This window comes from Lithobates pipiens, unplaced genomic scaffold, assembly GCF_037356315.1.
Source record: "Lithobates pipiens isolate NorthernLeopardFrog02 unplaced genomic scaffold, aLitPip1_a1.2 Scaffold_25, whole genome shotgun sequence".
NCBI classification, from domain to species: domain Eukaryota; kingdom Metazoa; phylum Chordata; class Amphibia; order Anura; family Ranidae; genus Lithobates; species Lithobates pipiens.
Window position 1 is genome coordinate 236926167 of NW_027507787.1, and position 144179 is coordinate 237070345.

The 144179-nt window shown below is 47.1% G+C and overlaps 2 protein-coding genes and 2 long non-coding RNA genes across 5 annotated transcripts; 2 read left to right on the forward strand and 2 right to left on the reverse strand.

Moving 5' to 3' along the window:
- Positions 1–9537: 9537 nt before the first annotated feature.
- AVPI1 (arginine vasopressin induced 1) lies at positions 9538–32851 on the reverse strand. 2 transcript variants are annotated; one of them, XM_077455691.1, is made up of 3 exons: positions 32602–32851; positions 14735–15069; positions 9538–10527 (listed from the first exon to the last, which is right to left on the reverse strand). In XM_077455691.1, the coding sequence occupies exons 1-3, from the start codon at positions 32611–32613 to the stop codon at positions 10335–10337; spliced, it is 540 nt and encodes a 179-aa protein (XP_077311817.1). In that variant the 5' UTR covers positions 32614–32851; the 3' UTR covers positions 9538–10334. The 2 variants fall into 2 exon arrangements, with proteins under 2 accessions (XP_077311817.1, XP_077311816.1); XM_077455690.1 differs by lacking the exon at positions 32602–32851 and adding an exon at positions 20321–20513.
- Positions 32852–33389: 538 nt separating this feature from the next.
- Positions 33390–91829, forward strand: LOC143930979 (uncharacterized). The gene is made up of 4 exons (XR_013262863.1): positions 33390–33533; positions 37609–37659; positions 51836–51961; positions 91041–91829. It is a non-coding gene; the product is annotated as an uncharacterized LOC143930979 (long non-coding RNA).
- On the reverse strand, positions 47229–51363 carry LOC143930977 (uncharacterized). Its single transcript, XR_013262862.1, has 2 exons — positions 48565–51363; positions 47229–47559 (listed from the first exon to the last, which is right to left on the reverse strand). It is a non-coding gene; the product is annotated as an uncharacterized LOC143930977 (long non-coding RNA).
- On the forward strand, positions 57096–58489 carry MARVELD1 (MARVEL domain containing 1). Its single transcript, XM_077455692.1, has one exon. The coding sequence runs from the start codon at positions 57513–57515 to the stop codon at positions 58005–58007; it is 495 nt and encodes a 164-aa protein (XP_077311818.1). The 5' UTR covers positions 57096–57512; the 3' UTR covers positions 58008–58489.
- Positions 91830–144179: the final 52350 nt, after the last annotated feature.

Sequence of the window (144179 nt, forward strand, 5' to 3'; positions counted from 1 at the left end):
GCAATCTTCTTATAGCCTGGAGAGTCCGGTGATGGTGAACATCGGCACCCCAGATGTTTTGGAACTACATTTCCCAAAATGCTGAAACTACTCTGCAGAGTGCATGAGCATCATGGGAAATGTAGTTCCAAAACATCTGGGGTGCCAAGGTTCACCATCACAGGCCTAGACCATCTTTATGTAGAGCAGAGGTAAATTATGGGGTACTATTTCTCCCGGGAACACCAATGATGGGGCACTATTCCTCCCGGGAACACCAATGACGGGGCACTATTCCTCCCGGGAACACCAATGACGGGGCACTATTCCTCCCAGGAACATCAATGATGGGGCACTTAATCCGTGTGGCCGGCGTAAGGCTCGGTACACGCCTACGCAGTTTTTGCTTTTGATCTGTTTCTGCAGTGCTTTTTTGCTGTGCGTTTTGATTTTTGCACACGTGATTTTACTGCAATTTGCATTTTTGCTTTTATTTTGGGCAGATTAAAAAAACACAAATTGCTGCAAAAACACATTCCATGCTTTTCTGCAGCTTCTCCATTGAAGTATATTCAACCAAAGAAGCACCGTTTTGTGCTTAAAGTTCCCGACCCTTTGAACGTTTCCCATAGGAAACCATGTAAATGAACTGTAGTGTGTTTCTGCAAAAAGCACCAATAAACACATAGATGTCAACCAGGTCTAAGACGTTTAGTAATATAATGGGATTAAAAAAAAACTAAAATTAGCCCTTTATAGTAGAAAAAAGCAGATAATCCGACTGGAAGGGGTTAATTTTTTTACTGTAGAACAGTGAAAGTAATATTTAGGCCTCATGCACACAGACGTTTTTACAGCCGCTTTTTTGAGCGTTTTTTGCAGCTTAAAAACGCCTGTCCATGTTAGGCCGCGTACACACGGGCGGATTGTCTGCCCAACTAAGTTCGTCAGACAATCCGACACAGTCCGTCCAACTTTTGAATGAACGGACTTGACCACACACGATGAACAGACAGTCCGCTGAAAGCTTGCGCGATGACGTGTACAGCACGTACGACGGGACTAGAAATACGACGTCCAATACACTGCAATGCAACCTTCGGCGTGTAAATCCTTTCTGAGCATGCGCCATACTTAGTCCGTCCAACTTGCCTACACACGAGCGGACTGTCCGCTGAAACCAAGTTTGGACAGACAAAATTACGGAAATTCCGAAAGACTTAGTCCGCCAGACTGTCCGCTGAAAAAGTCCGCTGAAGCCCACACACGAGCGGATTGTCCGCTGAAACACGTTTCAGCGGACTAAGTTGGACGGACAATCCTTAGTCTATGGCTTCATGCCCACCTAGGCGTTTTTGAGCTGCAAATGGCATAGGCGTTTTTAAGCTGTAAAAAAAACCCAGGACCAGTGCGTTCCGTGGCGCGGAGCTAGAGCTGTAAAAACGCGAATCGCAGGAAAACGCGCACAAACGCGCATAAACGCGCAACATATTTTCTTTGTTTTCTGAGTGCTATAGCCAAGAGATGTGTTTCTTTAAAAACGCTACTTAACGCTAACGCTAAAAAACGCGCAAAAACGCCAATGCAAAACGCGGTAAAAATCAAGTTTTTAACGCCGATTTTTCCAGGCGTCGGAGCTAGCTTTGCAGCCAGTTTTTTAAAACGTCCGTTTGCATGAGCAGTTACAGTAGCAATTATTTGCTCTATGCTCTTTTTGTACTATAAAGGGCTCATTTTAGTTTTTTTTAACCCCATTATGTTACTGGCCACTTAATCGATTATGAAAATAGTAATCAATTAATTTCATAATCGATTAGTTGTTTCAGCCCTAATGCCGCATACACACGATCAAACAATCCGGTGGAAAAGCCTGGCGGACTTTTTTTACCCAAAAGTACGGCGGACTTAGAAAGTAGTTTTGCACTCCAATCTTTCCGTCGGACTCGGATTTCGGCGGACTATCCAGCCGTGTGTGTGCCAGTCCGCCGTACTTTTGAAATGAGCGGACTTTTCCTGCCCGGAGAAAAGTCTGCTCATTTTGAGCGTGTCTCCAGGTAGCCGGGGCCAGCGAAGGAGGCGTCACTGGCCCCGTCACCTGGTATGGAATTAAAGGGGAACCCCAACACCGGAAAAAATCTGCGTGGGGGTCCCCCCCAGGTCCACATCAGACCCTTGTCTGAGCACGCTACCCGGCCGGCCAGGAAAGGGGGGGGACGAGCGAGCGCCCCCCCCTCCTGAGCCGTACCAGGCCGCGTGCCCTCAACATGGGGGGGTGCCTTGGGGAAGGGGGGACCGTGCGCCCCCCCACCCCAAAGCACCTTGTCCCCATATTGATGAGGACAAGGGCCTCTTCCCGACAACCCTGGCCGTTGGTTGTCAGGGTCTGCGGGCGGGGGGCTTATCGGAATCCGGGAGCACCCTTTAATAAGGGGGCCCCGGGATCCCGGCCCCCCACCCTATGTGAATGAGTATGGGGTACAATGTACCCCTACCCATTCACCTGTAAATAAAAGTAAAAAAAAACACAACACACAATGGTTAAAATAGTTTATTGCACAGCTCCGGGGGTCTTCTGTCCGTCTTCGGGGGTCTTCTCGCCGGACTCCTCCGCTATCTTCTGCTAGCTCTTTTGCTAGCGGAGGAGCCCGGCTTCCTTCTTCGCCGCCGCCGCCCTCTTCTTCCGACTTCAGGGGTCTTATCCCCCTCTTCGGTTCTTCTTGCCGGGCCACCGCGCCTTCTTCTAGCTCTTTTACAGGCGGTGGCCCGGGCTTCTGTCGCCACCGCTGCCGACGTCTTCTGTTCTTCTCTTCAGATGTTGCCCTGTCGCTGTCTCTGCTCACAATGACGGGGACACGGCACGTGGCGACTTATATAGGGACATCACCGGATGATGTCCCCGCCCAGTATGATGTCACAGTCCCAGAGGATTCCGATAAGCCCCCCCGCCCGCAGACCCCGGCAACCAATGGCCAGGGTTGTCGGGAAGAGGCCCTTGTCCTCATCAACATGGGGACAAGGTGCTTTGGAGTGGGGGGGCCATGCGCCCCCCCCCATGTTAAGGGCACATGGCCTGGTACGGCTCAGGGGGGGGGCGCTCGCTCGTCCCCCCCCCTTTCCTGGCTGGCCGGGTAGTGTGCTCGGACAAGGGTCTGATGTGGACCTGGGGGGATGGGGTTCATACCAGGTCCATACCAGGTGACGGGGCCAGCGACGCCTCCTTTGCTGGCCCCGGCTACCTGGAGACGCGCTCAAAATGAGCGGACTTTCCTCTGCGTGTGTGGGCGAGTCCGTTCACTTCAAAGGTACGGCGGATAGTCCGGCGGACTTTGTACGCCGTATTAGTCCGCTGAAAAAGTGCTGTGTGTGGGCAAGTAGCCCGTTCGGAAAGTCCGACGGACAGTCCGGCGGGAAGTCCGCCAGACTGAGTCCACCGGATAGTTGGCTACGTGTGTACGCGGCATGAGTGGAACCTGGCCATAGAGACAGGCAGGATAGTTACTGAGGACCGCAGTCTCTCCTCATTGGATTGGCTGCTCTGCTCTGCTGCGCTTCGTTTAAAACACTTAAAAAAATAAAAATAAAAACGGTTGCTGAAATGGCTGGAGATGGATGAAATTGAGCCTCTCACTCCAAATAAAAGTGCATTAGAAGAATCCTAATTTGGGATGTCCCGGCTGGATTACCACCTAAATGTGCCCGCTACAAAAGCACAATATCCCTGGATTGCCATTAGGCCCCTTTCACACCGAGGCGCTTTGCAGGCGCTAAAGTGCTAAAAATAGCGCCTGCAAAGCGTCCTGAAAGAGCCGCTCAGTGCACTCCGATGCAAAAGTCCTCAAAACCCGCCTGCAAAGCGCCACTGCAGCGGCGCTTTGCTGGTAGTTTTAACCCTTTTTCGGTCGCTAGCCGGGGTTAAAACTGCCCCGCTAGCGGCCGATCAGTGCCGCTAAAACGACGGTAAAGCGCCGCTAAATATAGCACCGCTTTACCACCAGTGCGCTGAGTGCCCCAGTGTGAAAGTAGCCTTATTCTGACTGGCACCTCAACACACCAGCCCTTTAGCCAAGTGGTGTCCAAACTGTGGGCCATTCCTTGCCTTTATCTGACCCCTGGGGTACTATTTCATCTACTGATACCAACAATGGGGCATAATTCCCTACATTGGCACCAATAATGGGGCACTATTCCTTCCACTGATACCAATGATGGGCCACTATTCCTCCCACTGGTACCAATGATGGGGCACTATTCCCACCATTGATACCAATGATGGGGCACTATTCCTCCCTCCAAAAGAGGAGTTTGATGCCCCCCCGCACTAACTGAACTCTGGAAAATGTGCCCAAAAAAAGCCAGGCAGAGGGCAAAGGATTAGTCGCCAATATTGCTTGTGGTCTCCCTTCTGCTGATCATTTATGGAATAAAGAACGGTAACTACAAAAGCGTGCATGCCATGTATGAACACCACCAGTCCATTCACAATTGAACCGTATAGGGGGAATATGCCCTTGGTGAAGACCACGCTTCAAAACAATCACCCAAAAATCAGGCCAGTTTCCACTGCAGGGGTGAAGCTTGGCCTCAGCCAATTCCGTGTCCCTATTGCTCCTCCTGGTGGTGGGTGGCCTCACTGACAAAACTCAGCTTATTCAGGAAACCTGTATATTTAGGCTGCTTGCATCAACTGATCATCTGGACACCCGGCTTTGATCAGTGAGAAGCTACGCTATGCATTTTTCTATCCTATGCAGGATCCGAGTTGACCAGGTTGCTGACCAGTTTATTTTAAAGGCAAATCTTCTATATCGGGGTCTCTAAACTTTCTAAAACAAGGACCAGTTTACGGATCTTCAGATTTTAGAGGGGGCTGGAGTGGCAAGTGGGACTAAACAATGCCCCATCAAAAGTTTTAGCGGGAGGAATGGTGCCCCACCACTGGCGTCAGTTGAGGGAGGAATGGTGCCTCACCACCAGCATCAGTTGAGGGAGGAATGGTGCCCCACCACCACCGGCAGTTGTGAGAGGAATGGTGCCCCACCACCGGTGGCAGTTGTGGGAGGAATGGTGCCCCATCACCGGTGGCAGTTGTGGGAGGAATGGTGCCCCAGCACCGGTGGCAGTTGTGGGAGGAATGGTGCCCCAGCACCGGTGGCAGTTGAGGGAGGAATGGTGCCCCAGCACCGGTGGCAGTTGAGGGAGGAATGGTGCCCCACCCCGGCGTCAGTTGAGGGAGGAAAGGTGCCCCACCCCCAGCAGCAGTTGTGGGAGGAATGGTGCCCCACCCCCAGCAGCAGTTGTGGGAGGAATGGTGCCCCACCACCAGCAGCAGTTGTGGGAGGAATGGTGCCCCACCACCGGCGTCAGTTGAGGGAGGAATGGTGACCCACCACCACCAGCAGTTGTGAGAGGAATGGTGCCCCACCACTGGTAGCAGTTGTGGGAGGAATGGTGCCCCACCACCGGTGGCAGTTGTGGGAGGAATAGTGCCCCACCACTGGTGGCAGTTGTGGGAGGAATAGTGCCCCACCACCGGTGTCAGTTGAGGGAGGAATAGTGCCCCACTACTGGCGTCAGTTGAGGGAAGAAAGATGTCCCACCACTGGTGGCAGTTGATGGAGTAATGGTGCCCCACCACCAGCAGCAGTTGTGGGAGGAATGGTGCCCCCCCACTGGCGTACTTGTACTTGGCAAATGCTCCCAATGCTGGAAGTCAGTGGGCGGGCGGAGTGGGTGAGAGAAGGCAGAGCGTGGCACAGTCAGAGTCTGGAGGTGCAGCAGAGGAAGGTAAGCCTGTGGGCAGGGGTGTGGGTCGCAGCCGCGTGCATCGGTGACTGGGCTGTCAGAATCGTTAACGGAAGTGACGGCCCGAGTCTCCCTCAGAGGCTGTACAGGGCAACGCCCATCTTGGTACACCCTAAACTCGGCCTCAGTAGCCTGCAGTCACAAGGTGGCAGTGGACATCAACAGCCCATATAGTTCACTAATTATATGGGCTGGGTGTTACAAGAGGTCCACTTGTGAATTCTGACTAGGCTTACTGAGGCAGGATCTATCAAGATGGGCTCTTGTACTCACTCTGTCATCACTTATAGTCGATTTTATTGTATCATGCCACCTATTAGTGGCCATAAGTGCCACCTATCAGTGCCCATAAGTGCCACCCATAAATGCCAGACATCAGTGCTGCATATCAGTGCCCATCAGTGTCAGCCATTAGTGCTGCATATGAGTATCCATCAGTCAGTGCCACCTATCAGTGCTGAAAATCAGTGCCCATAAGTACCACCCATCGGTGCTGCAAATTAGTGCCACCTATCAGTGCCCATAAGTACCAGTCATCAGTGCCCATCAGTCAGTGCCACCTATCAGTCCTGCATATCAGTGCCAGCCATTAGCGCTGCAAATCGGTGCCCATCAGTACGTGCCACCTATCAGTGCTCATCAGCGCTGCTGCATATTAGGGCCTCCTCATCAGTGCCACTGCCAGTTACAGTTCTTCAAAATTATAAAGAAGATATTGTTAGTCTGTATTGTGCTTTGAAAACTGTCACTTGACATAAAAAAAAAAAAAAAAAAAAGTATCGGTAATGGTTATCGGCGAGTACTTTAAAAAAAAAAAAGTTATCAGTACTTGTACTCGGTCTTAAAAAAGTGGCATCGTTGCAACCCTAAAGAAAATGAGAGGGTTCAATCAGCATCAAATCAGTGGGTCTGCCGGACCCGCCAATCGTTCCAGAGGCAGACAATACGGTGGTCTGCTTATGTAAACAAGGCAGATCGCCGTTCTGTGACAGGCGAAGACAGAGATCTTGTGTCTTCTTACAGTACAAGCACCTCCCCCACACAGTAAGCACTCCCTAGGGACACATTTAAAGTGATTGTAAAGTCTTGTTTATTTATTCATTTATTTTTAAAATAACAAACATGTCATACTTACCCTCCTCTATGCAGTTGGATTTGCACAGAGCAGCCCCGATCCTCCTCTTCTCGGGTCCCTCTTCGGTGCTCTTGGCCCCTCCCTCCTCTGGAGTGCCCCCACAGCAAGCAGCTTGCTGTGGGGGCACCCAATCCGAATCACAGCTCCCTGCGTCCATTCAGACACGGAGCACCGACTCGGTCCCACCCCCTCTCTCCCCCGATTGGCTTACTGATTTTAATTGACAGCCGTGGGAGCCAATGGCTCCGCTGTGTCTCAGCCAATCAGGAGTGTTCCAGACACACTCGTGGTCATCGCTGGAGAGAGAGGGGGCTCAGGAAAGTATTGGGGGGGGGGGGGGGGGCTGCTGCACACAGAAGGTTTGTTATCGTAATGCATAGTATGCACGTTCTGCCTTTACAACCCCTTTAATCGCTCCTGATGTTAACCCCTTCCCAGCCCGTGTCATTAGTACAGTGACAGTGCATTTTTTTTTTTTTTTTTAGCACTGATCACTGTATTGGTTACTCTTCAAAAAAAAAAAAAATGTCAGTTAGGCTGATTTCACACTGAGGTGCTTTGCAGGCGCTAAAGTGCTAAAAATAGCGCCTGCAAAAGCGCCCTGAACAGACGGATCTCCAAGTGCACTTCTCAGCGTTGAGCTTTGATCTTTTCATTGGATCCACAAGGGATGCACGTGGAGATCCGTGCAGCTGGCCAACTGTTACCGATTTCAGCAGGCTGCCTGGAACGCCTGTGCATTCCCGCGTGGGTGTAGACCAGGGGTCTCAAACTGGCGGCCCTCCAGCTGTTGCGGAACTACAAGTCCCATCATGCCTCTGCCTTTGGGAGTCATGCTTGTAACTGTCGGCCTTGCAATGCCTCATGGGACTTAGGGTAGTTTCGCAACAGCTGGAGGGCCGCCAGTTTGAGACCCCCTGGTGTAGACGATCCTTCACAGGGGTGTACGGATCGGTATCTCGGTGTGAATTTGAGACTTGTGCAGTTTGTTTCATTACAAATTCGTTAATTCAGAAAAATCCACATTTTTCAGAATATTCGAAAAATTCTGAAAATATGAATAAAAAAAATAAATAAAAATTCAAATGACGGAAATCCAAAAAAAAACAAAATTCGAAAAATTTGAAATAATTTGGCTTCTAGTGAACGTAACGAATACAAAATTTATCCAAAGTTAATAATGCCATATCTAAAAAAAATTATCTTTTTTTTCCTCATTATTTTGGACTGCTCCATGGGTTTCCACTATATATGGCGCTGGTGTTTTGTCGTTTTCACTATATCTAAATGAATGGAACGTAACAAATTATTATTAATAATAATAATAATAATAACAACAATAATTTTTTTTTACTATTATTATTAATTAGTTCTGTTCGATTTGATTAGATACGGCATTCGTTATTTCGGATAATTTGGAACTCTGGATAAATTTGTATTTGTTACGTTCACTAAGAGCCAAATTTGAAAGGCATTTCCAATACCTATCATTTAAAAGTTAGTTATTATTACATGATTACATTAATAAAAAAATTATTATAATAACTTTTTACTATTATTATCAATTAGTTCCGTTCAATTTGATTAGATGCGGCATTCGTTATGTCAGATAATTTGTAACTCTGGATAAATTCGTATTTGTTACGTTCACTAACAGCCAAATTTGAACGGAATTCCAATACCTATAATTTAAAAGTTAGTCATTAGTTATTTGGAATTTTTTGGTTTGTTGTTCTTTTAGATTTCCAAAAAAAAAAAAAAAAAAAAAAAAAAAAACGAAAACAAACTAATTTTTTTGGCAGTGCGCATGTCTAATGTGAATGAGGCCCAACACCATTTAACCCCTTGAGCCGGCGCCTCCCGGCCCTTTAAGGGGGTTTAGGAGGCAGGGGCGGGGTTTACGATAACGTGACTGCCGTGATTGGCTGTCACATGATCAGAAAGCTCCCAATCGAAAAAAAAAAAAAAAAAAGCGAGGTTAGCGGCCAGAAGCGCACTCTCGGCACAGCTGTATTAGCCCCAATGAACGCAAATATTTGGCTACTCTGCGCCAAGGCCCACCCACGAGAGGCCGCATGTTTGTATACTGTGGGCTAGGGCTGGGGGGAAAAAAAAAATCGATTTAAATCTTGAATCGAGTTGAGAGGTCAAATCGATAAAAAATGTAAGCAAATCTATTTTTTTTCCACCACCCTTTGGTCCTGAGGAGCTGCAGGAGTTTTTAGGCGAGGCCGCAGGCTTCGGGCTAGTCCGTGAGGCCGGACACTGCAGACTAGGCCGAAGCCGCGGCCTCGCCTAAAAAACTCCTGCCCGCAGCTCCTCAGTTTCTAAAAAAAAGAAAAGAAAAAAAAAAAGAAAAATCAGCGATTTTTTAAATTTATTTATAGATTTTTTTTAACTCTGTTCACGATTCGAATCAAGGTTTTTTTTTTTTTTATGGACACCGTTTTTTTTTGAAAATAGCCCAGCTCTACTGTCGGCTCATAGGCATTGAAACATGCATTTTGAAATATAAACTGTATGCGAATGAGGTCTTATTGGCTCTAAAAAGGTAACAATTTCTGTCATCTCTCCCCCACCCCTCTCCCCGGATGCTGCAGGAAAAACTCTCAATAAACAGATTTTTTTTGTCATTATTGCTATTTATTGATCTTTGATTAATTAAATATTAAACACACGTTTTGAAATAAGGCAGCAAAATACATCTGAGGGAGAATCATTCCTATATACACCATAACATGTTCAATGGCCTCTATGTACAAAAAAAATAGCGTTTTCTCCTCTATCTCCGCCCACTTTATTCAGATCCCGCACAGATGTGCTGCAGCGTGGTCCTAATGCCAAGTTGGCGCATATATGCGCCACTCTTTTTTTTGAGCTGTAACCGACCATTCATGGTCACCTAACTGGCCCCAGATCCCTGTGACAGCCAATCACGGTGATCACACAATGGAGGAAGCCCAGGTATTGCCAAATAAAGAGATGACGTTGCTCCAGCATGATGATCATCTTAAAAGGGCCGCCAGAAAGGGGTTAATATTGCTTTATTAAAACAAACCTATATTAGTGCCATTCCCATGCTGCTCGTTCATGCCACACCGAGAGCAGATGAAGACGACTATTCGTGTGGCCAACCAACAATACAAGGAGCTCCCGGAACATCGGCGCAGTTGATGAGCAGCATAGTCAAGGTGAGAACATCCCCCCCATACATCGTCTTTGACCACCACGGGGAAAGTCACCGATAGGAGTTCCAAACCATTTCTAAACTATCAGATTTCCCCCTCCCCCTGTAGTGCTTAAATATGTTGTATTCCTCCAGTCCAGAAGGGGGCGACACATGTAGTCCTGGATTTCTATAAACATATCTGAGACAGCTGCAACAACTCCCCCCCTCCCACCCCCCATCCTCCGTCCTTCATCGCTTTATCTGGTGCAGATACCCCGAGAGCCGCCTCTGCTGCTGCTGCCTCCTCAGCTCGTGTTTAGTTCTTTGAGCCATCGGCTGTTTCTTCGTTCCGGAGACCGGCGGCTCAACCGGTGCGATTTCATTGGAGCGCTCAGAATCCTCCTCAGAAGACGTGCTTCCTCTGTGGCCACTATCATTGATGCTGTAAAAAAAGATCATAGAAGGAGGAGGAGTTATATCATAGAGAAGAACGGAGATATGAACAGGCAGAAGAGGACAATATAAACCAATCAGCATGAGTTTCCTTAAAGCGATTGTAAAGATTTTGTTATTTAACCACTTACCTACCACAGTACGTTACATGACATCCTTGACTGTGTGAGGGGATATCTGAATGATGCCTGCAGCTAGAGGCATCATTCAGACATTCTTTGCAGCTGGCGATTCTGTGCACAATAATAACGATCATAGCGGCAGTTCTACCGCTTGATCGTTCTTATAGGTGGGGATGTCCCCGCCCCGCCCCCCCCCCCCCCCCCCCGCGCGCGCGCGTCATCCGGTGCTTCTCCGGGCTCTCCCGTGCCATTGAGAAAGAATCGTCCAGCGTCGGATGACAACGATAGAGATTTCCAGTCACCAGTCATCTCTATTACCGTCAGAGGCCCGGGCGCGATGTTATGACGTCACGCACAGGTTCCCGGACGTAAACAAAGCCACGATCACGGCTGTCAGCATGAGATCGGTGAATTTCTTTTCTCTCGATCTCATGCTTTACAGCCTGGATGAGAGAATAAAAGTGATCAAAAAAAAAGTATAAAAAATAAAAAAAGAGTGTAAAAACCCCCACAAAATGTATTTCTTTTCTCTCAATCTCATGCTTTCCAGCCTGGAGGAGAGATGGGGGGGTCTTATTGACCCCGCATCTTTCCATAAAGAGGACCTGTCACAATAGATTCCTATTACAAGGGATGTTCATAAATAAAAGTGATCAAAAAAAAGTATAAAAAATAAAAAAAAAAGAGTGTAAAAACCCCCAAAAAATGTAAGTAAAAAATAAAATAATAAAAAAATAAAAATATAAAACTGTCCCTGTCCCTGGTAGCTCGCGCTCAGATGCGAACACGCATGTAAGTCCCGCTCACATATGTAAACACCGTTCAAACTACATATGTGAGGTATCGCCGCGTGCGTTAGAGCGAGAGCAACAATTCCAGCAGTAGACCTCTGTAACTGGTAACCTGTAAAAAATTTAAAGCGTCGCCTATGGTACGCCTAAGTACTGAAGTTTGGCGCCATTCCACGAGTGTGCGCAATTTTAAAGTGTGACATGTTAGGTATCTATTTACTCAGCGTAACATCATCTATACCAAAAAAAAATTGGGCCAACTTTACTGTTTTGTTATTTTTTTTATTCACGAAAACACTTTTTTTTCCAAAAAAAAAAAAAAAAGGCGTTTGAAAAATTATTGCGCAAATAAAACGTTGCAATAACCGCCATTTTATTCCCTAGGGTGTCTGCTAAAAAAAAAAAACAAAAAAAAAAAAACATATACTGTCCCAGGGAGTCATTTTCTAGCAAAAAAATTATGATTTTTACATGTAGGAGAGAAGTGCCAGAATAGGCCTGCTATGGAAGTGGTTAAAAAACAACAACAACAAAAAAAAAAAACATGTTATACATGCTCCATGCAAAAGGTTTTGCACAGAGCGGCCGATCCTCCTTTTCTGGGGTTCCCCCGGTGGTGGTCTGGGCTCCTCCTCTTCATCGGGTGACCCCACGGAGAGTCGCTTTCCATGGGGGCACTCGTGCGGGTGCGCTGCAGAGTGCCCGCTGCTGCATCCATGGACACAGGCAGCAGGACTCGGCCTCGCCCCCAACAGTGCGGTGTGGCCCCGCCCTCAATCACTGGATTTGATTGACAGCAGCAGGGGCCAATGGCTCCCACTGAATCCAGTGAGGAAGAGAACGAGAGAGCAGCGCTGGATGAAGATTGGGGTCAGGTATTTAGGCGGGGGGGGGGGGCGGGGGGAGCTGACAGTAGGGGTTTTTTTTGTTTTTTTTATACCTTTGGTTAAAAAAAACATTCAGGTCTTACAACATTCCCCCCCCCCCCCCCCATTACAAAAGCCCGTGCAGTCCATACAGTCACGGGGTCCCAGAAGATATAAAATTTAAGTTGCATACCTCTAGATCCACAACTTGGGTCTCCAAACTTTCTAAACAAAAAGGGCCAGTTTACTGTCCTTCAAGAGGAAGTAAACCCTGATGGGTTTACTTCCCCTTTCATTCCCTGCAAAGGTAAAACATAATGGACTACTATGCATCGCATCGTAGTCCATTATGTGTCACTTACCTGACACAGGAGCCAGCGAAGTCACCGCTGTGCCCTGTAGTCTGGCGCATTCATCTTCTCGGTGGGTCTCGCTGCTCCGCCGCTGTCATACGGCGAAGCCGCGATGATGCCACTCCCACGCATGCGCATGGGAGCCCGCCACTCGTGGCATATCGCCGTTGACCACAGCGCGCTCAGTGCGCCTGCTGCGCGCCGCTGTCTTTCGGCAATATCACCTAAACTGTGTAGGTTTAGGAGATATTTCTTGGACCTACAGGTAAGCTTTAATCTAGGCTTACCTGTAGGTCAAAATTGGTTATACTTATATGAGTCCGCTCCAGCCCTGTACACGAACAGCATCTCTCTCTGCTCTCTCCCTCCTCACAGGGCAGAGAGGCAGCAGCAAGAGCCATTGGCTCCTGCTGCTGTCAATCAAATCCTGTGAAAAGGGAGCGAGGGGTCGGGTCCGAGCCATTCTCACTGTGTCTATGGATGGAGGAAGCATGGCTTGGGATTGAGCCTGTACATGTGCCATAATAGAAAGCAGCTTCCTATGGAAGGAGCCAGGAGCCACTGAATAGGCTGAATACAGAAGTGTGCATTATAGAGTGGCAGTGAATGTGGAGAGCAGTGTCGGGGGAGTCTGGGGTGGGGGGTGGAGGGCATTCAGGTGCAGCAGGGAGAGAACATTGGTACAGCAGCAGCATGTACATGCAGGTGCCGGTGGTGGTGAGTGCAGAACTATACGGTGGTGGAGTTCTCCCACAACCCTGCTCTCTCTAATCTGGTGGGGGGAAATAGTGCCCCATCATTGGCGTCAGTGGGGGAAAATAGTGCCCCATCATTGGCGTCAGTGGGGGGAAAATAGTGCCCCATCATTGGCGTCAGTGGGGGGGAAAATAGTGCCCCATCATTGGCGTCAGTGGGGGGAAAATAGTGCCCCATCATTGGCGTCAGTGGGGGGAAAATAGTGCCCCATCATTGGCGTCAGTGGGGGGGAAATAGTGCCCCATCATTGGCGTCAGTGGGGGGAAAATAGTGCCCCATCCATTGGCGTCAGTGGGGGGGGAAAATAGTGCCCCATCATTGGCGTCAGTGGGGGAAAATAGTGCCCCCATCATTGGCGTCAGTGGGGGGAAAATAGTGCCCCATCATTGGCGTCAGTGGGGGGAAAATAGTGCCCCATCATTGGGGGGAATGGTGCCCCATCATTGGCGTCAGTGGGGGAATGGTGCCCCATCATTGGCGTCAGTGGGGGGAATGGTGCCCCATCATTGGCGTCAGTGGGGGGGAATGGTGCCCCATCATTGGCGTCAGTGGGGGGAATGGTGCCCCATCATTGGCGTCAGTGGGGGGGAAAATAGTGCCCCATCATTGGCGTCAGTGGGGGGAATGGTGCCCCATCATTGGCGTCAGTGGGGGGAAAATAGTGCCCCATCATTGGCGTCAGTGGGGGGAATGGTGCCCCATCATTGGCGTCAGTGGGGGGAATGGTGCCCCATCATTGGCGTCAGTGGGGGGAATGGTGCCCCATCATTGGCGTCAGTGGGGGGAATGGTGCCCATCATTGGCGTCAGTGGGGGGAATGGTGCCCCATCATTGGCGTCAGTGGGGGGAATGGTGCCTCATCATTGGCGTCAGTGGGGGGAATGGTGCCCCATCATTGGCGTCAGTGGGAGGAATGGTGCCCCATCATTGGCGTCAGTGGGAGGAATGGTGCCCCATCATTGGCGTCAGTGGGAGGAATGGTGCCCCATCATTGGCGTCAGTGGGAGGAATGGTGAGGGGTACAGGGGAGAGTTTTAGTAGGTGATCACTACGATAGCCAATCACACGCTATCCCAACGATCGTGTGAACAGGAGATGGTCCTCCCAGCTCCCAATCATTAGTACAAGACTTGGAGCTGCTGGGGACAGCTCCATCCTGTAGGGGGTGTCATGGAGCGGGCTACGGCGCAAACACAGGCATGCAATATGCAGCTGCAGAGAAGACGGCCTTCTACGAGGATGTATATTGGCGTACGCTCGCTGGGCATGGATTAAATAGAAAGCTTCTAGAACAAAGTCACGACTTACCAGAGCTTGCTGAAGTTCTGCACGGACAGCGCTGCGATCCCTTCACCGCTCAGTTTGCCCGATGAAGAATGAACGTTTTTATTCCGTTTCTTCCTTCGCAGCTTCATCAGCGCGTCAGCGATGTGCCGGTCTCCTGCATAGTTGTAGATGATCTGCGCTCGCTCCTCTGCGCACTCGTCGCCGCCGGCGCGGAACAGCGTCTGTAACTGCAGGAGGTCGATGTCTTTGAAGATGTTGGCGGAGGCCTTCTTCCGGGTCCGCGGTTCTGGAGCCTGCCATGCCGGGGAGCTGACTACCGACGCCGGAGTGCCCATGACCAGGTCACCAGGAAACCACTAGAAGGAGAAGAAGAAGAAGACAACAACAGGAAACGGTGAGGATCCAATCGGAGACAGCGTAACATCTCCTACAGTATTTTATATCACACGTCATTGGTGCTCGCAATTTAGCCACCTACCTACTGGGGCAATTCTTTAAATTTTTTGCTAAAAATCTGCATTTTGGCTAGAAATTACTGTAACCCCCCCCCCCACAGAGCCGAGAGAGAGAGAGAGAGAGAGAGAGAGAGAGAGAGAGAGAGAGAGAGAGAGAGAGAGAGAGAGAGAGAGAGAGAGAGAGAGAGAGAGAATCGGTCAGTGTGAGGATGTACTGTACATACATAGACCCCAGGCATCTCCCCCCCTTGCAATGCGACCCTTCCAGACACCCGCCTCTTGCAATACGACTTTCCCAGGCAACCTCCCCCTTGCAAAGCGACCCTCCCAGGTATCCCCCCCCCCCCTGCACAGCAAACTTTCCCAAGCATCCCCCTTTCAAGGTGACTTTCCCAGGCATCCCCCCCCCTTGCAAAGTGACCCTCTCGCATGGGGACCCTTCCAGGCATCCCCATCTAGCAAGAGGACCACCCCCAGGCATTCTCCTCTCGCAAGGCTTCCATGCATCCCCCTCCCTACGAGGGGTCTTTCCTAAGCATCCCCCCCCTCCCCCCCGCAAGGCAACTTTCTCAGGCATCCCTCCCCTTGCAAAGTGACCCTTCTATCAGGCATCTCCCTCTTGCAAGGTGACCCTCCCAGGCATCCCCCTCCTGCAAAGTGACCCTCCCACCAGGCATCCCCCTCCTGCAAAGTGACCCTCCCACCAGGCATTCCCCTCCTGCAAAGTGACCCTCCCACCAAGCATCCCCCTCTTGCAAGGGGACCCTTCCAGGCACACTCCTAATCCCCCCCCCCCCCGCAAAGCGACCCTTCCAAGCATTCATCTCTTGCAAGACAAACCTCCCAGGCCCCCCCCCCCCTGCACAGCAAACTTTCCCCCCTTTCAAGGCAACTTTCCCAGGCATCCTTCCCCTTGCAAAGTGACCCTGCCACCAGGCACCCCCCTCTTGCAAGGGGACCCTCCCAGGCACCCCCCTCTTGCAATGGGACCCTCCCAGGCACCCCCCTCTCGCAAGGGGACCCTCCCAGACACCCCCCTGCAAAGCAACCTTTCCAGGCATTTCTCCCTTAAGGCGACCCTCCCAGGCATCCCCCTCCCCTGCACAGTGACTTTCCCAAGTATCTGCCCCCCCCCCTTCAAGGCAACTTTCCCAGGACCCCCTCTCCCCCCCCCTTGCGAGGCGACCTTCTCAGGCATCTCCCCCCTACAAGGTGACGCTCCCAAGAGCTCCAACTTGCTACAAGTGCAGAATGACTCGCAGCACGCTGCCCAATCTGCTATGTGGAGATGTGGTGCAGAGGTCGATCGGCACCCATAACCCTGCGCTAATCACACTCTGCAAATCAGCATTATAGATAATGACTCCCCTTCCTGCAGAGATTAGTTCTACTTACAGGGGGCACTAGAGGGTCAGAGGTCGGGAAATCCTTGTGTGTGGCGCTCAGATCCGGGACGTCTCTAGAATGGAGGGATGAGAACATTGTGTTTTGGGCTTCATCTGTAACCTGCGTGTCAAGGAGCCCAATGTACTAATCATTTTAATTCGGTGGGGGGGGGGAAGTACTTTCAGTTCCCTGTTGAAACTAGTTCTGCTTTCTGACATCAACAGTATTATTATTTCTCTAAATATAGAGAAGTCACGTGGTCTAAATTCATCCTGTGCCCTGACCGCACTCATACAATCATCACTTTAATGACCACCCCCTCCCCGCAACTTACTCTGCTCTTCCACCCGGGAATACCTTACTAGGTATGGGGAGCATGGGGTCTCAACCCATCCTTCCCACAATGCACCAGTGCCGTCATATTGGGGGTTGGGGTAAGAAGGTCCTAAAGCCCTGATCCATGTGTAAGCTCTGATGAGACGGACATGGAGCTTACACGCGGCTTCTTCTAAAGCAGCTTGGGTGGTGGTGGTGGTGGGGATGTGACATTTAAAGTAGACATAAACCCTAAGTGAATGACAATTAGTTGCCTAAAGCACTGTGTGAAAGACATATTTGAAAAGGTTTATTAATGAAGAGCTACAAACCAATACTTTGAGAATTGCAGGCTTTTTATTCTTTGCGTACCTTATCCACGGGGGCCGGCACTGGTGAGGAAGCCTTCAGTGTCTCACCAGGAAATGGAAGAAAAAAAAAAAAAAAAGCAAGAAGTGGTTGTTGAACAAATGAATGTAAGATAATTTTCATGGCAGCATTCAGAGCTGTAAGCCAATGCGATTTTAAGTAAAAGTTGAACAGTGACACTAAACAACATCCTTACTCTCCAAACATAATCCATACACGTCCTCTACTCAATGTCCGGTCATTGATTTTTTAAGGATATTGTTTTTGTGTTTTTTTGCCCTCCTTTTCATGTCCTCTGTGAGCTCCTGAACTTCTAATTTCCCCCTCATTTCCTTGGCTCAAGCAGTGCAGGCAAGTTACGGTCATGTGCACTGCTCTATGCACACTACAGAGTCCACATCCCAAATCCCACAGGCCACATCCTACAGGCCACAGTCCACAAGACACTGGCCACAGTTCACATCCCACAGGCCACAACCCACAGTTCCCACAAGACACAGGCCACAGTTCCCACAAGACACAGGCCACAGTTCCCACAAGACAAAAGGCCACAGTTCCCACAAGACAAAAGGCCACAGTTCCCACAAGACAAAAGGCCACAGTTCCCACAAGACACAGGCCACAGTTCCCACAAGACAAAAGGCCACAGTTCCCACAAGACAAAAGGCCACAGTTCCCACAAGACAAAAGGCCACAGTTCCCACAAGACAAAAGGCCACAGTTCCCACAAGACACAGGCCACAGTTCCCACAGGCCACAGTTCCCACAGGCCACAGTTCCCACAGGCCACAGTTCCCACAGGCCACAGTTCCCACAGGCCACAGTTCCCACAGGCCACAGTTCCCACAGGCCACCGTCCACAACCCACAGGCCACCATTCCCACAAGGCACAGGCCACATCCCACAGTAAGGGGGGGGGGGCTATGTTCCTACATACAGTGGGATGACGGAGAACAAAAAACGTAGCCACCCTCTAACAGGAAGTCAGATCACAATTTGGGGAATGGAGGAGGCTGAGAACAATAGGAAGGACTTGTCCGAGATAAGAATACATACTGCAATAGGATTTCAATATTTTTTTTTCCCCTCAAAACCTGATTTTAGTGGTGCACCGAAATGAAAATTCCGGATGCACTTGGCGGAAAACTGATAGTTTTTTTTTTTTTTTTTAAATTGATGTGGCAGGCGTTTTTGCATTGAAGCCTTCCGGGAGAAGAAGACCTTGCACCAAAGCCCTGCGGGAGAAGAAACCCTTGTACACACGGTCGGAGATTCCGACAACCAAATTCCATAAGAGGTCCGGAAGTGATGTTGCATACACACGGTCGGACAAAGTTGTCGGAAAATCCGATTGTACATAACGTGATGACGTTATTTCGTTACGATGGGACTACGTTCAGGCTAGTAGCCAATAGCTTTGGTCTAGGAATTTGATCTGAACATGCGTGGCACTTTATCCGTCAGAGTAGGCTACACATGATCGGAGTATGTCCGATCTGAGCATTTTGTCGGAAAATTTTACCGGCAAGTTGGAAAAGTTGGCCCATCGGATATTCCGACGGAAACAGTCTGATGCAGACCACACACAGTCGGAATATCCGACAAAACGGTCCGATAGGACACATTCCGTCGGAATCTCCGACCGTGTGTACAAGGGCGAAGACCTTGCGCCCAAGCCTTGCGGGAGAAAAAGAAGACCTTGCGCCCAAGCCTTGCGGGAGAAAAAGAAGACCTTGCGCCCAAGCCTTGCGGGAGAAAAAGAAGACCTTGCGCCCAAGCCTTGCGGGAGAAAAAGAAGACCTTGCGCCAAAGCCTTGCGGGAGAAAAAGAAGACCTTGCGCCAAAGCCTTGCGGGGAGGCCACTTTGCGCCAAAGCCTTTACGGGGAGGCCACTTTGCGCCAAAGCCTTTTTACGGGGAGGCCACTTTGCGCCAAAGCCTTTTTACGGGGAGGCCACTTTGCGCCAAAGCCTTTTTACGGGGAGGCCACTTTGCGCCAAAGCCTTTTTACGGGGAGGCCACTTTGCGCCAAAGCCTTTTTACGGGGAGGCCACTTTGCGCCAAAGCCTTTTTACGGGGAGGCCACTTTGCGCCAAAGCCTTTTTACGGGGAGGCCACTTTGCGCCAAAGCCTTTTTACGGGGAGGCCACTTTGCGCCAAAGCCTTTTTACGGGGAGGCCACTTTGCGCCAAAGCCTTTTTACGGGGAGGCCACTTTGCGCCAAAGCCTTTTTACGGGGAGGCCACTTTGCGCCAAAGCCTTTTTACGGGGAGGCCACTTTGCGCCAAAGCCTTTTTACGGGGAGGCCACTTTGCGCCAAAGCCTTTTTACGGGGAGGCCACTTTGCGCCAAAGCCTTTTTACGGGGAGGCCACTTTGCGCCAAAGCCTTTACGGGGAGGCCACTTTGCGCCAAAGCCTTTACGGGGAGGCCACTTTGCGCCAAAGCCTTTACGGGGAGGCCACTTTGCGCCAAAGCCTTTACGGGGAGGCCACTTTGCGCCAAAGCCGTACGGGGAGGCCACTTTGCGCCAAAGCCGTACGGGGAGGCCACTTTGCGCCAAAGCCGTACGGGGAGGCCACTTTGCATTTGCACCACAAATGCATGAAAATGCATATGCAAAACTGAGTTTCAGGTGGCAATAGGCCCAAAGTCTTTTGTGACATCACAGCTCGAATAATCCGGGATGCATCTTGCAAAACTAATTACCCGAGTTGTAATTACCACTTTGTATTCCCTATGTGTCCGCCCCACATAAAAGCAACGTTACCTCGCAACACCTGAGCTATTCCTCATTGAGGATGTGGTCACCAGGACAGGAAGTGAAAGAAAATCCCCAATACAGGACACAGACAACAACAACAACAACAAAAATCCAGAGAGGATCCGAGCACTTCCAGAACATATCCAAAACTGAAACAAATTGGGAAAAGATCTATAACTACCCCCCTCCCCCTCCTTTCCACCATCCTTCACAACGCATGTGAACTTTAAAATAAGGTCACCATAAAAAATAAAAAAAAAGTAGAAGAAGATTTTGGCTTCACATTGTGTTCAGTTTCACGCCTGTGCTGACATACTCACATTTAGCAGAGGATTGTGGTTAGCGGGGCAGGATGTCACCCGCTTCACCACGGCACCAAACAGCGGCATGTCAGGTCGCCGAGTGCAGGGAGAGGCGGCAACGCACCGGGAGATGATGTGCATCCCATCTGCCAACGATAACCCGAGACGCATAAATCCGTGAAAGTCACTTCCTGACTTACCAGCGATTAACGAGCTTCGCACATCCTGTGCTGGATCCCCGCCAATCCCATCAACTGCCGAGCAGCAGCTGCCCCCATGACTCACCGTTACTTAACACAAGATGATCCATTGTAATTATTTATATACACAGAGCTCAGCATACACGAGTACACCCCGACAGATTCCTCACAATACCTCTCCTTTCACCATTTTCTATGGGAGGCGATACTACAAAATCCTCCCACAAATGTAACCAAGATTTGTTCATTTGCACAAAAAAAAAATATATAATAATAATAATAATAATAAATATATATATATTTTTCCTAACAAAGTTATTCAAGACCATGTTGCAAAAATGAATACATAGCCAATGAAAGTCTCAGCAGCAAAGCTAAAATTTTAGACCACAAAATCCTAAATGATCAAGAATCAAATAAATGAAAAAACCTGCAAGGCAAAGGCATAATGAGCCAGTATGCGGCCGACATCGCTCCCGGCGTTGCTTTTACGGGTATCGCGGGCTCTGTGATTGGCCGGAGCCGCGATGACGCCAACTCCTGCGCATGCAATATACTGTACGTAGTATGCAATCACCCCCCCCATACATAGTATATACTGTACGCAGTATACAATCACCCCCCCCATACATAGTATATACTGTACGCAGTATACAATCACCCCCCCATACATAGTATATACTGTACGCGGTATACAATCACCCCCCCATACATAGTATATACTGTACGCGGTATACAATCACCCCCCCATACATAGTATATACTGTACGCGGTATACAATCACCCCCCCATACATAGTATATACTGTACGCGGTATACAATCACCCCCCCATACATAGTATATACTGTACGCAGTATACAATCACCCCCCCCCCCATACATAGTATATACTGTACGCAGTATACAATCACCCCCCCCCATACATAGTATATACTGTACGCAGTATACAATCTCCCCCCATACATACTATATACTGTACACGGTATACAATCACCCCCCCATACATAGTATATAATCTCCCCCCATACATAGTATATACTGTACGTAGTATACAATCAACCCCCATACATAGTATATACTGTATGCAGTATATAATCACCCCCCATACGTAGTATATACTGTATGCAGTATACAATCACCCCCATACATAGTATATACTGTATGCAGTATACAATCACCCCCCATACATAGTATATACTGTACACGGTATACAATCACCCCCATACATAGTATATACTGTACGCGGTATACAATCACCCCCCCATACATAGTATATACTGTATGCAGTATACAATCTCCCCCCATACATAGTATATATTCTATGCAGTATACAATCATCCCCCATACATAGTATATACTGTACACAGTATACAATCACCCCCCCATACATAGTATATACTGTATGCAGTACACAATCACACTGCGGTCTCATAGACCAGATGCACCAATGAGAGGATTTCACGTTCTCCAGAACTCAGATCAGCGGTAGATGTATGCCCCTCCCCCAATACATCTCCATGGACTGGAGCAGTTTTTACATTGCGGGCCGGTTTATTCAGCAACAACGCTGTCATTACTGGAGATGACCAATGAAAGCGCAGATCACTTCTCATGACATTCCAAACATTTACTTTAGGCAGCCCTAGATGAATTGGAGTAAAAAAAAAAAAACATTCTTATCCCCCCCCCCCCAAAAAAAAAAAAAAACTAAAAATAAAGGGCAGTGTGTTTGAGTGCGGTGAAGGAAAACGCATTGGACGTCCCTTTCCCGGCCCGCATTCTGGCATGTACCCCCCCCTGGGATCACCAAATGTTGTCTACATCCATCGGTCATGTGTGTTCTCCGTTTCTTCCAGATCTGTGCAATCATCCAGTGTGAGACTTCCTGTAATATAGACCGCTCACTGCTGCCCCCTTCCCTTGTGCACGGGGACTGGTCTTGTCACCGCCCCCTCCTGTAGTGGGTGGAGCCTGCTGTCCCCTGGCTCTGCTCTCTCTTAGGGTCCTTTCACACGGGGCGGATGCACTTGTGCAGGGAGATTGGTCTTGTCTCCGCCCCTCCTGTACTTTTCTATAGTGGGTGGAGCCCACAGGGCCCCTCCTCTCTGCTCTCCCCTGCAGGGTGACTGGTCTTGTCTCCGCCCCTCCTGTATTTTTCTACAGTAGGAGTAGCCTACAGGGCCCCTCTCTGCTCTCCCCTGCAGGGTGACTGGTCTGGAGTACCTGTCACCACCTATTACTGTCACATGGGATGTTTACATTCCTTGCGACAGCAATAAAAGTGTTCCGATTTTCTTTTTAAAAAAGGGACAGTTTTCATGTAAAGAAAAAATAATAAAAATAATAATTTTTTATTTTTTTTTAAAGCGCGCCGTGCGAGCTCATGCACCAAAGAAAACGCATACAGTCATGACCGCAAATGCAAACGGTGTTCAAATCACACACGCAAGGTTTTGATGCGATCGTTAGAGTGAGAGCAATAATTCTAACACCAGACCTCCTCTGTAACTCGAAACACGTAACCGGTAAAACAATTTTAAACATCGCCTATGGAGATTTCTAAGTACCATAGTTTGTCGCCATTCCACGAACATGCGCAATTTTAAAAGCGTAAAATGTTAGGTATCCATTTACTCGGGGTAACATCATCTTTCACATTAAAATTGGGCTAACTTTACTGTTTTCTTATTATAAAAAAAATAAAATAAAAAAATAAATCGCATTAGATAGACCGGTGCGCAAACAACTACTGTGCGACATAAAATATCACAACAACCGCCATTTCATTCTCTAGGGTCTTCGGGAAAAAAAAAAATGTATTATATATATATATATATATATATATATATATATATATATATATATATATATATATATATATATATTTTATGTACATATAACAAATATTAATATAAATATATTATAAAATATTATATGAGTGTGTCGCGAGAAAATTACTTAGAACTTCCAAACATAATAAAGAAAAAAAATATAATAATAATAATAATAATAATATTATATATATATATATATATATATAGCGACAAATACGGATTTTAACTTGTAAGCAACTAGTGCCAGAAATAGGCTCTGTCCAGAAGTGGTTAATAAAGAGCTTATCAAAAACTTTTTTGTAACACTACACTGCTTTTTTTTTTTTTTTTGGTGAATGGGTTTCATAAAATTTTTTTGCCTGTGTATTCTCATGTAAATTAATGCATCCTTACTGTACGTGCGTCTCTGCCCTATGGCGCCCTGCGCCTTTCTGTATTTCTGCTCCTCTATCACCTGTTTTTTTGATGGGCTTGTTCTAAAATCTTCAAAAAAAAAAAAAAAAAAATTTAAAAAAAAATTTGAAAAAAAAAAAGTTTATATATATATATATATATATATATATATATAATTTTATTATCATATTATTATACAGGTTTTATATAGCGCCAACAGTTTGCGCAGTACTTTACAGGGCAGACATTAGTTACATTACAATTTGGTACAAGAGCAAACAGAGGGTATATATATATATATATATATATATATATATATATATATATATATATATATAAAAAATTATTATTTTATTATTATATAAAAATAAAATACTAAAAACGTAGGACATCATTTTGGCCCAAGTCAGAAAGTAATGGAAGAAAATGTTAATACAATTTTTTTTTTTTTTTAAACAAGTAAATATAATATACCTTCATCTCTATTTACTAATGCTAGAAGCAAAATGTTGATAAAGTGAAGTTCCACTTTAAAAGTAAACGTAGCGTTACCCTTTAAATCTGTAGCTCGTCACGCGTCAAAACGTTGCGCCGATTATCCGCAGGTGAGGAAGCGCCGAGCTGCGTCAGGTTCCGATTTCTCTAAACATAATCCACAACAGCCACACGTGTTATGACAGCCGCCCTGCGCATGCACAGCCCCGAATACGATTGGATGGAGGGATTCGATCGGAGAGAGAGGCTGATCTGTCCCGACTGCAACATTTCCCATTAGTAAGCATGGTGACTGGGAATGAAATGCCTGGCTGGGGATCACATCTCCCAGGATGCAGTGCAGGAAGAATGTGCACACCAGCACTGGCCGCTGACGTCAATCCAGGAGATAACGGAGGAAATAACAACCCTGTGCAATAAAATCCCTCGCTGCAGGATGACATCAGGAGCCCTGGAACTGGAAAGACTGGAACCATCGGAGGTGGAAGAGTCGCATCATCGCCCGCAGAACATGGATTGCAAAATTCCACCTTAACCACTTCTATGCCGGGCCATTCTTTACTTTTTTTTTTCTCCCCACACGTTCTGCTTTTTTTTTTTTTTTTTTGCTAGAAACTACTGTAACCCCCCCCCCCCCCCAAAAAAAAAAAAAAGAGAATAAAAAGAGACCCTGGAGAATAAAACAGTGGTAGTTGCATTTTTTTTTTAAATGTCGCACAATATTGCCGTATTTATTTCTAAAATTTATCTTTCCGAAAAAAAAAAAATGCACTAAAAATAAATTTTAGGCTCCGTCACATCACCGCGTTCCGAATTGCGGGCGGAATCATTGCAATAGCGAAATATCGCCAGACGCCCGTGCGTTCCTGGTGCATTGCCCGTTGATTTTTAATAGCATCCCCAAAAACACGGCGTGACTTTGCCGCGATTCATTGGGTGACAATTGCGGTAGAAACCAAAAAAAAAAGTATATACATTTCTAAAAGCAGAGACCCTGGAGAATAAAACAGTGGTAGTTGCATTTTTTTTAAAAATCTCCCACAACATTGGCGCATTTATTTATAAAATGTATCTTTTCCAGAAAAAAAATAAAAATAAAAAAAAATACACTAAAATTAATTTTAGGCTCCGCCACATCGTTTCGTTCTGAATTGCGGGCAGAATCGTTGCAATAGTGGCATATCGCTGGACGCCCGTGCGTTCCTGGTGCATTGGCCGTTGATTTTTAATAGCAACCCCAAAAACGTGGCAGTGACTTTCCCGCGATTCATTGGGTGACAATTGAGGTAGAAAAAAAAAAGGAAAAAAAAAGTATATAATTTTCTAAAAGCAGAGACCCTGGAGAAAAAAAAAAAAAATGCAACTACCACTGTTTTAATGTCGCAAGACATTGGCGCATTTATTTATAAAATGTATATTTTCCGGGGAAAAAACCCCCAAAAACACTAAAATTTTAGGCTCCATTCACATCGCCTTCCGATTTTCGGGCGGAATCATTGCAACAGCGGCACATCGCAGGACGCCGGAAGTCATTCCTTCCTCTTCATTGGACGTTGCCGATGCATTGCCCGTTGATTTTTAATAGCACCCCAAAAAGAGGCAGGACTTTCCCTCAATTCATTGGGTGACAATCGCGGTTAAAAACGCGCAAACAGAAATCGCAGGACACCCGTCACCCCAAAACAAATACAGGAGCTCCTTTGGGGTGACGGGCGTCCCGCGATTCAATTTGCATGTTTTTTTTTTACCAAAATTGTCGCCCCTCCCCCCATACGTGAGAACAGAGCCTAAGGCCCCTTTCACACTACCGGGACGTCAAAGTCGTGAGATTTTACTGCGATGTTAACAGACGCGATTTTGACACGATTTCAGGGAATGCCGGTGTAAACCCGAGGTCTGTGGACCTCAACTCGCATCAAGGTCGCACCAAAGTAGTACAGGGGGCTACTTCGAAGTCGGTGCAGAGATGAACGGTACTCATTGGAAATCATGGGGGGGGGGGGTACGACTTGCCATGCGACTTTGCAGTCCCAAGTCGCAGGACAAGTCGCACAAGTGTGAAAGGGGCTTTAGTGCGAACACACACAATATTATAACCAATTTTTGCTAAAAACGTAAAAAAAAGTTGGGTTGCGTCGAGTAAACAGATACCAAACATGTCAAGTCTTAAAATTGGGCACGCTTGTGAAATTGCAAAAAACAAAAAAATAAAAACAAAAACAAAAACCACACACACGACAGTACCCCAAATTCTCTATAGGCGATTATTTAACCACTTCATTACAGAGCCAATACTGACACTTCTCACAATCACGGAAAAAAAAAAAAAATCTACTTTGTTTTTTTTGTTTTTTCACTAGAAAATTACCTCCAAACATATTTTTTATTTTTAGCAGAGGCCCTAGAAAATAAAATAAAAATGGGTGTTGCAATGGTTTATGTCACATGGTATTTGCGCAGCGATTTTTCAAACGCAATTTTTTTTGGGGGGGGTGGGGGGAAATACACTTTAATGAATTTTATTGCACACAAACACAATATATAGCACCCCATTTTTTTTTTGTAAAACATAAAAGATAGAGATGCACCAAAATTTCAGAGGCCTCTTAAAATAAAGTGTTTAAAAAAAAAAAAAAAAAAAACATTTTCAGTGGCTGAAACATATCAGGCGAAAATTGTTTTTTTGGCACTTTTCTGATATAGAAAAAAAGGTGCAGATAATGGCGCCGAAAACACGATGTTGCCGCGCTTATTTTGCGTTTTTCATAGGTCATGTGACTCAAAAACTGCGCCGAAAACATAACACGGGTGCGTTATTGATGCGTTTTCAATGCGTTTTATCTGGGAGATGCATTTTTGGTACTTTTTTTTTATTTTATTTTTTTTAAACCGACCAAAAATGCAGCAAGCAAGATTTTTAAACACAATGGAAGTGCAACGGACCCGAGGGAAGGCATACATAGAATTTAAAGGGATGCATTTTTCTTGAGCTTTTCTTGCACTAAAAGTGTGGCGATAATAAATTCATATTAATTTAAATTCATGAAATTATTTAAAAAGTTGAATAGAAATAATATATATATATATATATATATATATATAAAAAAATTATTTGCAAAATATAATATATGTTTGTGGGATTTATAGTATATGTGTGCGTATGCGCTCGCATTTGCGCATAAGCACGGGGGTGGGCACTTTATATTATTTTATTTAAATATATATATATTTTTTTTTTACACACACACTACCTCATATTTTTTTTTTTGTATTAAATTTATTGCCATCACAGGAGATGAATAACATTCCTTGTGACATGGGCCATGACAGGTACTCTTTATGGAGAGGTGTGGGGTCTATTAGTGCCGCCGTTGCATCGCCCCCGGGCTTCCGCAATCGCATGGCAGAGCCCGGGAAAAGCGGCAAATTTTGATTCCCGGGATGAAGTCTGTGGGTGCAGACAGACAGACAGACAGACAGACAGACAGACAGACAGACAGACAATCTCTCGGTGTGACCACTTGGGGGCGTCCTACCGTTATGAAGCGGGTGAAAGCCTTTACAGGTCATCAGTTTAGAGTGAGCCGTGATTTATGACCCGGGAATTCCTCTTCTCACACCCAACGTTTGTTTACCAGACCTCACGTGTTGCGCAACTGATGTTTACATACGTGTGCTTGCCCTGCACTGTGCTCTTTAGACCCCTTTCACACCACACCGCCCATTGCGTCGGTGGTAAAACGCCACTATTTTTAGCGGTGTTTTACCACCGGATTTGCGCCGCGTTTCGCCGCTAGTGGGGTGCTTTTACCCCCCCCGCTAGCGGCCGAGAAAGGGTTAAAACCGCCAGCAATACACCGCAATATATTACAGCGCTACACCATTGATTTCAATGGGGAGCAGCGGTGGAGGAGCGGTAAACACACACCGCTCCTTCACCGCTCCAAAGAAGCTGCTGGCAGGACTTTTCCCTGACGTCCTGCCAGCGCACCGGCCCTCTGGGCTTTCACACTACACACAATGGTGCAGCTTCTTTTAGGGCGGATTGCAGGCGCTATTTCTAATGCTATAGCGCCTGCAAAACGCCCTGGTGTGAAAGGGGTCTTATATGTTGTGTGTATGGGACTTAACACAAAAAACAAACAAAAAAACGACTTTTTATTTATTAACCGCTTCTGTGCTTCCATCCATGCTATAGCCAAATGACAGCTACAGCGCGGGCTGACTTTGCCGCTAGGCCATCATAGGCCCCCCCCCCATGATCATGCTGCCTGCGTGCCCCGGCAGGCGCGCTCTCCGATATCTGCTTTTAGGACACAGCGAAGAGCAAAGGGACAATCACAGCGGCCCTTTACCATGTGATTAGCTGTGTCCAATGACAGCCGATCACAATGTAAACACATTTGCAGGTTATCAGCATTCCTTTCCTTGTGCCGTCACAGCGTGAGAAGAGGAGAGCTGGTCATCAGGGCAGTCCCATCAGTGTCAGCTTCCAATCAGTGTAGCCACTTCATCAGTTAACATCAATGCCACCGATCACTTCCCATCAGTGCCTCCTCAGTGTCACCCATCAGTGCCCCCAAACACTGCCCATCACTGCCTCCTCAGTGTCACCCATCAGTTCCGCCAATCACTGCCCATAACTGCCTCCTCAGTGCCGCCAATCACTGTCAATCAGTGCCCATAACTGCCTCCTCAGTGTCACTCATCAGTGCCGCCAGTCACTGCCCATAACTGCCTCCTCAGTGTCACCCATCGGTGCACATTGGCGCTGCCAGTGCCCATCAATGCCGCCTATCAGTGGCCAGTGTCACCCATCAGTGCTGCCAATCAGTGCCGCCTCATCAGTGCCACCTCAGTGCCCATCAATGCTGCCCATCAATACCCAGTGCCACCAATCAGTGCCCATTACTGCCTTCTCATCAGCACACATCAGTGAATGAGAAAAATTACCTGATTTTATAAGTTTATGTATTCTTATTTTTATTTATTTTTCTCTCTTTGTTTGTTTGTTTGTTTAGCAAAAAATACACCCCCCCCCCCCCAAGGTGATTAAATACCACCAAAGTAAAGCTCTATTTGTGTGAAGAAAATGATACAAATGTCATCTATGTACAGTGTTACACGATCGCACAATTGTCATACAAAGTGTGACAGCGCTGAAAGCTGAAAATTGCCCTGGGCGGGAGGGGGTGAAGGTATCCGGTATCGAAGGGGTTAATATATATTATTTGTATTGTTTTTACCTATAGGGGGGTAATCAGCTCACTATGACGGCATGGACAGGCGACTCTTGTTGGAGACATTGAGGTCAATTGGGGGTCTCCCTTGCCCTCCAAAGAATAGACATGGTGTAAGGACGTTCCACGACCGGCACAGTGCAGAGCGGATCGGGAGGATTGCGCTGGGCGGGATTCTATGTCGCGATAGTGCAGAGCAGGGGTGTCCAAACTGCGGCCCGAGGGCCGGATGTAGCCCTTTGCAAATCCCCCGTCACCTCTGACAACTCACACATGAGGAACACAACCAGGGAATAGGAGTCTGACGTACAATCAGCTGTGAATGACCAGCAACCAGCCAATCACAGCGCAGATCACAATAATCTGATTAGAGGGAGATTATGAAATAATCTGCAGAGTGTAGCAGTGGGCTGCATGGTGAGGGAGGGGATTATAGATTTTTTTTACATTCAATGTGAGGACGTTCTGCATATGACACACAGGCATGGCCGTGAGGGCGTTCCGTGTACGACACAGACGTAGTATGAGGGCGTTCCGTGTACGACACAGACGTAGTATGAGGGCGTTCCGTGTACGACACAGACGTAGTATGAGGGCGTTCCGTGTACGACACAGACGTAGTATGAGGGCGTTCCGTGTACGGCACAGATGCTCCGTGTATGGCACAGACGTAGTATGAGGACGTTCCGTGTATGACAACGTAGTATGAGGGCGTTCCATGTACGGCACAATCGTAGTATGCGGACGCTCCGTGTACGATACAGACGTAGTATGAGGGCGTTCCGTGTACGATGACGTAGTATGAGGGCGTTCCATGTACGGCACAATCGTAGTATGCCGACGCTCCGTGTAAGACACATACGTAGTATGAGTTCCGTGTACGGCACAGACGTAGTATGAGGCCGTTCCGTGTACGGCACAGACGTAGTATGAGGCCGTTCCGTGTACGGCACAGACGTAGTATGAGGACGTTCCGTGTACGGCACAGACGTAGTATGAGGACGTTCCGTGTACGGCACAGACGTAGTATGAGGCCGTTCCGTGTACGGCACAGACGTAGTATGAGGCCGTTCCGTGTATGAGGACGTTCCGTGTACAGCACAGACATAGCATAAGGACGCTCCAAGACGTAGAATTAATGCGTTCCTTCTACAGCACAGACGTAGTATGAGGACGCTCCGTGTACGGCACAGACGTTGTATGAGGGTGCTCCGTGTATGGCACAGGCGCGGTATGAGGACGTTCCGTGTATGACGACGTAGCATGAGGACGTTCCGTGTACGGCACAGACGTAGTATGAAGACGTTCCGTGTACGGCACAGACGTAGTATGAAGACGTTCCGTGTACGGCACAGATGTAGTATGAAGACGTTCCGTGTACGGCACAGACGCAGTATGAGGACGTTCCGTGTACGGCACAGACGCAGTATGAGGACGTTCCGTGTACGGCACAGACGCAGTATGAGGACGTTCCGTGTACGGCACAGACGCAGTATGAGGACGTTCCGTGTACGGCACAGACGCAGTATGAGGACGTTCCGTGTACGGCACAGACGCAGTATGAGGACGTTCCGTGTACGGCACAGACGCAGTATGAGGACGTTCCGTGTACGGCACAGACGCAGTATGAGGACGTTCCGTGTACGACACAGACGTAGTATGAGGGCGTTCCGTGTACGACACAGACGTAGTATGAGGGCGTTCCGTGTACGACACAGACGTAGTATGAGGGCGTTCCGTGTACGACACAGACGTAGTATGAGGGCGTTCCGTGTACGGCACAGATGCTCCGTGTATGGCACAGACGTAGTATGAGGACGTTCCGTGTATGACAACGTAGTATGAGGGCGTTCCATGTACGGCACAATCGTAGTATGCGGACGCTCCGTGTACGATACAGACGTAGTATGAGGGCGTTCCGTGTACGATGACGTAGTATGAGGGCGTTCCATGTACGGCACAATCGTAGTATGCCGACGCTCCGTGTAAGACACATACGTAGTATGAGTTCCGTGTACGGCACAGACGTAGTATGAGGCCGTTCCGTGTACGGCACAGACGTAGTATGAGGCCGTTCCGTGTACGGCACAGACGTAGTATGAGGACGTTCCGTGTACGGCACAGACGTAGTATGAGGACGTTCCGTGTACGGCACAGACGTAGTATGAGGACGTTCCGTGTACGGCACAGACGTAGTATGAGGACGTTCCGTGTACGGCACAGACGTAGTATGAGGACGTTCCGTGTACGGCACAGACGTAGTATGAGGCCGTTCCGTGTACGGCACAGACGTAGTATGAGGCCGTTCCGTGTATGAGGACGTTCCGTGTACAGCACAGACATAGCATAAGGACGCTCCAAGACGTAGAATTAATGCGTTCCTTCTACAGCACAGACGTAGTATGAGGACGCTCCGTGTACGGCACAGACGTTGTATGAGGGTGCTCCGTGTATGGCACAGGCGCGGTATGAGGACGTTCCGTGTATGACGACGTAGCATGAGGACGTTCCGTGTACGGCACAGACGTAGTATGAAGACGTTCCGTGTACGGCACAGACGTATTATGAAGACGTTCCGTGTACGGCACAGATGTAGTATGAAGACGTTCCGTGTACGGCACAGACGCAGTATGAGGACGTTCCGTGTACGGCACAGACGCAGTATGAGGACGTTCCGTGTACGGCACAGACGCAGTATGAGGACGTTCCGTGTACGGCACAGACGCAGTATGAGGACGTTCCGTGTACGGCACAGACGCAGTATGAGGACGTTCCGTGTACGGCACAGACGCAGTATGAGGACGTTCCGTGTACGGCACAGACGCAGTATGAGGACGTTCCGTGTACGGCACAGACGCAGTATGAGGACGTTCCATGTACGGCACAGACGTAGCATAAGGACGCTCCGAGACATAGTATGAGGGCGTTCCTTCTACGGCACAGACGTAGTATATGAGGGCGTTCCTTCTACAGCACAGATGTAGTATGACACTCCGTGTACGGCACAGACTAGTATGAGGACGTTGCCCATATGACACATACAGAAAAATATATATATATACATATATGACAATGGAGATTTATAATAATGTGACAACACTCGCCCTGTGTTTGACGTCACAGTGGCAATCACAGACCTGTCCGTACATGCGGAGCCCCGTCTCCGGTCACGCTCTCCCCCCAGGAGAACATTGCCCCGCCTCCTCCTCCTCTCCGTCTGACCCGTAACCAGTTCTCTGCATTCAGGTAACGCGCAGGACACGCCCCCGGCCAATCGGAGAGGTCGGCGGGCGTGGCACTAAGGACTCGGCGAGGCCCACGTGGCGGTGAGGTGTAACTGACGTCACGATCAGCCTTGTGCGAGGTGAGCGGTTTGCCACCTGTGATTCGTCAGATTCGGCGACCCGTCAGAATGTGTAGCAGAAGTGACGTTCCGTCGCCGCCATCTTGCTACACCCGGCACTCCTCCATAGTAAGGATACAGTGAGAAGGGGGAAAGCGGACATCTTGTTACACCCACCGGAGTTTTGCATTTTACACTTATTTTTAACAATAAAGTGAGCTAATATAGGGAAATACGGTACTTAGAACTCCGTCTGACTGGTTAGATGTTGCATTTTAAAAGCAGCGGCAAGCCTGCTCATCTCACAGGTTTGCTAATCTGACAGAAGTCCGCTGCTTTTAAAATTCAACATCTAACCAGCCAGACTGAGTTCTAAGTGCTGTATTTCACTATACAAACTCAGTTAACTGTTAAAACAAAGTGTAAAATGCAAAACTCCGGTGGGTGTAACAAGATGTCCGCTTTTCCCCTTCTCAGTGTATCTTTACTATGGAGGAGCGCGGGGTGTAGTAAGATGGCTGCGACGGAACGTCACTTCCGTTACACATTGCGACGGGTCGCCTGATCTGACGAAGGGCCTGATCTGACGAAGGACCTGCTGTGTACGCGCTAACAACCCCACGTGACCGGGAGGTGTGAGGGGGCGTGTCCGTGTCCCCTCAGAGCGTTTTCACAGCCAGACGAGGAGCCGGCCGGTGTGTGCGGGGTCACGGCCGGGGGCTGGAGGTGATAATATAACATGTGTGACCCCCCCCCTTCACACACACAACTACCAGGGGTTCCCTCACGTCCTGTTTTGCCTATGGTATAGGAAGTGAGGGGAAATCTTCATATGGGGACACCGTCTTTGGAGACGCAGATTTCCTTGCTTTTTTTGGAGGGATTTCCTCTCACTTCCTGTTGTTGCTATAAAACAGGAAGAAAAGGGAAATCTTAGAATGGGGACACCAGTTCTAATGACAACCTGAGATTTACGCTCACTTGGTGGGATTTTTTTCACTTCCTGTTGCAGTTACAGGAAGTGAAGGGAAAATCTTCCAATGGGGACACCAGATCTGGTGAGAACCAGGAATTCCCCCCACTTTGGAGGGATTTCCTATCATTTCCTGTTTTGGCTTTGAGGCAGGAAGTGAAATGAAATCTCCCAATGGGGACACTGGTTTCTGGTGACAAATTGAGGGTTTCCTCACTTCCTGTTTAGGCTCCGGGGCAGGAAATTAAGAGAAATCTTTTACTGGGGACACACTTTCTGATGATAACCGGGAATTTTCTCACTTCATGCTGTGGCAATGTAATGCGGGATGTGAAGGAAAAGCTTCCAATTGGGACACAACACTCCAGGATTTCCTCACTTTGGCCACATTTCCTCTCACTTCCTGTTTTGGATGACAGCTGGGAATTTCCTCTCACTTGGGGAGATGTTCTAACTTCCTGCTGTGACTGTGGGACAGGAAATGAAGGGAGAGCTTTGATAAGGAACACTCTGGGATTTCCTCACTTCCCATTTTTGGCCATGGCACAGGAAGTGAAGGGAAAATCTTCCTATGGGGACACTAGTTCCGGTGACAACTGGGGACTGCCTCTTACTTTGGAGAGACTTTCTCACTTCCTGTTGTTGCTCTGGGACAGGAAGTTCTGGTGACACCCATGGATTTCCTCACTTTGGGGGGATTTTCTCTCACTTCCTGCTTTGGCTATGGGACAGGAAATGTAAAAAAAATAAAACACCAGGACACCAGTTCTGGAGACAACCATGCATTTTCTCTCACTTGAGATTTGTTTGCTTTCTGCTGTGGCTGCGGGACAGGAAATTAAGGGAAAAGCTTCCTATGGGGACACCAGTTCTGGTGACAACTGGAGACTGCCTCTTACTTTGGAGAAACTTTCTCACTTCCTGTTATTGCTGTGGGACAGGAAGTTGTGGTGTCACACAGGGATTTCCTTACTTTAGAGGGATTTACTCTCACTTCCCGTTTTGGCTGTGGGACAGGAAGTGAAGGGAAAATCTTTCAATGGGGACACCGGGTCCAGTGACAACCGGGGATTTCCTTACTTTGGAGGGATTTCCTCTCACTTCCCGTTTTGGCTGTGGGACAGGAAGTGAAGGGAAAATCTTTCAATGGGGACACCGGGTCCAGTGACAACCAGGGATTCCCTCACTTTGGAGGGATTTTCTCACTTCCTCTTGTTGTAAAACAGTAACATCTTCTGGTTTTGGTGACAACCAGCGATTTCCTGACGTTTTGGGGGGTGGGTTTCTCACTTCCTGCTCTGGCTATGGAACAGGAAGTGAAGAAATATCTTTGACTAAGGTCACCGGTTCTGACGACAACCGGGGATTCTTTCAATTTGGAGGGATTTCCTTTGACTTGGGGGGCGATTTTCTCACTTCCTGCTGGGGCTACGGCATGGGGATTGAAGGAAAAATCTCCGGGGGGGGGGGGGGGGGGGGCACTGTTTTTTATGACAATCGGGGGATTTCCTCTTGTTTGGGTTGTTTTATCACTTCGTGTTTTGGCTATTGGACAGGAAGTGAGGAAACATCTTTGATCGGGGACACTGATTTTGGTGACAGCCTGGGAATTCCTCTCTTTCGTGGATTTTCTCGCTTCCTGTTATGGCTACGGGGCAGGAAATGAAGGGAAATTTTCCAATGAGGACACTCGTTCTCAACCAGGGATTCCCTCACTTTGCAGGAATTTCTTCTCACTTCCTGTTTTAGTTAAGGGACAGGAATTGAAGGGAAATCTCCCCTGTGGGGACACAGGTGGCAACAAAAATCTGACAGGAGGTATAACCCTCCCTAATCCAAAAAAAAAAGTTTTGTCTTTAGTGACACTTTAATAATTTTTTGTGGGGGGGGGGGGGGGCCCTTCCCGACCACTACAACTAAAAGGGGAGCAGCTAGGGGGTGGTAAAAATGTGCACCAACCACCAGGTTTTACTGCCCCTCCCCCCAACTGCTAGTTTCAGGGAGCCCTAAAACATCCCTTCTCAGCCAGGAGCCGGCCAGTGTGTGCGGGGTCATGGTTGGGGGCTAGAGGTGATAATATAACATGCGTGACCCCCCCCCCCCCACACACACACACACACACGCACAACTACTCACTTCTTGTTTTGGCTATGGAACAGGAAGTGAGGGGCAATCTTCCTATGGGGACACCGCCTTTGGTGACAACCGCAGATTTCCTCACTTTTTTTTTGGAGGGATTTCCTCTCACTTCCTGTTGTTGCTATAAAACAGGAAGCGAAAAGGGAAATCTTAAAATGGGGACACCAGTTCTTGTGACAACCGGAGATTTCCGCTCACTTGGTGGGATTTATTTTCACTTCCCGTTTCAGTTACAGGACAGGAAGCGAAGGGAAAATCTTCCAATGGGGACACCAGATCCGGGGAGAAGCAGGAATTACCCCCCCCCCCCACTTTGGAGGGATTTCCACATTTCCTGTGTTGGCTATGGGGCAGGAAGTGAAGAGAAATCTTCCAATGGGGACGACTGGGGGGGGGGGGGGGGGTTACTCACTTCCTGTTTAGGCTATGGGGACAGGAAACAAAGAGAAATCTTTGGGGCTGGGGACACCAGTTGGGACAATCGGGGATTCCCGTCACTTTGGAGGGATCTCCTCTCACTTCCTGTTTTGGCTTCTGGGACAGGAAATGAAGGGAACGGGAAAATGCGCACCAATCACGATATAGATCAGACCAAAATGAGGGACAAATGAGGAGGACAGAGGGACATTGCTCAAAATCAGGGACAGTCCCTTGATATCAGGGACGGTTGGGAGATATGTTGTTGGGGGTATCTGCAGCTGGCTGGAGGCCCAGGAAAGGGGAGGCCCAGGAAAGGGGAGGCCCTGGAAAGAAGAGGTCCAGGAAAGGGGAGGCCCTGGAAAGAAGAGGTCCCGGAAAGGGGAGGCCCAGGAAAGGGGAGGCCCTGGAAAGAAGAGGTCCCGGAAAGGGGAGGCCCAGGAAAGGGGGGGCCCGGGAAAGGGGAAGCCCAGGAAAGGGGAGACCCAGGAAAGGGGAGGCCCGGGTAAGGGGAGGCCCTGGAAAGGGGAGGCCCGGGTAAGGGGAGGCCCGGGAAAGGGGAGGCCCGGGTAAGGGGAGGCCCGGGAAAGGGGAGGCCCGGGTAAGGGGAGGCCCGGGAAAGGGGAGGCCCGGGTAAGGGGAGGCCCGGGAAAGGGGAGGCCTGGGAAAGGGGAGGCCCTGGAAAGGGGAGGTCCGGGAAAGAGGGGGCCCGGGAAAGGGGAGGCCCTGGAAAGGGGAGGCCCTAGAAAGGGGAGGCCCGGGTAAGGGGAGGCCCTGGAAAGAGGGGGCCCGGGAAAGGGGAGGTCCGGGAAAGAGGGGGCCCGGGAAAGGGGAGGCCCTGGAAAGGGGAGGCCCGGGTAAGGGGAGGCCCTGGAAAGAGGGGGCCCAGGAAAGGGGAGGTCCAGGAAAGGGGAGGCCCTGGAGAGGGGGCCCGGGAAAGGGGAGGCCCTGGTGGACCACTTGCTTGGTGGTTTAGAACCAGTGCCATAGAGTGTCACTTGATGGATAGATCTGAGTCTAATGGGGCTGCTGACATCACAACATTGTTCTAGGCCAGTGATGGGGAACCTCGGCACCCCTGTTGTTTTGGAACTACATTTCCCATGATGCTCATGCCCTCTGCAGGGTAGCTGAGCATCATGGGAAACGTAGTTCCAAAACACCTGGGGTGCCGAGGTTCGCCATCGCTGGTCTAGGCGGTCTGTGATTGGCTCAGATCCAGACGTTCGTTCCGTAGCCATACACTTACAATTATCTCTTTATTCACAACAGACATGATGGGACAGCCGGGATGAACTGGTTCCTGTAGCAGAGCCGGTATCTGTAAGTCTTCCTCATTTTGATTTAATGATGAAAGGTTTCATTCATGCATCTTCTGTAGAAGACGATTAATCCGGGGTCTGTCTATAGAACATTCGTTGTACGAAAAGGTCAGAAATTGTGCAAAAAAAAAAAAAAAACTGAACAAAATTCCACAGAATGTTTTCAAATAGAGAGATGAACTCCTATCTCACCGGCGCCATCTAGTGGCTGAAATGCAGAATGCTTTCTCACAGAGGTGTTTCAGGAAACTATACCACGTTTTGGCCACCGGAGGGGGCTGACGATACAGGATTTCATCTATTGGAGACAGCAGCCCATTCCTTGGAAACGGCGAAAAAAAAAATGCAGCGGTACCAGATGCAGCGGAATCTGGAAAAAAAATGCAGCGGAACGCATCTGAAAATACAATATACTTTTGGATGTACAAAGCTGACCGGTACTACGGCACGTGCCTGTGCCTGTCACCCGTTTTAGTCTCAGGATCCTAGAGCTGGCCTCTGGCCTCTCAGGATCATAGAGATGGCCGGGATGGTCCCCGGCCATCTCCATAGCTCCCAACTGTCTCTGATATCGCGGGACTGTCCCGGATTTGGAGCAATGTCCCGCTGTCCCTCTTTCCTCCTCATTTGTCCCTCATTTTGGTCTAAACTATATAGTTGTATATAAAATGCACGTATTGGCGTATAACACGCACACGCTATTTGCACCCGATTTTCAGGGTGAAATACGCCAATGAATACAGTAATTTTCTAGCAAAAAAAAAAAATACAGATTTTTACATATAGGAGAGAAATATCAATATTGGCCTGGGTTGGTATAGTTAAAAACATTACTGATAAAAAGTTAGGTGCTGTAGTCTGTTGCCCTTTCTTGTGTGCGTTTTGAGTCTGAACATGTTTGGTATCTACTTATTCGACGCATCATCATCACCTGCACTAGACATGTGCAATTCGTTTCGTCCCAAATTAGTTTTTTAACAAATTTTGACAAATTCGTTAATTCCGATTTTCCGAATTTTTCGATTTCCGAAATTGAGGAATTTAAAAATTAGCGAAATTACGAATTTTCGGATTTCCGAATTTCTAATTTTCAGATTTCGAATTTCGAATTTTTGGATTTCCGAATTTGGGATTTTTGAATTTCGGATTTCGAAATTTCGGATTTCGAATTTCTGAATTTCCGAATTTTTGATTTCTGAATTTTCTAATTTCTGAATTTCAGATTTTCAAATTTCGGATATTCGGAATTCTGAATTTTTTCGGAAATTCGAAAATCTGAAAAAAAGAAAGAAAATCTGTTTAATTCTAAATAATAACTAACTATTAAATTATAGGTATTGGAATTCCCTTTCAAATTGGTCTGTTAGTGAATGTAACGAGTACAAATTTATCCCAAGTTTACGAATTATCTGAAATAACGAATGCCGCATCTAAACAAATGGAACGTAACGATCTAATAATAATAATAATAATAAAACCTTTTTATTATTATTAATTATTTATTATTAATTTGTTCCGTTCCATTTGTTTAGATGCGCCATTTGTTATTTCAGATAATTCGTACGTTCGGATAAATTCGTATTTGTTAATTTAATAGTTAGTTATTAATTAAACTGATTTTCTTTCTTTTTTTTCAGATTTTCAAATCCGAAATTTTCGCAAATTCGAAAATTTGGAAATTCGGAAATCCGAAAATTTGGAAATTCGGAAATCCGAAATTTGAATATTCAGAAAATCGAAAATTCGTAAATGTGTAAAACTGAAAATTCGGAAATCCGAAATGTGAAAAATTCAGAAAATTTGGAAATTCGGAAATCTGAAAATTCAAAATTCAGATATTTGGAAATCCGAAAATTTGGAAAATCGGAAAACCCGAAAAATTGAAATGTGAAAATTTCCGAAAAAATCTAACAAACTAATGAAACAAAAACGAAAATGAACTAATTTTTTTTGTCAGTGCACATGTCTAATCTGCACATATTTTTCAGAAAATATCTGAAGTTCGGGGTTTGTTCTAAGCAAAAAAAAACATGATAAAATAACATGTGAGTAAAAAATGTAAAGACTGCCCGAGGACAGCAAGTGGTTAAATAAGAAAAGCTTAAGCTGTGCTTTGTGGTGTCTGTATCAATGGAAAGAGCAATGGGGTAACCAGCAAACGTTTTCCACCACTCAGCTATTGATTTCCGAATTTGAGTTCTCAGTGCTTCATTGTTTGAGGATTGGTGAATTATTAACGGGTTCTGTGTGATTTGCAGATTTTTTTGTTTAATGTCCGTTATCAGTCACTGGTGAAGGTCCCTGGCTATTTATCAAAGAAGAGCCCCCCCCCCCCCCAAAAAAAATATTAGGACAATTTAATATTAGAACACTTACCTGTCTAGGGATCCAGCACCAGGGGTTTACTTAGAACATTTGCCACCCGGGGCGGATCTTATATCGTGAACAGGGCAGGACTTAGGGTGGTGGGGGCCCCTGGGCTTGAGTCACTTTCGGGCCCTACCTTCTACACGTTACCGTATTTATCAGAGTATAACACGTGCCGGCGTATAACACGCACCCCAAGTTTAGGAGGAATTTTAAGGAAAAAAACTTTTAGGGGGGAAGTTTAAGGAAAAAACTTACATTTAAATGCGCATCAATGCAGCCTTATCAGTGCCCATCTGCAGCCTTGCCCATCCATCTGCAGCCTTATCCAGTATCATTGCAGCCTTGTCAGTGTAGCCTTGTCATTTGCAGCCTTACCCCAGTGTCATTTGCAGTCTTGTCATTGCAGTCTTGAAGTTTAAAAATGGCATCGCCGAGATACAGAGCCCTAGTATCTCAGCGACTCTCGGGTCCTCTTGACGGTTCTTGGGTCCTCTCGGCGGCTCTCAGGTCCTCTTGCAGTCCCGAGCGGAGCCGAGTGTATTCGGCTCGGCTCACAGTCACTCCCAGTCCCTATGTTATGTACATCATAGGGCAGGACTGGGCGTGACTGTGAGCAGAGCCGAGCCGAGCCAAGCAGTACACTCGGCTATGTACCTCGGTGGGGCCCCCTATTGGGTGGGGCCCATGGGCTTAAGCCCAGTCAAGCCCTATGGTAAGTCCAGCCCTGATCCTGAACCCCCTGCACACCCCCCCACCCCCCCATCTGGCAATAATCTAAGTGAAATATCGATTTGCGCAAGCTTACCACAGGGGGTGCTTGTTTGCAGGACAAGAATGCGTGGTATGAAGCGCTTGGTGATGGTGGAATCAGGATGTAAATATTTCCGGGGTGTTCGCTGGGTTGCAAAGCACGAAGAAAAGCGTGGTTCTGCGATGTGGAACGCACGCCAACCACAGGGTCCAGGAAATGGGTCCGGAAATGCGTTCCAGCGGGCACTGCCCTGCTGCCATATGCATCACTTCCCCTCCGCGGGCTGCCGCCATCTTTGCAGAGACCGCTGCTATAGAGGTCCAAGCTCTCAATGCTTGAAAAGGGAAGCAGAACCGCTGAATAAGCGGCGCCAGGTTGAGAACCCCTAAGCGGCGCTAGACTGACCCCCACCCCCCCCCACCAGTGTGTGGCACCTGGGGCAGGCCACCCTCCCTGCACCGCCCCTCCCCCCCCCCCCCCAGTTGGTATGCCACTGTCCAGCGATGTCCTCACCCGAGCCCATTCTTTAATCAGCTATCGGATGCTGGCGCCACCATCTTGACTAAGGGAAACTGTCAGTGAAGCTGCACTTTTTGAACGGGCCGCAGTCTTTTAGGGTCTGTGATGTGTCCCAGAAGGCTGCGGGGGAAGGAAGCAAACTGAGCCCGGAAGTGGGAGCTCGTACCTGTCAAAGCCAGGTACCCACTCCCCCCTCCCTCACACATTTGGCACCTTTTGCGGGGGGGGGGGGGGGGAGGGAACCTTGGCCAGAAAGAGCAAATTAATGAGACATTCTTATTGTGATGTTTTATTTTGCTCTTTCTGGCCAGGGATTTGGCAACCAATGTCACTGTGTTGCTTATGTGTCATTTACAAGTCACTAGTCTTTTTAAGATTCTAATTTTATTCTCTTTTGATTAATAAATAAAGACAGATTGCAAAAGACAGTAGGACAAACCCCCAAAAATTCTTCAAATATATTAAAAGTAAAAAGGTCAAGTCTGAGCATGTAGGCCCTTTGCAAAATAATCTGGAGTGGGTGACTGGAGGCAAAGAGAAGGCTAACTTATTAAATACTTTCTTCAGCTCTGTGTATACAAAAGAGCATGGGGGAGCTCATGTCTATAATGGGGGTGGTAGTGACGCAGCCCCAAATCCACAATGGCTCAAAAGTGATATGGTCCATAAATATTTGGACAGAATGAAGGTGGATAAAGCACCTGGACCTGATGGCATCCACCCACGGATCCTAAAGGAATTGAGCTCTGTCATTTGAAAGCCATTGTAAGCCCCTGTGCACACGGTCAGAGATTTCCACAACCAAATCCGTCAGATTTTGCCCGTCGGATTTTGTCCGTCCGGATCTTGTCCAAAACTGTTGCATACACACGGTCGGACAAAGTTGGCGAAAAATCCGTTCTTTCAAAACGTGATGACGTAATTTCGTTACGATGGGACTACATTCAGGCTAGTAGCCAATAGCTTTGATGTAGGAATTTGATCTGAGCATGCGTGGCACTTGGTCCGATCAAAATTCTCTACACATGATCGGAGTATGTCCGATCGGCCCAGTTGGTCGGGAAATATTTCCAACATGTTGGAAAATTGGGTCCAACGAATATTCCGACGGAATCAGTCCGATGCATACCACACACAGCCGGATTATCCGACGACACGGTCCGATAGGACACATTCCGATGGATTCTCCAACCGTGTGTACAAGGGCTATCTCATTTTTAGGGACTCATTAATGAGAGGAATAGTACCACTGGATTGGCGCAGGGCCAATGTGGTGCCTATATTTAAAAAGGGAACAAAGTCTTTACCAAGTAATTATAGACCCATTAGTTTAACTTCTATAGTTGGGAAGATACTGGAGGGATTAATAAAAGACCACATAGACGAGTTCTTGCAGGAAAAAAATATTTTGAGCAACAGACAGCATGGATTCATGAAAGACAGAAGTTGTCAGACAAACCTGATTTCTTTTTATGAGGTGGTAAGTAAAACGTTGGAAAGAGGGGTGGTGGTGGACGTGGTATACTTGGACAGAGGGGTGGCGGTGGACGTGGTATACTTGGACAGAGGGGTGGCAGTGGACGTGATATACTTGGACAGAGGGGTGGCGGTGGACGTGATCTACTTGGACAGAGGGGTGGCGGTGGACGTGGTATACTTGGACAGAGGGGTGGCGGTGGACGTGATATACTTGGACAGAGGGGTGGCGGTGGACGTGATATACTTGGACAGAGGGGTGGCGGTGGACGTGGTATACTTGGACAGAGGGGTGGCGGTGGACGTGATATACTTGGACAGAGGGGTGGCGGTGGACGTGGTATACTTGGACAGAGGGGTGGCGGTGGACGTGATATACTTGGACAGAGGGGTGGCGGTGGACGTGATATACTTGGACAGAGGGGTGGCGGTGGACGTGATATACTTGGACAGAGGGGTGGCGGTGGACGTGGTATACTTGGACAGAGGGGTGGCGGTGGACGTGGTATACTTGGACAGAGGGGTGGCGGTGGACGTGATATATTTGGAGTTTGCAAAAGCGTTGGATACAGTTCCGCACACACGGCTCATGTGTAAGGTAAAGTCTACAGGTTTGGAAATATCTGTTTGTAAATGGATAGAAAACTGGCTAAAAGACAGAATTCAGAGAGTAGCGATTAATGATTCTTACTCTGAATGGTGTAAGGTTATGAGTGGTGTACCCCAAGGTTCAGTGCTGGGACCCTTACTTTTTAATATCTTTATAAACTATATTTGGTCTGGGATCAAGAGTAACATTTCCGTGTTTGCAGATGACACCGAGCTATGCAGTGGAATAACCTCCTTACAGGATGTCTCCAATTTACAAGCCGACCTCAATGCTCTGTCTAATTGGGCGACTATGTGGCAGATGAAGTTTAATGTTGATAAATGTAAAGTTATGCACTTGGGGGCTTAGAATATGCATCGTACATACTAGGGGGAGTACAACTGGGGGGATCCATAGTGGAGAAGGATCTGGGGGGGGGGGGGTTTGGTAGATCATAAGCTCAATAATAGCATGCCATGCCAAGCTGCTTTTTCCAAAGCGAGCAAAGTCCTTTCTTGTATTAGGAGAGGTATGGACTCCAGAGAGAGAGATATCATTTTGCCCCTGTTCAAATCATTAGTAAGACCTCATCTGGAATATGCAGTTCAGTTTTTGGCACCAGTTCTCAAAAAGGATATCGGGGAACTGGAGAAAGTGCAGAGAAGGGCAACCAAACTGATAAGAGGCATTGAGAATCTCAGCTATGAGGAAAGATTAGAGGAACTGAATTTATTCACTCTTCATAAGAGGAGATTAAGGGGGGATATGATCAACATGTACAAATATATAAGGGGTCCATATAGGGAACTTGGTGTCGAGTTATTCACTTTACAGTCAACACTGAGGACAAGGGGGCACTCTTTACGTCTAGAGGAAAAGAGATTTCATCTCCAAATACAGAAAGGTTTCTTCACAGTAAGAGCTGTGAAAATGTGGAATAGACTCCCTGCAGAGGTGGTTCTGGCCAGCTCAGTGGATTGCTTTAAAGCGGTTCTGCACCTAAAAAAAAAAAAATTAAAAGCCAGCAGCTACTAATATTGCAGCTGCTGACTTTTAATAAAATCACACTTACCTGTCCCAGGGTCCAGCGATGTCGGCGGCAGATGACGAGTGATCGCTCGTCTCTCTGCTGCCCCCGTCGCCATCCTCTGTCAGGGAATCGGGAAGTGAAGCATTACAGCATCACTGCCCGGTTCCCTACTGCACATGCGTGAGTCGCGCTGCGCAACTCTTATGGTCCCCGCTGTGTCTCTGGGAACTGTGTGTTTCCCAGAACACAACGGGGGGGGGGGGGGGGGGTCTGCGGCGGTCTGCCCGGAAGTGAGTGCAGATACCTAGATTATCCAGGTAACTGCACCCCCCTCCCCCTGAAAGGTGCCGATTGTGGCACCGGAGGGGGGGAGGGATCAGATTAGCGGAACTTCCCCTTTAGGGTCAAGAACCGCTTTAAGAAGGGCCTGGATTATTTCCTGTGTACATAATATAACTGGGTACTGACATTTATAGATAAAGTTGATCCGGGGAAAATCCGATTGCCTCTCGGAGGATCAGGAAGGAATTTTTTCCCCTGCTTTAGCAAATTGGTTCATGCTCTGCTGGGGTTTTTTGCCTTCCTCTGGATCAACTGTGGTTATAGAATTGGGTATATGGGCTGGTATGATATTTTTTTATATATATATATATATATTTTTTTTTTTTTGTGGTTGAACTGGATGGACTTGTGTCTTTTTTTCAACCTGACTAACTATATATATATATATCTATATATATATATATATATATATATATATATATATATATATATATATTTATTATTATTATTATTCTTTTTTTTTTTTTTTAACTGTCCGTTTTCGTTCTCGGCCAAGTGCATCCTGAATTTTCGGTTTCGGCACCAAAAATTTCTCTGTTCGGTGCATCGGTTTGGAGAGGCAATAAATTTTGTGCAAACTAGTCAGTATACGCTTGTTGTTTTTTTTTTATTTTTTTTTACCAAAAACATGTAGCAGAATACATATTTAAAATCTTTTATATTTTCTATTGGATACGTTTTATAGCAGAAAGTGAAAAATATATATATATATATTATTTTTTTCAAAATTGTCGCTCTTTTTTTTGTTTATAGCGCAAAAAAAAAAAATGTTAAAACTGCAGAGGTGACCAAACACCACCAAAAGAAAGCTCTATTTGTGGCAAATAAATTTTATTTGTGTATAAGTGATAGGGTCCACATGATATTCCACTATGCCATTTGTAACTATTGTCATATTTTTCTCTTTCGTTGTATTGTCTCTGAGCAAATACAAAAAAAAAAAACGCTTTCTGTTAAAAATAATAAATACTTTATTTGATTAACTGACAATTGCGCAGTCGTGCAACGCTGTAAAGTAATGCAGTTCTGTATTACTAAAATGGCCTGATTATGGGGGGGTGTAAATCTTCCAGAGGTCAAGTGGATAGTAATAATGTAAACATGATAAAGAATAAAAACTAAATACATGCTTGCAGGGTTTTTTTTTTTTTTTTTTTATTTGAACCAAAAACAGCACTTGCAGAAATACATTGTTACTTTTATGTTAAAGTGATATTGAAGTCTCTGATTTTGAATGAAAGTAACTTTTACTATATATGAATGTTATATGGTCATTTGTATTTCTGACTTTCTGTGATTGGAATTCTACCTATACTATAGATTTTGTACCATCTTTTGTACCTAATAAAAAAAAATTTGTAAACAAAAAAAATAAAATCTCTGGTTTAAAAAAAAAAAAAAAAAAACATGTCATACTTACCTGCCCCGTCCAAAGGTTTTGCACAGAGTGGCCCCAATCCTCTTCTTTTCGGGTCCCTCTTAGGCTCTCCTGGCCCCTCCTTCCCGCTTGGTAAATATTTAACCCTTTGATTGCCCCTAGATGTTAGTCCTTTCTCAGCCAGTGTCATAAGTACATTGACAGTGTACAGAATTATCACTGATCACTATATTAGTGTCACTGGTGATGTCAGTGGCAGTTAGTCAGTCCCCCCCCCCCCCCCCCCCCATCCCCCCCAGCATCAGTTAGACCCCTTTCACACTGGGGCATTTTTCAGGCGTTTTTCAGGCGCTTTAGCGGTAAAAAAAGCGACTGTAAAGCGATTGAAAGAAGCCGCAACTGCAATCCCAATGCAAAAGCCCGAGTGCTTTCACACTGAGATCCCTTTCACACTAGGGTGTTTTTGAGGCACTTTAGCTTTAAAAAAAAGCACCTGTAAAGCGCCTGAAAGAAGCCGCAACTGCAATCCCAATGTAAAAGCCCGAGTGCTTTCACACTGAGGCGCTGCCCTGTCAGGGCGTCAAAAAAAGTCCTGCAAGCAGCTTCTTTGCAGCGCTTTTGGAGCGGTGAATACAACGCTCCTAAAGCGCCCCTTCCTATTGAAATCAATGGGAAGCGCCCGCAAAACGCCTGAAAAGCGCTTTTGGCAGCAGCGTTTTGTGGGCGCTTTTAACCCTTTATTTGGCCACTAGCAGGGATTAAAAGCACCCCAATAGCGCTCGAAAAACGCTGGTAAAGCGATGCTAGTTTAAGCGGCGCTTTACGAGTGTTTTTTTCGGGTGCTGACATTGTGAAAGGGCTCTTAAAGCACTCGGGGCTTTCACATTGGGATTGCAGATGAGGCTTCTTTCAATCGCTTTACAGGCGCTTTTTTAACGCTAAAGCACCTGAAAAAGCGCCCCAGTGTGAAAGGGGTCTTAGTGTCAGATTTCCCGCTGCACTATAACAGGACCCATTTATAAGCCGCTGATCACTGGCATTACTAGTATGAGAAAAAAAATAAAAAAGTTCCAGTATATATCTGTCAGAAACCATGAATCAGACCGAGACAGAAGTACAATTAAATCACACTTGTTTATTAAATAAAAATAAAAAGGTAAATAGAAAAAGCATAGTCAAAGCATAGCCAGAGTCCAGTAACCGGATCGAGTAGTCAACCAGGCCAGAGTTCAATAACCAGATCGGGTAATCAGCCAGGCCAGAAGTCAGGGATCCAAGTAGAGCACCAGCAAGCAGGATAAGGAGCCAGAAGGGATGTCAACAAGCCAGTCTTTAAAACGCAGGAGATGGTTTCTTGTGATGTGACCAAGGCGAAGGCAGAGATGAAGTGAGCTGGACAGCTTTAAGTAGGCATGTGAGAAGAGCATCATCAGGAACAGCTGGTAACTGTGGAGAGAGATGAGAGCTTGTAATTAGCTGACAGCTGAGCAGCCAGCCCAGAGAAGGAAGGGCTAAGCCAGCCCTGACAATATCCCATGGTTTGTAGACTCTATAACTTTCACAAAAAATCAATCAATATACTTATTGGGATTTTTTTTTTAATCAAAAACAGCAGAATACATCATGGCCAAATAGGTTTTTTCATTTTTATTTTTTATTTTTTTTATGAAAAAGCAAAATGACTCATGTAATTGGACATGCAATTGCCATCATCCCTTGTAACTTAAACAAATGTGAAAGACCTCTCTATCTCTATTGTGGGATTTTTTTAGGCAATGAAAAAAGTTTTTTTGAAAAAGATTATTTATTATACCAATAGAAAAAGTTCCATAGAAATTTTGACCATAAGACATACAAATGTTAAAACATATATTGATAAAGAGAATAAAGTGATACTTTGAACCAACGCGTTTCAATGGGTAATGATTGTTAAAATCTTCATCAGGGATATTGTATCTACAGAAGATCAGAAATACAACGTTATGACCCCTTTCACACTGGGGTGTTTTTCCAGGCATTTTTGAGGCGCTTTAGCATTAAAAAAAAGCGGTTGTAAAGCGCTTGAAAGAAGCCTCATCTGCAATCCCAATGTGAAAGCCCGAGTGCTTGAAGAGCCCTTTCACACTGCCAGCGCCCGAAAAACGCTCGTAAAGTGCCGCTTAAATTAATGGCACTTTACCAGCGTTTTTCTAGCGCTAGCAGGGCGTAACCCCAGCTAGTGGCCAAATAAAGGGTTAAAAGTGCCCACAAAGTGCCGCTGCCAAAAGCACTTTGCAGGTGTTTTGCAGGCGCTTCCCATTGATTTCAATGGGAAGGGGCGCTTTAGGAGCAGTATATTGAGCACTCTAAAAGCGCTGCAAAGAAGCTGCTTGCAGGACTGAAAGGGGTCTTAGAAATTACATTAAATACACACAGATATTCTCCATGAGTATACAGAATATAATAACTTACTTTTTCAATACATAATTAAAACGAGTAGCAGGTGCATTCCCCATGGTATCAGCAAGGAAGGTCCAAAAAACACACATAGTATACCCTTGTTTTCTACAGGACAGCCGCATATAACTAAATCCACAAATTTGGCACTTTAAAGCATAGGGTCCGGGTGCTATATAAATGCAAAGACAGAGATCAGGGCATTGCAAGAGTCCAGTTACCAACTTCCGCAGGCATAAAAAAAGGGGAACTTACTCTGCAAATAGGGCCGAGTTGAAGTCCTCTAACATTAAAGACTTGGAAGAAAGCACTCCAGTGGTGATTGGACTCCTCCAGCTGTCTAGCTGAAGAGAAGATTTAGGATTCCAATGCCCTGATCGCTGTCTTTGCATTTATATAGCACCCGGACCCTTTGCTTTTAAAAGTGCAGGTCCACCAAAAAATAAATAAATTTACATAAAAAGGCTCCGTAACCCCTTGAGGTCCGGGCCATAGCCGAATGACGGCTATAGCGCGGACGTTAATTTCCGGGAGGCCGTCATAGGACGTCCTCCCCTTTGCACGCTCCCAGCGCCCTCCCTGCAGGGATCTGAGTAAGGGGCCGGTCCCAGCCCCTTACCATGCGATCAGCTGTCTGCCAATGACAGCTGATCACATGATGTAAACAAAAGCTCAGTAATCATTTTTTTTTCTCCTAACGCTGACAGCGCGAGAAGAGAAAAAAAAAGCCGATCACCGGCTTATGTTTCAGGGACATCAGTCCCGAAGAGGAAGGAGGCACATCTGCCTCCTATGTGCCAACAGTACCTCCTGTCAGTGCCACCTGCTGTTGCCACCTGTCAGTGCCCATTAGTGCCCTGATCAATGCCCACAAGTGCCACCTATCAATGCCCACCAGTGGTGCCAATCAGTGTCACCTAGCAGTGCTGCCTATCAGTGTAACCAATCAGTGCCCATCACTGCCACCTATCGGTGCCCATCAGTGCTGCCTCATCAGCGTACATCAATGAAGGAGACATTTTTTTTTAAAATTTGGTCTTTTTACATTTTTTTAACATAACACACGAGCGAATTGTCCGGCGTGCTTAGTCCGGCAAACAATCCGGCGGATTTCTACCGAACGGACTTGGCCACACACGGACACACAGAAAGTCCGGCGTTTGCTAGCGCGATGACGTACAGCACATACAACGGGACTAGAAAAAGGAAGTTCAATAGCCAGTAGCCAATAGCTTCCTTTTTCGTACTTGCTTCTGAGCATGCGTCATTCTTAGTCCACCGTCCTAGCATACTGACAAACGTATTGTCCGCTGAAACCCAAGTCCGACGGGAAGATTGGAGTGCAAAAATACTTTCTTAGTCCGCCGGACTTCACGCTGGAAAAGTACGCCGGACAATCCGATTGTGTGTACGTGGCATTAGTGTCAAAGTCAAAATGTTGAAGAACTTGCGTACTTTGACTGCATCCAGAGAATAGCCATTCGCAACTGGATGTTCACTCTAGTTGGACAGTCCCTCTCTCACAAGGCCTAGCAGCCAACAAGGTGCTTACTCAGGAACAAGTCTGCCACAGACGTTGTTGCAGAACACGCAGATAAATTTAAGCTTGAAAACACTTGTGGGATACCTGGATCTTTCAGCCAGCTTGGCGATATCTACAAGACCGGATTCTCTCGAGTACCTCAGCCCTTCCAGGCTCTTACTAAGAAACCAACCCGTACGTGGTGTTCTTCTGAAGAGTCCTCCCCTGGAATGCTATGAAGTCACTGGGTCTCTTCCAAACCGGGGATGGCACCCAACCACCTCAGAATCCTTCTTTAGCTTCCTTGCCTCGGGCTAGCCAGCCCCGAGACATCAAAATCCGGAGGGGGCTGGTCAGGAGGACCAGAACCATGAAGTCAGTACATCATTGTGGACCAGAACCCCGAACCACGTGACGTCCGCATCTTAAATACCCTCTCCAAGAAAGCACATTGAGAGCGCCACTCCCACTGGGCGGGCTCCGAGAGAGAGTAACTTAAAGTGGTTGTAAACCCTTACAAACCACTTTGACCTACAGGTAAGCCTAGATTAAGGCTTACCTGTAGGTCCAAGCAATATCTCCTAAACCTATATGGTTTAGGAGATATTTGCCCGAAAACGGGCACCGCTGTCTACGGCGCATGCGCCGTAGACAGCGGCGCGCAGGCGCACTGAACGCGGCAGTTCCAAAAATGGAGCTGCCGCATTTGTCGACTCCCGTGCGCATGCGCGGGAGTGACGTCATCGCGGCTTCGCCGAATGACAGCGGCGGAGCTGCGAGACGCCACCAGCAAGATGGATGCGGCGGACTACAGGGGACAGCGTGACTTCGCTGGCTCCTGTGTCAGGTAAGTGACACATAATGGGCTACTATGCGATGCATAGTAGTCCATTATGCTTTACCTTTGCAGGGAAAAAAAGAGGAAGTAAACTCATCAGGGTTTACTTCCTCTTTAAGCACCTAACCAGACCATAGTTCCATGCCTGCCAGAAGAGACAGTGCCCCCTGTGGTCATGCGGAACATCTCACGGTCCAGTCAGACTGATGCTGAAGTCTAAATTTAGACAATTGTACCCAAACCAAACTGCAGTTCAGGCATAACTTTAGCATTGAAAAACGCATAGCGCGTGCTCTTCAGGAGCCGCCGCTACACTATTTTTTTGTTTATAGGGCAAAAAATAAAAACCGCAGAGGTGATCAAATACCACCAAAGGAAATCTCTATTTGTGGAGGAAAAAGGATTTCAATTTTGTTTGGGAGCCACGTTGCAAGCCCGAGTGCTTTCACACTGAGGCGCTGCGCTGGCAGGGCGTCAAAAAAAAGTCCTGCAAGCTGCTTCTTTGCAGAGCTTTTAGAGCGGTCAATACACGGCTCCTAAAGCGCCCCTTCCCATTGAAATCAATGGGAAGCGCCTGCAAAGTGCTTTTGGCAGCGGCACTTTGTGGTCACTTTTAACCCTTTATTTGGCCACTAGCTGGGGTTAAAAGCGCCCTCCTAGCGCTCGAAAAACTCCGGTAAAGTGCCATTAGTTTAAACCGCGCAATTGTCAGTTAAAGCGACGCAGTGCCGAATCACAAAAAGTGCTCTGGTCTTTGGCCTGCAAAATGGTGATGCTGAATAGAAAAAAAATGGCCTGGTCATGAAGGGGGGAGGGGGTAAACCTTCCAGAGCTGAAGTGGTTAAATATCTCTGCCATGTATGTCTAAGGTAGGTTGCGGACGCATCCTTTACCTACTGTTTATCTTCTATTTTGATCCCTTCTAGGTTTCCTGACCGCTCTCTCTAATCACCCCTCAGGCTCGGGGTTTGTGGATGATGTTGCCGTCACTCCAGACAACCTTCTTGTGGCCTCTGAGTTCAGTGTAGATCAGGGGCGTGGCTTCCTCATTGGTAAGTGTTTTCTAATGTTACTGCATTCAGTGGCCAGGGGTATGTGATTATGCAGCCATGACACTCCATCAAATGTAACCTGTACAGTACATAGTGTAGTATGCGTGGCTATAGTACTGGGTATTCAGAGTATTCATGTTAAAGCTTGATTGAACGTTCAGTTTGAAACCTCCAAACACATTCCAGGTCAGGGGCGGCCTGTCCATTGTGGGCGCACAGGCGCCGCCTCCCCTATCCAGCCCCCACCGCACCCTCCCTATCCATGCGCCTGGCCCCTTTCAGGACACCAGGCGCATGAATTCCTATGTCGAGGGGGGCTTGTTTTTGGTAGCACCAGATTAAAGCCAGAGGCTCTTATAGGCTTTAAAATAGAGTGGGCTCGAGGTGCAGAACATTGCATCCAGAGCCCACCCAGGTGTGTTGCAACAGCGAATGAAAATTCGCTGTTGCAACACTGATGCTTCTCCCGGCCAATCTGGAAGCGGATCTGATACCCATCACCCGATTAGCTGAAAGGACAAGCGATCTTGTCGGACAACTAGGAAGAGGGGGAGGAGAAGGCATAGGTGCCGCTGCCCGATTCCTGCTACAGCTTGATATCCGCCGATGCCCCGATGTGAAAAGTGTGGGGGGGCATTTTTAGTCAATACTTTGTAGAACCCCCTTTCTCTGCAATTACAGCTGTAATGCCGCGTACACACGATCGGAATTCTTGTCGGAAAAAGCTCTGATGGTTTTCCCGACGAAATTCCGCTCAAGCTGTCTTGCCTACACACGGTCACACCAAATTCCGACCGCCAAGAACGCGGTGACGTACAACACGTACGACGGGACTAGAAAAAGGAAGTTCAATACCCAGTAGCCAATAGCTTCCGTCTCGTAGCTGAATCTGAGCATGCGTGAGTTTTTGCACGTCGGAAATTGCACACACACGATCGGAATTTCCGATAGAAAGTTTTTCCAATCGGGAAAAGTGAGAACCTGCTCTCAAATTTTTGCTGGCGGGAATTCGGCCAGCTAAATTCCGATGGAGCGTACACACGGTCGCATTTTCCGATGAAAAGCTCTCATAGGTCTTTTGCTGGCCGAAAATCCGATCATGTGTACACAGCATGAGTCTTTTTGGGGATGTCTCTACCAGCTTTGCACATCTAGAGAGGGACATTTCTGCCCATTCCTCTTTGCAAAATAGCTCAAGCTCTGTCAGATTGGATGAAGAGCGTCTGCGAACAGAAATTTTCAAGTCTTGCCGCAGATTCTCAATGGGATTTAGGTCTGGACTGTGACTGGGGCCATTCTAACACATGAAGATGCTTTGATGTAAACCATTCCATTGTAGCTCTGGCTGGATGTTTCGGGTCCAGCTGGAAGGTGAACCTCCGCCCCAGTCTCAAGTCTTTTTCAGACTCTAACAGGTTATCCTCTTAGCCCTTGTACACACGGAATGGAAGTCTGGAGGAAACCAGTGGGACCCAGGTACCCCCATCTACTGTCTGGAGAAGTCCGGAGGAAGCCAGTGGGACCCAGGTACCCCCATCTACTGTCTGGAGAAGTCTGGAGGAAGCCAGTGGGACCCAGGTACCCCCATCTACTGTCTGGAGAAGTCTGGAGGAAGCCAGTGGGACCCAGGTACTGCATCCACTGTCCAGAGAAGTCTGGAGGAAGCCAGTGGGACCCAGGTACCCCCATCTACTGTCTGGAGAAGTCTGGAGGAAGCCAGTGGGACCCAGGTATCCCCATCTACTGTCTGGAGAAGTCTGGAGGAAGTCAGTGGGACACAGATACCACATCCACTGTCCAGAGAAGTCTAGCGGGAACCAGTAGGACCCAGGTACTGCATCCACTGTCCAGAGAAGTCTGGTGGCAACAGTGGGACACAGGTACACCCACCTCTTTTCCGAGAAGTCTGGAGGAAACCAGTAGATCCCAGGTATATGCATCTACTGTCCGGAGAAGTCTGACCAGAAAAATCCAAGCAGATACGCCTCCATCATGTCATACTACCAGGGAAACTTGTGATTGACCCCAAATTTATTCTTCAGCTGGAACCCCCCCCCCAACATACAGCCAATATCATTAAGAAATATCTTCAGTGTAAAGAAGAAGGAGTCCTGGAAGTGATGGTTTGACCCCCACAGAGCCCTGATCTCCCCATCATAGAGACTGTCTGGGATGGAGGATTGGAGGCAGCCTACATCCACCGAAGATCTGTGCTTTTTTCTCCAAGATATACAGTATCTCACAAAAGTAAGTACACCCCTCACATTTCTGTAAATCTTTTCATGTGACAACACTGAAGAAATGACACTTGTCTACAATGTAAAGTAGTGAGTGTACAGCTTGTATAACAGTGTAAAATTGCTGCCCCCTCAAAATAACTCAACACACAGCACAGCACAGGGATGGTGGGAGCCCCTCATAATAAGCAGCCCCAGGAGGAAGTCAGCATAGCACAGGGATGGTGGGAGCCCCTCATAATAAGCAGCCCCAGGAGGAAGTCAGCACAGCACAGGGATGGTGGGAGCCCCTCATAATATGCACAGCAAAGGTACAGCCCCAGGGGGAAGTCAGCACAGCACAGGGAGGGTGGGAGCCCCTCATAATAAGCAGCCCCAGGAGGAAGTCAGCACAGCACAGGGATGGTGGGAGCCCCTCATAATGAGCACAGCAGAGGTACAGCCCCAGGAGGAAGTCAGCATAGCACAGGGATGGTGGGAGCCCCTCATAATAAGCATAATGACTGAGTCGCCGTCCATTCGACGACAACTGATCCGAAATTCGTAAACAAAAAGTTTGTATTCCATACAGAATTCGGACGCATGGCAATTCGTATTTCGGATCCTCCCGAACGTACGAATTTTGGGAAATTCGTACGAATTTGAGATTCGTACGAAACGAAACGCACATGTCTACGGGCCACATCTGCCTCCTGCACACATACACGCTCACACTCCTAAAGAATGCCTGTCTCTCTCTTCATGGAGCCATCTCCACCTGAAAGCCCTCCCGACTCCTACACCAGGCCACCTGCCTGTAGGGTGGCACTGTTCCCAAGTGCGAGTCCTAAAATCTCTTGCTGAGAAAAATATAATCCCTGCCCACAGATGTGCAATCATCATGCCTGTCTTTGCAAAAACCAGGCTGAAGGTGCGAATACACACCGTGACCTGAGGTTGCCTCTCCACAACCCCTAAGTGAAAATCTCCAAATTGGGCCCAAATTGTCAATATTTTGTGTGGCCACCATTATTTTCCAGCACTGCCTTAACCCTCTTGGGCATGGAGGTCACCAGAGCTTCACAGGTTGTCACCGGAGTCCTCTTCCCCTCCTCCATGATGACATCACAGAGCTGGTGAATGTTGGAGACCTTGCGCTCCTCCACCTTCCGTTTGAGGATGTCCCACAGATGATCAATAGGGTTTAGGTCTGGAGACATGCTTGGCCAGACTATCAACTTTACCCTCAGCTTCTTTAGCAAGGCAGTGGTGGTCTTGGAAGTGTGTTTGGGGTGGTTATCATGTTGGAATACTGCCCTGCGGCCCAGTCTCTGAAGGGAGGGGATCATGCTCTGCTTCAGTATGTCACAGTACATGTTGGCATTCATGGTTCCCTCAATGATCTGTAGCCCCCCAGTGCCGGCAGCACTCATGCAGCCCCAGACCATGACACTCCCACCACCATGCTTGACTGTAGGCAAGACACACTTGTCTTTGTCCTCCTCACCTGGTTGCCCCCACACACGCTTGTCACCATCTGACACCAAATACGTTTATCTTGGTCTCATCAGACCACAGGACATGGTTCCAGTAATCCATGTCCTTAGTCTGCTTGTCTTCAGAAAACTGTTTGCGGACTTTCTTGTGCATCATCTTTAGAAGAGGCTTCCTTCTGGGACGACAGCCATGCAGACCAATTTGATGCAGTGTGCGGCGTATGGTCTGAGCACTGACAGGCACACAAGTCACACGCGCATATGTAAACGGTGTTCGCACTACACATGTGAGGTATCGCCACAAACATTACACTGAGAGCAATAATTCCAGTGCTAGACCTCCTCTGTAACTCTAAACCGATAACCTGTAATGATGTTTAAAGCGTCGCCTATGGAGATGTTTAACCACATGCCGACCAGCCTCCGCAGTTGTACTGCGGCAGAATGGTAGGGCTGGGCGAAACAACGTTATGTAACATTGCTTCGCCCTGTGGCCGCTAGGGGGCACGTGCGCGCCCCCCCCGAGCCGATGCGACTGCCCGGTGGTCTTGATCACCGCCGGGCTCCCGCGATCGCCTCAGAGACACGGAGAACCCGGAAATGTGTGTGTAAACACTCTTTATATATATATATATATATATATATATATATATATGTGTGTGTGTATGCATGTGTGTGGCTATATATGTATATATAGAGAGAGAGAGAGCGATACATAAAATATTGCAATGATCGCTATTTTATTCTATAGGGTCTCTGCTAAAAAAAAATATATATATATATATATATATATATATATACAGAGAGAGAGAGAGAGAAGATACATATATATATATGTGTGTGTGTATAAAAAAAACATTATCTATCTATCTTTTTAGCAGAGACCCTATAGAATAAAATAGCGATCGTTGCAATATTTTATGTATCTCTCTCCCTCTATATATATATATATATATATATATATATATATATATATATATATATATACAGAGAGAGAGAGAAGATATATATATATCTATGTGTGTATGTATAAAAAATAAATAATAATATAAATATATATATATTATTATTTTTTTAGCAGAGACCGTATAGAATAAAATAGCGATCGTTGCAATATTTTATGTATATCTCCCTCTCCCTCTTTATATATATATATATATATATATATATATATATATTTTTTAGCAGAGACCCTAGAATAAAATAGTGATCGTTGAAATATTTTATGTCTCTCTCTCTCTCTCTCTAATAATATAACTACTGGTATATATAAAAGTTCTGAGGTTGTACTGTAAGCAAACATCATTCTTCCTTCTTTTTTTTCTTTCTTTCTATTAGAATCGAAAACAGCCTTTAGTATCACTTTAAGTGTAAATATTTTTTCCACCTCCAGCTCCATGGCACATTGGAATGCCCGCAGCCTCTGCCCCCCCCAGTCATTCCTCAGATCCTAGGTTCCTGGCTAAGCTTTGATGCTCTATGAACACTCTGCCTCAGCTCTGTGTATAGCAGCCAATACTAGAGAGTGTCTGGGAATCTGCTCAGCCATTACAACCAGATGTTGAGGCAGAGGAAGTTGCATGCTGATGATGTCAGCAAAGGAACGAGAGGCATTGAGTTACATGGTGGGACTGCCCACACCCTCCATCCCGACCAGCCCTGAAAGGGATCCCACAATCTGCTTCTATAGAAGCCCAGAGCTGGATTGTATGAAAAGTGTCTCCTCGCTGCTCTTCTGGACCCCCGGAGAGAAGTTCTGAGCTGCAAGAATCCACTTTGGATTAAGTCTTCTCTTCTCCCCCCTCCCTTCTCCTGTGTCAGTCATCTGTGGTCTGTACAATGTCTGCCCAAGCTACCAGGAGTTCGCTCAGCGCCAACAAGGAATTCCTCCGAAGCTTCCCCGGGGTGATGAGGCTCCTGCAACTCGCCACCGGCGCCGCCGTCTGGATCGCCATCGCCTCCAGCAACTTCAACAACACGGTCCGCTTCGCCCTGTTCGTCTACGTCTTCTTCTGGCTGGTCACCCTGCTCCTCTATTTCGTCACCCTGCTGGACAAGCAGGACATGGTCCCGTTGATCGGAGGCGAGCGGTGGCTCCTCACCAACCTGGTCTACGACGCCCTGGCCGCTGCCCTTCACATCGCCGCCACCGCCATCATCATCGTCACCATCGAAAGCAACTCTTATTGCAACATCCCCAACTACAGGGGCGCCTGCTACTACAAGACCTACGTGGTGGCCTCCATCTTCGCCTGCCTCTGCTGCCTCTTTTACGTCTCCACCACCATCTGCTTCTCCGTCAAGAAGTGTAAAGGGAACAAGAGCGTCATTTAAGGGTTGGCTGGAGAACCCCGAGGGGATTTTTTTTCTTTGTAGGTCGGATGGAAGAAACGGACTTCTCTTTCCTGAGCCGCACGAGCAACACGAGCAACACGAGCAACGTGTTCCAGGTGTGGCGGAGGAAATGTTCATCTGGAAGGACAGATGGCTGATGAGTCCTTTTATATACATTGTTACTTTATTTTGTGTCTTTGTAACGCTTGTCATAGTTCTGAATACAACGCCAAAGATTAATTTTAGTTACAGAAAACTTTTTTTTTTCCCCCTATCGATTAAAAACCGATAAGAACGTTGCTTTGATATGAGGAACATTTTTTACCATCACAGTATTATATTTGATGGCAGAGACTGATTTCCTTGTTGTTATATGCAGTAGATGTATGTAACGCCTTCTTTCCGTGTTCCTGGAAAGGGAGTTGGGGAGGGGGGGTGCTTCTACGGCTTTAAGAAAAATAAACGACAAATGTATCACCGTCTATATATGATTGTGTATTGGAGAGAGGAACGCTCGGTAGGTGGTGGTGTGTTCCCGGGGCCTAGATCAGGCTTCGGGGGTCGATTCGCCAAAACTGGAGAGTGCGAAAATCTGGTGCAGCTCTGCATAGAAACTAGAGCTGCACGATTCTGGCCAAAAATGAGAATCACAATTATTTTTTTTTTTTGCTTAGAATAAAAGAGATCATGGTTCTTGCGACGTAAAATCTTTCACATTATACAAAAAAAATGGGCTAACTTTACTGGTTATTTTTCTTTTTTTTAAAATTCATTAAAGTCATTTTTTCCCCCCCCCAAAAAATGCATTTGAAAGACCGCTGTGCAAATACAGTGTGACATACAATATTGCAACAACCACCATTTTATTCTCTAGGGTCTCTACTAAAAAAAAATATATATATATGTTTGGGGGTTCTAAGTAATTTTCTAAAAGTTCTAAGTATATATATATAATTTTTTTTAGCAGAGAATAAAATAGTGATTGTTGCAATATTTTATGTATCTCTCTCTCTTTACATATATATATATATATATATATATATATATATATATATACACACACACACACACACACACACACATATATAAAATGTGTGTGTGTGTGTGTGTGTGTATATATATATATATATATATATATATATATATATATATATATATATATTATTCAGGATTTATATAGCGTCAACAGTTTGCACAGCGCTTCACAATATGAGGGCAGACAGTACACTTACAATACAAATCAATACAGGAGGGATCAGAGGGCCCTGCTCGTTAGAGCTTACAATCTAGATATATATGTATATATATATATATTTTTTACCAGAGACCCTATAAAATAAAATAAAATGTTTGGGGGCTCTAAGTAATTTTCTAGCAAAAGAAAAAAAAAGATTTTACCTTGTTCCATTGACAAATTGTTACAATGTTTATACTGATAAAGAATGTTTTGATTCTTGGCAGACTGCCCAGTTTTTTTCTCTTCCTTTCTTTTGAGGGCTTCAGAAGAGCAGAGAGAATTCTTTGCATAGAAAGAATTATGAAACAATTTGGTCAAGATTGCGATAACGATTCTTGACGATTAATCGTGTTGCTCTAATAGAAACCAATCAGCTTCCAGTTTTTTTTTTCTTTTTTTCTTCTTTTCTGTTGCTATCCTTTCCTGGCATGTAAAAATCTGTATTTTTTGCTAGAAAATTATTTAGAACCCTAAATATTATATATATATATATATATATATATATATATATATATATATATATATATATATATTTTAGCAGAGAACCTAGAGAATAAAATAGCAATCGTTGCAAATTTTTATGGCACAGGGCATTTGTGCAGCACTTTAAGGAATTTTAATGCAAAAAATAAATAAATAAATATTATATAACCCAATTTTTTTGTAAAATATATATAAAAGATGATTTTACGCCAAGTAAATAGATACCTAACATGTAAGACTTTAAAACTGCGCACGCTCGTGGAATGGCGACTAACTACGATACTTTAAATGCACTACGAATTTTAATGCAAAAAATAAATAAATAATATATAACACAATTTTTTTTTGTAAAATATATAAAAGATTATTTCACTCCAAGTAAATAGATACCTAAGGCCGCGTACACACGCGCGGACTGTTCGCCCAACTTTGTCCGTCCAACAGTTTCGGCAAACAGTCCGCTCAAACTTAGCATGGACGGACATGGCCACACACGACGGACGAACAGTTTGCTGAAACCGTGCGCGATGACGTGAACGGCACGTACGACGGGACGAAAAATACGACGTCCTATACACTGCATTATAGCTTTCGGCGTGAAAATCCTTTCTGAGCATGCGCGCAACTTTGTTTGACGAACAAGCCTACACACGAGCGGACTGTTCGCTGAAACAAGGTTTCAGCGGACAGTTTTACGGAATTTCCGAAAAACCTTGTCCGTCCAACTGTCCGCTGAAACTGTCCGCTGAAAGCCCACACACGAGCGGACTGTCCGCCCAAACACTGTTCAGCGGACAAAGTTGGGCGAACAGTCCGCCCGTGTGTACGCGGCCTTACATGTCAGACTATCTATCTATCTATCTATCTATCTATCTATCTATCTATCTATCTATCTATCTATCTATCTATCTATCTATCTATCATATATATGTGTGTGTGTGTGTGTGTGTGTGTGTGTGTGTGTGTGTGTGTGTATATAGATAGATTAGATAGATAGATAGATAGATAGATAGATAGATAGATAGATAGATAGATAGATAGATAGATAGATAGAGATAGAGATGTATATAGATAGATATAAAAAATGTTTACTATGGCCCAGGAACCTGGAAGTGACGTCAGACATAAGTGCGGTCCTCCAAGGGCAAAGAGACAAGTGACAACTATCTTGGCCTCACATGTCTCCATGCCCAGCTAATGACCCCATCTACTCTACCTTTTAAAGCAAAGAATTAAAAAGAAAACCAAAAACAAAAATTGATCTTTTGCTAAAAAACAAAAGAAAAACAAAACAAAAAAATCTTTTGCTTTAAAAAATAAAATAAAAATCTTTTACATATATATATATATATATATATAAAAAAATAGGTCTTTTGCTAAAAAAAATGGTTTACCTCCACCCTAAACTGAAAGTGATGTCATGGCGTCGCTCCGGTCCTCCTAGATCAGTGATGGCGAACCTTGGCACCCCGGACATTTTGGAACTACATTTCCCATGATGCTCAGGCACTCTGCAGTGTAGTGGAGCATCATGGGAAATGTAGTTCCAAAACCCCTAGGGTGCCAAGGTTCACCATCACTGATCTAGATCATAGAGGTGATCAGAGATGATCTGGTCTCTGTTGGCCTCTAAGTCCAGCCGCGCAAACAGTCGGATCCCGGGGCGCGCCGGTAAGAACAGTAAGCATGGGAAACTGACGGTTGAGCGGCAGGAGAGTGGGGGGGGGGAGACCCTCCCACTGCTTCTGAAAGCAAGCAATCCAGCGGCTATCCAGCCACTCAGATCGCTTTCACAAGAGAAAAAAAAAAGAATATCTGGGTTATGATCGCTCCATAGACCACTTTAGCCGCACCCTGTATGTAGGTGTCGCGGTCAGGAAGTGGTTAATTGAACAAGCTGAAGTTAGAAGCCGATGTCTCTACAATCTGACATCTCAAAGCTCTCATTGTCTCTGGGAGCTCAGATGATCTCAGTGAAAAGTGCCATCATGTCATTTGTGTGTCCCCCTCCCCCCCTCTCCCTGCCCTCCCCCATGGGCCACAGCTACAGACAGGAAGAGGCAAATACATGTCATTGTTACATAGTTACACAGCAGATACGGTTGAAAAAAAAAAAAAAGACTGCGGTCCATCAAGCCCAACCTCCATGTGTGTGAGTAGTAGGTATTTGATCCTGGATTCATACTAGTGCATGCAGAACCCCGCCACATGTGATTCGCATAGGAATCACACCGCATTCCCAACCACATCACATGCGATGCCTGTGCGGTGCCATTTCGGCCATAAGTTTTGTACTGTTGCAGCACGGTGCAGCAGCACCCCCTCCCCCCCGGAATGGATGCCGTGCGATTGCTATGCAGTTTAATGTGGGGGATACGCAGCAACGTTTGTGCGCTTCCCGCATCGCATCGGTGTGAACCAGGGCTAAAAAAAATATTAAATGTAACCACTTACCCGCCGGAAGATTTACTCCCCCTCCTCCCCCTCCCCCACCTTCATGACCAGGCCATTTTTTTTTTTTTTGCTTTTTGGCACTGCGTTATTTTAACTGACAATTGCGCGGCCGTGCAGCGCTGTACACAAAGTGCTGCGTGAACTGTTGGCGCTATATAAATCCTGTATAATAATTTATAGAATTTTTTCCCCCCACAGAGATTTCTTTTGGTGGTATTTGATCCCTTTTTTTTTTTTGCATTAAAAATGAAAAAAAAAAAAGAACACTTTTTTTCACTTTCTGCTACAAAACATATCCAATTAATATATATAATAATGCATAATAATTTATACAATTTTTTCCCCAACAAATTGAGATTTATTTTGGTGGTTTTTGATCACGTTTGTGTTTTTTTTTTTTGCACTAAAAATGAAAAAAAAAAGAAAGAAAACAACACTTTTTTTTTTTGCACTTTCTGCTACAAAACATATCCAATAAAAAAAAAAGAAAAAAAAATCAAATCTCCAAAATATATTTTGGACAAAATGTATTCTGCTATGTCTTGTGTGTGTGTATATATATATATATATATATATATATATAAAATAATGCATAATAATTTATAGAAATTTTTCCCCCACAAATAGAGATTTCTTTTGGTGGTATTTGATCACCTTTGCATTTTTTTTTTTTTTTTTGCACTATAGATAAAAAAAAAAAAGAAAACTACACTTTTTTTCACTTTCTGTTACAAAACATATCCAATTAAAAAAATCAAATCCCCTAATAAATTTTGGACAAAAAATGTATTCTGCTATGTCTTGTGTATATTGATTGGTTTGCGTGAGACCGATAGCGCCTACAAACGATTGGATGTATACTTTAATTTTTTATTTATTTATACTAGTAATGGCGGCGATCAGGGACTGCGATACTGCAGTGGACAATCTGAGAATTTGTGGGAACTAACTGCCACTGACATCACCAGTCACATGCTAGTAATATGCACTTTCACTTTACTAATGACACTGGCTGGGAAGGGGTACAGTGAGAGTGCATACTATCTGGCTGGGAAGGGGTACAGAGAGAGTGCATACTATCTGGCTGGGAAGGGGTACAGTGAGAGTGCATACTATTTGGCTGGGAAGGGGTACAGTGACAGTGCATACTATCTGGCAGGGAAGGTGTACAGTGACAGTGCATACTATCTGGCTGAGAAGGGGTACAGTGACAGTGCATACTATCTGGCTGGGAAGGGGTACAGTGACAGTCCAAACTATCTGGCTGGGAAGGGGTACAGTGACAGTGCATACTGTCTGGCTGGGAAGGGGTAGAGTGAAAGCTGCATTCACATCTGAGCGTAGCGTCTTTTCTGGCGTTTTTTGCACATTTTTACGCTCGATTTTGCGCATTTGTATGCAGCATTTTTGTCCTTTGCTGTTTTATTTTATTAGCCAATAGAGAAAACAGTTATCTGTTGCATTATTTGTTTAGCTTTCCCGTTAGCTTTTGTTTCTTCATTTATTATTATTATTATTCATTTATTATAATGAGTTCAGTTTAGGGTTAGGATTAGGAGTTGGGGTTAGGATTATTTATTTTATATTTTATTTATTTTATATTTTATTGTATTTATTATTATACAAATAATAATAATAAATGGATAAATAAATGTAAAATAAACACACAAATAAATAAAATCTAAATAAAAAATTCAATAAATTAATTAGTATCAATAAATAATTAAACCTTAACTTTGACCCTTATCCCTTAAAAAAATAAAATAATAATAAATAACTAAACACCCTAACACAAAATAAATTATTATTGTTATTATTAATGTATTTTTTTGTTCGAGCCTGGGTGTTTGTTATTTTATTATTATTAATAATAATAATAATAATAATAATAATAATAATGTATTATTTTTTAAGGTTAGAGGTTAATTATTATTTATTAATGTATTATTACATATTATTCATTTATTTTACTTATGTATGATGATTTTTAGTTATTTGTGTATATTTTACATTTATTTATTCCTATATTATTACTATTACATTTTTTACTTCTTTTCATTTGAGCAGAAAATCATGCAAAAATGCGTGAATGGGCATGTTTCCATTCATTTCTATGGGAATACAAACGTGCCAAAAAAAGGCCCAAATCTGCCCGATTCGAGCGACAAAAAGAAAAAAAAAAGATCCAGAACATGTTTAAACTTCATCCGTTTGGCTTTAGGCGACTTGGATTGGAGATGTGAACCATTGCCATAGAGAATCATTGATTTTTATTTTTTTTTCTCCTTCAGCGGTTTTGAGCTACAAGCTTCAAGCAGATAGTTGCTCAGGTGTGAATGGGGCCTAACAGCTAGGGGACGATCAGAGGGGTTAATTGCTCTATACTTTAGACATGATTTCTCTCCTACATGTAAAAATCTTTTTTTTTTTGCTAGAAACTTACTGAGAACCCGCAAATATTATATATGTTTTTTTTAGCAGGGACCCTAGGGAATAAAACGGCGGTCGTTGCAACTTTTTATGACGCGCGGTGTCTATAAGACCCCACATCTCTCCTCCAGGCTGGAAAGATTGAGATAAAAAACAAAACAAAAAAAAACTCTTTCTTTCCAGCCGAGTTCTCTGCGTTGTTTATTCCGCTAGCCAGACGTGACGTCATAACGTCACACCTGGGCCTCCGAAGGTCATAGAGGTGACTGGGGATCATCTGGTCACCGGAAATCTCTATGATCAATATCCGGCGGCAGGGGGCGGCGGATTCTTTCTCCGGTTTGCCGATGGCGCAGACGAGCCCGGAGAAGCATCGGAGGGCAGCGGGAAAGGGGGGGGAGATGTTCCCTCCCTCCTCCTGTAAGAACGATCAATTGGCTGAACTGCCACTATGATCGTTCTTATCGGTCATATGGCGTGATTGGGACTGGAAGTGGTTAATTAATTTGTTATATTGAAAGCAAACTCCCCCCGATACATCAATGCCTCCATGCTTTATACTGTTGAGAAATCACTTAAAAAACAAAACAAAAAAAAACACCCTCCTGGCATTTCTAGTAGTGGCCATCTTGAGTAAGGGCGGATAATTTATGGAGCATTTACTTCCTGGAATCCATCCCTCCTTAGCTCAGGCATGCAGGCAGGAGGGTGTGCTTGGATGAGAATGCCCCTCCTCCCATGAAGACTCTGGGGATGGATGACGTCACTTCGGCCTAGGCCAGAAACCAGGAAGTAACTGAAGAAATGTAAAAAAAAAAAAAAAAAAGTGTAAAACAAGTAAATATAATCTGCCTTCCTTGCTTTTCTGCATTACCTCTGCAAAGTTCCCGGCGTCCTGTTAGAATACTGCTGCCCATCGGAAAATGTAAACGGAAGTGGGAAGTGACGTTCTGAGCAAAAGTTGAGGCGGGTGGCAGGCAAGAGAGTAATAAGGTTCAGGCAGAGGTCGAGGCAGGCGGCAGGTGAGAGAGTAAAAAGGAACAGGCAGAGGTCAAGGCAGGCGAGAGAGAGGAGAGGTTCAGGCAGAGGTCCAGGCAGGTGAGAGAGTAATAAGGTTCAGGCAGAGGTTGAGGCAGGTGAGAGAGTAATAAGGTTCAGGCAAAAGTCGAGGCAGGCGAGAGAGTAATAAGGTTCAGGCAGAAGTCGAGGCAGGCAAGAGAGTAATAAGATTCAGGCAGAGGTGAAGGCAGGCGACAGGTGAGAGAGTAATAAGGTTCAGGCAGAAGTGGAGGCAGGCAACAGGTGAGAGAATAATAAGGTCCAGGCAGAAGTCAAGGCAGGCGACAGGTGAGAGAGTAATAAGGTCCAGGCAGAAGTCGAGGCAGGCGACAGGGGAGAGAGTAATAAGGTCCAGGCAGAAGCCGAGGTAGGCGACAGGTGAGAGAGTAATAAGGTTCAAGCAGAAGTCGAGGCAGGCGACAGGTGAGAGAGTAATAAGGTTCAGGCAGAAGTTGAGGCAGGCGATAGGTGAGAGAGTAATAAGGTCCAGGCAGAAGTTGAGGCAGGTCACAGGTGAGAGAGTAATAAGGTTCAGGCAGAAGTTGAGGCAGGTGACAGGTGAGAGAGTAATAAGGTCCAGGCAGGGGTCAAGGCAGGCAGCAGGCGAGAGAGAGGAGAGGTTCAGGCAGAGGTAGAGGCAGGCGAGAGAGTAATAAGGTTCAGGCAGAGGTCAAGGCAGGTGAGAGAGTAATAAGGTCCAGGCAGAAGTTGAGGCAGGCGACAGGTGAGAGAGTAATAAGGTTCAGGCAGAAGTCGAGGCAGGCAACAGGTGATAGAGTAATAAGGTTCAGGCAGAAGTTGAGGCAGGCGAAAGGAGAGAGAGTAATAAGGTCCAGGCAGAAGTTGAGGCAGGCGACAGGTGAGAGAGTAATAAGGTCCAGGCAGACGTTGAGGCAGCGACAGGTGAGAGAGTAACAAGGTTCAGGCAGAGGTCGAGGCAGGCGACAGGTGAGAGAGTAATAAGGTTCAGGATGAAGTTGAGGCAGGCGATAGGTGAGAGAGTAATAAGGTCCAGGCAGAAGTTGAGGCAGGCGACAGGTGAGAGAGTAATAAGGTTCAGGCAGAAGTTGAGGCAAGCGACAGGTGAGAGAGTAACAAGGTTTAGGCAGAGGTTGAGGCAGGCGACAGGTGAGAGAGTAATAAGGTCCAGGCAGAATTTAAGGCAGGCGACAGGTGAGAGAGTAATAAGGTCCAGGCAGAAGTCGAGGCAGGCGACAGGTGAGAGAGTAATAAGGTCCAGGCAGAAGCCGAGGTAGGCGACAGGTGAGAGAGTAACAAGGTTCAGGCAGAGGTCGAGGCAGGCGAGAGAGTAATAAGGTTCAGACAGAAGTCAAGGCAGGTGAGAGAGTAATAAGGTCCAGGCAGAAGTTGAGGCAGGCGACAGGTGAGAGAGTAATAAGATTCAGGCAGAAGTTGAGGCAGGCGACAGGTGAGAGAGTAATAAGGTTCAGGCAGAAGTTGAGGCAGGCGACAGGTGAGAGAGTAACAAGGTTCAGGCAGAGGTCGAGGCAGGCGACAGGTGAGAGAGTAATAAGGTCCAGGCAGAAGCCGAGGTAGGCGACAGGTGAGAGAGTAATAAGGTTCAGGCAGAAGTCGAGGCAGGCGACAGGTGAGAGAGTAATAAGGTTCAGGCAGAGGTTGAGGCAGGCGACAGGTGAGAGAGTAATAAGGTTCAGGCAGAAGTTGAGGCAGGCGATAGGTGAGAGAGTAATAAGGTCCAGGCAGAAGTTGAGGCAGGCGACAGGTGAGAGAGTAATAAGGTCCAGGCAGGGGTCAAGGCAGGCGAGAGAGAGGAGAGGTTCAGGCAGAGGTAGAGGCAGGCGAGAGAGTAATAAGGTTCAGGCAGAAGTCAAGGCAGGTGAGAGAGTAATAAGGTCCAGGCAGAAGTTGAGGCAGGCGACAGGTGAGAGAGTAATAAGATTCAGGCAGAAGTTGAGGCAGGCGACAGGTGTGTAATAAGGTCCAGGCAGACGTTGAGGCAGGCGACAGGTGAGAGAGTTACAAAGTTCAGGCAGAGGTCGAGGCAGGCGACAGGTAAGAGAGTAATAAGGTCCAGGCAGAGGTCGAGGCAGGCGACAGGTGAGAGAGTAATAAGGTCCAGGCAGAAGTCGAGGCAGGCGACAGGTGAGAGAGTAATAAGATTCAGGCAGAAGTTGAGGCAGGCGACAGGTGAGAGAGTAATAAGGTTCAGGCAGACGTTGAGGCAGGCGACAGGTGAGAGAGTAATAAGGTTCAGGCAGAAGTTGAGGTAGGCGATAGGTGAGAGAGTAATAAGGTCCAGGCAGAAGTTGAGGCAGGCGACAGGTGAGAGAGTAATAAGGTTCAGGCTGAAGTTGAGGCAGGCGACAGGTGAGAGAGTAATAAGGTCCAGGCAGGGGTCAAGGCAGGCGGCAGGCGAGAGAGAGGAGAGGTTCAGGCAGAGGTAGAGGCAGGCGAGAGAGTAATGAGGTTCAGGCAGAGGTCAAGGCAGGTGAGAAAGTAATAAGGACCAGGCAGAAGTTGAGGCAGGCGACAGGTGAGAGATTAATAAGGTTCAGGCCGAAGTTGAGGCAGGCGACAGGTGAGATAGTAATAATGTCCAGGCAGAAGTTGAGGCAGGCGACAGGTGAGAGAGTAATAAGGTCCAGGCAGACATTGAGGCAGCGACAGGTGAGAGAGTAACAAGATTCAGGCAGAGGTCGAGGCAGGCGACAGGTGAGAGAGTAATAAGGTTCAGGCAGAAGTTGAGGCAGGCGACAGGTGAGAGAGTAATAAGGTCCAGGCAGAAGCCGATGTAGGCGACAGGTGAGAGAGTAATAAGGTCCAGGCAGAAGCCGAGGTAGGCGACAGGTGAGAGAGTAATAAGGTTCAGGCAGAAGTTGAGGCAGGCGACAGGTGAAAGAGTAATAAGGTTCAGGCAGAGGTCGAGGCAGGCGACAGGTGAGAGAGTAATAAGGTCCAGGCAGGGGTCAAGGCAGGCGAGAGAGAAGAGAGGTTCAGGCAAAGGTAGAGGCAGGCGAGAGAGTAATGAGGTTCAGGCAGAGATCAAGGCAGGTGAGAGAGTAATAAGGTCCAGGCAGAAGTTGAGGCAGGCGACAGGTGAGAGAGTAATAAGGTCCAGGCAGACGTTGAGGCAGCGACAGGTGAGAGAGTAACAAGGTTCAGGCAGAGGTCGAGGCAGGCGACAGGTGAGAGAGTAATAAGGTTCAGGCAGAAGTTGAGGCAGGCGACAGGTGAGAGAGTAATAAGGTTCAGGCAGAAGTTGAGGCAGGCGATAGGTGAGAGAGTAATAAGATCCAGGCAGAAGTTGAGGCAGGCGACAGGTGAGAGAGTAATAAAGTTCAGGCAGAAGTTGAGGCAGGCGACAGGTGAGAGAGTAATAAGGTCCAGGCAGAGGTCAAGGCAGGCAGCAGGCGAAAGAGAGGAGAGGTTCAGGCAGAGGTAGAGGCAGGCGAGAGAGTAATAAGGTTCAGGCAGAAGTCAAGGCAGGTGAGAGAGTAATAAGGTCCAGGCAGAAGTTGAGGCAGGCGACGGGTGAGAGAGTAATAAGGTTCAGGCAGAAGTCAAGGCAGCTGAGAGAGTAATAAGGTTCAGGCAGAAGTTGAGGCAGGTGACAGGTGAGAGAGTAATAAAGTCCAGGCAGGGGTCAAGTCAGGCAGCAGGCGAGAGAGAGGAGAGGTTCAGGCAGAGGTAGAGGCAGGCGAGAGAGTAATAAGGTTCAGGCAGAGGTCAAGGCAGGTGAGAGAGTAATAAGGTCCAGGCAGAAGTTGAGGCAGGCGACAGGTGAGAGAGTAATAAGGTTCAGGCAGAAGTCGAGGCAGGCAACAGGTGATAGAGTAATAAGGTTCAGGCAGAAGTTGAGGCAGGCGAAAGGAGAGAGAGTAATAAGGTCCAGGCAGAAGTTGAGGCAGGCGACAGGTGAGAGAGTAATAAGGTCCAGGCAGACGTTGAGGCAGCGACAGGTGAGAGAGTAACAAGGTTCAGGCAGAGGTCGAGGCAGACAACAGGTGAGAGAGTAATAAGGTTCAGGATGAAGTTGAGGCAGGCGATAGGTGAGAGAGTAATAAGGTCCAGGCAGAAGTTGAGGCAGGCGACAGGTGAGAGAGTAATAAGGTTCAGGCAGAAGTTGAGGCAAGCGACAGGTGAGAGAGTAACAAGGTTCAGGCAGAGGTTGAGGCAGGCGACAGGTGAGAGAGTAATAAGGTCCAGGCAGAATTTAAGGCAGGCGACAGGTGAGAGAGTAATAAGGTCCAGGCAGAAGCCGAGGTAGGCGACAGGTGAGAGAGTAATAAGGTCCAGGCAGAAGCCGAGGTAGGCGACAGGTGAGAGAGTAACAAGGTTCAGGCAGAGGTAGAGGCAGGCGAGAGAGTAATAAGGTTCAGACAGAAGTCAAGGCAGGTGAGAGAGTAATAAGGTCCAGGCAGAAGTTGAGGCAGGCGACAGGTGAGAGAGTAATAAGATTCAGGCAGAAGTTGAGGCAGGCGACAGGTGAGAGAGTAATAAGGTTCAGGCAGAAGTTGAGGCAGGCGACAGGTGAGAGAGTAACAAGGTTCAGGCAGAGGTCGAGGCAGGCGACAGGTGAGAGAGTAATAAGGTCCAGGCAGAAGCCGAGGTAGGCGACAGGTGAGAGAGTAATAAGGTTCAGGCAGAAGTCGAGGCAGGCGACAGGTGAGAGAGTAATAAGGTTCAGGCAGAAGTCAAGGCAGGTGAGAGAGTAATAAGGTTCAGGCAGAAGTCAAGGCAGGTGAGAGAGTAATAAGGTCCAGGCAGAAGTTGAGGCAGGCGACAGGTGAGAGAGTAATAAGGTTCAGGCAGAAGTCAAGGCAGGTGAGAGAGTAATAAGGTTCAGGCAGAAGTTGAGGCAGGCGACAGGTGAGAGAGTAATAAGGTTCAGGCAGAAGTTGAGGCAGGCGATAGGTGAGAGAGTAATAAGATCCAGGCAGAAGTTGAGGCAGGCGACAGGTGAGAGAGTAACAAGGTTCAGGCAGAGGTCGAGGCAGGCGACATGTGAGAGAGTAATAAGGTCCAGGCAGAGGTTGAGGCAGGCGACAGGTGAGAGAGTAATAAGTGTTAGGCAGAAGTTGAGGCAGGCAACAGGTGAGAGAGTAATAAGGTCCAGGCAGAGGTCAAGGCAAGCGGCAGGCGAGAGAGAGGAGAGGTTCAGGCAGAGGTATAGACAGGCGAGAGAGTAATAAGGTTCAGGCAGAAGTCAAGGCAGGTGAGAGAGTAATAAGGTCCAGGCAGATGTCGAGGCAGGCGACAGGTGAGAGAGTAATAAGGTCCAGGCAGAAGCCGAGGTAGGGGACAGGTGAGAGAGTAATAGGGTTCAGGCAGAAGTTGAGGCAGGCGACAGGTGAAAGAGTAATAAGATTCAGGCAGAGGTCGAGGCAGGCGACAGGTGAGAGAGTAATAAGGTCCAGGCAGGGGTCAAGGCAGGCGAGAGAGAAGAGAGGTTCAGGCAGAGGTAGAGGCAGGCGAGAGAGTAATGAGGTTCAGGCAGAGGTCAAGGCAGGTGAGAGAGTAATAAGGTCCAGGCAGAAGTTGAGGCAGGCGACAGGTGAGAGTAATAATGTCCAGGCAGAAGTTGAGGCAGGCGACAGGTGAGAGAGTAATAAGGTCCAGGCAGACGTTGAGGCAGCGACAGGTGAGAGAGTAACAAGGTTCAGGCAGAGGTCGAGGCAGGCGACAGGTGAGAGAGTAATAAGGTTCAGGCAGAAGTTGAGGCAGGCGATAGGTGAGAGAGTAATAAGATCCAGGCAGAAGTTGAGGCAGGCGACAGGTGAGAGAGTAATAAGGTTCAGGCAGAAGTTGAGGCAGGCGACAGGTGAGAGAGTAATAAGGTCCAGGCAGAGGTCAAGGCAGGCGGCAGGCGAGAGAGAGGAGAGGTTCAGGCAGAGGTAGAGGCAGGCGAGAGAGTAATAAGGTTCAGGCAGAAGTCAAGGCAGGTGAGAGAGTAATAAGGTCCAGGCAGAAGTTGAGGCAGGCGACAGGTGAGAGAGTAATAAGGTTCAGGCAGAAGTCAAGGCAGGTGAGAGAGTAATAAGGTTCAGGCAGAAGTTTAGGCAGGCGATAGGTGAGAGAGTAATAAGATCGAGGCAGAAGTTGAGGCTGGCGACAGGTGAGAGAGTAATAAGGTTCAGGCAGAAGTTGAGGCAGGCGACAGGTGAGAGAGTAATAAGGTCCAGGCAGAGGTCAAGGCAGGCGGCAGGCGAGAGAGAGGAGAGGTTCAGGCAGAGGTAGAGGCAGGCGAGAGAGTAATAAGGTTCAGGCAGAAGTCAAGGCAGGTGAGAGAGTAATAAGGTCCAGGCAGAAGTTGAGGCAGGCGACAGGTGAGAGAGTAATAAGGTTCAGGCAGAAGTCAAGGCAGGTGAGAGAGTAATAAGGTTCAGGCAGAAGTTGAGGCAGGCGACAGGTGAGTAATAAGGTCCAGGCAGAAGTTGAGGCAGGCGACAGGTGAAAGAGTAATAAGGTCCAGGCAGACGTTGAGGCAGGCGACAGGTGAGAGAATAATAAGGTTCAGGCAGAGGTCGAGGCAGGCGACAGGTGAGAGAATAATAAGGTCCAGGCAGAGGTCGAGGCAGGCAACATGTGAGAGAGTAATAAGGTCCAGGCAGAGGTCGAGGCAGGCGACAGGTGAGAGAGTAATAAGGTCCAGGCAGAAGTCGAGGCAGGCGACAGGTGAGAGAGTAATAAGATTCAGGCAGAAGTTGAGGCAGGCGACAGGTGAGAGAGTAATAAGGTTCAGGCAGAAGTTGAGGCAGGCGACAGGTGAGAGAGTAATAAGGTTCAGGCAGAAGTTGAGGCAGGCGACAGGTGAGAGAGTAATAAGTTCCAGGCAGGGGTCAAGGCAGGCGGCAGGCGAGAGAGAGGAGAGGTTCAGGCAGAGGTAGAGGCAGGCGAGAGAGTAATGAGGTTCAGGCAGAGGTCAAGGCAGGTGAGAAAGTAATAAGGTCCAGGCAGAAGTTGAGGCAGGCGACAGGTGAGAGAGTAATAATGTCCAGGCAGAGGTCGAGGCAGGCTACAGGTGAGAGAGTAATAAGGTCCAGGCAGAAGTCGAGGTAGGCGACAGGTGAGAGAGTAATAAGATTCAGGCAGAAGTTGAGGCAGGCGACAGGTGAGAGAGTAATAAGGTTCAGGCAGAAGTTGAGGCAGGCGACAGGTGAGAGAGTAATAAGTTCCAGGCAGGGGTCAAGGCAGGCGGCAGGCGAGAGAGAGGAGAGGTTCAGGCAGAGGTAGAGGCAGGCGAGAGAGTAATGAGGTTCAGGCAGAGGTCAAGGCAGGTGAGAAAGTAATAAGGTCCAGGCAGAAGTTGAGGCAGGCGACAGGTGAGAGAGTAATAATGTCCAGGCAGAGGTCGAGGCAGGCTACAGGTGAGAGAGTAATAAGGTCCAGGCAGAAGTCGAGGTAGGCGACAGGTGAGAGAGTAATAAGATTGAGGCAGAAGTTGAGGCAGGCGACAGGTGAGAGAGTAATAAGGTTCAGGCAGAAGTTGAGGCAGGCGACAGGTGAGAGAGTAATAAGGTTCAGGCAGAAGTTGAGGCAGGCGACAGGTGAGAGAGTAATAAGGTTCAGGCAGAAGTTGAGGCAGGCGACAGGTGAGAGAGTAATAAGTTCCAGGCAGGGGTCAAGGCAGGCGGCAGGCGAGAGAGAGGAGAGGTTCAGGCAGAGGTAGAGGCAGGCGAGAGAGTAATGAGGTTCAGGCAGAGGTCAAGGCAGGTGAGAAAGTAATAAGGTCCAGGCAGAAGTTGAGGCAGGCGACAGGTGAGAGAGTAATAATGTCCAGGCAGAAGTTGAGGCAGGCGACAGGTGAGAGAGTAATAAGGTCCAGGCAGAAGTCGAGGTAGGCGACAGGTGAGAGAGTAATAAGATTGAGGCAGAAGTTGAGGCAGGCGACAGGTGAGAGAGTAATAAGATCCAGGCAGAAGTTGAGGCAGGCGACAGGTGAGAGAGTATTAAGTGTTAGGCAGAAGTTGAGGCAGGCGACAGGTGAGAGAGTAATAAGGTCCAGGCAGAGGTCAAGGCAGGCGGCAGGCGAGAGAGAGGAGAGGTTCAGGCAGAGGTAGAGGCAGGCGAGAGAGTAATAAGGTCCAGGCAGAAGTCGAGGCAGGCGACAGGTGAGAGAGTAATAAGGTTCAGGCAGAAGTCGAGGCAGGTGAGAGAGTAATAAGGTCCAGGCAGAAGTCGAGGCAGGCGACAGGTGAGAGAGTAATAAGGTTCAGGCAGAAGTTGAGGCAGGCGACAGATGAGAGAGTAATAAGGTCCAGGAAGATATTTAGACAGGCGACAGGTGAGAGAGTGATAAGGTTCAGGCAGAAGTTAGAAAGCACTCCCAAGGAACACGTTTAACCCCTTTGATCGCCCCTGATGTTAACCCCTTCCCAGCCAGTGTCATTAGTACAGTGACAGTGCATTTTGTTTAGCACTGTTTACTGTATTGGTGTCACTGATTCCCAAAAATTGTCATTAAGTGTCAGATTTCTCTGCCGCAATGCCGCAGTCCCGCTAAAAAAAATTGCTGATCGCCGCCATTACTAGTTAAAAAAATAATAATAAAAAAAAAAATTCCATAAATCTATCCCATAGTATGTAGACGCTATAACTTTTGTGCAAACCAATCAATGTACACTTATTGTTTTTTTTTTTACCAAAAACATGTAACAGAATACATATTGGCCTAAACTGATGAAGAAATTTTTTTATTTTTCCTTTTTTTTATTGAATGTGTTTTATAGCAGAAAGTGTTATTTTTTGTCCGTTTTTTCTTTTGTTTGTAGCGCAAAAAATAAAAACCGCAGAGGGAATCAAATACCACCAAAAAAAAAAAAAAAAAAGCTCTATTTGTGCAAAAAAAAAAATAATAATTTTATTCATGTACAGCGTCGCACGACCGCACAATTGTCAGTTAAAGTAACACAGAAAATGGCCTGGTCATGAAGGGGGGTAAACCTTCCGGGGCTGAAGAGGTTAATGTGTCTGGCGTTTTTGCATTGTGCATTGAAGTCAAGGATACGAGACTGCATTGAAGTTATTAGAGGGGCATTTTTGCATTGAAGTCAATGGGACACGATTTTGCATTAAATTCAATGGGACATAATTTTGCATTAAAGTCAATGGGACACGATTTTTTATTCAAGTCAATGGGACACGATTTTGCATTTAAGTTATTAGGGGGGTGTTTTTGCATTGAATTTAATGAGATGCGATTTTGCATTAAAGTCAATGGGAAACTATTTTGCATTAAAGTCAATGGGACACGATTTTACATTAACTGGTTGCTGACCGCCGGCTGTCAAATGACGGCCAGGCGGCGCAGCTATTGTTGCGGGAGACCGTCATATGACGGCCTCCGGTTTAAACAGGGAATGCGCGCGATCGTGCACGCGCATCCCTGTTTCTTCGGTGGCGGTGTGTCACTGAGACGATCCTCACTGAGCAGGAAGATGACAGGTCTGTCTCTGCACACTGCGCAGGGACGGACCTGTCACAGCGCCGCTCTCCCCTATGGGAGATCAGGTGACGACGGACCACAGTGTCTGTCGTCACCCAATCTGATCCGATGACGGATGGAAAAATAGCTTTTTCCTCCGTCCCAGTACAGAGGAACAGCGATCGGTCTCCTCCCCTTGTGAGTCCCCTCCCCCCACAGTTAGAATCACTCCCATAGGGAACATATTAACCCCTGCAGCGCCCCCTGGTGTTAACCCCTTCCCTGCCAGTCACATTTACACAGTAATCAGTGCAATTTTATAGAACTGATCGCTGTGTAAATGTGAATGGTCCCAAAAATGTGTCCAATGTGTCCGTCACAATGTTGCAGTCACCAAAAAAAAATCGCAGATTGCCACCATTACTAGTAAAAAAAATAAAAAAATAAATGCCATAAATATATCCCCTATTTTGTAGACGCTATAACTTTTGCGCAAACCAATCTATATACGCTTATTGTAATTTTTTTTTTTTTTTTTACCAAAAATATGTAGAAGAATACGTATCGGCCTAAACTGAGGAAAAAAAAAAAGTTTTTTAATATATTTTTGGGGGATATTTATTATAGCAAAAAGTAAAAAATAATGCTTTTTTTTTTTTCAAAATTGTCGCTTTTTTTGTTTATAGCGCAAAAAATAAAAAACGCAGAGGCGATCAAATACCACCAAAAGAAAGCTCTATTTGTGGGAAAAAAAGGACGTCAATTTTGTTTGGGAGCCACGTCGCATGACCGCGCAATTGTCAGTTAAAGCGACACAGCGACGAATCGCAAAGAGTGCTCTGGTCTTTGGCCAGCCAAATGGTCCAGGGCTTAAGTGGTTAATGCGCTTCTTCTTGAGCCACTCCTTTGTTGCCTTGGCCATGTGTTTTGGGTCATTGTCATGCTGGAATACCTGTCCACAACCCGTTTTCAATGGCCTGGCCGAGGGAAGGAGGTTCTCACCCAAGATTTGACGGTGCATGGCCCCAGTCCATCGTCCCGTTGATGCGGTGAAGTTGTCCTGTGCTCTTAGCAGAAAAACACCCCCCAAAGCATAATGTTTCCACCTCCCATGTATGACGGTGGGGGATGGTGTTCTCGGGGTCATAGGCAACATTCCTCCTCCTCCAAACACGGCGAGTTGATTTGATGCCAAAGAGCTCCATCTTGGTCTCATCTGACCACAACACGTTCACCCAGTTCTCCTCTGAATCATTCAGATGTTAAACAACTTCCATAACTCAATTTAATGCCCCTTTATATTAAAGAGGAAGTAAACCCTGATGGGTTTACTTCCTCTTTGATTCCCTGCAAAGTAGTCCATTATGTGTCACTTACCTGACACAGGAGCCAGCGAAGTTACCGCTGTCCCCTGTAGTCCGGAGCCTCCATCTTCTTGGTGGGTCTCGCTGCTCCGGCGCTGTCATTCGTCGGAGCCGCGATGACGTCACTTCCCGCGCATGCGCACGGGAGCCGCCACTCGTGGCATATCGCCGTTAACTGTGGTGCGCTCAGTGTGCCTGCGCGCCGCTGTCTACGGCGCATGCGCCGTAGACAGCGGTGCCTGTCTTTCGGCAAATATCTCCTAAACCGTATAGGTTTAGGAGATATTTCTTGGACCTACAGGTAAGCCTTAATCTAGGCTTACCTGTAGGTCAAAGTGGTTTGTAAGGGTTTACAACCACTTTAATTGATCAAAGGCATCACAAGGGCAAAGTAAATCTCGTCTCCCTCTGCCTCACTGTCTGAGGTCTTCATAGCTGGATGGCTTGGTTGGGATGGTTCCATTTCTTTCTGGCCGACCTTAGGAGAATACGCCATAACAGCTGTCGGACATTGCGTGTGCGTCAAAAAAAAAAACAACCCCCCCCCCCCCCATTGGAATCCATGTGTCCGGCGCCCTGCATGTAGATTAGGGGGCCGGACGCATGGATGGGGAGGGGCGGTGCCCGTGTGCCCCCTATGGACAGGCAGCCACTACTTGGAATTACTCACAAAAACAATGCCTGCACTTGGGCAGGAGTAACCCATGGAGCGGCCCGCTTGGAACGCAGATGTGCTCCAGCTACCATGAAAGCCAGGGAGGAACAACAAAGGAGAAAGGACACATTTAATCACAAAAACAGCTGCCATGGAGCACAGGGGCAAATGTAAATGACTAAATGATGACACTCACGTGACCTCCGCCTGGTGTACGGAGGCTGCTGCACCCATCCTGGGCATTTCATGGCCACCCGCTAATAGGGCTATCCAGCCAAACTGCCGCTTGGCAGCCAATGGCAGGGCCTTAGCTCTTCATTGGCACTGCATTTATATGCCCTTTTCCACCCCCCACTGATAGCGGGGGACTGCTGGAACTGACAAGGGACGCAACTCCTCGCCATCTTCCGGATAAACAGCTGAACCACCAGGCCTTAGCCGCAGACGTTATCACCTGAGTGAAGGTAAGATTCCCACACACAGGGTCCTAGGAGGAGAAAAAAACAAATGCGGCCTCTGACTTTGGCCCAACATTTTTGGGAGTGGGGTCCTATGGGGGTGGAGAGGAGACGGGGTTAACCATACGTATGCTGCCATGGAGTCTGTCAGGAAATTATATATTTTTTTTATACTAGTCATGGTGGCAATCAGAGTGACTTATAATGGGACTGCAATTTTGCGGTGGCCAATCTGATACTAATGCCGCGTACACGCGACCGGACTTTTTCGGCGGACCGGAATCCGTCTGACAATTTCGATCGTGTGTGGGCTCCAGCTGACTGTTTCTTCCCAAAAGTCCGGCGGACCTAGAAATTAAACTGGCTTCAAATCTTTCCGACGGACCCCCGGCAGGGGTCAAGGCAGGCGAGAGAGAAGAGAGGTTCAGGCAGAGGTAGAGGCAGGCGAGAGAGTAATGAGGTTCAGGCAGAGGTCAAGGCAGGTGAGAGAGTAATAAGGTCCAGGCAGAAGTTGAGGCAGGCGACAGGTGAGAGTAATAATGTCCAGGCAGAAGTTGAGGCAGGCGACAGGTGAGAGAGTAATAAGGTCCAGGCAGACGTTGAGGCAGCGACAGGTGAGAGAGTAACAAGGTTCAGGCAGAGGTCGAGGCAGGCGACAGGTGAGAGAGTAATAAGGTTCAGGCAGAAGTTGAGGCAGGCGATAGGTGAGAGAGTAATAAGATCCAGGCAGAAGTTGAGGCAGGCGACAGGTGAGAGAGTAATAAGGTTCAGGCAGAAGTTGAGGCAGGCGACAGGTGAGAGAGTAATAAGGTCCAGGCAGAGGTCAAGGCAGGCGGCAGGCGAGAGAGAGGAGAGGTTCAGGCAGAGGTAGAGGCAGGCGAGAGAGTAATAAGGTTCAGGCAGAAGTCAAGGCAGGTGAGAGAGTAATAAGGTCCAGGCAGAAGTTGAGGCAGGCGACAGGTGAGAGAGTAATAAGGTTCAGGCAGAAGTCAAGGCAGGTGAGAGAGTAATAAGGTTCAGGCAGAAGTTTAGGCAGGCGATAGGTGAGAGAGTAATAAGATCGAGGCAGAAGTTGAGGCTGGCGACAGGTGAGAGAGTAATAAGGTTCAGGCAGAAGTTGAGGCAGGCGACAGGTGAGAGAGTAATAAGGTCCAGGCAGAGGTCAAGGCAGGCGGCAGGCGAGAGAGAGGAGAGGTTCAGGCAGAGGTAGAGGCAGGCGAGAGAGTAATAAGGTTCAGGCAGAAGTCAAGGCAGGTGAGAGAGTAATAAGGTCCAGGCAGAAGTTGAGGCAGGCGACAGGTGAGAGAGTAATAAGGTTCAGGCAGAAGTCAAGGCAGGTGAGAGAGTAATAAGGTTCAGGCAGAAGTTGAGGCAGGCGACAGGTGAGTAATAAGGTCCAGGCAGAAGTTGAGGCAGGCGACAGGTGAAAGAGTAATAAGGTCCAGGCAGACGTTGAGGCAGGCGACAGGTGAGAGAATAATAAGGTTCAGGCAGAGGTCGAGGCAGGCGACAGGTGAGAGAATAATAAGGTCCAGGCAGAGGTCGAGGCAGGCAACAGGTGAGAGAGTAATAAGGTCCAGGCAGAGGTCGAGGCAGGCGACAGGTGAGAGAGTAATAAGGTCCAGGCAGAAGTCGAGGCAGGCGACAGGTGAGAGAGTAATAAGATTCAGGCAGAAGTTGAGGCAGGCGACAGGTGAGAGAGTAATAAGGTTCAGGCAGAAGTTGAGGCAGGCGACAGGTGAGAGAGTAATAAGGTTCAGGCAGAAGTTGAGGCAGGCGACAGGTGAGAGAGTAATAAGTTCCAGGCAGGGGTCAAGGCAGGCGGCAGGCGAGAGAGAGGAGAGGTTCAGGCAGAGGTAGAGGCAGGCGAGAGAGTAATGAGGTTCAGGCAGAGGTCAAGGCAGGTGAGAAAGTAATAAGGTCCAGGCAGAAGTTGAGGCAGGCGACAGGTGAGAGAGTAATAATGTCCAGGCAGAGGTCGAGGCAGGCTACAGGTGAGAGAGTAATAAGGTCCAGGCAGAAGTCGAGGTAGGCGACAGGTGAGAGAGTAATAAGATTGAGGCAGAAGTTGAGGCAGGCGACAGGTGAGAGAGTAATAAGGTTCAGGCAGAAGTTGAGGCAGGCGACAGGTGAGAGAGTAATAAGGTTCAGGCAGAAGTTGAGGCAGGCGACAGGTGAGAGAGTAATAAGGTTCAGGCAGAAGTTGAGGCAGGCGACAGGTGAGAGAGTAATAAGTTCCAGGCAGGGGTCAAGGCAGGCGGCAGGCGAGAGAGAGGAGAGGTTCAGGCAGAGGTAGAGGCAGGCGAGAGAGTAATGAGGTTCAGGCAGAGGTCAAGGCAGGTGAGAAAGTAATAAGGTCCAGGCAGAAGTTGAGGCAGGCGACAGGTGAGAGAGTAATAATGTCCAGGCAGAAGTTGAGGCAGGCGACAGGTGAGAGAGTAATAAGGTCCAGGCAGAAGTCGAGGTAGGCGACAGGTGAGAGAGTAATAAGATTGAGGCAGAAGTTGAGGCAGGCGACAGGTGAGAGAGTAATAAGATCCAGGCAGAAGTTGAGGCAGGCGACAGGTGAGAGAGTATTAAGTGTTAGGCAGAAGTTGAGGCAGGCGACAGGTGAGAGAGTAATAAGGTCCAGGCAGAGGTCAAGGCAGGCGGCAGGCGAGAGAGAGGAGAGGTTCAGGCAGAGGTAGAGGCAGGCGAGAGAGTAATAAGGTCCAGGCAGAAGTCGAGGCAGGCGACAGGTGAGAGAGTAATAAGGTTCAGGCAGAAGTCGAGGCAGGTGAGAGAGTAATAAGGTCCAGGCAGAAGTCGAGGCAGGCGACAGATGAGAGAGTAATAAGGTCCAGGAAGATATTTAGACAGGCGACAGGTGAGAGAGTGATAAGGTTCAGGCAGAAGTTAGAAAGCACTCCCAAGGAACACGTTTAACCCCTTTGATCGCCCCTGATGTTAACCCCTTCCCAGCCAGTGTCATTAGTACAGTGACAGTGCATTTTGTTTAGCACTGTTTACTGTATTGGTGTCACTGGTTCCCAAAAATTGTCATTAAGTGTCAGATTTCTCTGCCGCAATGCCGCAGTCCCGCTAAAAAAAATTGCTGATCGCCGCCATTACTAGTTAAAAAAATAATAATAAAAAAAAAAATTCCATAAATCTATCCCATAGTATGTAGACGCTATAACTTTTGTGCAAACCAATCAATGTACACTTATTGTTTTTTTTTTTACCAAAAACATGTAACAGAATACATATTGGCCTAAACTGATGAAGAAATTTTTTTATTTTTCCTTTTTTTTATTGAATGTGTTTTATAGCAGAAAGTGTTATTTTTTGTCCGTTTTTTCTTTTGTTTGTAGCGCAAAAAATAAAAACCGCAGAGGGAATCAAATACCACCAAAAAAAAAAAAAAAAAAGCTCTATTTGTGCAAAAAAAAAAAAAATAATTTTATTAATGTACAGCGTCGCACGACCGCACAATTGTCAGTTAAAGTAACACAGAAAATGGCCTGGTCATGAAGGGGGGTAAACCTTCCGGGGCTGAAGAGGTTAATGTGTCTGGCGTTTTTGCATTGTGCATTGAAGTCAAGGATACGAGACTGCATTGAAGTTATTAGAGGGGCATTTTTGCATTGAAGTCAATGGGACACGATTTTGCATTAAATTCAATGGGACATAATTTTGCATTAAAGTCAATGGGACACGATTTTTTATTCAAGTCAATGGGACACGATTTTGCATTTAAGTTATTAGGGGGGTGTTTTTGCATTGAATTTAATGAGATGCGATTTTGCATTAAAGTCAATGGGAAACTATTTTGCATTAAAGTCAATGGGACACGATTTTACATTAACTGGTTGCTGACCGCCGGCTGTCAAATGACGGCCAGGCGGCGCAGCTATTGTGGCGGGAGACCGTCATATGACGGCCTCCGGTTTAAACAGGGAATGCGCGCGATCGTGCACGCGCATCCCTGTTTCTTCGGTGGCGGTGTGTCACTGAGACGATCCTCACTGAGCAGGAAGATGACAGGTCTGTCTCTGCACACTGCGCAGGGACGGACCTGTCACAGCGCCGCTCTCCCCTATGGGAGATCAGGTGACGACGGACCACAGTGTCTGTCGTCACCCAATCTGATCCGATGACGGATGGAAAAATAGCTTTTTCCTCCGTCCCAGTACAGAGGAACAGCGATCGGTCTCCTCCCCTTGTGAGTCCCCTCCCCCCACAGTTAGAATCACTCCCATAGGGAACATATTAACCCCTGCAGCGCCCCCTGGTGTTAACCCCTTCCCTGCCAGTCACATTTACACAGTAATCAGTGCAATTTTATAGAACTGATCGCTGTGTAAATGTGAATGGTCCCAAAAATGTGTCCAATGTGTCCGTCACAATGTTGCAGTCACCAAAAAAAAATCGCAGATTGCCACCATTACTAGTAAAAAAAATAAAAAAATAAATGCCATAAATATATCCCCTATTTTGTAGACGCTATAACTTTTGCGCAAACCAATCTATATACGCTTATTGTAATTTTTTTTTTTTTTTTTACCAAAAATATGTAGAAGAATACGTATCGGCCTAAACTGAGGAAAAAAAAAAAGTTTTTTAATATATTTTTGGGGGATATTTATTATAGCAAAAAGTAAAAAATAATGCTTTTTTTTTTTTCAAAATTGTCGCTTTTTTTGTTTATAGCGCAAAAAATAAAAAACGCAGAGGCGATCAAATACCACCAAAAGAAAGCTCTATTTGTGGGAAAAAAAGGACGTCAATTTTGTTTGGGAGCCACGTCGCATGACCGCGCAATTGTCAGTTAAAGCGACACAGCGACGAATCGCAAAGAGTGCTCTGGTCTTTGGCCAGCCAAATGGTCCAGGGCTTAAGTGGTTAATGCGCTTCTTCTTGAGCCACTCCTTTGTTGCCTTGGCCATGTGTTTTGGGTCATTGTCATGCTGGAATACCTGTCCACAACCCGTTTTCAATGGCCTGGCCGAGGGAAGGAGGTTCTCACCCAAGATTTGACGGTGCATGGCCCCAGTCCATCGTCCCGTTGATGCGGTGAAGTTGTCCTGTGCTCTTAGCAGAAAAACACCCCCCAAAGCATAATGTTTCCACCTCCCATGTATGACGGTGGGGGATGGTGTTCTCGGGGTCATAGGCAACATTCCTCCTCCTCCAAACACGGCGAGTTGATTTGATGCCAAAGAGCTCCATCTTGGTCTCATCTGACCACAACACGTTCACCCAGTTCTCCTCTGAATCATTCAGATGTTAAACAACTTCCATAACTCAATTTAATGCCCCTTTATATTAAAGAGGAAGTAAACCCTGATGGGTTTACTTCCTCTTTGATTCCCTGCAAAGTAGTCCATTATGTGTCACTTACCTGACACAGGAGCCAGCGAAGTTACCGCTGTCCCCTGTAGTCCGGAGCCTCCATCTTCTTGGTGGGTCTCGCTGCTCCGGCGCTGTCATTCGTCGGAGCCGCGATGACGTCACTTCCCGCGCATGCGCACGGGAGCCGCCACTCGTGGCATATCGCCGTTAACTGTGGTGCGCTCAGTGTGCCTGCGCGCCGCTGTCTACGGCGCATGCGCCGTAGACAGCGGTGCCTGTCTTTCGGCAAATATCTCCTAAACCGTATAGGTTTAGGAGATATTTCTTGGACCTACAGGTAAGCCTTAATCTAGGCTTACCTGTAGGTCAAAGTGGTTTGTAAGGGTTTACAACCACTTTAATTGATCAAAGGCATCACAAGGGCAAAGTAAATCTCGTCTCCCTCTGCCTCACTGTCTGAGGTCTTCATAGCTGGATGGCTTGGTTGGGATGGTTCCATTTCTTTCTGGCCGACCTTAGGAGAATACGCCATAACAGCTGTCGGACATTGCGTGTGCGTCAAAAAAAAAAACAACCCCCCCCCCCCCCATTGGAATCCATGTGTCCGGCGCCCTGCATGTAGATTAGGGGGCCGGACGCATGGATGGGGAGGGGCGGTGCCCGTGTGCCCCCTATGGACAGGGAGCCACTACTTGGAATTACTCACAAAAACAATGCCTGCACTTGGGCAGGAGTAACCCATGGAGCGGCCCGCTTGGAACGCAGATGTGCTCCAGCTACCATGAAAGCCAGGGAGGAACAACAAAGGAGAAAGGACACATTTAATCACAAAAACAGCTGCCATGGAGCACAGGGGCAAATGTAAATGACTAAATGATGACACTCACGTGACCTCCGCCTGGTGTACGGAGGCTGCTGCACCCATCCTGGGCATTTCATGGCCACCCGCTAATAGGGCTATCCAGCCAAACTGCCGCTTGGCAGCCAATGGCAGGGCCTTAGCTCTTCATTGGCACTGCATTTATATGCCCTTTTCCACCCCCCACTGATAGCGGGGGACTGCTGGAACTGACAAGGGACGCAACTCCTCGCCATCTTCCGGATAAACAGCTGAACCACCAGGCCTTAGCCGCAGACGTTATCACCTGAGTGAAGGTAAGATTCCCACACACAGGGTCCTAGGAGGAGAAAAAAACAAATGCGGCCTCTGACTTTGGCCCAACATTTTTGGGAGTGGGGTCCTATGGGGGTGGAGAGGAGACGGGGTTAACCATACGTATGCTGCCATGGAGTCTGTCAGGAAATTATATATTTTTTTTATACTAGTCATGGTGGCAATCAGAGTGACTTATAATGGGACTGCAATTTTGCGGTGGCCAATCTGATACTAATGACGCGTACACGCGACCGGACTTTTTCGGCGGACCGGAATCCGTCTGACAATTTCGATCGTGTGTGGGCTCCAGCTGACTGTTTCTTCCCAAAAGTCCGGCGGACCTAGAAATTAAACTGGCTTCAAATCTTTCCGACGGACTCGAGTCCGGTCGAAAAATCCGGTCGTCTGTGTGCTAGTCCGACGGACGAAAACTAACGCTAAGGCAGCTATTGGCTGCTGGCTATGAACTTCCTTGTTCTACGTCATCACGTTAGAATCCGTCGGACTTTTGGAGTGATCGTGTGTGGCCAAGTCCGTTCGTTTGAAAGTCTGGCGGACCTCCGCTGCAAAGCCTGTCGGATTGTCCGCCGGACCAAATGAAATGAACGGACTTCCCCTGCACACGGAGAAAAGTCTGTTCATTTCAAAAGCGGCTCCAGGTAGACGGGCCTAGCGCAGGAGGTCATGTCGCTGGCCTCGTCACCTGGTATGGACTTAAAGGGGAAGCCCTACGCCGAAAAAACAGCGTGGGGGTCCCCCCAAGGTCCATATAAGACCCTTATCCGAGCACGCAACCCGGCCGGTCAGGAAAGGGGGTGGGGACGAGCGAGCACCCCCCTCCTGGCTTATGGGAATTCACATAGGGTGGGGGGCGGTATCTGGGGGCCCCTTATTAAAGGGGGCTCCCGGATTCCGATAAGCCCCCTACATGCAGACCCCGACAACCAATGGCCAGGGTTGTCGGGAAGTCGCCCTTGTCCTCATCAACATGGGGACAAAGTGCTTTGGGGTGGGGGGGCCGCAGGCCCCCCCCTTCCCCAAAGCACCCCTTGTTGAGGGCACGTGGCCTGGTACGGCTCAGGAGGGGGGTCGCTCGCTCATCCCCACCCCCTTTCCTGACCGGCCGGGTTGCGTGCTCGGATAAGGGCCTGATATGGACCTTGGGGGGGGACCCCCACTGCGTTTTTTCGGCGTAGGGCTTCCCCTTTAAGTCCATACCCGGTGACAGGGCCAGCGGCGTGTGAATTTCACCACCAAAGGCGGCGACATTGACTTCCTTCGCTAGTCCCGGCTACCTGGAGCCGCGTTCAAAATGAAAGGACTTTCCTCCGTGTGTGGGCAAGTCCGTTCATTTCAAAAGTATGGCGGACTCCCGCCAAAAGTCCGGTTGTGTGTGGGCAGGTCCGCTCATTCGGAAAGTCCGGCGGACTTTCCAGCGGTTTGTCCGCCAGACTAAGTCCGCCAGATAGTCTGATCGTGTGTATGCGGCATAATACACTGCTAATACTGTACTGTTGCTGTTCTAATGACACTGGCTGGGAAGAGGTCTACACACAATCACACCAAAGTCCGATGGATTCGACCGTGACGACGTACGTCCGGACTAGAATAAGGAAGTTCATAGCCAGTAGCCAATAGCTGCCCTAGCGCCGATTTTCGTCTGTCGGACTAGCATAAAGACAAACTGATTTTTCGACCCGGACTCGAGTCCTTCTGAAAGATTTGAAACATGTTCTAAATCTAAAGTCCTTCTGATTTTTCGACAGCAAAGGTCCGATGAAGCCCACACACGGCTTTGCTGTCAAAGTCCGGTGTAGTGTCAGATACTGTCCCTCGTCGGATAGTGTCCGTCCTGTACTGCTCTTGCGCAGTACGGAGGACAAGAAGACGCCGAAGGTCTCCGAAAATGAACGGTGCCTGTGCTGTGAGTCCAGGTTCAAGTCCCACCATCCAAGTGGACATAGAGTTAGAATAAAAAACAGCCGAGTGAAGCGAGGTTGTGCCGGAAGCGTGGCGAGGGGCCCTGTTACTATGTGCTACTGTATGTCCACTTGGATGGTGGGGCTTGCACCTAGACTCAGTGCGCAGGCGCCGTTCTTCTTCAGAGACTTTCGGAGTCTCCTTCTCTTCCGTACTGCGCAAGCGCTGCGCCTGCGCAAGTACGGGACGGACACCATCCGATGGCCGGACAGTTTTTGACAGAACACCGTCCGATGAAGCCCACACACGGTCGAATTGTCCGATGGATAGGTTCCGTCGGACCTTTGCTGTCAAAGTCCGGTGTAGTGTCAATTACTGTCCCCCGTCGGATAGTGTCCGCCCTGTACTGCTCTTGCACAGTACGGAGGACAAGTAGACGCCGAAGGTCTCCGAAGATGAACGGCGCTTGCGCTGTGAGTCCAGGTTCAAGCCCCACCATCCAAGTGGACACAGAGTTAGAATAAAAAACAGCCAAGCGAAGCGAGGTCCTGTTACCATGTGCTACCGTATGTCCACTTGGATGGTGGGGCTTGTACCTGGACTTAGTGCGCAGGCGCCATTCTTCTTCGGAGACTTTCGGAGTCTCCCTCTCCTCCGTACTGCGCAAGCGCTGCGCCTGCGCAGTACGGGTCAGACACCATCCGATGGCCGGACAGTTTTTGACAGGACACCGTCCGTGTGTATACGGCATTAGTGAGAGGTAAAGAATGGATCCCCAAATAGGTGGTTCACCAAAGCATTGAAGGAAATGTCTATGCCAAACACAACAATGGCATAATGCATACTGGCACATTATGAAATACTTAGGAAGGTTAGGTGGGCGAGCTTGTGCAACAAAAGAAAGAAAAGGGAGGCACAATCCCCAAAAGATCAATAGTGGAAATAGCACGGTGTCCCCAAATCTCCCACTGGGGGGGGGGACACGGGTATATGGGGGAATTTTCACGTGCATAAGACAAAATAATATACAAAAAAAACAAACAATATATTTAAAAACTGGAATATTTTATATACACAGTTTAAAATCTGGAAATATAATCTAAAAACGTGAAAAAATGATGCCAACCAACAGAGTACAAGGTGATGGTAGGATTGACGCGTTTCATCCAAATCGGGCTTCTTCAGGAACCACTTTATATTCAGAATGTACTGTATCAACCCAATATAGCGCATAATACAAAAGGAATGGAGGGGGGGGGGGGATAGATAAAATAGTCGTGTAAGCTGGATGATATCAGGAAAAATACAAATTTGCCTTGCACAGCGGGATAATCCAATTTAAGCCCTAATAGACCCGGATAATATAGAAAAGGAGGATAGTGGTCATGGTCAGAGATGGAAGCCCCATTTGCCACCCGCATGGGTCAAAAAGACGACACCAGCCCTGCATGTAGCCAGACTACCAGCCAGTTCCGCCAGAGCGGCCTAAATAGCTGACACGGCTTCCATCTTCGCTCGGTCTTCCTTCCAAATTCGTATGCCCTGGCCATCTGATTGGCCGCTCTGCATTGATATTACTCAAGAACATGCAAGCGGGATTCACGGACTGCAGCATGGAGCTCCGAAGGGATGGCACGGGGTATGCAGTCCCTTCAGATCGCGTATACCAGTGAGATCACCGGCTGCATGCAGTGTAAATATCTCCTAAACTGTGCAAGTTTTAGAGATATTGGCTGTGCCTACAGGCAATCCTTATTATACAGTAGGCTTACCTGTAGATACAAGTTTAAAAAAAAAAGAGTTTGCTACCACTTTAAGGCCCTGGCTCCCAGGTTTGGCATGCATTTGCAAGCTGGTAGAGTAGGGACAGGTATGCCGGCTGGTAGGGACAGTACTATAGAGAGGTAAAGCATAGGGTTTGCAACTTCTCCGGACACCTGCCTGTTGGGCACATGATGGCCAGGCCGCATTCTTCCCCTCTCTACAGATGCTGACAGTTCGGCTGCATTCTGCTCTCTACATTCTGTTGGACCTGTGAGTGTTCCCGGTGGGGCTGCCTTCCCATGGGGTTATTTGTGAACGGTCTATGCATTATTTCAATACAAGTTCTTTCATTGCACTGGCACTGAGTGTGTTACTCTGCCGCACCATGCTGCACCCCACCTACAGGGGACCCAGTTACATCCAAGTCATATGACCGGCCTTCTTCTTCAGTCATGGAGTTCTCTCTGCTATGTTAACCATCGAGGGACCCACTCTGCAACTGTAAGAGAACTTGCAGTTCCGGTCCGTTGCGCACTCGCGGGCGCCCGCAAATGCCTTTGTGCATCAATGCGCACACGTGTGCATGGCGGGTTGCATGCACGTGCAGGCGTGGGCCCATGGCACCAATTGGCGCCAGACGGGCTATTTAAAAAAGTGCTCTGACCCCAGATAGTTGCTGAATGATCTTCAGCTTATCCTGCATTATACCTTGCATCCGCTATTCTCCTGCCTGATACCTCCTGACGAACCTGGCTTGCTCTGGCCCTGCTCCTGCATCCGGTTCATACTCTGATTTCTGGTTCCTGATCCTGGCTATTCACTGAACTCCGTTTCTGCCTGCTGCTCGGTGCTGCACTGCCCTCCAGTTTCCCCGACCTGGCTATCCTTGTGACCTCGCTTCTGCATGCTGCCTTGTACCTCACCGCCTGCCTGTTACCGAACCTGGCTTCCCTCAAGACCCTGCTCTCGCTTCTGGCCATTCTGCAAGTGCCTGCTACCTTGATCCTGTGACCCACTGTGATCTGCTGCTGCAAACCTATCAAGGACTTAAAATGGAAGTAAACCCTTCCAAACAACTTTGACCTACAGGTAAGCCTAGATTAAGGCTTACCTGTAGGTCCAAGTAATATCTCCTAAACCTATATGGTTTAGGAGATATTTGCCCGAAAATGGGCACCGCTGTCTACGGCGCATGCGCCGTAGACAGCGGCGCGCGGGCGCACTAAATGCGGCAAGTCCAAGAATGGATTTGCCTAATTTGTCGACTCCCGTGCGCATGCGCGGGAGTGACGTCATCGCGGCTTCTCCGCTGTCATTCGTCGGAGCTGCGAGAGACGCCACAACCAAGATGGATGCGGCGGACTACAGGTGACAGCGGCGACTTCGCTGGCTCCTGTGTCAGGTAAGTGACACATAATGAGCTACTATGCGATGCATAGTAGTCCATTATGCTTTACCTTTGCAGGGAAAAAAAGAGGAAGTAAACCCATCAGGGTTTACTTCCTCTTTAACTACACCTCACGTTCCAGTGCCACTGTTCAAGCGGAGTTCCCCTTTAAGCCCAGCTGATCTTTGGTGCAAGACGACTCATCCTGTCCTGATGGTTCTCTTGCCTGTCCAAGATCGCTTCCTTGCAAGGCTCTGGGACCACAGCTGTGGGCACTCATGTTCCTCCTCGCCCTTGGTTCCCTCTATTCCACTTCCAGTGGTACCTGGGTGGGAGATACAAGAGAGGCCAAGCTCATCAATTCAGTCTCCTCCAAGGTACGTGACAGCAACCTGCATTTTATGATTGAGATGAACATTTCAGGCCTTGGTGTGAAGTAACACTGGGGTGTCTTGTGGATAGGGGTATCCGCTCTTCATAAATATGATGGTCGTGTGGTGGTGGTCCTCAGGGTTCAAGTGGATTGCAGCCAAGGGAGTAGGATAAAGGCCCAAGGGGCAACCTGGGGTATCCACTGAAAAAAATAAGAGGAGGTGTGGGAGAGCCCTTATAGTCTAATACGTAATGTAGAATTAATAATGACAAAAATAGTGATTTAGAGGTACATAAAATTCAAACTTACATTTGGTGAGGATGCGGTGACCCTGTCAAGTAGAACATACAACCTTCCTAGTACACACGTGAAGAATATTTCTGTCTCCATGCAGTATAGGGTTGGTTGCTGGGGTCTTGGCCCTAGGTCCTTGAAGGGACCTAGAAGGAGCTTGTGCATTGGGCACAGCGGCTCTGTGTGCAAGGGGGGACTCTCATGAGATCAAACAGCTCCCTTCAACCTGCCTCTCACTGACAGGAGTGACTGCAGTGTCGCTCCTGTCAGCAGGGCCTTTTTCCACTGCAGTGCCACTCCTGTCAGCAGGGCTTTTTTCCATCCAGAGCACAGTGGTGCTCGGTACTGCTATGGCTTCCTGTGCTGGCTTCTGGTTTCAATTGGCATCGCGCTTCTAATGATAGCGCCTCCTCAGTACAGAAAGAGAGGCTGCCAGAAGGCTGGGCCGTCTTGCTGCAAAGTAAGGAGCACTTAATCAGAGCATGACTGCCCAGCCTCCTGGCAGCCGCTCCTCCTGCACTGGAGGACTAAGTAGCCAAGGTGGTGGAAGGGCTCTGTACTGGGATGTGGGGGGGGGGTGAGGGGAGAGCTCTGTCTTGAGGGGGTGATGAATATTGATGAGCTCATGTGGGTTCGAACATGAGTCCAAACCCACCTTAGCTATCCTGCCAGGAAGCTGTCAAAGCAAACCACCAATGATAGGCGGTTGCTTTACCCACCCCACAGCCACATGTATGCAAGGGGTGTGTATATGTGCAGCTGCGGGGAGAGAAATGCCTCCACCCCCAATGATTGACTTTTGGCTTTGGCAGCTTCCCTGCAGGATAGCTCAAGTGGATTTGGACTTGTGCATGAACCCACCTGAGCTCATCACTATTCATCATTCATCTTCCCCCCAATGCAGAGCTCTTCCACTTCCACCAACACCCCCCCCCCCCCCCCAATCCGTCTTCCAGCAACCTGGCTACTTACCCAGTCCTCCAGTGCAGGAGTGGCAGTCATGAAGTTGGGCAGTCATGCTCTGTGTGACGCTTTGCAGCATGACAGCCTGGTCTCCTGGCAGCCTCTCTTACTGCACTGAGGAGGTGTAGTGGGGTGTGGTGAAGTGAGGGGTCAATGTTGAAGGAAGAGCTCTGTATTGAGGAGGTGAGGGTGGGGGAGGAGCATTGTAGTGGTGTTTCTTCCAGTGACATCCCCGATACAGGAAAAAAATTTCCTTCCAGTGAAACTACAGACTCTGGTACCTTTTGTCGTTTCAGTGACTCCACCGGTGCAATGAGATGTTTTCCTTTTCAGTGACGCAAGGGCATTTTTCCTTCTAGTGACACCACCAACATTGGGACATTTCTTTCTTCCAGTGACACCACCGGTGCAAGAATATTTTCTCCTTTCAGAGACACCACCATGGCAGTTCCTATCTTTGCCCTAGGCACGGGATAATCTTGCTCCAGCACTGGAGCAATGCCTAATTATGACCATACATAAGGCTTGTTTCTTTCATTCAAATTTCAAAGGCAAAACATGGATCAAGTCAACATACTTTTAACAGAAGAAACCTTTGATGTTCGGTTACTGTGAAAGACCCAACTGCGACAGGTGCTTTTGGAGGGGGCTGCAGAGTAGCCTCTTGCCTACTGACTACGAGCCTTGGCTTTTACAAAGTCAGGAAGATGTCCTGTTATAAAATGCAAGATGACATGTTATTATCACATTTAACAGTCAAAGAAGCCATGATGGTCTCTGCCAACTTGAAACTCAGTGAGAAGATGTATGTGAAAAGAAAGCTGGTTATTGAGATTTGGACAGCCCTGGGTCTTCTTGAATACTGTTGCTGAACATTCTGGGTGGGCGCTGACAACCTAGGCTTGTCTAGGTGACTAGTTGTTAATTATATTACTGTTTATGTTTGTTAGCTGTTCATTAGATGTACTGACATTACTGTTTACAGTTTGCATTGTTTAGGATAATGTGATCAAGCTCTTTCCTGATCTTGTGTGGTTTATATTCTGTGTGAATTTACAATAAAGTCAGTTCCAGTTTGCACCTAAGCTAGTGTCGTTTAGTTCTTGGGTGCAATGCTCAGCTATAATACCTGGTTCCTGGTTCCAGAGTGGAGGAAGTAGTATCTTGACGGAGGCACCCAGGTTGGGTGCCAGACGCGGTACGTCACAGTTACCATGACTTCTTTATGTGAATCTTTGTGTGAAGATTGGAAGATTGAAAATTGGCCAACCGTAGAGCCAGCACTGAGGGTTATTTTACATTCATAAGTGCAAGTAAAGGGGAATCTGAAGCTAACCAACACAGTCTTTCAAACTCTCTGGGTTTCCTTTATCAAAAAAAGAGAAAAAAAGTGTTAAAAGTATCACTTCTGGTAACGATTTGCTCTTTGGAAGAAGGACACTTCTCTCACCTATAATTTCTATAAAGCTGTTCCTGTGGGGAGTACAAATGAGCTGATCTCAGAACTGCACTTTGTTAACTTTTTCCTCTTCTACATCATGGCGGGGCACTATTCTGTACAAACTACTACACTACACCTGTGCAGAAAGGATCCGGCTTCACAGGAAGAGGACGCTGCATGTTTGACACATTCATGAACCTGACATTTCCTGTGTGCTTTGTTGTCTTGGAAGCTTTAGTGAGGTAGTTCTTAGACGTATCCTAATGAAATATTATACATCGCTGGTGCCCAACCTGTGGCCATTTGTCACTTTTTGGGCAGCCCTCAGAGCCCCTGCAGACACTAATCTGTGTTTCCCTATTGCCCTATGTATGACTGTCTTCTGGAGCATGTCCCCAGTCTTCCACAACTCCTATAGCATGTTCGCGGTCTCTGACCATCTCTTGTATCATGTCTGCAGTATCTGACCATCTCCTGTATAGTCTGCAGTCTCTGACCATCTCCTATAGTATATCTGCAGTCCTTGACCATCTCCTGTATCCTGTCTGCAGTCTCTGATCATCTCCTATAGTATATATGCAGTCCTAGACCATCTCCTGTATCCTGTCCGCAGTCTCTGACCATCTCCTATGGTATATCTGCAGTCCTTGACCATCTCCTGTATCATGTCCACAGTCTCTGACCACCTCTTGTAGAATGTCTGCAGACTTTCACTCCTGTATCCTGTCCGCAGTGTCTGACCATCTCTTGTATCATGTCCGCAGTCTCTGACCATTTCATGTATTATGTCTGTAGTCTCTGACCATCCTTTTTGTCATGTTGGCAGTCTCTAGCCATCTCTTGTATCATGTCTGCAGTCTCCGACCATCTCTTGTATTATGTCTGCAGTCTCCGACCATCTCCTGTACTGTGTCTGCAGTCTCTGACCATCTCTTGTATCATGTCTGCAGTCTCTGACCATCTCCTTTGTCATGTCCAGAGTCTCGGACCATCTCTTGTATAATGTCTTCAGTTTCTGGCCATCTCCTGTAGTATGTTCCCAGTCTCTGACATCTCTTGTATCATGTCTGCAGTCTCTGACCATCTCTTGTATCATGTATGCAGTCTCTGACCTTCTCTTGTAACTTTTCCGCAGTCTGACCATCTCTTGTATCATGACTGCAGTCTCCATCCATCTCCTGTAGTATATCTGCAGTCTCTGACCATCTCTTGTATCATGTCTGCAGACTCTGACCATGTCCAATATTATGTTCCCAATCTCTGACCATCTCTTGTCTCATGTTGGCAGCCTTTGACCATCTACTGTAATGTGTCTGCAGTCTCTGACCATCTCCTGCAGTCTCTGACCATCTCCTGTATCATGTCTGCAGTCTCTGACCATCTCTTGTATCATGTCTGCAGTCTCTGACCATCTCATGTATCATGTCCACAGTCTCTGACCATGTCTTGTATAATGTCCGCAGTCTCTGACCATCTCTTGTATCATGTCTGCAGTCTCTGACCATCTCCGTATTATGTTCCCAGTCTCTTACATCCACAGAGGAGGAGGAGCCCGAGCTCAAGGGACACACACCGCTGTGTGTGTGTATGATTATCTGTTGTTCTGAGGTCTCTAAGGGGGAGTGTCTGTACTGCTGGGGGTGTCTGCACTGAGGGGGGGGGGGTATCTGCACGGGGGTCTGCACGGAGGGGGGTGTCTGTACTGCTGGGGGGCCTCTGCACTGGAGGGTCTGCACTGGGGGGTGTCTGCACGGAGGGGGGTGTCTGTACTGAGGGGGGTCTGGACTGGGGGGTGTCTGTACTGAGGGGGGTGTCTGTACTGCTGGGGGGGTCTGCACTGGGGGGGTGTCTGCACAGAGTGGGGGTCTGCACTGGGGGGTGTTTGTACTGAGGGGGTCTTCACTGAGGGGGGTGTCTGTACTGAGTGGGGTCTGCACTGGGGGGTCTGCACTGAGGGGGGTGTCTGTAATGCTGGGGGGTCTGCACTGAGATGGGGGTGTCTGTACTGATAGAGGGGGGACTGCACTGAGATGGGGGTGTCTGTACCGATGGGGGTCTGCACCGAGGTAAGGGAGTCTGCACTGAAGAGGTGTCTGTACTGAGGGGGGAGGTTTATACTGAGGGAGGGGGTTCTATATTGATGGAGGGTGGTCTGTATTGAGGGAGGGGGATCTATACTATGGGAGGAGGGTCTGTAGTTAGTGGAAGGGGGTCTGTACTGAGGGGGACTATAGTTGATGGGGGAGAGACTCCATTTTTTTCGCACTAGGTGACACCAGCCCTAGTGACACCACTGCCTCTACCACCAAGAGAAATGGGCGCTCACCTCAAGCGATGGACCCCTGAGGAAATCAGTCAGGTCAAAAACAGCAGTTCCCTGTAAGGGTGTTTATCAGCAAGATCACACACTGGTGTCGGATGAGATGCCGGTGCTTGGCTATTTCACATGGTATTCATTCATCAACTCCTTCATCTGTAGGCAGTTTTACAAAATCATCAATTCTTCCAACTTTCTTAAAAAAGTAACTTTTACGGTGCCCCCTTGATCCCTGATATGGGTAAAGCTTTTTGGTTACCAGTCCTCCCATGTACCATGATTTCAAATAGGTAAAGATATTGCCAGATAAGTAAGACAATCTTAACTAGATAATTCTGTTCAAAACCACTTCTAGCCATTAATCGCTAATCCATGTTAAGGTGACTCGGTTGCAAGTACCCAAAATACGGCCTGCAAAATCTACAAACTGCAAACTTTAATATGAATTAATTAAGAAGGATGTAGGTGTCACCCTAATGCTGCGTACACACGATCGGACTTTCCGACAGACCTGGTCCGGCGGACCGGAATCCGTCCAACAATTCGATCGCGTGTGGGCTCCAGCGGACTTTTTTTCCCCCCAAAAGTCAGACTGACCTAGAAATAAAACATGTTTCAAATCTATCCGACGGACTCGAGTCCAACGGGTTAAAAATCAGGGAAACCGTTCGTCTGTGTGCTGGTCCGACGGACCAAATATGATGCAAGGGCAGCTATTGGCTACTGGCTATTGAACTTCCTTGTTTAGTCCCGTCTTATGTCATCACGTTAAAAACGAACGGACTTAGTCCAGTCGTGTGTGGCCAAGTCCGTTATGTTCAGAAAAAGTCAGTCGGACCACTGCCGAAAGTCCGACGGGAAGACCGTCGGACCTAGTCCGTCGAAAAAGTCCGGTTGTGTGTACGCGGCATTAGGCTTTACCCATATCGGGGATCAAGGGGGCACTGTAAAAATTAATTTTTTAAGAAAGTTGGAAGAATTGATGATTTTGTAAAACCTGCCTACAGATGAAGGAGTTGATGAATGAATACCATGTGAAATAGCCAAGCACCGGCATCTCAGCCGACACCAGTGTGTGATCTTGCTGATATACACCCTTAAAGGGAACTGCTGTTTTTGACCTGACTGATTTACTCAGGGGTCCATCGCTTGAAGTTGTCACTAAAGTCACTGTAGCGGATGACATTTGGGACCAAATGTCACACGCATTGTAAATTAAATTTTTGGCCTCAGGACAATAAAGGTCCTGAGGGTTAATTATTGTAGGTAGGCCTAACACCAGTCTGGCCAGGCCATGTTTGAAGTTCTGCCTGGTCATGTGGACGGTGAGGTGCACATGACAGGCTAGAACCAAGTCTGGTTGGATGTTTTGGTATTGGCCCTCTCGGAGCCAATCAGCGGGAGTACCGGGGCTCGCTGAGAAGTCTGATAGGGGGTACTTAAACAGGTGTGGGTCACGTGTTCAGGGTCCGGAGTTGTTCGTGAGACCCGTGTGGTCTGTCCTGGTTCCAGGACTGGGGTAGCACCGTGAGGGGTCCCGGTCACGGGGTGTTTGACATCCTGCAACATGTTCCTGTCAGTGGCCCCTGATAGACCTGCCGGGTCTGGGGAAGGGATCCGTCTGTTCCTGAGTCTCGGAGCTGGCTGGACCAAGGCGCAGTAACCGAGGGAGGATTCAAGGTGTGCGGGTGTGCTCTCGGCTTGGAGGGACACCACAGCTCGTGGAAGTGACCGGGGGAGGACTCTTCGGAGGAGGGCCGGCAAGTGGCATCCTGAGAAGTGCCTGGTTACTGAGTTGGGAAGGACATTGACGAATACACAATTTTCCAGTACCGTCAAGGAACCAGGGAAACGTTCCAGGTACGGTTGGAAAAAGGTTCCTGTATACCCTCAGTTGATTGTTCAAGTTTGAGTCAACGTGGTGACTGCCATGATCTCTGGCTAGAAATCTGTTCAGCCTTGAAGTACCCAGCTGTGAGTGGCTACTCTCTGGGTGGAAGTAGAGACTTTGCTAAACCTGCAGTTTAAGGTGCCTGAGTTCTTCACCCCGTGCCCTCTTTTCCCTAAGAGACTGTGTTTGTGAAAGTTCTACTGCAAAATAAACCTTTTTGAAAGGACTTTATCTGTGTCAGTGTACAAGTCGTTGGGTATCAACCCTGGGAACCCCTAGACGCGGAGGAGCAGGCCAGGAGAAGGTAACCGGTAAGCCCATTAAGTCAAGGCCGCCCTGCAACGGGTTATGGCCGCTACATCACCTTATATGATTGACTCATCAACCGATCTCACTGGGCCTTCTCTGTTTTTTCTGATGGTCTTCGCTGGTTTTTCTGATCAACTAGAGACTAGTTTTTATGGAGAACACAGACTGTTCCTGTTGTGTCATTTTTATCTGTCTGCGCTGTACTGCTATTTATATTGACAATTCGGGGATTTGATAATTTGACCCTCAGTATTTCAGCTGCTGTATTAGGTTCTTGTATTTTGCGGCGGTTGATTTCCTTCATCTATAGGAAATAACTGAACGCTCAACTTCCCGTATTAGAGGGAAGCCGTTGGGAAGGGTGGGAACATGAAATGCGTTGAGTGATGTGCGAATGGAGTTATGCGTGCAGTGCGCCCTGCCTTCAATGCTGAGAATCTGCCCGGCGATTCCCCTGATTGCGGTTTATCTTCAGACCGTAGAACACTCATTTACAATGATGATTTAAGATGGGGGGGGGGGGAAGGACATCTAATCGACTCGGGCTGCTTTGGACGGATCCTCTCTCCTTCTCCCCGGAGTCTCACTCCACGGAGTCTCACTCCACGTGAAAATTGAGTTTTAATGTATTAATGAAAAGCTTTCCATAATTCATCAGGCAAGGAAATCTCCGCTCTGCTCTTGTGGAGCGAGTTCGTTTCGCTAGCCGAGGCTTGTGAAGATCTTCGAGCTAATGGAGATTGTAAGACACCTTGGAGGTGCTGAGTAATGAACGCATGACTCTTCCTGATCAACAAGTCGTCTTAGCTTCATAATAATCACAACCGTAGCACTGTATACAAATCATTCTTATGGAAGAAATGCACAATGTTTCTTTTTCTAATTGTGGATAGAGATTTAGGTTTTTCATTGGTGTCTTGGTCCCCATTGGGGGTCATTTTCAATCACTTCCTGTTATGTCACCAAGACAGGAAATAAGTGGTATTCCCCCCCCCCCCCCCCCCGGCACAAAAACCGTACAGAAGGTTTGATCTGGTTCTTAAAAAAAGAAAAGGAGGGCATCACTACCTTGTGCATTACCAAAGATAAAATTTATTTTAGGGCTGTGGAAATGAAAGATTATTTCCTCGATTAATATTTTTGATCGATCAAAATTCTTTTAATCGGTACTCACCTCTCCGCCGGCTTCCGGGTCTTCAGGGAGTTCCGTCGGAGATCCGGTGACGTCACGGACAACAACGTCTCCTCCAAGTGCCTCCTTCTGCTAACGAAGGGAAGGGGGGAGGAGTCTGGTGACGTTGAAGTTCTGATTGAACGTAACACGTACGGGGGGAGGAGCTACACATGACGTCACCCGCTGCCACCCTATGGAACTAACGAGATTGTCAGCTTTACATGCTGCGTTTTTATCATCTTTATGTGAGTAGTTTGTGTTTGAACACAAAAATTAAATCTTATACTTAAGCGGTGAGCACTTCGATCTTTTCTTTCTACCCATGACCTAGCGTCCTTGCTGAGATCTAAGGAGACGTGAGAGAAGTTTATGGTCCGTGTTAACCCTTTTGATACCCGCTTGCATGACCACCTGTTTGCACAGGGGTCCATGCAATAAGGTGAGAGTGATTAGTTAGACCAGAGGTGAAGGGATTGTCACGCTACTGTGGAAAAAAAATGACTTACGTCAGTGCTACAGTTTGAATTTAAAACGTATTTGTGTGGACTGTGAAGTTAAGTCATGGATTGTGGAAACTAACTAGTGTCGGGTGTAGGGATGAGCTTCGTGTTCGAGTCGAACGTACGTTCGACTCGAACATTGGCCGTTCGGCCGTTCGGCGAATTCCGAACGTTTTGGCCGTTCGCGTCAAAATTCGAGTGACGCGCGCGCGGACCACAATGCACTGCGTTGGCGCAGTGCATTGCTGCCCGATGATTGGCCAAGCATGCACTGTGACCCCGCATGCTTGGCCAATCGCAGCGCCGGCAGCGAGGAGAGCCATGATTGGCCACAGGCATCCTGCCTGTGGCCAATCATAGCTCAGGCTGTGTAGTGCACGCCCCACACTATATAAGGCCGCCTTTAAGGCGGCCTCCTGTAGTGTGTTACTTTGCATCTGAAGCAGTGGGTGTTCTGTGTACCTTCAACACAGTACACACCAATCGTTTTTGGCTGATTTCCTATCTTGCTGCTGTGTAGTGGTTGTTGTCTGTGCCCTGACTGCAGTATACACCACTATATTCACCTCACCTATATAGCTAGTGATCTAGCTTTAACCACTTAACAACTGCCCATTGCCGATTAACGGCTTCAGGGCGGTTGTTTAACTCAGAGAGGCCGTTAATTAACGGCCTCCCAGAATTCTGCTCTCGCGTGCCCCGAGGTGTGCGCACTCGAGAGCATCCGTGACCGCCGGGTCCATAGGACCCGGCGCATCACGGTAAACGGCCGCTCATAGCGGCCGTTTACCACGTGATTGCTCCGTCAAATGACGGAGTGATCACTTGGAAACAAACCGGCGTCATGTTATGACGCCTGTTCCTACCTCCCCTTTCTGTACCGATCGGTACAGCGGAGGGGAAAGAGATCGGTGTCAGCAGCGATGTGGGCTGCATCTGCAGTGCCCACATCGCTGCTCACCGAATTTAACCCCTCAATTCCCTGCCAATACTCTGCAATACCAGTGCATACTCTGCAGTACCCTGCCATTACTCTGCAGTGCAGTACCCCGCCATTACTCTGCAGTACCCCGCCATTACTCTGCAGTGCAGTACCCCGCCATTACTCTGCAGTGCAGTACCCCGCCATTACTCTGCAGTGCAGTACCCTGCCATTACTCTGCAGTACCCCGCCATTACTCTGCAGTGCAGTACCCCGCCATTACTCTGCAGTGCAGTACCCTGCCATTACTCTGCAGTGCAGTACCCTGCCATTACTCTGTAGTACCCCGCCATTACTCTGCAGTGCAGTACCCCGCCATTACTCTGCAGTACCCCGCCATTACTCTGCAGTGCAGTACCCCACCATTACTCTGCAGTGCAGTACCCCGCCATTACTCTGCAGTGCAGTACCCTGCCATTACTCTGCAGTACCCCGCCATTACTCTGCAGTGCAGTACCCCGCCATTACTCTGCAGTGCAGTACCCTGCCATTACTCTGCAGTGCAGTACCCTGCCATTACTCTGTAGTACCCCGCCATTACTCTGCAGTGCAGTACCCCGCCATTACTCTGCAGTGCAGTACCCCGCCATTACTCTGCAGTGCAGTACCCTGCCATTACTCTGCAGTGCAGTACCCCGCCATTACTCTGCAGTACCCCGCCATTACTCTGCAGTGCAGTACCCCGCCATTACTCTGCAGTGCAGTACCCCGCCATTACTCTGCAGTGCAGTACCCTGCCATTACTCTGCAGTGCAGTACCCTGCTATTACTCTGTAGTACCCCGCCAATACCCCGCCAATACTCTGTAATACCCTGCCATAAATTGCCATACCCAGCCATACTCAGAGATACCCAGCCATACTCGGTGATACCCTGAAATACCCAGCCATAGACGCCCCCCACCCCTCACCGCCCTCCGGTGCTTCTACCAACTCGCCAGTACGATCAAAGCCAGAATCTTTTTTTTATTTTTTATTTCAGGCTTCCCAGCCTAGAGGTGAGATGTGGGGTCATATTGACCCCCCAGATTTCACTGTAAAGAGGACCTGTCACCCCATATTCCTATTACAAGGGATGTTTACATTTCTTGTAATAGGAATAAAAGTGATCAAAAATATATTTTTGGGAAAAAAAATGTCAAACTAAAATAAATAAAGTAAAATGAACAATAAAAAAATAAAATAAAAATTAAAGCGCCCATGTCCCCATGTGCTCGCATGTGCCACACATGTGAGGTATCGCCGAGAATGTTAGAGCGAGAGCAATAATTCTAGTCCTAGACCTCCTCTGCAACTCAAAACATGTAACCAGTAAAAAAAAATTTAAAGCGTCGCCTATGGGGATTTTTTAAGTAGCGACGTTTGGCGCCATTCCACGGGCATGTGCAATTTTGAAGAGTGACATGTTTGATATCTATTTACTCAGCATAACTTCATCTTTCACTTTATGCAAACATTGGGCTAACAAGTGGTTAATAATAGAGCTTGCAGTCAGTAGTGTTAGGAGATAGTGCGTGCTGTCTGCGTGCTCTGTACCCAGTACATACCGCTATAATATAGGGCAGGCCCCTACTTTCAAACATCCAACTTACAAACATCTCCTACTTGCAAACGCAAGGAGACAGCAGCAAGTGAGATGAAAAAAGATGGACGACAAAACAAATTATACAGGGGTGATAACCCTTCCCTATGTTTTCCAAAAAGCTTAAAGATAGTTTTTTTGACTGGAGCTACACTTTAAAAATGTACCGGTTGAAAATGACAAACAGATTCAACTTAACACAACAAACCTACACAGTCCCTGTCTTGTTTGCACCGCCTGTATACTGCTGTTCTGAGTATATAGGGCCTGGGGGCCACACGCATTTCCTTTTTTTAATATGGGTACGGGGTTCCCCTTAATATGCGTACAAGACCCAAATAGGTTGGTAATGGGCAGGGAGGGCTACCCATGCCATGTTTCTCAATGATTTTCAACCATATTGCAGGAACCAGATATAACATTAAAACCGCAAGCAGTTTTAAATGGTGTTATTTCCGTTTAATGTCATTTTGTGCAGGGACTGTTCTAAACACGGGAAACACGTGGCACTTCACAGGCATACTACAGACACCCCGCAGGCACCATATTTAAAGGAATATTTCACTTTTTTTTTTTTTCACTTTAATCGTCATTAAAATCAGTGCTCCCGCCAAAACGGTAGTTTTTAAAACTTTTTTTTGCAGTGACCCATGTCCCCTGAGGCAGGAGGCAGGTCGCCAAACCCTTTTTAGGACACTATCTTGCATATTAGCCATTAAAATGAGCACTTTCCAATTCGAACGTTCGAGTCCCATAGACTTCAATGGGGTTCTAACGTTCGTACCGAACGCGGGGGTCGTTCGCAAGTTCTGGTGCGAACCGAACCGGGGGGTGTTCGGCTCATCCCTAGTCGGGTGATTGTATATAGTGTATACCACATTTACCACTGACTAATGCAGAGCTGCAATGTAAGGAGATCAGCTAAAAGTAGTTGGATCTGTTTGTGCGTTATAATTAAAGTGGAAGTAAACCCTTCTATCGTTTTCAGTCAAGGAAGCCACCATATTGGCCTCTAATAATACTTCAACTGCCATAATGCTACACATGTGATCAGTTATGACACCAGCCATTGGATGGTTTGAAAGTTTGGTTGAGAGCACAACCAATGTGAACGTAAGCATTTCTGGCATGCCGGGAATGTAAGTGATTTTTGAAACTGGGTTTACTCCCACTTTAATCGAAATTAGTCGATTAATCGATTTAAAAAAATCGATTAATCGAACACAAAAAATCAGTAACAGCCCTAATTTATTTATAAAGTATAACAAGAATTATACTCACAAACGAGCTTTAAACAAGGCTTATAAATGACCATTGCTGTGGCTCTGAAGAAGAGGGTTCTCCCTCGGAACGCATAAGCCGTCTGTGAAGCCATCTGGTTCCTCTAAATATCTGGTCCAGGGTTGCAGGTGTCTAGAGATAATGCTCATATAAGCCTTTTTAACTGGTTGCTGACCGCCGGCCGTCAAATGACGGCCAGGCGGCGCACCTATTGTGGCGGGAGGCCGTCATATGACGGCCTCCCGTTTAAACAGGGAATGCGCGCGATCGTGCGCACGCATCCCTGTTTGTTCGGTGGCGGCGTGTCACGGAGAGACCGCTCGCCACCGAAGGGGGTGAACAGCCATTGGTTATGGCTGTTTACCACGCTGTGCACGGCGCATGCGCGCGATCGCGAGCGCACTGCGCGTGCACGTCGGGGGCGGCGTGTTCCCTGGGAACACTGCTCATCACCGACGCTGGTAAACAGCCATTGGCCGGCTGTTTACCCACGTGATCAGCTGTGATCCTTTCACAGCCGATCACTAAAATGTAAACAAACCGCGGTAACGAGATGTTACCGGGTTCTCCTCCTCACACACCGATCGTGTTTGAGGAGGAGATTGCGGTAACATCTCGTTACCGCCTACAGTGTACACCAATCATACTGATTGCCCCCCCCAATAAAGAGGACCTGTCACCACCCCTCATAGTACCTGTCAATCACAGTCCATCAGAGTACCTGTCACAGTCCATCAGAGTACCCGAGTACCTGTCTCAGTCCATCTGAGTATCCGAGTACCTGTCCCAGCCCATCAGAGTACCCGAGTACCTGTCCCAGCCCATCAGAGTACCCGAGTACCTGTCCCAGCCCATCAGAGTCCCCGAGTACCTGTCCCAGCCCATCAAAGTACCCAAGTACCTGTCACGGCACATCAGAGTACCCGAGTACCTGTCACGGCACATCAGAGTACCAGAGTACCTGTCACGGCACATCAGAGTACCCGAGTACCTGTCACGGCACATCAGAGTACCCGAGTACCTGTCACGGCCCATCAGAGTACCCGAGTACCTGTCACGGCACATCAGAGTACCCGAGTACCTATCACGGCCCATCAGAGTACCCGAGTACCTGTCACAGTCCATCAGGGTACCCAAGTATCTGTCACGGTCCAACAGTGTACCTGAGTAGCTGTCACAGCCCATCAGAGTACCCGAGTACCTGTCACAGCCCATCTGAGTACCCGAGTACCTGTCACAGCCCATCTGAGTACCCGAGTACCTGTCACAGTTCATCTGAGTACCTGAGTACCTGTCACAGTTCATCTGAGTACCCGAGTACCTGTCACAGTTCATCTGAGTACCCGAGTACCTGTCACAGTCCATCATGGTACCCAAGTATCTGTCACGGTCCAACAGTGTACCCGAGTAGCTGTCACAGCCCATCAGAGTACCCGAGTACCTGTCACAGCCCATCTGAGTACCCGAGTACCTGTCACAGCCCATCTGAGTACCCGAGTACCTGTCACAGTTCATCTGAGTACCTGAGTACCTGTCACAGTTCATCTGAGTACCCAAGTACCTGTCACAGTTCATCTGAGTACCCGACTACCTGTCACAGTCCATCATGGTACCCAAGTATCTGTCACGGTCCAACAGTGTACCCAAGTAGCTGTCACAGCTCATCAGAGTACCCGAGTACCTGTCACAGTCCATCAGAGTACCCGAGTACCTGTCACAGTCCATCATGGTACCCAAGTATCTGTCACGGTCGAACAGTGTACCCGAGTAGCTGTCACAGCCCATCAGTGTACCCGAGTAGCTGTCACAGCCCATCAAAGTACCCGAGTACCTGTCACAGCCCATCCGAGTACCCGAGTACCTGTCACAGTTCATCTGAGTACCCGAGTACCTGTCCCAGCCCATCTGAGTACCTGAGTACCTGTCACAGTTCATCTCAGTACCCGAGTACCTGTCACAGTCCATATGAGTTCCTGTCACCGCCCTTCAGAGTACCCAAATACCAGTCACCAAGCCATCAGAGTACCTGTCACCAGCCCATCAGAGTACCCGAGTACCTGTCACCAGGCCATCAGAGTACCCGAGTACCTATTTGCAGCCCATGTCTCATAGAATATACGTTGGGGTGTTTGCTTTCCAAAATGGGGTCATTTTGTGGGTAATTTCACTGTCCTGGTGGTCCAGGACCTTCAAAAGTATGATGGGTAGGAATGAAATGAGATGTGTCATTTATGCTCCTAGAACGCCTGAACGTACTACTTCAATGTTCGGCCTCTCTATGTGACCAGGCTGTGTAAAACTCCTACACATGTGGTATCGCCATACTCGGGAGGAATAGCAGAATATATTTTGGGTTGTAATTTTTGCTATATACATGCTATGTGTTAGAAATATCTTATAAATTGACAATTTTGTGTAAAAAAAAATGCGTTTTCATTTTTTTCCACATATTCCAAAAACTTCTGGAAAAAAGTTAACCGTTCAAAAGACTCATTATGCCTCACAGATTATACGTTGGGGTGTTTACTTTCCAAAATGGGGTCACTTTGTGGGCGTTTCCATTGTCCTGGTACTCCAGGGCCTTCAAAAGTGGCCAGGCTGTGTAAAAGTCTCACACATGTGGTATCGCCGTAATGGGGAAGAGTAGCAGAATGTATTTTGGGGTGTAATTTGTTGTATGCATATGCTGTGTGTGAGAAATAACCTGATAATATGACAATTTTGTAAAAAAAAATAATAATAAAAAAAAAATCTTCATTTTGCAAAGAATTGTGGGAAAAAATGACAACTTAAAAAAACTCACCATGCTACTTACTTAATACCTTGGGATGTCTACTTTGTAAAAAGGGGTCATTTGGGGGGGATTTGTACTTTCCTGACTTGTTAGTGTCTCAAGAAATGAGGTACACCTGATGTACTGAAGGCCTGATCAGATGTGATCAATTTTCAGCAATTGGCACCATAGTTTGTAGACTCTATAACTTTCACAAAGACCAAATAATATATACTAATGTGGGTTATTTTTACCAAAGATAGGTAGCAGTATAAATTTTGGCCAAAATGTATGAAGAAAAATTACTAATTAGCAAAAATTTATGACAGAAAAAAAGAAAAAGGCATTTTTTTCACAAAATTTACGTTTTAGTTTATAGCACAAAAAATCAAAAACTCACTAGTGATTAAATACCACTAAAAGAAAGCTCTATTTGTGTGGAAAAAAGGTCGCAAGTTTCATATGGGTACAGTGTTGCATGACTGAGTAATTGTCATTCAAACTGTGAGAGCGCTGAAAGCTGAAAATTGGTCTGGTCAGGAAGGGGGTGTAAGTGCACTGTATTGAGGTGGTTAATAAAGCTCGTTTGTGAGTATAATTCTTGTTATATTTTATAATTAAATGTTATCTTTGGTAATGCACAAGGTCGGCACGCCCTCCATTTTCTTTTTGTATGTTTCAGTTTTAAGGATACCCTTTGTTTTGAGGAGGGCAACGAGACCTGCGACATTCCATATACTTTTATAAAAGGGTTGGCTACACCACCTACACAGTTGACCAAGCTCCCGAGCGCAGGAGATTGTATTGTGCTGTTTGATCTGCTTCTGTCTGAGTCAAAACATGTATTTTTTTTACATTCATAAATATGAAGATAAGGGGCAACTGTAGGTTAAAAACAAGCCATGCAATAATAACCGTGTGGACGCAATAATAACCCTCAGCATTGGTTTCAGTGGATGGAATAATAAACCCCTCACATTGGTGTCATTGGGCACAATAATAACCCCCAGCACTGATGTCAGTGGACGCAATAGTAACCCCCTCAGCATTGGCGTCAGTGGATGTAATAATAACTCTCAGCATTGATTTCAGTGAATGCAATAATAACCCCCAACATTGATGTCATTGGGCACAATAATAACCCCCAACATTGGAGTCAGTGGGCAAAATATTAACCCCCAACATTAGTGTCAGTGGATGCAATAATAACCCCAACATTAGATGGAGACATGGATGAATAGAGGGAGAGATGGATGGATGGAGATATGGATGAAAGGAGACATGGATGGATAGATGGAGACATGGATGAAATGAGACATGGATGGATGGATAGATGGAGACATGGATGAAAGGAGACTTGAATGAAAGGAGACATGGATGGATAAGTGGAGACATGGATGGATGGATGGTGACATGGATGGATGGATGGAGGCATGGATGGATGGAGACATGGATGGATAGAGACATGGATGGATAGAGACATGGATGCATAAGTGGATACATGGATGGAGATATGGATGGATAGATGGATGGAGATGGATAGAAGGAGACATGGATGGAGACATGGATGGAGGCATGGATGGATGGATGGAGACATGGATGGATAGATGGAGACATGGATGGATGGATGGAGACATGGATGGATGGATGGAGACATGGATGGATGGATGAAGACATGGATGGCTGTAGACATGGATGGATGGCTGTAGACATGGATGGATGGATGGATGGATGGAGACATAGATGGATAGAGACATGGATGGATGGAGACATGGATGGATGGTGACATGAATGGATGGATGGATGGAGACATGGATGGATGGATGGATGGATGGAGACATGGATGGATGGATGGTGACATGGATGGATGGATGGAGACATGGATGGATGGAGGCATGGATGGATGGAGACATAGATGGATAGAGACATGGATAGATGGAGACATGGATGGATGGATGGAGACATGGATGGATGGAGACATGGATGGGTGCATGGAGACATGGATGGATGGATGGAGACATGGATGGATGGATGGTGACATAGATGGATAGAGACATGGATAGATGGAGACATGGATGGTTGGATGGAGACATGGATGGATGGATGGTGACATAGATGGATAGAGACATGGATAGATGGAGACATGGATAGTTGGATGGAGACATGGATAGATGGATGGAGACATGGATGGATGGATGGAGACATGGATGGATGGATGGTGACATGGATGGATGGAGACATGGATGGATGGAGACATGGATGGATGGATGGAGACATAGATGGATGGAGACATGGATGGATGGATGGAGACATGGATTGATGGATGGATGGAGACATGGATGGATGGATGGAGACATGGATGCATGGATGGTGACATAGATGGATAGAGACATGGATAGATGGAGACATGGATGGTTGGATGGAGACATGGCTGGATGGATGGTGACATGAATGGATGGATGGATGGAGACATGAATGGATGGAGACATGGATGGATGGAGACATGGATGGATGGATGGAGACATAGATGGATAGAGACATGGATAGATGGAGACATGGATGGTTGGATGGAGACATGGATGGATGGATGGAGACATGGATGGATGGATGGTGACATAGATGGATGGAGACATGGATGGGTGCATGGAGACATGGATGGATGGATGGAGACATGGATGGATGGATGGAGACATGGATGGGTGCATGGAGACATGGATGGATGGATGGAGACATGGATGGATGGATGGTGACATAGATGGATAGAGACATGGATAGATGGAGACATGGATGGTTGGATGGAGACATGGATAGATGGATGGAGACATGGATGGATGGATGGAGACATGGATGGATGGATGGTGACATGAATGGATGGATGGATGGAGACATGGATGGATGGAGACATGGATGGATGGAGACATGGATGGATGGATGGTGACATGAATGGATGGATGGAGACATGAATGGATGGAGACATGGATGGATGGAGACATGGATGGATGGATGGAGACATAGATGGATGGAGACATGGATGGATGGATGGAGACATGGATTGATGGATGGATGGAGACATGGATGGGTGCACGGAGACATGGATGCATGGATGGTGACATAGATGGATAGAGACATGGATAGATGGAGACATGGATGGTTGGATGGAGATATGGCTGGATGGATGGTGACATGAATGGATGGAGACATGAATGGATGGAGACATGAATGGATGGAGACATGGATAGATGGAGACATGGATGGATGGATGGAGACATAGATGGATAGAGACATGGATAGATGGAGACATGGATGGATGGATGGAGACATGGATGGATGGAGACATGGATGGATGGATGGTGACATGGATGGATGGAGACATGGATGGATGGAGACATGGATATATGGAGACATGGATGGATGGAGACATGGATTGATGGATGGAGACATGGATGGATGGAGACATGAATGAAAGGAGACATGGATGGATAAGTGGAGACATGGATGGATGGATGGTGACATGGATGGATGGATGGAGGCATGGATGGATGGAGACATGGATGGATAGAGACATGGATGGATAGAGACATGGATGGATAAGTGGATACATGGATGGAGATATGGATGGATAGATGGATGGAGATGGATAGAAGGAGACATGGATGGAGACATGGATGGAGGCATGGATGGATGGATGGAGACATGGATGGATAGAGACATGGATGGATAGATGGAGACATGGATGGATGGATGGAGACATGGATGGATGGATGGAGACATGGATGGATAGATGAAGACATGGATGGATAGATGAAGACATGCAATAATAACCGTGTGGACGCAATAATAACCCTCAGCATTGGTTTCAGTGGATGGAATAATAAACCCCTCACATTGGTGTCATTGGGCACAATAATAACCCCCAGCACTGATGTCAGTGGACGCAATAGTAACCCCCTCAGCATTGGCGTCAGTGGATGTAATAATAACTCTCAGCATTGATTTCAGTGAATGCAATAATAACCCCCAACATTGATGTCATTGGGCACAATAATAACCCCCAACATTGATGTCATTGGGCACAATAATAACCCCCAACATTGGAGTCAGTGGGCAAAATATTAACCCCCAACATTAGTGTCAGTGGATGCAATAATAACCCCAACATTAGATGGAGACATGGATGAATAGAGGGAGAGATGGATGGATGGATGGAGATATGGATGAAAGGAGACATGGATGGATAGATGGAGACATGGATGAAATGAGACATGGATGGATGGATAGATGGAGACATGGATGAAAGGAGACATGGATGGATAAGTGGGGACATGGATGGATGGATGGTGACATGGATGGATGGATGGAGGCATGGATGGATGGAGACATGGATGGATAGAGACATGGATGGATAGAGACATGGATGGATAGAGACATGGATGGATAAGTGGATACATGGATGGAGATATGGATGGATAGATGGATGGAGATGGATAGAAGGAGACATGGATGGAGACATGGATGGAGGCATGGATGGATGGATGGAGACATGGATGGATAGATGGAGACATGGATGGATGGATGGAGACATGGATGGATGGATGGAGACATGGATGGATAGATGAAGACATGGATGGATAAATGAAGACATGGATGGATGGATGAAGACATGGATGGCTGTAGACATGGATGGATGGCTGTAGACATGGATGGATGGATGGATGGAGACATAGATGGATAGAGACATGGATGGATGGAGACATGGATGGATGGTGACATGAATGGATGGATGGATGGAGACATGGATGGATGGATGGATGGATGGAGACATGGATGGATGGATGGTGACATGGATGGATGGATGGAGACATGGATGGATGGAGGCATGGATGGATGGATGGATGGAGACATAGATGGATAGAGACATGGATAGATGGAGACATGGATGGATGGATGGAGACATGGATGGATGGAGACATGGATGGGTGCATGGAGACATGGATGGATGGATGGAGACATGGATGGATGGATGGTGACATAGATGGATAGAGACATGGATAGATGGAGACATGGATAGTTGGATGGAGACATGGATAGATGGATGGAGACATGGATGGATGGATGGAGACATGGATGGATGGATGGTGACATGGATGGATGGAGACATGGATGGATGGAGACATGGATGGATGGATGGAGACATAGATGGATGGAGACATGGATGGATGGATGGAGACATGGATTGATGGATGGATGGAGACATGGATGGATGGATGGAGACATGGATGCATGGATGGTGACATAGATGGATAGAGACATGGATAGATGGAGACATGGATGGTTGGATGGAGACATGGCTGGATGGATGGTGACATGAATGGATGGATGGATGGAGACATGAATGGATGGAGACATGGATGGATGGAGACATGGATGGATGGATGGAGACATAGATGGATAGAGACATGGATAGATGGAGACATGGATGGTTGGATGGAGACATGGATGGATGGATGGAGACATGGATGGATGGATGGTGACATAGATGGATGGAGACATGGATGGGTGCATGGAGACATGGATGGATGGATGGAGACATGGATGGATGGATGGAGACATGGATGGGTGCATGGAGACATGGATGGATGGATGGAGACATGGATGGATGGTGACATAGATGGATAGAGACATGGATAGATGGAGACATGGATGGTTGGATGGAGACATGGATAGATGGATGGAGACATGGATGGATGGATGGAGACATGGATGGATGGATGGTGACATGAATGGATGGATGGATGGAGACATGGATGGATGGATGGTGACATGAATGGATGGATGGAGACATGAATGGATGGAGACATGGATGGATGGAGACATGGATGGATGGATGGAGACATAGATGGATGGAGACATGGATGGATGGATGGAGACATGGATTGATGGATGGATGGAGACATGGATGCATGGATGGTGACATAGATGGATAGAGACATGGATAGATGGAGACATGGATGGTTGGATGGAGACATGGCTGGATGGATGGTGACATGAATGGATGGATGGATGGAGACATGAATGGATGGAGACATGGATAGATGGAGACATGGATGGATGGATGGAGACATAGATGGATAGAGACATGGATAGATGGAGACATGGATGGATGGAGACATGGATGGATGGAGACATGGATGGATGGATGGTGACATGGATGGATGGAGACATGGATGGATGGAGACATGGATATATGGAGACATGGATGGATGGAGACATGGATTGATGGATGGATGGAGACATGGATGGATGGAGACATGAATGAAAGGAGACATGGATGGATAAGTGGAGACATGGATGGATGGATGGTGACATGGATGGATGGATGGAGGCATGGATGGATGGAGACATGGATGGATAGAGACATGGATGGATAGAGACATGGATGGATAAGTGGATACATGGATGGAGATATGGATGGATAGATGGATGGAGATGGATAGAAGGAGACATGGATGGAGACATGGATGGAGGCATGGATGGATGGATGGAGACATGGATGGATAGAGACATGGATGGATAGATGGAGACATGGATGGATGGATGGAGACATGGATGGATGGATGGAGACATGGATGGATAGATGAAGACATGGATGGATAGATGAAGACATGCAATAATAACCGTGTGGACGCAATAATAACCCTCAGCATTGGTTTCAGTGGATGGAATAATAAACCCCTCACATTGGTGTCATTGGGCACAATAATAACCCCCAGCACTGATGTCAGTGGACGCAATAGTAACCCCCTCAGCATTGGCGTCAGTGGATGTAATAATAACTCTCAGCATTGATTTCAGTGAATGCAATAATAACCCCCAACATTGATGTCATTGGGCACAATAATAACCCCCAACATTGATGTCATTGGGCACAATAATAACCCCCAACATTGGAGTCAGTGGGCAAAATATTAACCCCCAACATTAGTGTCAGTGGATGCAATAATAACCCCAACATTAGATGGAGACATGGATGAATAGAGGGAGAGATGGATGGATGGAGATATGGATGAAAGGAGACATGGATGGATTGATGGAGACATGGATGAAATGAGACATGGATGGATGGATAGATGGAGACTTGAATGAAAGGAGACATGGATGGATAAGTGGAGACATGGATGGATAAGTGGAGACATGGATGGATGGATGGTGACATGGATGGATGGATGGAGGCATGGATGGATGGATGGAGACATGGATGGATAGAGACATGGATGGATAGAGACATGGATGGATAAGTGGATACATGGATGGAGATATGGATGGATAGATGGATGGAGATGGATAGAAGGAGACATGGATGGAGGCATGGATGGATGGATGGAGACATGGATGGATAGAGACATGGATGGATAGATGGAGACATGGATGGATGGATGGAGACATGGATGGATGGATGGAGACATGGATGGATAGATGAAGACATGGATGGATAGATGAAGACATGGATGGATGGATGAAGACATGGATGGCTGTAGACATGGATGGATGGCTGTAGACATGGATGGATGGATGGAGACATAGATGGATAGAGACATGGATGGAGATATGGATGGATAGATGGATGGAGATGGATAGAAGGAGACATGGATGGAGGCATGGATGGATGGATGGAGACATGGATGGATAGAGACATGGATGGATAGATGGAGACATGGATGGATGGATGGAGACATGGATGGATGGATGGAGACATGGATGGATAGATGGAGACATGGATGGATAGATGAAGACATGGATGGATAGATGAAGACATGGATGGATGGATGAAGACATGGATGGCTGTAGACATGGATGGATGGCTGTAGACATGGATGGATGGATGGATGGAGACATAGATGGATAGAGACATGGATGGATGGAGACATGGATGGATGGTGACATGGATGGATGGTGACATGAATGGATGGATGGATGGAGACATGGATGGATGGATGGATGGATGGAGACATGGATGGATGGATGGTGACATGGATGGATGGATGGAGACATGGATGGATGGAGACATGGATGGATGGATGGATGGAGACATAGATGGATAGAGACATGGATAGATGGAGACATGGATGGATGGAGACATGGATGGGTGCATGGAGACATGGATGGGTGGATGGAGACATGGATGGATGGATGGATGGTGACATAGATGGATAGAGACATGGATAGATGGATAGAGACATGGATAGATGGAGACATGGATGGTTGGATGGAGACATGGATGGTGACATAGATGGATAGAGACATGGATAGATGGAGACATGGGTAGTTGGATGGAGACATGGATAGATGGATGGAGACATGGATGGTTGGATGGAGACATGGCTGGATGGATGGTGACATGAATGGATGGATGGATGGAGACATGAATGGATGGAGACATGGATGGATGGAGACATGGATGGATGGATGGAGACATAGATGGATAGAGACATGGATAGATGGAGACATGGATGGTTGGATGGAGACATGGATGGATGGATGGAGACATGGATGGATGGATGGTGACATAGATGGATGGAGACATGGATGGGTGCATGGAGACATGGATGGATGGATGGAGACATGGATGGATGGATGGAGACATGGATGGATGGAGACATGGATAGGTGCATGGAGACATGGATGGATGGATGGAGACATGGATGGATGGATGGTGACATAGATGGATAGAGACATGGATGGGTGCATGGAGACATGGATGGATGGATGGAGACATGGATGGATGGATGGATGGAGACATGGATGGGTGCATGGAGACATGGATGGATGGATGGAGACATGGATGGATGGATGGATGGTGACATAGATGGATAGAGACATGGATAGATGGAGACATGGATGGTTGGATGGAGACATGGATAGATGGATGGAGACATGGATGGATGGAGACATGGATGGATGGATGGTGACATGAATGGATGGATGGATGGAGACATGAATGGATGGAGACATGGATGGATGGAGACATGGATGGATGGAGACATGGATGGATGGATGGTGACATGAATGGATGGATGGAGACATGAATGGATGGAGACATGGATGGATGGAGACATGGATGGATGGATGGAGACATAGATGGATGGAGACATGGATGGATGGATGGAGACATGGATTGATGGATGGATGGAGACATGGATGCATGGATGGTGACATAGATGGATAGAGACATGGATAGATGGAGACATGGATGGTTGGATGGAGACATGGCTGGATGGATGGTGACATGAATGGATGGATGGATGGAGACATGAATGGATGGAGACATGGATAGATGGAGACATGGATGGATGGATGGAGACATAGATGGATAGAGACATGGATAGATGGAGACATGGATGGATGGATGGAGACATGGATGGATGGAGACATGGATGGATGGAGACATGGATGGATGGATGGTGACATGGATGGATGGAGACATGGATGGATGGAGACATGGATATATGGAGACATGGATGGATGGAGACATGGATTGATGGATGGATGGAGACATGGATGGATGGAGACATGAATGAAAGGAGACATGGATGGATAAGTGGAGACATGGATGGATGGATGGTGACATGGATGGATGGATGGAGGCATGGATGGATGGAGACATGGATGGATAGAGACATGGATGGATAGAGACATGGATGGATAAGTGGATACATGGATGGAGATATGGATGGATAGATGGATGGAGATGGATAGAAGGAGACATGGATGGAGGCATGGATGGATGGATGGAGACATGGATGGATAGAGACATGGATGGATAGATGGAGACATGGATGGATGGATGGAGACATGGATGGATGGATGGAGACATGGATGGATAGATGAGGACATGCAATAATAACCGTGTGGACGCAATAATAACCTTCAGCATTGGTTTCAGTGGATGGAATAATAAACCCCTCACATTGGTGTCATTGGGCACAATAATAACCCCCAGCACTGATGTCAGTGGACGCAATAGTAACCCCCTCAGCATTGGCGTCAGTGGATGTAATAATAACTCTCAGCATTGATTTCAGTGAATGCAATAATAACCCCCAACATTGATGTCATTGGGCACAATAATAACCCCCAACATTGATGTCATTGGGCACAATAATAAACCCCAACATTGGAGTCAGTGGGCAAAATATTAACCCCCAACATTAGTGTCAGTGGATGCAATAATAACCCCAACATTAGATGGAGACATGGATGAATAGAGGGAGAGATGGATGGATGGAGATATGGATGAAAGGAGACATGGATGGATAGATGGAGACATGGATGAAATGAGACATGGATGGATGGATAGATGGAGACTTGAATGAAAGGAGACATGGATGGATAAGTGGAGACATGGATGGATGGATGGTGACATGGATGGATGGATGGAGGCATGGATGGATGGAGACATGGATGGATAGAGACATGGATGGATAGAGACATGGATGGATAAGTGGATACATGGATGGAGATATGGATGGATAGATGGATGGAGATGGATAGAAGGAGACATGGATGGAGGCATGGATGGATGGATGGAGACTTGGATGGATAGAGACATGGATGGATAGATGGAGACATGGATGGATGGATGGAGACATGGATGGATGGATGGAGACATGGATGGATAGATGAAGACATGGATGGATGGATGAAGACATGGATGGCTGTAGACATGGATGGATGGCTGTAGACATGGATGGATGGATGGAGACATAGATGGATAGAGACATGGATGGATAAGTGGATACATGGATGGAGATATGGATGGATAGATGGATGGAGATGGATAGAAGGAGACATGGATGGAGGCATGGATGGATGGATGGAGACATGGATGGATAGAGACATGGATGGATAGATGGAGACATGGATGGATGGATGGAGACATGGATGGATGGATGGAGACATGGATGGATAGATGAAGACATGGATGGATAGATGAAGACATGGATGGATGGATGAAGACATGGATGGCTGTAGACATGGATGGATGGCTGTAGACATGGATGGGTGGATGGAGACATAGATGGATAGAGACATGGATGGATGGAGACATGGATGGATGGTGACATGGATGGATGGTGACATGAATGGATGGATGGATGGAGACATGGATGGATGGATGGATGGATGGAGACATGGATGGATGGATGGTGACATGGATGGATGGATGGAGACATGGATGGATGGAGACATGGATGGATGGATGGATGGATGGAGACATAGATGGATAGAGACATGGATAGATGGAGACATGGATGGATGGATGGAGACATGGATGGATGGAGACATGGATGGGTGCATGGAGACATGGATGGGTGGATGGAGACATGGATGGATGGATGGTGACATAGATGGATAGAGACATGGATAGATGGATAGAGACATGGATAGATGGATGGAGACATGGATGGATGGATGGAGACATGGATGGATGGATGGTGACATGGATGGATGGAGACATGGATGGATGGATGGTGACATAGATGGATAGAGACATGGGTAGTTGGATGGAGACATGGATAGATGGATGGAGACATGGATGGATGGATGGAGACATGGATGGATGGATGGTGACATGGATGGATGGAGACATGGATGGATGGAGACATGGATGGATGGAGACATGGATGGATGGATGGTGACATGAATGGATGGAGACATGGATGGATGGAGACATGGATGGATGGAGACATGGATGGATGGAGACATGGATGGATGGATGGTGACATGAATGGATGGAGACATGGATGGATGGAGACATGGATGGATGGAGACATGGATGTATGGATGGATGGAGACATGGATTGATGGATGGATGGAGACATGGATGGATGGATGGAGACATAGATGGATGTAGACATGGATGGATGGATGGAGATATGGATTGATGGATGGATGGAGACATGGATGGATGGATGGAGACATGGATGCATGGATGGTGACATAGATGGATAGAGACATGGATAGATGGAGACACGGATGGTTGGATGGAGACATGGCTGGATGGATGGTGACATGAATGGATGGATGGATGGAGACATGAATGGATGGAGACATGGATGGATGGAGACATGGATGGATGGATGGAGACATAGATGGATAGAGACATGGATAGATGGAGACATGGATGGTTGGATGGAGACATGGATGGATGGATGGAGACATGGATGGATGGATGGTGACATAGATGGATGGAGACATGGATGGGTGCATGGAGACATGGATGGATGGATGGAGACATGGATGGATGGATGTAGAGATGGATGGATGGAGACATGGATAGGTGCATGGAGACATGGATGGATGGATGGAGACATGGATGGATGGATGGTGACATAGATGGATAGAGACATGGATAGATGGAGACATGGATGGTTGGATGGAGACATGGATAGATGGATGGAGACATGGATGGATGGATGGAGACATGGATGGATGGATGGTGACATGAATGGATGGATGGATGGAGACATGGATGGATGGAGACATGGATGGATGGTGACATGAATGGATGGATGGAGACATGAATGGATGGAGACATGGATGGATGGAGACATGGATGGATGGATGGAGACATAGATGGATGGAGACATGGATGGATGGATGGAGACATGGATTGATGGATGGATGGAGACATGGATGGGTGCATGGAGACATGGATGCATGGATGGTGACATAGATGGATAGAGACATGGATAGATGGAGACATGGATAGATGGATGGAGACATGGATGGTTGGATGGAGACATGGCTGGATGGATGGTGACATGAATGGATGGATGGAGACTTGAATGGATGGAGACATGAATGGATGGAGACATGGATAGATGGAGACATACAGTGGTGTGAAAAAGTGTTTGCCCCCTTCCTCATTTCCTGTTCCTTTGCATGTTTGTCACACTTAAGTGTTTCGGATCATCAAACCAATTTAAACAATAGTCAAGGACAACACAAGTAAACACAAAATGCAATTTGTAAATGAAGGTGTTTATTATTAAAGGTGAAAAAAAATCCAAACCATCATGGCCCTGTGTGAAAAAGTGATTGCCCCCCCTTGTTAAAACATACTATAACTGTGGTTGTCCACACCTGAGTTCAATTTCTCTAGCCACACCCAGGCCTGATTATTGCCACACCTGTTCACAATCAAGGCATCACTTAAATAGGAGCTGCTTGACACAGTAAGGTCCACCAGAAGATCCTTAAAAGCTACACATCATGCCGAGACCCAAAGAAATTCAGGAACAATTGAGAAAGAAAGTAATTGAGATCTATCAGTCTGGAAAGGGTTATAAAGCCATTTCCAAAGCTTTGGGAATCCAGCGAACCACAGTGAGAGCCATTATCCACAAATGGCGAAGACATGGAACAGTGGTGAACCTTCCCAGGAGTGGCCGGCCGCCCAAAATTACCCCAAGAGCGCAGCGACGACTCATCCAAGAGGTCACAAAAGACCCCACAACAACGTCCAAGGAACTGCAGGCCTCACTTGCCTCAGTTAAGGTCAGCGTTCATGCCTCCACCATCAGGAAAAGACTGGGCAAAAATGACCTGCATGGCAGAGTTCCAAGGAGAAAACCACTGCTGAGCAAAAAGAACATCAAAGCTCGTCTCAATTTCTCCACAACACATCTTGATGATCCCCAAGACTTTTGGGACAACATTCTGTGGACCGATGAGACAAAAGTGGAACTCTTTGGAAGGTGTGTGTCCAAGTATATCTGGCGTAGAAGGAACACTGCATTTCATAAAAAGAACATTATACCAACAGTAAAATATGGTGGTGGTAGTGTGATGGTCTGGGGCTGTTTTGCTGCTTCAGGACCTGGAAGACTTGCCGTGATAAAAGGAACTATGAATTCTGCTGTCTACCAAGAGATCCTGAAGGAGAATGTCCGACCATCTGTTCGTGTACTCAAGCTGAAACGAACTTGGGTTCTGCAGCAGGACAATGATCCTAAACACACCAGCAAGTCCACCACCGAATGGCTGAAGAAAAACAAAATGAAGACTTTGGAGTGGCCTAGCCAAAGTCCTGACCTGAATCCTATTGAGATGTTGTGGTATGACCTTAAAAAGGCCGTTCATGCTCGAAAACCCTCTAATGTAACTGAATTAGGACAATTCTGCAAAGATGAGTGGGCCAAAATTCCTCCAGGATGCTGTAAAAGCCTCATTGCACGTTATCGCAAACGCTTGGTTGCAGTTGTTGCTGCTAAGGGTGGCCCAACCAGTTATTAGGTTTAGGGGGCAATCACTTTTTCACACAGGGCCATGATGGTTTTGATTTTTTTTCACCTTTAATAATAAACACCTTCATTTACAAATTGCATTTTGTGTTTACTTGTGTTGTCCTTGACTATTGTTTAAATTGGTTTGATGTTCCGAAACACTTAAGTGTGACAAACATGCAAAGGAACAGGAAATGAGGAAGGGGGCAAACACTTTTTCACACCACTGTAGATGGATAGAGACATGGATAGATGGAGACATGGATGGATGGATGGAGACATGGATGGATGGAGACATGGATGGATGGATGGTGACATGGATGGATGGAGACATGGATGGATGGAGACATGGATATATGGAGACATGGATGGATGGAGACATGGATTGATGGATGGATGGAGACATGGATGGATGGAGACATGGATATATGGAGACATGGATGGATGGAGACATGGATTGGTGGATGGATGGAGACATGGATTGATGGATGGATGGTGACATGAATGGATGGATGGATGGAGACATGGATGGATAGAGACATGGATATATGGAGACATGGATGGATGGAGACATGGATTGATGGATGGATGGAGACATGGATGGATGGAGACATGGATGGATGGATGGAGACATGGATGGATAGATGGATGGATGGATGGATGGAGACATGGATGGATGGATGGATGGATGGATGGAGACATGGATGGATGGATGGTAACATGGATGGATGGAGACATGGATGGATGGATGGAGACATGGATGGATGGATGGTAACATGGATGGATAGAGACATGGATGGATGGATGGTAACATGGATGGATAGAGACATGGATGGATAGATGAAGACATGGATGGATGGAGACATGGATAGATGGAGACATGGATAGATGGAGACATGGATGGTGACATGAATGGATGGATGGATGGAGACATGGATGGATGGATGGAGACATGGATGGCTGAAAGAATTTGCTTTAAATATTAAAAATGAACTAAATTGCATTTTCAGTTTCAGTACAATTTAGTTCTGCCTTAATGAATACAATATAATACATACAGTCCATGCAGTATATGTATAGAATATTGTATTGATGAATTTATCGCACATAAATAGTAATCGATCGTTTCCTCAGTGGAAATCAGTGTTGCAGACTTCTGGGTATTTTGGGTTCGGTGGCACAGGACGTTCCTCTCTACAATTACCTTTTTTTTCTCATTTTACAATCCGTTTCTCTGCGGAGAATATTCTGGGAGTTTTTCAGGTTGAAGCAAAAATGAAACATAACCAGGAAGCAGCGATTAAATCAGAGCCGCATTTAAAATGTGATTAAAGACAATTAATGGCTGGTTCCGGGGTCAGGAGTTTGTTCGCTGTCTCGGCATGATGTAGTGCAGTGTATCGCTTACAGTCAGGCTCTCGGCGTAAATTCAATTGTTGTAGAGATGCCGATCTTCTTCCAAATTTATCAATCTGTGCGTGATATATAATTCCATTCATACTACCGTCCTTACATACGTTTCTTAGAAATGTAGTAACTTCAGTGTATCTGATGAGTACGTCAGCAGCGGCTGGAACTTGGTGGAGGTCAGTTCCACCACCTCTGGCTCAGGCCTTCTGTTCCGGGCTTACTACTATAATTTCTGTGTTTACAGGTGACAGCTGTGGAAGAAGGTTGAACTCTGCACTCTGTATGCAGCGCACCCCTGAACTCTGCACTCTGTATGCAGCGCACCCCTGAACTCTGCACTCTGTATGCAGCACACCCCTGAACTCTGCACTCTGTATGCAGCACACCCCTGAACTCTGCACTCTGTATGCAGCACACCCCTGAACTCTGCACTCTGTATGCAGCATACCCCTGAACTCTGCACTCTGTATGCAGCACACCCCTGAACTCTGCACTTAGCACACCCCCTAATTCTGCACCTAGCGAACCTCTGAACTCTACACTCTGTATGCAGCACGCCCCTAAATGCTGCACTCTATATGCAGCGCACCCCTAAACGCTGCGCTCTATACGCAGCACACCCCTAAACTCTGTACTATGTGCGTAGTGCACCCCAAAACGCTACACCCAGCACACCCCCCAACTCTGCACCTAGCGCACCCCTGAACTTTGCACTCTGTATGCAGCACGCCTGTCAGGAAGATCCTTCTCACAGGCATCCGAGCGGCGTAAGTCGCAGAAGATCTTCTGTGCGGTTTGAAGAGCGTTACCGCGGTCGGCGGTGCGCGCACGCGGCCGTTTGACGCAATTGGCGCCAATAGCGCTATTTTAAGTGGATCCTTGCTTCACTGCCTTGCTGCCCGATCAACAGCGCCCCCGTGTATCCTGGTATCCTGTATCTGAACCTGAATCTGAATCCGTATCCGTATCCTGATCCATATTGAACCCGGCTTGTTCCCGACTCCGCTGTTTGCTGCCTGCCCCCGACTTTGGCTTTGTACCCGACTACTCTTCTGGATTCCGTTTCTGTACCTGATCTGCTCGCCTGTGCCTGACCTGGACTGTTATACCATCCGTTTTCTGTCAGCTGCCTGTCTTACCGCTGCTGTACTACAGGACACCTCCCAGTCCACCACCGTATCCGGCTGTTGCTCCCTCTGTGCCCTGTTGCCTCCTACCTCTTGCTGCGGACTACTGGACTCTTCCCACTTCCCGCTGTATCCAGTTTGCACCAGCATTCGCTGCCGGACTACAGAACTCCTCCCGCTGTTCGCTGTACCCTGCGACCACTTGCATCCCATTGCCAGACTACAGTAATCCTTCTTCTGTCTGCTGAACCTTACCATTGCCTACATTCCGCTGCTGGACTACAGGACACCTCCACCATCAACGGTCTGCTGCTTCTTACATCAACCATCCTGTCAGGCACTTGTGCCCCTCTGTGCTCCCGAGCCCCTGTCATCACTACCAGGGTCTCCCGAGTCAGAGGTCTACGAGAAGCCGCTCCCTGCATTCCGGGCTCTGCCTTAAGGTACGTGACAGTATCGGGCAGCCATGTCTGAGCCCACGCAGGGAGATTCTGCTATGGATGATTTATGCCGTCATCTTGCTGGACTTACTCAGGCTGTTAAATCCCTACAAGAGGGCTATTCCCGGTTGGAAGAGCGTGTCCAGGTCTTATCTACTACAGGCCCTACCGTGCCGGGAACTTCTTCTGCACCATCAGTGGTTATGATGCCCCCTGAGCCTAAGGTCCCAACTCCGGAGAGGTTTTCGGGAAAATCGCAGCAAGTATAGAGCTTTCCGCAATGCCTGTGAATTGATTTTTGCACTTCAACCCAGAACTTTCTCCCTTGAATCCACTAAGGTGGGTTTTGTCATCTCCCTCTTATTGGGTGAGCCCCAGGCATGGGCCCACCGCCTCTTGGAGCAAAAGGACACATGCCTTAACAACCTGAATACTTTCTTCCAAGCAATGGGTTTGCTCTATGAGGATGCACAACAAGCGGCCACTGCGGAAGCTGCGTTATATTCTCTTCAGCAAGGCCGTAGAGCGGCAGAGGACTATGCGTCCGAATTCCAGGCGCTGGAGTTCCGATACTACCTGGAACGATGCCGCTCTACGTTATCAGTTTCGCATGGGACTCTCCGAACCTTTAAAAGATGAATTGGCCCGGGATGGTATCCCAGCAACACTTGAAGCCCTTATTAATCTGTCTATCCAGATTGACAGACGTCTGAGAGAGCAGAACGCACTACCGGGCCTTCCCGACCAGTCTGGATGTTACCCCGTGTTCCCAACCCTCCTGCACATCCCGCTGCTGACACTCCTGAACCCATGCAACTGGGCTTACTTAGACCAACTCTCACTACCGAAGAACGACAACGCTGGCAGCTCAACAATCTGTGTCTTTACTGTGGGGAGCCCGGACACTACGTGAGATCCTGTCCTGCCAAACTCCGTAAACACTCTTCTTTGTCTACTCCTGTTTTACCTGCTGTGCCTAGTAATGCTACTCACCTGGCTGTTCCTGTTTCTCTTCAGCTTCCAGGAGGGAACATTCAAGTCACCGCGATAATTGATTCCCGAGCATGTAGTGGGTTCATGGACTTGTCGTTTGCCCGAAAATTACAAGTGCCCTTACGGCCCAGGGCGAAGGGATTGACTGTACACCTTGCCGATAGTTTGGCTATCAAATCTGGGCCAGTGACAGAAGAGACGCTTCCTTTGACTGCCACTATTTACGGTAACCATCAGGAACAACTCTGCCTGGACATTATTGAATCTCCCCTTTTCCCTATTATACTGGGCATGCCCTGGCTTCGGGCACACAACCCGCAAATTGACTGGTCCACCGGAAACATTAACTTTTCCTCTCCCTATTGCCGTCAGCACTGTCTCCAAGAAGCAATTAAGGTCTCGCCCCATTTAATGTGTTTGGAAATCGATGTCGAGACTCGCCAGTGTGTTCCTGAGGCCTACCATAGTTTCTTGGACATGTTCAGCAAGAAGGGGGCGGAGACACTTCCCCCTCATAGACCTTATGATTGCCTAATTGAGGTCCTCCCTGGAGCCGAAATCCCTTTCGGGAGGATTTTTCCTTTAACTGAAGTGGAATTGGAGACTCTCAGGACTTACATTGATGACAATCTGAAAAAGGGGTTCATACGCCCTTCTACTTCCCCAGCAGGAATCTTTTTTGTAGAAAAGAAGGACCATTCTCTGCGCCCTTGTGTCGACTATCGGGACTTAAATAAAGTTACAGTAAAAAAACGGTACCCATTGCCTTTGGTGCCCGAATTATTTCAGCGCCTCGGATCAGCCACTATCTTCACAAAACTGGATCTTCGCGGAGCCTATAATTTGGTCCGTATCCGAAGCGGGGACGAATGGAAGACTGCCTTCCGCACCCGCTTCGGACACTTTGAATATCTTGTAATGCCCTTTGGGCTATGCAACGCTCCTGCGACTTTCCAGCATTTTGTGAATGATATTTTCAGAGACTATCTCGACCTGTTTGTCATAGTATACCTGGACGACATTTTGATCTTCTCCCCCTCTCTGCCCGTTCACAGGGAACACGTTAAAAAAGTTCTTACTCGGCTTCGTCAACACGGCTTGTACGCGAAACCTGAGAAGTACGAGTTCAAACGTCGCAGCATTCAGTTTCTGGGGCTGATCATTTCGGTGGATGGAATCAAGATGGATCCGCAAAAAGTTTCCGCCATCCTGGACTGGCCAGCTCCTACTGATAAGAGAGGAGTTCAACGTTTTGTGGGGTTTGCGAATTTTTATTGCAAGTTCATCAAGGGTTTCTCTACGATCATCGCCCCGATCACAAGATTAACCAGACAGGGTATCAAGTTTCAGTGGACTCCGGAGGCTCAGGCTGCGTTCACCTCCCTTAAAGAACAGTTTGTGTCACCATCTGTCTTGAAGCACCCTAATTCTGCGCTACCCTACATCCTCGAGGTGGATGCGTCCGAAATTGCAGTGGGGGTAGTTCTCTCTCAGACACAGGGCCCCAAGGCCTTATTGCATCCGGTGGCGTTCTTCTCGTGCAAGTTGTCTGAAGCGGAGAGAAATTATGACGTCGGGGACAGGGAGCTACTCGCTATCAAAGCTGCACTTGAGGAATGGCGCTATCTCCTGGAGGGAGCAGCTCATCCCATTCTGGTATACACTAACCACAAGAACTTAGAGTACTTGAAAACTGCTAAGAGGCTGAAGCCGCGTCAGGCCAGATCGGCACTTTTCTTTACAAGATTTTCCTTTCATATTACTTATAGGCCCGGATCAAAAAACACCAAACCCGACGCGCTGTCCCGGATGTTCAGCGAACCCGAAGTCCTTCAATCAACAGATACCATCCTTGCACCCGGAAACTTCCTTATGCTCCAGGAAGATCTTTTGTCCCAACTCAAGCAGGCTTCATCATCGGCTTCGCACCCATCAAACACTACCCTACACTCCAGCAATGATTTGTTATGGCACGAAAATAAGATCTACGTGCCCCAACAACTACGGGTTGCTGTTCTCAAATCTTGCCACGACCACAAGTTGGCCGGCCACTTTGGGGTACACAAGACCGCCGAACGCACCTTCTGGTGGCCTCAGCTGCTAAGAGATTGCAAGCTTTACGTAGAATCATGCATCACCTGTTCCCAGAACAAGGGTAGCAAGACCAAAGCCTGGGGCTTGCTGAAACCACTCCCTATTCCGGAGAGACCTTGGAGAATGATTTCCATAGACTTTATTGTGGAATTACCACCGTCAGAAGGCCATACCACTATCTTTGTGGTGGTTGACAGATTCTCCAAGATGGCTCACTTTCTGCCCATGAAGGGTACACCTTCTGCCCCTGAGACCGCAAGGATCTTCATCAAGGAAATAGTAAGGCTCCACGGTATACCTGCAAACATTGTGTCCGATCGTGGGGTGCAATTTGCATCAAAGTTTTGGAGAGCTTTGTGTGAGTCCCTGAAGATTGACCTTTTGTTCTCTTCTGCCTACCATCCCCAGACCAATGGCCAGACCGAACGAACAAACCAGACCCTCGAGCAATATTTGCGATGTTATTCTTCTTTTTCGCAAGACGATTGGGTATTCCTTTTACCACTTGCCGAGTTCGCCTACAATAACTCTGTTCATTCTTAAACAAATCAATCTCCCTTCTTTGCGAACTATGGTTTTCACCCTCTGTTCTTTTCAACCAACATTCCTGAATGTACGGTTCCGGCGGCTCAAGAAACTTTGAACTTTTTCTGCACTAATAACAAGCTGCTTCAAGAGACGATGGCAAGGACCCAAGAGCGCAACAAGGCGGTTTTTGACAAAAAGAGGAGAGGGGAGCTCGATCTAAAACCCGGGGATTTAGTTTGGCTGTCTACCCTGAATTTGAAATTGGCATGTCCATCCAGAAAACTGGGCCCAAGATTTGTGGGTCCCTTCCCAGTAACCAGGAAAATTAATAATGTGGCTTATGAACTGAAACTACCGGAATCGCTTCGTATCCACCCAGTGTTCCATGTGGCCCTTCTAAAACCCTCAATCCAGGATCCCTTCACTGATCGGAACGTTGGTCCCCCTGAACCTGTGCTTATTAATGGTGAGGAGGAATTTGAGGTTGAAGCGATTTTAGATTGCAGAAAGAGACGCAACCAAGTCCAATATCTGGTGAAATGGAAGGGGTATGGGCCAGAAGAAAACTCCTGGGAACCAGAGACTGGTATCCACGCCAAGAGGCTGGTTCTGGCCTTCAAAAGATCTCACCCAGGTAAGATGTCCCAGTTGGGCATCCGGAGGCTGCCCATTGGAGGGGGGCAATGTCAGGAAGATCCTTCTCACAGGCATCCGAGCGGCGTAAGTCGCAGAAGATCTTCTGTGCGGTTTGAAGAGCGTTACCGCGCTCGGCGGTGCACGCGGGAGCGCGCACGCGGGTGCGCACGCGGCCGTTTGACGCAATTGGCACCAATAGCGCTATTTAAAGTGGATCCTTGCTTCACTGCCTTGCTGCCCGATTAACAGCGTTCCCGTGTATCCTGGTATCCTGTATCTGAACCTGAATCTGAATCCGTATCCTGATCCGTATTGAACCTGGCTTGTTCCCGACTCCGCTGTTTGCTGCCTGTCCCCGACTTTGGCTTTGTACCCGACTACTCTTCTGGATTCCGTTTCTGTACCTGATCTGCTCGCCTGTGCCTGACCTGGACTGTTATACCATCCGTTATCTGTCAGCTGCCTGTCTTACCGCTGCTGTACTACAGGACACCTCCCAGTCCACCACCGTATCCGGCTGTTGCTCCCTCTGTGCCCTGTTGCCTCCTACCTCTTGCTGCGGACTACTGGACTCTTCCCACTTCCCGCTGTATCCAGTTTGCACCAGCATTCGCTGCCAGACATCAGAACTCCTCCCGCTGTTCGCTGTACCCTGCGACCACTTGCATCCCATTGCCGGACTACAGTAATCCTTCTGCTGTCTGCTGAACCTTACCATTGCCTACATTCCGCTGCTGGACTACAGGCCACCTCCACCATCAACGGTCTGCTGCTTCTTACATCAACCATCCAGTCAGGCACTTGTGCCCCTCTGTGCTCCCAAGCCCCTGTCATCACTACCAGGGTCTCCCGAGTCAGAGGTCTACGAGAAGCCGCTCCCTGCATTCCGGGCCCTGCCTTAAGGTACGTGACAACGCCCCTGAACTCTGCACGTAATGCACTCCTGGTATTTAATGCCCCTTTAAGACCCACTGTAAAATTTGACCACACCCACTATTTGATGCGGTTTCAAGATTGTGTGTGTGTGTATCTGAGGGGGGGTTACAAGCAGAGGTCAGAAGAGGGGGTGAAAGTGAGATGTGGATGGGGGATGCAGAGGTAGGCAGCTGGGGAAGAAGGCTGAACTCTGCACTCTGTATGCAGCGCACCCCTGAATTTTGCACTCTGTATGCAGTACCCTAAACTCTGCAGCCTATACGCAGCGCACCCCTGAACTCTGCACTTAGCACACCCCCTAATACCTAGCGAACCCCTTAACTCTGCACTCTGTATGCAGTACCCTGAACTCTGCAGCCTATACGCAGTGCACCCCTGAACTCTGCACTTAGCACACCCCCTAATTAGGCACCTAGGGGACCCCAGAACTCTGCACTCTGTATGCAGCACGCCCCTAAATGCTACACTCTGTATGCAGCGCACCCCTATACTCTGTACTATGTGCATAGTGCACCCCCAAACTCTACACCTAGCACACCCCAAATTCTGCACCTAGCACACCCCTGAACTTTGCACTCTGTATGCAACACGCCCCTGAACTCTGCACTATGTACTTAGGTGCATCTCTGAACTCTGCACCTAGCGCACCCCCCGAACTCTGCACTTTGTGTGTAAACCCCCCCCTGAACGCTGCACTTTGTAGGTAATGCATTCCTGGTATTTAATGCCTCTTTAACCACTTCCCGACCGCCGCACGACAATGTACGTCGACAGAATGGCACGGGCAGGCATATGGGCGTACATGTACATCCCTGCCTTCCCGCGGGTCGGGGGCCCGATCGGGCCCCCGCCCGGTGCCCGCGGCGGTCGGTATTCGTTCGGGAGCGATCCCGGACGAGGGGACGGCCATTCATTCATGGCCACCCCCTCGCGATCGCTCCCGACGAATAGAAAGTCTTCGTGAGATCACTTCCTCTCCTGTAATGTAAACACAGGAGAGGAAGTGATGTAATCTCTCCTCCGTGTCGGTATTTTTCGTTCCGACACCGAGGCGAGAGGATCGGTGAGTTGCACTAACACGACACTACACAGTAGAACATGCCAGGCACACTCACACCCCCCCCGATCACCCCCCCAATTACCCCTGCCCCCCAGTCACAGTGACACCAATGTCATTTTTTTTTTTTTTTTTGCATTGGTGTCATTTGTGACTGTAATAACTGTTAGGGCAGTTAGGGTTAGCCCCCTTTAGTTCTAATGTACCCCCCTAACCCCCCCAATAAAGGTTTAACCCCGTGATCACCCCCCGTCGCCAGTGTCACTAAGGCTGGGTTCACATTGCAGCGGTTTATGAGAACGAATGTGATTTGCACCGCACTGCAGTGCAAATCACATCCGATCTCTGTGCGATTCGAGTTCAGCCATTCGCTGCACCCGCCGCAAATTCGCACGGGACCCTTTTTTTCGTCCGCAGCAGAATCGGATCGCATGGGTGTTCACACCATGCGATTCGAGTTTGCAGATCGCACTGCGATATGCGAACTGATATGGGGGTGTCATTAACATTTCACTGACACTCCCAGCAGTTCGCATAGGGCAGTGTGAACTGCCGCCGGGAGGCATGCGATGCGGGAACCCGCCACGGATTCGTGGCGTTCCCGCATCACTCCAGTGTGAACCCAGCCTAATAAGCGATTGTTTTTCTGATCGCTGTATTAGTGTCACAGGTGACGCTAGTTAGGCAGGTAGGTATTTAGGTTCGCCGCAGCTTTTTATAGCGCCAGGGACCCCCATATACTACCGCATAAAGCCCCCTGATTGCCCCCTAGTTAACCCTTTCACCAGTGATCACCATATAACTGTTACAGGTGACGCTGGTTGGTTAGTTATTTTTTTATAGTTTCAGGGCACCCGCCATTTATTACCTAATAAAGGTTTAACCCCCTGATCACCCAGCGGGTGTCATTTGTGACTGTAATAACTGTTAGGGCAGTTAGGGTTAGCCCCCTTTAGTTCTAAGGTGCCCCCCTAACCCCCCCAATAAAGGTTTAACCCCGTGATCACCCCCCGTCGCCAGTGTCACTAAGGCTGGGTTCACATTGCAGCGGTTTATGAGAACGGATGTGATTCGCACCGCACTGCAGTGCAAATCACATCCGATCTCTGTGCGATTCGAGTTCAGCCATACAGATAGTATGGCTGAATTCGTGTCGCACCCGCCGCAAACTCGCATGGGACCCTTTTTTTGGTCCGCAGCAGAATCGGATCGCATGGGTGTTCACACCATGCGATCCGAGTTTGCAGATCGCACTGCGATATGCGAACGGATCTGGGGGTGTCATTAACATTTCACTGACCCTCCCAGCAGTTCGCATAGGGCAGTGTGAACTGCCGCCGGGAGGCATGTGATGCGGGAACCCGCCGCGCATTCGTGGCGTTCCCACATCGCTCCAGTGTGAACCCAGCCTAATAAGCGATAATTTTTCTGATCGCTGTATTAGTGTCACAGGTGACGCTAGTTAGGCAGGTAGGTATTTAGGTTCGCCGCAGCTTTTTATAGCGCCAGGGACCCCCATATACTACCGCATAAAGCCCCCTGATTGCCCCCTAGTTAACCCTTTCACCAGTGATCACCATATAACTGTTACAGGTGACGCTGGTTGGTTAGTTATTTTTTTATAGTTTCAGGGCACCCGCCATTTATTACCTAGTCTCACTAGTGTACCCCTAAATTTAGGGGTGTCTACTTTCCAAAATGGGGTCATTTGGGGGGGGTTTGTGCCATCTTGGCATTTTATGGCCTTCAAAACTGTAACGCCCTTAGAAAGCCTGAAGGCGGTGCTTGGGTTTCGGGGCCCAGTACGCGGCTAGGCTCCCAAAAAGTCCCACATATGTGGTATCCCCGTACTCAGGAGAAGCAGCAGAATTTATTTTGGGGTGTCATTTCACATATGCCCATGGCACGCGTGAGCAATATATCATTTAGTGACAACTTTGTGAAAAAAAAAAAAAAAAAGTTTGTAATTTTCCCGCAACTTGTGGCAAAATATAAAATATTCCATGGACTCAACATGCCTCTCAGCAAATAGCTTGGGGTGTCTACTTTCTAAAATGGGGTCATTTGTGGGGGTTTTGTGCCATCTTGGTATTTTATGGCCTTCAAAACTGTAATAGGTAGTGAGAAGTGAAATCAAAAATTTACGCCCTTAGAAAGCCTGAAGGCGGTGCTTGGTTTTCGGGGCCCCGTACGCGGCTAGGCTCCCAAAAAGTCCCACATATGTGGTATCCTCGTACTCAGGAGAAGCAGCAAAATTTATTTTGGGGTGTCATTTCACATATGCCCATGGCATGCGTGAGCAATATATCATTTAGTGACAACTTTGTGTAAAAAAAAATAAAAAATTTTTTTTTGTCATTATTCAATCGCTTGAGGCAAAAAAATAAAATATTCAATGGGCTCAACATGCCACTTATCAATTTCCTTAGGGGGTCTGCTTTCCAAAATGGGGTCATTTGGGGGGGTTTTGTACTGCCCTGCCATTTTAGCACCTCAAGAAATGAGATAGGCAGTCGTAAACTAAAAGCTGCGTAAATTCCAGAAAACGTACCTTAGTTTGTAGATGTGACAACTTTTGCGCAAACCAATAAATATACAATTATTGACTTTTTTTTTACCAAAGACATGTGGCTGAATACATTTTGGCCCAAATGTATGACTAAAATTGAGTTTATTTGATTTTTCTAATAACAAAAAGTAGAAAATATCATTTTTTTTTCAAAATTTGCGGTCTTTTTACGTTTATATCGCAAAAAATAAAAATCGCAGAGGCAATCAAATACCATCAAAAGAAAGCTCTATTTGTGGGAAGAAAAGGACGCAAATTTTGTTTGGGTATAACATTGCATGACCGCGCAATTACAAGTTAAAGCAGCGCAGTGCCAAATTGTAAAAAGACCTCTGGTCATTTACCAGCAAAATGGTCCGGTCTGAAAGTGGTTAAGACCCTTCCACTGTGCAATTTGACCACACCCACTATTTGATGCGTTTGGAGGGTGTGTGTGTGTGGTCAGCCAATGACAGCTGATCACGGAAGTAAACAGAAGCTGCGTTTGGCTTTTTTTTTCCCTCACGCTGTCAATGTGAGGAAAAGAGGAAAATCCTTAACCGCCTTTTCTTAAAGAGACATCAGTCCCCTTAGTGCCCATCCGTACTGCTAATCAATGCTATCTATCAGTGCCCATCCGTACTGCTAATCAGTGCCCACCAGTGTCACCTATCAGTGCTGCCAATCAGTGCTGCCTATCAGTGCCACCTCTCCATGCTACCTATCAGTGCCCCCATCAATGCCACCTACCAGTGCCTCCTGACCAGTGCCGCCTCATCAGCGCCCATCAATGAAGGAGAAAAACTACCTGTTTGCAAAATTTTATAACAAAATATGAAAAACGTTTTTTTATTTTTTTTTATTTTCTGTCTTTTTTTTGTTTGTTTAGCAAAAAAGAAAAACCTCGGTGGTTTTTAACCACTTCAACCCCGGAAGATTTGGCTGCTCAATGACCAGAGCACTTTTTACAATTTGGCACTGCGCTGCTTTAACGGGTAATTGCGTGGTCATGCAACGCTGTACCCAAAAATAATTTGCTTCCTTTTTTTCCCCACAAATAGAGCTTTCTTTTGATGGTGTTTGATTGCCCGTGCGATTTTTATTTTTTTGCGATATAAACGTAAAAAGACCGAAAATTTTGAACAAAAAAAATGATATTTTCCACATTTTGTTATAAGAAAATTCCAATAAACTCAATTTTAGTCATACATTTAGGCCAAAATGTATTCAGCCACATGTCATTGGTAAAAAGAAAAAAAGTTCAATAAGCGTATATTTATTGGTTTGCGCAAAAGTTCTAGCGTCTACAGACTAGAGTACATTTTCTGGAATTTACGCAGCTTTTAGTTCATGATTGCCTATCTTATTTCTTGAGGTGCTAAAATGGCAGGGCAGTAAACCCCTCACCCCAAATGACCCCATTTTGGAAAGTAGACACCCCGAAGAAATTGCTGAGAGGCATGTTGAGTCCATTGAATATTTTATTTTTTTGTCACAAGTGATTGAAATATGACAAAAAATAAATAAAAAACTACACAAAGTTGTGACTAAATGATATATTGTTCACACATGCCATAGTTATATGTGGAATTGCACCCCAAAATATATTCTGCTGCTTCTCCTGAGTACGGGGATACCACATATGTGGGACTTTTTGGGAGTCTAGCCGCGTACGGCACCCCGAAACCCAATCACTGCCTTCAGGATTTCTAAGGGTGCAAATTTTTGATTTCACTCCTCACTACCTATCACAGTTTCGAAGGCCATAAAATGCCAAAATAGCACAAAACCCCCCCAAATGATCCCATTTTGGAAAGTAAACACCCCAAGGAAATTGCTGAGGGGCATGTTGAGCCCATTGAATATTTTTTTTTGTCCCAAGTGATTGAATAATGACACACAAAAAAAAAAAAGTTTACAAAAAATTGTCACTAAATGATATATTGCTCACACATGCCATAGTTATATGTGGAATTGCACCCCAAAATATATTCTGCTGCTTCTCCTGAGTACGGGATACCACATATGTGGGACTTTTTGGGAGCCTAGCCGAGTACGGGACCCCGAAAACCAATCACTGCCTTCAGGATTTCTAAGGGTGCAAATTTTTGATTTCACTCCTCACTACCCATCACAGTTTCGAAGGCCATAAAATGCCAAAATAGCACAACCCCCCCCCAAATGACCCCATTTTGGAAAGTAGACACCCCAAGCTATTTACTGAGAGGCATGTTGAGTCCATGAAATATTTTATATTTTTCCACAAGTTGAAGGAATATTACAAACTTTTTTTTTTGCACAAAGTTGTCACTAAAAGATATATTGCTCACACATGCTATGGGCATAAGTGAAATTACACCCCAAAATACATTCTGCTGCCTCTCCCGAGTACGAGGATACCACATGTGGGGGACTTTTTGGAAGCCTAGCCACGTACGGGACCCCGAAAACCAATCACCGCCTTCAGGATTTCTAAGGGCGTAAAATGGTGATTTTACTTCCTCACTACCTATCACAGTTTCGGAGGCCATTAAATGTCAAGATGGCATAAAACCCCCCCAAATTAACCCATTTTGGAAAGAAGACACCCCAATGTATTTGCTGAGAGACATGTTGAGTCCATGGAATATTTTATATTTGGCCACAAGTTTCAGGAAAATTAAAAACATGTTTTTTTATTTTTTTTATTTTACACAAAGTTGTCACTAAATGATATATTGCTCAAACATGCCATGGTTATATGTGGAATTACACCCCAAAATAAATTCTGCTACTTCTCCTGAGTACGGGGATACCACATGTGTGAGACTTTTTGGGAGCCTAGCTGCGTAAAGGACTCCGAAAACCAATCACTGCCTTCAGGATTTCTAAGGGTGTAAAATGGTGATTTTACTTCCTCACTACCGATCACAGTTTCGGAGGCCATAAAATGCCCAGATGGCACAAAAAACCCTCAAATTACCCCATTTTGGAAAGTAGACACGCCCAAGCTATTGGCTGACAGGTATGGTGAGTACCTAACTTTTTGGTCACAAAGTTTTGAAAATTATTATATTATATTATATTATATATATTTTTTTTTCTTTTCTTTCTTCATTTTCAAAAACAAATGAAAGCTGCAAAATACTGAATTCTGAATTGAATTCTGTTGTCAGAATTTTTTTTTCTGACGGTGAGTACCCTCTTCACTTTCGATTTGATACTAGCATCCAACAAAAAACTGACGAAAAATTCATCCAACAATCTGAACGTGTCTACAAGGCTTTAACCACTTAAGCCCCCGGACCAATTTGCATTCAAAGGACCAGGCCCCTTTTTGCGATTCGGCACTGCGTCGCTTTAACTGACAATTGCGCGGTCGTGCGACGTGGCTCCCAAACAAAATTGGCGTTCTTTTTTTTCCCACAAATAGCGCTTTCTTTTGGTAGTATTTGATCACCTCTGCGGTTTTTATTTTTTGCGCTATAAACAAAAATAGAGCGGCAATTTTGAAAAAAAAGCATTATTTTTTACTTTTAGCTATAATAAATATCCCCCAAAAAAGATACAAAAAAACATTTTTTTCCTCAGTTTTGGCCGATACGTATTCTTCTACATATTTTTGGTAAAAAAAAAAAATCGCAATTAGCGATTATTGATTGGTTTGCGCAAAAGTTATAGCGTTTACAAAATAGGGGATAGTTTTATGGCATTTTTATTCATTTTTGTTTTTTTTTTACTAGTAATGGCGGCGATCAGCGATTTTTATTGTGACTGTGACATTATGGCAGACACATCGGACATTTTTGACACATTTTTGGGACCATTGACATTTATACAGCAATCAGTGCTATTTAAATGCACTGATTCCTTTGTAAATGACACTGGCAGTGAAGGAGTTAACCACTAGGGGGCAGTGTAGGGGTTATGTATGATGTTATGTTTTTTTTATTGCAGGAGGGCGTGGCCTGGCATGTGATGTCACTGATCGTCTTTCCCTATAACAGGGAAAAGACGATCGGTGACAGCCACACTAGGAAGCACGGGGAGAGGTTTGTTTACACAGACCTCTCCTCGATCTTCAGCTCTGTGACCCGATCGCGGGACACCAGCGGCGATTGGGTATGCTGGTCCCACGGTCACGGAGCTCAGGACCGGCCCACGGCTGGGCACTTAAATAGCAACTTACCGGTACGTGCTTGTGCCCAGCCGTGCCATTCTGCCGACGTATATGTGCAGGAGGCGGTCCTTAACCACTTGCTGCCCGCCATATAGCAAAATGACGGTGGCAAAGTGGCTATAATATCCTGACTGGACATCATATGACGTGATCAGGATATTAAGCCGCTGCAGGCCCCCAGGGGTGCGCATCGTGACGATCGTTGTTTCGGGGTGTCAGTCTGACACCCCACAACTACGATCTCGGTAAAGAGTCTCCGACGGAGACTCTTTACCATGTGATCAGCCGTGTCCAATCACAGCTGATCACAGTGTAAATAGGAAGAGCCGGCGATCGGCTTTTCCTCACTTGCGTCTGTCAGACGTGAGTAGAGGAGAGCTGATCGGCTGCTCCTCTGACAGGGCGGGTCTGTGCTGATCGATTATCAGCACAGCCCCCCCCCCCCCCAGGATGCCCACACTGGACCCCCAGGGACGCCACCAGACCACCAGGAGATGCCCAGCACCAGGTATGCCCCCTAGACCACCAGGGATGCCAGCCAGTGCCCATAATGGATGCCAATCAGTGCCCATCATGGATGCCAATCAGTGCCCACAATGGGCATCACTGATTGGCATGCATTATTGTTTGGCACTGATTGGCATCCATCCCTACAAAACTTTAAATTACAATGCCGCCTATCAGTGCCCATCCATGCCGCCTATCAGTGCCTATCCGTGCCACCTATCAGTGCCCACCCTAGCCGCCTATCAGTGCCCATCCATGCCGCCTATCCATGCCCATCTGTGCCGCTCATCCGTGCCGCCTATCCATGTGCCACCTATCAGTGTCTATCTGTGTGGCATATCAGTGCCGCCTATCAGTGCCACTTCATTGGTGCCACCTCATCGGTGCCCATCAGTGCCGCCTTATCAGTGCCCATCACTGCAGCCCTGTCAGTGCCCATCAGTGAAGGAGAAAACTTACTTATTTACAAAGTTTTGTAACTGAAACAAAAAAAAACATGTTTTTTTTTTCCAAGATTTTCGGTCTTTTTTTATTTGTTTAGTAGAAAATAAAAATCCCAGAGGCGATGAAATATCACCAAAAGAAAGCTCTATTTGTGGGAACAAAATGATAAAAATTTCATTTGGGTACAGTGTAGCATGACCGCGCAATTGTCATTCAAAGTGCAACAGCGCTGAAAGCTCAAAATTGGTCTGGGCAGGAAGGTGTATAAGTGCCCCCCCGGTATTGAAGTGGTTAAGTGGTTAAAGTGTTAGTTCCACTACAAAAATTATTTTAGCATTTTTCAGCTGCATTAAAAACGATTAATAACATTCGGGAAAAAAAAACCCCCATTTTTTTTACTCACCTCTTAATGCCTGTTGCTAGGGGGTCCCTCGTAATCTGCCTCCTTACTCATCTCGGCTCCTTGCGTCACTTTCCTTGGGAAGAACACCTCTCCCTTCCCCGCCCTCGAGGCAATCATCTGGTACACCTCAGAGGTCCCAGATGATTGCGCGGCCAGTCACAACTCACAGTTACAATGCCGGCGCCTCCACCAAGCGGAGAGGGGAGACGAGCGGGGCTTCGACCCCCCCCCCGGATCGCTGGACCCTGGGACAGGTAAGTGTCCGATTATTAAAAGTCAGCAGCTGCAGTATTTGTAGCTGCTGACTTTTTTTATTTTTTTTTTAAGCGGAACTCCACTTTAAGGTTTAACCTCATATTATATATTTTGGTAAATCTGAAGGAAAAACAAAAAATCTGTAGAAAAATGAATAGTGTGTTATGGGAGCGTCCGTATTAAATTTTCCACGCATTGCGATGTCATCTGCCGCTTTCCAGCATCTGAAAGCCCTTTTTGTGGTCTAAATATAGATTTCATGTTTCGGCCGCATGCGTCTGCTATTCTGCGCTTCCCCCGACACCGCCTTTTCTGTTCCTCATAAAAGTCTGGCAGGGTGTGGCACGCGGGGGGGGGGGGGGCTATATATGGAATTTGGAAGGGAAAAAAGTGAGAAAACGCCTCTCATGGAAACGAATCTGATACAAGTTGTCCAATCTGACGTATGAGGAATTCCTGATATGTTTCCACATATTTTGAAGCAGATTCGATGAATAGTTCAGTGAAAACCACGAGAATAATCAGTTTGTGAATGTTTTTGAAGTTAACCCTTTGAATATAAAAACTGTTGTGGTTTGGTGTCATACCTCCCCAACTTTTGAACTTGAGATTGAGGGACAGCTGAGTGAGGCGGGGCAACCTGCAACGCGCTACGCGGGGCCATGGCACAAAAGTGGGTGTGGCCAAAGCTGTGAGGAAACTATAGGAAAAATCGTCCAAAGCGCTTGCCCCGACTTGTTCATGCCCCGGCTAAGTTGGGGGAGGCAGAACACTTTGGTGGGGGGGGGGGGGGTGAGTCAGCCCGACCATTGACCTTTGACCCTGGGGAGACACGCCTGCTGACCTTTGGGGGAGGTCCCTATTCCACTCCCTGAGTCCTAACCTTGTTCTTCTAGGGCAAGGATATGCAATTAGTGGACCTCCAGCTGTTGCAGAACTACAAGTCCCTTGAAGCATAGCAAGACTCTGACAGCCACAAGCATGACACCCGGAGGCAGAGGCATGATGGGACTTGTAGTTTTGCAACAACTGGAGGTCCGCTAATTGCATATCCCTGCCCTAGAAGACCAAGGTTGGGACTCTGGGAGTGGCATAGGGACCTCCCCCAAAGGTCAAAGGTCAGCGGGCGTGTCCCCCAGGGGTGAAAGGTTGAATATCCTGGTTCTAGGGGAAACCCTACCCCTAACCCCCTAACCTTAACCCTAACCCCCTAAATGACTGAATTTCGTATTTCAGGCCAGTTAATGGGCACAAAATCGATCATCGATGGGAAATGAGCCGAAAAAAAACAAAGGACAAGTTCGGACATTTTCTGCGAACGATAAATTGAAAGGTTAATGTGTTTCCTGTCCGCAACTGTTTGCACTAGGTATATGTAAAAAAAAAAAAAACGAACATAAAATGCAATAGTTTATGAACGATTTATCGGTCATCACATGGTGGTACTATCGTTTGAGCTCGCGGCCGAATGTTTTCGTTTTTCAAAAATGCCAAGAAAATAAAATGCTCACCCCTCCCCTCCCAGCAAAAATCCTCTCTTCCCCTCCCAACACAAATAATCCCCCTCCCAACACAAATCCTCAGCCCTTCCTCAGCACACATCCTACTCCACCCCTCAAATCCTGCCTTCCAGCACAATTCCCCTTCTTCCCCATCCCAGTACAAATCCCCACCTCCCTCTATTTCCCCCTCCCAACATAAATACTCTCCCCCCAATCTTCCCTTCCAAAGTAAATCCTCTTCTGCCCCCAAAATCTCCCTCCCAGCATAACCACTATTCCAGTACAAATCCTGACTTACCCAGTTCCCCTCTCCAAATCCCCCAGAACCACAAATCGCCCCCCCCCCCCAAATTCCTCCCCCCAGCAAAATTCTCTTCAAATCCTCCTCTCCCACAGTACATCCTTTCCCCACTAGCACAAATCCCTCCTTCCAGCACAAATCTTTTTAAAGCCCCCCCCCCCCCCCCCCAAAAAAAATTACCCATCCCAGCACTGGTACAAACTCCTCATCCTGGTACAAATTCCCCCAGCACAAATCCTCCTTTCCCCCACCCCCCCATAGCATAAATCCTCTCACCAGTTCTAGCACAAACCTTTCTTCCCCCTCTTCAAATCCCCCATGCACAAGTCTTCCTTCCCCCAGCCCTTCCTCCCAGCACCAATCCTCTTTGCACTTTTAGCATTACCCCCCCAACCCCAATCATCCTGGATTTAGCGGGACCTTCCTTCAATTTGGGGACAAAGTCCCATTGTCCCACAAATCTGGGCAGAGTCCCAGAGCCAGATACTGAAACAAGTACCACCACTTGCCTGCCTGTCATGGGTGCGCTACTATGGGCATCCAGGGCACATGCCCAGCATCCCTTGTTGGGTGCCTGGGGTCCCAGACACCATGATGGCAGCTGGCATCTTTTTGGTGGGTAGGAGAACACGTGCTGGGGGGGGGGCACTTTGGGAGGGGAGATTACTTACTAGCTAGGAAGGGGGTGTGGTTGGGGGAGGTTGGACTTTAAATCTGACTCCCCCCTCCTTCTGGCACAAGTCCTCTCCCCTCCCAAAGTACCCCCCCAGCACATATCCTCCCCTAAAACCACTCCGTGCATGAAACCTCCCTCCCTTTCCCAGCCACTGTGTTTTCCCCTTCCCAGTTCCTGTTTCCCCTTCCTGGTCGCTGTTTTCTATCCAAGTTCCTGTTTTCTCCCCCTTTCCAGTAGCGGTATTCTCCCCTTCACTGTCACTTTGATCTCCCCTTCACTCTCGCTCTGTCCTCTCTTGTACAGACCTCAGATCAGTGTGGGTTCTGCAGTGCCCGTCCTCCACGGTTCCTCCTCGGCTCCTCCTCAGCTCCTTCTTCTGCCCCGTGTATATAGCATTGTCAGAGCCGAGGAGGTGGCTTGCTTCACTGTGTGAGCTCTGTTCTGTCAAACGAGCCAACCTGTCAAAATCTCAGATTACGTCACTTCCGGTGACTCTCCAGCAGCAGTAATTGCAGATTTCAACGACTTGGCTGTTTTCACAGAACACCGGCAGCGTATACACTACGGTACACCATATAATTAATGGACATTGTTAGTCCGACAGCTACTAACCAACAACATGGCCGCCTCCCAGGCCATCGGCAGTGTATACACTACTGTGCACAATATAATGAGTGGACATTGTTAGTCCAACAGCTAGTAACCAACAACATGACCGCCTCCCAGGCGGCGACAACTTTTTTACTCCTTAGCCGGTGTTCTGTGAAAACAGCCAAGTTGTCCAAATCTGCAATTACTGCTGCTGGAGAGTCACCGGAAGTGACGTAATCGAAGATATTGATGAGTTCGCTCTTTTGATGAAACACTGGCGGGGAGAGGTGCTGGCTGCCATAGAGGGGTTGGGCATGGGGGGGGGGAGCCTGCCAGATGCCCAAGTTAGTGTGCCCACATTAGAAGGGTTAGTGTAACCGAGTGCCACTGGGCTCTGGGATTTAGACCAAACTCGTGGGACGCCGGGATTTAAATGAAATCTTGGGACAGTCCCGGCAAATCCAGGACTGCTGGGAGGCATGTTATTTTTATATTTCCCCCTTAAGATTAGTCATCCATAGTTCTTCATAGTGAAGTATACAGACAACATACATAGACTATTAGAAAACAAAACTGCAGCAGAATAGAACAGGGTTGGGGTCAAATATGATGACACATATCCCTTTAGCCCCCCTTTTCCTGGCCCAAATTTACATGGATCAGCTAGCCATCAGTAGCAGATATATTGCGCGGGGGGGGGGGGGGCTCCATGGATCCGACTTGTTTTCTCAGCACATCCCACAGATGCTCAATTGGATTGAGATCTGGAGAATTTGGAAGCTAAGTCAACACTTCCAAATAGTTTTTGTGTTCTTCAGACCATTCTTGAATTCCTCAGACCAGGCCACCTTCTGCCATTGCGCCATGCTCCAGTTCTGATGCTCCCGTGCTCATTGTAGGCACTTTTGGCTGTAGACAGGGTTCAGCATGGGCACCTGGACTGGGGTGCCAGTCAGTGTTCTTAGACTTCTATGTGACCATTGCCCAAGCATCTAACATCTTGGGAGATGGCTCTGTGGAAGTCTATGGGGATCAAGTGTGCAGGCAGGATCAGCACAAGGAAGATTTCAAGAATTTTTATTACACCATAAGCACAGAGCCAACTGCATGACACCAATGATCTTTTTAGCTGTCTGTAAGGGGGGCATTCTTCCTATTGACCCCCCAATGTAAAGGGGGGTATTTTTCCTACTGACCCCCAATGTAAGGGGGGGGGGTATTCTTCCTATTGACCATCAATGTAAGAAGCATTCTTCTCACTGACCGCCAATGTAAGGGGCCAGTAAAGGAAGGATGATGGCCCTGGAACTTGCATCTTTGAAAAGAAGTCAGCAATGGCAGTCTCCATTTTTGTTTAATACCCCAGCGGTTTTGTATAGTAAGCCTCTCATGTAAGGACGGTATTTGCATAGGACAAGAACATTTACCATGATATTTGTGATATGCTATGCATAGGTAAGGCTTTGCTTGGTTCAGAAACTACAGCAAGGTATATGGCCCAATCTCCAATAAATTAGCTTGTTAAATTCCCATAGTCTTATATAAAACCAATTGTAATGTGTGTCATATTATAGTTCATAAAAGTTCATAAAAACACAAAAGTCCATAAATCCACAGGAAGGAATGGTGTATAAAGAAAGCACTAGATGGGTATTCTATTGACCACCAATGTAAGAAGCATTCTCTTCACTGTCCACCAATGCAAGGATTATTCTTCGCACTGATCACCAATGTAAGGAACATTCTTCTCACTGATCACCAATGTAAGGAACATTCTTCCCACTGATCACCAATGTAAGGAACATTCTTCCCACTGATCACCAATGTAAGGAACATTCTTCCCACTGATCACCAATGTAAGGAACATTCTTCCCACTGATCACCAATGTAAGGAGCATTCTTCTCACTGATCACCAATGTAAGGAACATTCTTCTCACTGATCACCAATGTAAGGAACATTCTTCCCACTGATCACCAATGTAAGGAGCATTCTTCTCACTGATCACCAATGTAAGGAACATTCTTCTTACTGATCACCAATGTAAGGAACATTCTTCTCACTGATCACCAATGTAAGGAGCATTCTTCTCACTGATCACCAATGTAAGGGACATTCTTCTCACTGATCACCAATGTAAGGAGCATTCTTCTCACTGATCACCAATGTAAGGGACATTCTTCTCACTGATCACCAATGTAAGGAACATTCTTCTCACTGATCCCCAATGTAAGGAACATTCTTCCCACTGATCACCAATGTAAGGAACATTCTTCCCACTGATCACCAATGTAAGGAACATTCTTCCCACTGATCACCAATGTAAGGAGCATTCTTCTCACTGATCACCAATGTAAGGAACATTCTTCTTACTGATCACCAATGTAAGGAACAATCTTCCCACTGATCACCAATGTAAGGAGCATTCTTCTCACTGATCACCAATGTAAGGAACATTCTTCTTACTGATCACCAATGTAAGGAACATTCTTCTTACTGATCACCAATGTAAGGAACATTCTTCTCACTGATCACCAATGTAAGGAGCATTCTTCTCACTGATCACCAATGTAAGGAACATTCTTCTTACTGATCACCAATGTAAGGAACATTCTTCCCACTGATCACCAATGTAAGGAGCATTCTTCTCACTGATCACCAATGTAAGAAACATTCTTCCCACTGATCACCAATGTAAGGAACATTCTTCTCACTGATCACCAATGTAAGGAGCATTCTTCTCACTGATCACCAATGTAAGGAACATTCTTCCCACTGATCACCAATGTAAGGAACAATCTTCTCACTGATCACCAATGTAAGGAATATTCTTCTCACTGATCACCAATGTAAGGAACATTCTTCCCACTGATCACCAATGTAAGGAACAATCTTCCCACTGATCACCAATGTAAGGAACATTCTTCCCACTGATCACCAATGTAAGGAACAATCTTCTCACTGATCACCAATGTAAGAAACATTCTTCCCACTGATCACCAATGTAAGGAACATTCTTCTCACTGATCACCAATGTAAGGGACATTCTTCCCACTGATCACCAATGTAAGGAACATTCTTCCCACTGATCACCAATGTAAGGAACAATCTTCTCACTGATCACCAATGTAAGGAACATTCTTCCCACTGATCACCAATGTAAGGAACAATCTTCTCACTGATCACCAATGTAAGGAATATTCTTCTCACTGATCACCAATGTAAGGAACATTCTTCTCACTGATCACCAATGTAAGGAACATTCTTCTCACTGATCACCAATGTAAGGAGCATTCTTCTCACTGATCACCAATGTAAGGAACATTCTTCCCACTGATCACCAATGTAAGGAACATTCTTCTCACTGATCACCAATGTAAGGGACATTCTTCTCACTGATCACCAATGTAAGGAACAATCTTCTCACTGATCACCAATGTAAGGAATATTCTTCCCACTGATCACCAATGTAAGGAACATTCTTCTTACTGATCACCAATGTAAGGAACATTCTTCTCACTGATCACCAATGTAAGGAGCATTCTTCTCACTGATCACCAATGTAAGGGACATTCTTCTCACTGATCACCAATGTAAGGAACATTCTTCTCACTGATCCCCAATGTAAGGAACATTCTTCCCAATTTTTCTTTATTAAAAGTCTTGCAATCATTAAGCATAAAATCACAATATATAAATATACATAAATATATACATATTTACATAAATTAAAATGAATATAGCAAAACTGCTCTCAAACCAAAAAAAAAAAATACTTTACAGCAATAACATAAATCCTATTACGACTCACACCACTACACCAGACATAAAACTTGTGAGGTCAAGAAACAATCCCGCACCTATTATGCATGCAGCCCTTCTTCAAAAAGAAGATACTAACCAACAAAAGCTAAGGGAGTGAAAGAACCAGAAAAAGAAAAGAGCTCCTCACCCAGAGATGGGCAGTTCACCAAAGGCAGGTCTGATATTCCTCCACGCCCTTATCCAGACTGCCCGAGGCTCCCTGCCCTTCTCAAGACCCCGAATTTTCCCAACCTCACCCAGAATATCGTGCACCACCACCTCAACAGAGAGGACTTTCTTCCGCAGGGTAATCTGGCACCGTGCATTCCATGTGAAGTAACGGACAACTATACTAACTAAAAACAGTGTATCCAAATCAAAATCCCAGTGAGTCGGGAATGCCCCATACACCCACTCCGCATAACTCATGCGATAGAAAAAGGGGATGCCTAGAGCCCTCCCCACCCTTTTATACACCTCTATGTTAAAGGGAC

What these genes read in the sequence shown, in the direction of transcription:
- AVPI1 (XM_077455690.1), bottom strand. Translation starts at nt 20,473, where the DNA reads ATGCGTCTCGGGTTATCGTTGGCAGATGGGATGCACATCATCTCCCGG. An exon ending in ACCACAATCCTCTGCTAAAT is followed by an intron (nt 15,070 to 20,320) that starts GTGAGTATGTCA and finishes TTCTCCTTCTAG; the next exon opens with TGGTTTCCTGGTGACCTGGT. An exon ending in CAGAACTTCAGCAAGCTCTG is followed by an intron (nt 10,528 to 14,734) that starts GTAAGTCGTGAC and finishes CTTTTTTTACAG; the next exon opens with CATCAATGATAGTGGCCACA.
- MARVELD1 (XM_077455692.1), top strand. Translation starts at nt 57,513, where the DNA reads ATGTCTGCCCAAGCTACCAGGAGTTCGCTCAGCGCCAACAAGGAATTC.